The sequence below is a fragment of the Pipra filicauda genome, unplaced genomic scaffold, assembly GCF_003945595.2.
Source record: "Pipra filicauda isolate LSUMZ 115617 unplaced genomic scaffold, ASM394559v2 scaffold555_size307855_pilon, whole genome shotgun sequence".
NCBI lineage: Eukaryota > Metazoa > Chordata > Aves > Passeriformes > Pipridae > Pipra > Pipra filicauda.
Genome location: NW_024104704.1, coordinates 6 through 133,749, shown reverse-complemented (window position 1 = coordinate 133,749; position 133,744 = coordinate 6). Strand labels below are relative to the sequence as shown.

The following is a 133,744-nucleotide window of genomic DNA, read 5'->3' as shown; positions in this document are numbered from 1 at the left end:
CTTAGCCCCGAGGGTACCGACACCCACGGGAGGTGCCGTGTACGGGCGAGGCCGCCTCCCACCTCGCAGGGCCCTGTATCCCCACGGTCATTTCCCCACCTTAGGAAAGTAAAATTCATGGCCAAGTCACTTTACGTGCTGGATCACAACCATCCCCTTCACCCCCTCTCTGTGCCTGTGAGGAGTTCGCAGGCAGCTCCAGATGATGGGCCAAGCAGTGAGGCATTTGAGGCACCCAAATAAACCCAGAAATAAATATGTATTTTTTAAATCTTTCTTTACCTCCTTAAGCGCATTGGAAAGCAAAAGAACAAAGTTATGCAGGTGTAATATGAAACCACCACCTCTCCCCCCCCATATATAGCAGTAATATGAAATCTAAGACTATCTGGAGCTCTGATAACACACTTAGGTACATTTTATCTTAAAGCTCATAAAGGAATGAAGGTTCATTGGTGAAGAAATCTTACTTATGTTTAGAGGCCAAAGTTCTCAGGGTAGGTCTTGGGAGATTAGAAATGTGACCCTTACTGTTTTGATTAGTCTATCATTCTCTTAGTTTCCTTAAGGTAAAAGAAAAATGATATTAACAAGTTACCTTGTTTTGTACAAGTTATCTGTTATCTCTGTTGTGTACATGTATGTATTCTTTGCTTATGGTCAGGCAGATTTGCTGATCTTTGCCAGTGGAAATTGCTGATTTATTTCTTACTTTCGGTCCTTCTCGTCTGACATTTCCTGATCATTTCATCTCCTATCACTATGTCTACTGTTAAGCTGGCCTTGTAGTAGCAATGACTTTCACTCAAAATTATTAAACACAAATCTATATTGATTAAAGTTATTTCTACTGTTATTGTATTGAATCTAAGATTTACTAAATGAGTTAGATGATAAAGCTGTTCTGATCAATGACCATTCACAGTAATAATTAGTGCCTATGTATAGAAATCTGTGTAAGCCGCTTGGTAAGTGCTTCCAGGCTGGTAGTAACTGATTGTCAACAGTAGCAGATTTGGGATGCTCATCCTACACTTCGCCTGGGTATCTCCTGGTAGGCAGCCCTGCCTCCATGTGTGGAGTGCTGCAAAAACCAAAGTTCAGGAGGCTCTGCTTCAGTAAATGTGTTTTGTCTGTACTACAAATAGAGATGTCAACACTTGGAGGCTGTAAGTAAAGACACCTGGTGTCTGTGCTGCATGCAATTTTCAGTTTGAAAAGGAAACATCTCTCTTCTAGTATAACAACTGGTGAAGAATTATATGGTTGTTCAAGTAATTTGTGACACTGCTAGAAGTGTATATCAGCTCCTTTTACCAACTCTGACATGCCAGCTTGCACAACATGAGAAAATTCAACTTCATAGGTGCTGTTCAACAGAACAAGGATTTTAAACTATTTTCAGTATTCCCAGGAGCCAAATACGATCTCAGTCTAGTCCTGCTGCTTTGGCAAGTTTTGATCTTTCAATCTCTTATGTGCACAAACACATCTAAACTGAGGAAGAGTCCCAATCTGTGCTCAAGTAGTTGTGTAAACCCAGAACAGATCTCTCTGACTCTTAATATACCCCAGACGTGCTAATATGCTTAGAGGACTGATGTTAGGATCCTGCAGGAGTTGGAGGCCAGAAGTTACTAACAGATGGGAAGGATACAGCCATCTGTGCATGAGGTAAGACTTTTTGCTTGGCACTAGTCTTAAGAAAGAGAGTTTTAATAATTTTATTTCCATCAGTGGCATGCACTCCTGGCATTTTTACTGCTGAGACTGGCCCTATATATTGTCCAATATATATGGAAATAAAAAAGTTATGGGAGCTTCTTTGTACTGCAGAGGCACAGATACTGAGGTGTAGCAAAGTGGGGTTATTTTGGGATCAGTGCATTTTATTTTTCTCACAGTGAAATTTAGCACCTGAAACAGAAAATTTTTTATTGAAGAAGGTTTTGGGATATACCATTTCATTAACTACTTTGAAGGGTAAGTTTCTTAATATAGGTTAATCTGTTTAATGCAGCAACCTGTATCTTAATTAGAATCTCACAGTTAATGTTTCATGAATTGTATCTGCAGTGGTGTCTTTCCCTTGGAGATAGTGTTTGCATTAATCATGGGCAGGACAGCTCAACTAAGTTGATTATAAAATTTCTCTCGATGAAAGGTTTAACCTTCTATGCAACTGAAGTTTATCAGTATTTTGTTTAGATCTCCAAGTGTAGAGTTAATGTCTTTTTCACAAAGTTTAATTTAGTTGTTTGACATAAGCTCTGTCAGAGCAAGATACTCATTGTCTTGGGCAATAACTGAAGCACAGTCTAAAGTAAGAACAAGTAGAAATTCTTATAGTTAAAATTTTTGTAGCTTTATAACTGAGCTGTCTTGATTGAAAATCCTCTCAGATACCAAAATAAAAATGTTGTACCATCTCTCGCTCCATCCTAGAACATCAAGTAATAATCCAAAATCCCTTTAGGCCAAGGCTTGCTATATACTAGTTTACTGTTACAGTGCAGATGCAGTTTATTGCAGCAAAAAAACACACTTGGTTTGGACAGTTTGTGCTGGATATCTGAGTGAAATAAGCTATCCTAGCAAAAAAAAGCCTTTTATCACTCTAATATTGGCTATACTGGAATTTTTACTAGCCTTGAAATTTTGCACCAAACGAAATTCTACTAGGCTAGTAAAATACTCTCTGGCAAAACTGGCCAATACTGGGACATAATCAAAAAACCTAACCTAGCCCTTCTAATTACAGTTTGGAGGAGTAACCACCCTTACGGTATCCACCCTGTTTTGGAGAGAAGTGAAGGGAGAAAAGTTACTTGGCACCTATTGCAGACAGAGGCAAGCAGAGTTTCAAATCATGTTGGATGTTAAGTTAGCCAGTGAAAGAGGGTTACACAACCAGCTAATATATGTGTTTTATATATATATATATATATGTATGTGTATATATATATATATATATATACATATAGGTATAAAATGCTTCCCAGGAATGTTAAATCAAAACATTAAATAGACCTAGGTACAAAATTTATGTATAATCAATATACAATACTTAATTAAATGACTGTAAATGTTATGTTTACCATTACAAATCCAAACCTCTTATATGATAAAGAATTCGACAGTTTTGGGGACTATGGAGAAGGAACTTAGGAGCTACAGTTAATACTAAGAAGCACATTTTGTTTTGTTTTATGTGAAATATTCTCTGATGCCTAGCTGATGTATTGTTAACTTCTGCTTAGGGAACAAAACTGGGGAAGACAATCAACTGGGACCATAACAGAGACATTTATTTTGTGTAATACCAGTAAGGGGGCCAGGAGCATTCTCCAGCCCTGACGCCAGAGTCTCCAATGCATGTATTTTTGTACAGATAAACCTTTCTGAAAAGCAGGTGGCTGCAGCAGAATTGCTGTTGAAACTCTTACAAGGCCCACGCTAATCCCTGAAGCATGCCTGGGCACTCTGGGAGAATGCTTGTTGGCATGAGCCAAAACTCAGGTAGCAGCCTTGCTGGTGATTTAATGCTTATTGAAGTGCAGTAACATCCAGACAAGTGTTGTAGTTTACTGGAACACATCTAGCCTTAGACAACACCTGATTTTGAGATTATCCTTGTGTCTCAGAAGAAATTAAAGTTGTTAGGTCTCTTTCAAAACTGATGAAGCTTGGCGGTGTCATTGTGAACAAGCATGATATGATACTGTTACAGTCAGTACCTGATAATGAATTGTTACTCCATAACATTTTGCAAAATTGCTGTCATTAAAATTTATTTAGGAAGTCCAATTACTGTGTCTAAAAGGTTGGATTTGATCCAGATTCCTTTGCGAGTCGGACTATTCAGTAAGAAAACTCCTTGCCCTTTTATAATTGCATTTGTAATTGGGCACAAGGTAGAGTAACATGTTTAGTGAACAAGAAAAAAACATTCTGGATTTACAAAGCAGACAAAAAATAAGAATATGTAGGGTAGCTCCTAGCACAGTTTGTTGTGGATATCTTGACTTTTAATTGTGAATTAGAAATTGTAGAACATTGTGCTGTTTTCATTGCAGGCAAGATGGGGACAAACTGTTTCTTTGTGTATAAATGCATTATGGAAAAGCGTCCCCCTATCATTTTAGACTGATACTAAAATGGATTGAGTTTGAACTATTCTTTATTTAAGGGAGTGTTTCTTATCCTTAGTGTTATGCCTTGAATGTGAATGTTGGCAGTTGAGAAGGTCTTAACTTTTACTTAATGTTTACTCATATGCTTTGAGTGGAGACACAAATCCATACAGGAACATAAATTCGTATATAAACAGACCTCTTGAGAAAGAACGAAACTGAACAAGCTTGCTATCTTCATGTCTGTTTACTGCTCTGTAGTTTCACTCTCTCAGTGCAATAATCCAAGCCCTCTTCTTGCTATGCCTTCCATGGCATCTGTTTGGGCAAGAGACAGCGTGTGCTGTGGTTACCCCAGTTAGTCATATGTGCAGGCAGACTGGCCAGCCAGTGCTCGTGCCCACTGCCAACTGGCTCGTGCTCAGATAGCACATGCTGTTGTGTTCTGCCTACTTTTCCCGTACTCATGTAACTAATTCAAGTCTCTGTCCTGTATCCAGATGCTGGTGTTAAAGAAAGCTATAGGGACTTAATTACTTTGGGCTGTCTTAGGCTTACTTCAGTGGTGTATTATTACCCCTGCTATTCCTATTATTAGTAAATCAGGATTTATAATATATGAACAGTAGTAAGGAAGTAGCACCATTACTATGTTCTGAGGCCTTGAGCGCTTGACTGACCAGAACAGATGCCTTGGGAGCATCATTTATATCCCACCAAACAGAAATTTCTAATTTTTGCTTCCTATGAAAACTGGGCTACAGGGAAAAGGACAAATGCACACCCAGGATTCTTCACAGTGTGAACTGGGATGCACTTGAGTTGTCAACCTTCACTAAGAAAGCAGAGATTGCTCTAAGATTTCCCAACCCAGAGAAAGCCCTTGAAATTTCTTTCCTTCTTTCAAATATCATTGAAATTGGCCAACTAGTTTAACACAAAGGCACAGAGCATGGTTTCACAAGAAACATGGCTAAAATCAGATCATGATGATGGTATTGTAGCTGAGACCTTCTGCAAAATTTCAAATAAGTTAGGTTTTACATTACAGTGAAAAATATGTCATGAAAAGGGAAAACAAGAAAAAAATAATGACTTTTAAAATCATATAAAATTAGTGTTGGGAAAGAAGGTGTATAACAATGAGGTAAGTCAGAGCTTCCTTGTGATTGCTTGTAGATATCCAGATTCACAGACAATCCATTTCCTTGCCTCCATAAACTGTTTTTGTAGCTTTATCATAGAAGTATCATAGAAATGCAGAGGTAGAAGGGGCTTCAAGAAATCCCATAGTCCAAACCACTATATTCAGTGGGAATCTTTCATAATTGGAGTATTATTGTAACAGTCAGCATCCTATGCAGGCATGCTCTGGGCCACATGGAGCTGCTTTCAGCTGTTAAGCTGCTGCTCTGGCACTAATGAAACTGCTGGGTTCCCAGGCTGACCTCAGCACTCTGCTACTGCCCTCCTGAAATGTGTCTGAAACCTCTTCATCCACAGCTCCCAGGAGGGAGAGGGAAAGGAAATCCACTTTGGTTTTAACAGCTGGCACTGGATAGAGGAGAGAGTTATAAATAAATGGAAATAAAGAATGAGGGCATGTGACTGAAGCCCCACGATGGTCACTTCTTGGTATGGCAACAGATGAGCAGTGCTCTGAGTGACAAAATGTCACTCTGAATGTGTAGGCACTATGATAATGTCAAAAGAGGCTCATTTGAATTGGGATTCAGGAGGATCCTCTATTTAAATCCTGTCTGAACTACTGACAAGCTGCGTGACCTTCTACAATATACTGAGCTCCATGGGTCAAATTGGTCCTTGCTGCAACTAAATTGACTACAATGAAATTATTCTGGGAGTGAACTTGATTTCTCAGACGTCAGTCAACACAGCTGGTTCATTGAATAAATGAAAGAAAGCAATCATAGACGTCACTGGAAAACAGATGCATCTGAACTGAGTCTTTTGGTTTTAGCAAAACTAGAGCAGAACTGCACAACTGTTACTTAAAATGCATAAATAATTGCTGGTGGTGGTTTATTGACAATGTAAACTCTATGAAGGTAACAGAGGTGTAAAAGTGCCATTGTCTTTCTTAGAGGGAATGTAATTATCTTATATATTATTTAAAACTTGGGAAATGACTGATGCTTCTTTAACTATTCTGCTATAGATAGGTTTTTCTTAAAAGAATTAGTAATGATAAATGACTCAGGCATTTATGCTGAGTCATTTACATTAAAATGCTGCACAGTGGTAAGCTTCTTCCGTAGAAAATGCTTTTAGAGTCAGATAACGATGTTAATTAATAAAAGATAATGGTTATTAAGAGGATCACAGGCAAAAGGAGAGCTGCAGACAAAGTTTATTGGGGAGACCCCTCTGCCCCACTGAGTGCAGAAAGGTGCAGAAAGGACCCTCTTACTTTCTAAACTTGTCTCAGAGAGGGGTCTGGGTGCAGCTGCACTGGGTCCTAGTCCCAGACTTGGTCAATGGTTTATGTCTAAAGGATTATATAGGTGTAGTTGAGCTCTGTCCCACAGGAATAAGGATGGCACCCCAAATATATTTATATGAATAAAATAAATTATTAATTTAAATTGATGATGATAATGATAAGACCAAAAGACCTTAATCAGAATTATTAACTACACAGTATAGGTAGCTGTAACTACTGGTTTAGTTCATATGTATCAAATCAAAATTAAAGCAATAATATTAAAGCTACTAAAATAATTATGGAAATTGATGTTACCTATACAATGACTGTGGGCAAATCTTTTTTGCTCAGCCTCAAGGAGTAACCTTGAAGGGCATCCCCACTCAAGGGAGGAATCTCCACACACACTCCAGAAAGGGTATGTTAGAAGACCCTGCTGTTCAAAAGTGAGACTGGGCCTTTATAGTATAAAGAGACTGTCAGTCATATGTCTCCAGGCTCAACAGCTTTAGATATGTTATCAGTACTAGCACTTGTTGGTTCCTTTATCTGGAACTTTGCCACCCACATCCTCACAGCTGCCAGTTTCTGCTGGAAAACACTGAATGTCTAACTTTGGAATTAATAAGTCAGTCTGGCCTCAGCATTCTTCAATATTGAAAGCAGCATGACCCCTATGAGGTGAACCTCACGAAGTTCCAATGAGGCCAAGTGCAAGGTCCTGCATATGGGTCAGGGAAATCCCAAGCAAAGTGCAGGCTGGGCAGGGGATGGATTGAGAGCAGCCCAACACAACCCAGCAATGTGCACTCAGAGCCCAGAAAGCCAAACGTATCCTGGGCTGCATCAAAAGCAGCATGGGCTGCAGGTTGAGGGAGAGGATTCTCACCCTAAAGGGTGGATGCAGGTCTGGGGTCCCCAAAGTAAGAAAGGTGTGGACATGCTGGATTGAGTCCAGAGAAGGCCACAAAGATGATCACAGGGCTGGAACACCTCTCCTGTGAAGACAGGCTGAGGGAGTTGGGGCTGTTCAGCCTGGAAAAGAGAAGATCCAGGGAGACCTTAGAGCACCTTCCAGTACCTAAAGGTGACCCACAGGAAAAATGGAGAGGGACTTTTTATATTAGCATGTAGTGACAGGACATGGGGTAATATGGCTTCAAACTGAAAGAGAGTGGGTTTAGATTAGACATTAGGAAGAAATTCTTTACTTCAGGGGTGGTGAGGTACTGGAATAGGTTGCCCAGAGAAGCTGTGGACTCCTCATTTATGGGAGTGTTCAAGGCCAGATTGGATGGGGCTCTGAGCAACCTGGACTGGTGGAAGATGTTCCGCCTGTGGCAGGGGAGTCAGAACTAGATGATCTTTAAGGTCCCTTCCAACCCAGGCCATTCTATGATTCTATGAAATGAAGAATTTAGATCAGGAACATGTTTTCAAGCCTAGATGAAAGGCCACTGAATCTTGGTGTCTGTGTACCTGTGGCACTAGGTGTGCTTGTTTTGGCTGGAATAGGGTTAATTTTCTTCATAGTAGCTGGTATGGGCTGTGTTTTGAATTTGTGCTGGAAACAGTGTTGATAATTCAGGGATATTTTTGATTTTGCTGAGCAGTGCTTACACTGAGTCGGTGCCTTTTCAGCAAATCGGCTGGGGGTGCACAAGAAGTTAGGAAGGGAACACAGCCAGGACAGCTGCCCCCAACTGAGTGAAGGAAGATTCCATACCATATCACATCATGCTCAGTACATAACGCTGGAGGAAGAACAAGGAAGCTGGATGTTCAGAGTGAGGGTGTTTGTCTTCCCAAGTAACTGTTATGCAGGATGGAGGCCTGCTTTCCAGGGGACGGCTGACCACCTGCCTGCCCATGGGAAGTGGTGAACGAATTCCTTGTTTTCCTTTGCTTGCATGGATGGCTTTTTCTTTACCTACTAAACTATCTTTATCACTTTTAAAAGTGAGTTTTCTCACTTTTACTATTCCAGTTCTCTCCCCCATCCCACTGGAGGGATGGAGAGAGTGACTGTGTGGGGCTCAGTTGTTGGCTGGGGTTAAACCATGACACAAGGACAACTTTACAAAGTTTAGAAAGCATCAGTGTAAAATGACCTAGACAAAAAGGTGGTTTACAGAGCACTTGCAAGAGATGTGCTCCAGCACAGATAAAGTTAAGCAAGGGGTTCTTCTCTTATCTCTGACATTCCTGTGTTTTAAACAAAATGGGTAGTTACAAGTCAAAGGGTTCTTTTACCCCAGCTGCTCATGTGATTTAAGTTAGAAAAATATTTACAAAGCAAAAATTAGAACAACCTTAATAAAAATAATTTTCTAGTTTCATGTATGCTATATTGTTCTTGCACCTAATTCTATGTAAAACAAGACTGAGATTTAACAAGTAGGAGAAAAAATACTTGGCATAATTTAAGAAAACTTGAAGAGGTGACACTAGTACATTTTTTCCTTTTTTCAAGCCAATTTAGTAACAAGTACAATGGAGGTACTTCTTTAGACATGATTAAAAAAGAGATCTGAAAGGGTTTTCCAGTTCATCCTCTTGCTTCAGAGCAGAATCCACTCTATCTAATCAGTTCCTGACAGATATTTGTTCAACCTGACCTTGAAAATTTGCAGTCATGCTGATTCTTCAGACCTCTCCACAGTCTGCCTAACATTTCTTATAGTTCAAAAGCTTTTTGTAAATTGTAACTGAAATCTCCAAGTTGCAATTTAAGGCTATTCTTGCCATATCTCAATGGACATGAAGAACAGTGCGTATCTCTGCAATACTTTTTATGTGTTTGAGAACTGATATCATATCTTTCCTCAATCCTCTCATTGCTACACTAAAGAAACAAATTTTTTGAATCTCACCTTCTGTGTCACATTTTCTATACCTCTGAAGATTATACGGCTCTACCATGGTTTCTTTATCAAAATATTTGTTTTTCTGAAATGTTGCTTTTAATAGGTTGTTTTCTGGTAAAACCACATTACCTGTTACTGATCACTATAGGATTACAGGATAATTTAGTTTGAAAGGGACCTCAGGAGATCTCTAGTCCAACTTTCTGCTGAAACCAGGGTCAGCTATGAGTTCAGATCAGACTGGATCCTGTTGGATTTTGAAAACCTGCAAGAGCACAGACTTCACAATCTCTCTGAGCAATCAGTTTTATGACTCAAGGTGAAAATGTTTTTCCTTAAATCCAGCTTGAAACTCTCTCTCATTTCAATTTATGCCCACTGTCTGTCAGTCTCACACCACACAGCAATCTGAAGAGCCTGGCTCCATTTTCTTGATAACCTTTTCTTGCCATCATGTATAGATGCTTAAGAATACTCCTCCCCCCCCCCCCCCCATTATTATTTGGCAAAAGGAACTAAAAGGCAAAGAACTACCTTTCCTGAATCCCTGAGTTTTGAATTCTCCTTTTTTTCCATTTGTATGCTTGACCGTTTCTTTCTTGCCTAACTTACACATTCCTTATTTAGAGAGAGAATGAAGCAGTTACACCTTTAATAGAGAACTAGTAAAGAATGATGAAAGGTTATATCAGGCTGACACAATTTAGAACATTTAGTTTATCAAAATTGTCTTTATCTGTTCTTTCCCTTTTCTATCTGGAAGTCTTATTCCCTTCTCTAACTTACAAATCGAAGCAAGACATCACACACAAGCATTTGCAGAACTCAGTGTAAGGAGGTAAAAAAAAGACATTAGGAAACAATTCTTTTCCAAGCGTGTGGTCAAACACTGGAACAGGCCTCCTAGAGAGGTGGTCAATCCCCAAGCCTGACAGTGTTTAAGGGCATTTGGACAATGCCCTTAATGACACACTTTAACTTTTGGTCACCCTTAAGTGGTCAGGCAGTTGGCCTGGTTGACCATTCACCTTCCAACTGGAATATTCCATTCCATGTTCTGCTTGTGAGTGTCAGCCACCGTTTAACACAAGTCAGGTGGTAAATACTTTGAATTAAATTAGTGGTCTCATTGACTGTGCTGAACTTTGATTTGGGACTTTAGAGTCTCTGCCTGTAAAATCAGGTAGCAAATCTCAACTACACACATAATTCCTGGTGCTTTACCATAAACTGTGCAGATGGATTTTCTTTATATAAATATACATGATTTGGGGGAGAATCATAAAATGGTTTGGGTTGGAAGGGACCTTAAAGGTCATCTAGTTACAACTCCCCTGCCATGGGCTGGGGCACCTTCCACTAGACGAGGTGACTCAGAGCCACATCCAGGCTGGTCGTGAACGCTTCCAGGGATGGGGAGTCCACAACCACGCTGGGGTAGATTTTATGTGTGAAGAGAGAGTCAATCCATACATTTCTGAGAAATGCATGAGTACCTTACATGGGTGAAATAAAAATTGCATGTAAATGCCACATAGTTTTTCTTTTATTTATCTAGAGGCTTTGAAAAATAGTAAAACAGTAGGTTTCAAGAAGCTTTGGGGTGTTTAGAGTTTCTCAATAAATCTCGTGATCAAATTATATGTATAATTACACTAAAAATTACTCCTAGTTCTTAACTTATAATTCAAAAATAAAAGATTGAGATGTAGATAATTTCACTGGTAGAAAGCCAAGACTAGAAAATACAGGTTATCACAGTGGGGGAAAAAAAAGTGGAAAAGATAAAAGGAATAGCTGTGAGATTTGTGCACTGTGCAGCTGGCAGTAAGTTCTGAAGCTTTCTGGTTTTATTTTTTTATACCTGATTTGGGAAAAATGTGTCAGGGTAAAATAAATACATTACATAATATAAAAAGTAGATCTGCCAGCATTAAAAGACCAACAGGATGACTGATAGGCACAGTCAGAAACGTGAGATTATGGGTAATGCTTGAATTAGTGCAGCCCCTGTGCAGTACCATCAATGCAGTAACTGCAACCAGCTAGAGAGTAACAGCCCATCCCCTAATTCTGTTAAATCTACTTAGTAATGACTTGGGTTCCTATTCCAAATCTTATTCCTTTGACATACTATAGCTCATTGTGTCATGTTTGAAAATGCCTCTTAGGTGGATCTCTTAACCCTCTCATATTAACCCAGTTCTTACATACTTAGTTAAATGGGATTTTCAAATTAAAAAAAAATCTCACAGTCAGTATTTGAAGTTCCAAAGGCAAATGTGGAAGCAAATGTATTTAAGGCAAACTTGATCTCTATGTGTGTGTGACAATTTGTGTGTCTTCTGAACATTGCAAACTTATAGCTTGTGTACAGATCAACTCAATAACACATATGCACTGAAATTCTTGCATTGCAAAGCTGGTGATTTTTTTGAGCATATGAGGCTTCAGTTGCACGGATTTTGTGAGGAAGAAGCTTCACAGTGCACATCAAATACAGAGAAAATCTGTGCATGCACAATGTCTGGGACCAGTAGATGTTTGGAAGCTTTCTTGGAGTTACTGCTCTGTGCTAGCTGCCAAACATCTGGAAGTTAGTAGAAAAATGTAGAAAAGTGGTAGAGAAGAAAATGACCAGCAAAAGCAGCTGTCTGTCTCCCACAAAAAAAAATGTCAGGTCTGGCACTCTGGGCTATAATAGGATTTGAGAAAGGCAGAGACATAAAGTCCAGTGGGTTTAAGAAGATCCAGAAAATTTTTCCTTCAGAGGACTGTAAAAAAAGGCCAGTGAATCTGAAATAAGTCTGAAAAAATGATCTTTAGTGACATGCACCACTAAACTCTGCAATCAGATTGTTAACTTGAAATTTAAAAGTGTGAATATTAACTTTAGCAAATTGGCTGCTTATGTGAGCAGAAATATCTGACCAATGTTATCCCACGTTCCCAAACTCCTAATGGCTTCTCAGGTTATAAAATCCCCAACTTTCTCTTTGCCAGCCATCTGTCAACACTCCTGGCTTTTGCCTTGATATCGTCTGCAGTGTGGTTGTTCACTACACAAAAATCAGCACAAAATACAGTTGCTACAGAGTCTTGAAAAACTTATTGTAATGTAAAGATAAGTGACACAAAGAATACTCATGTGATTACTCCATTTGTATTTAATTAATGGCAAGAAGTTGATATTTAAAATTGAGTAAAAATGCTGCAAAACTACCAGCCTCCTGCATTAAAATGCTGTAGGCCCTTTCAGAATATAAGTTCAACTTGTTGTGCCCTTGAGTAAATGCATTTATAATCTGTATAATATCCTCTAATAATATAATAAAATATTTGGATCTGATCTTTAGATAAGGGAAGCCTGCAATGAGCTACTAGCCTGAAGCTCAGGATAAGATTTGTTTTGCCTGAAGGCAGCTGCCTAGAGATTGGGTGTTTTTAGTCTGCTGAACTAGACCTCATTCCTCTACAATCAGTGTGAGCGGGAAGTACAGTGAGAAGACATTTCTAAGTAATCATCCTAAGAGAAGTGTCCTGTTACCCTCCACTGACTATTGAAAGAGTGTAGAGAGCTAGTTTTATTCAGCTGAAGTATGATGAGTGATACAACTTCTGTACACAAGCATAAGGGAGGCCTACAGCACAGAGAGACAGATGAGTCAGGACACGAATCTGGCCAGTCTGCAATAGCATCATGGACCGTGAAAAGTCTACGACATGATGGCAACCAGTTCACGCTATGAAATCAGCTAGGAAGAAGCTGGATAGAGCTGTAAAGCCAAATGCTTATATATGTTGTTTCCGCAGTTAAAGTGCAACAAGGAAGCCTGGAAGCTAAACAAAACCTGCCCTGGATCAATGACTATAATGGCTAAGCATATAATTGCACTGTATTAATATCTGAATAAAACTACATGGCCTGTAGTTTGTGTTTGCTAACACTTACTTAAGAATTACTGAGATTTTAGGGATTAAAGATTGAGAAAACATGGTTTAAGACAGGAAATAAAAGAGAAAACTCAGTTATATGGATATTAGAACAGCATGTAACTGTACATTTTCTGTGTTATAAACTGTGATGAGTAGCATTAACAGCATTTTTGTAATGGAGAATCTGCTCATATTATCACTACCTGAACAGTGCTTAACAGAGGAAGAATGAATTAGAGGATCAAAGAATGGTGGCTGTCTTGGCTGCTTGATCAGGCGCCAAATTCTAATATTTTCAGTAATTGCATTATTTCAGTTTTCACTGTGTCAATTTTGATTGAATTATACTAGAGACTTGGGTGACCTCTTGATTATTTTCTGGAGAAAATATTTGCTGAAATGATCCTTTCTTAAAAGGAGAAAAAGGTTGAAATAAATGGAGTTCTGGGAATTCAGCTACCATCAAATCAGAATAATGCTATACAAAAATGAAACTGTATGTGGTTATAGTCAAAGGGAGGGGTGGAAATGACACTTCTATACAATGCCAAAAATAGCTATAAAAAAGGACAAATCTTTGTTCTGTAGCGAGTCTGCTGAAAGGCAGGGAGAAATTTATCTGTTTAGCTAAATCAGATACATTTACCCGCAGGAATTTCCTGTTGAGTTACTGCATCAGGCAGAATCTTTTGTTTGGCATGTTATTCTTGAAAAGTTGTTGTTATGAGCTATCCAAATGTCTTCCATTTATCTTTCTGATAAAAGCCTTCAGCAGTCAGGTTAGTAGGTTGTCTGGTGCTTACTGACAGGTTCCACTTTCTTCTTTCAGTACATAAATACTTATGAGAAAAAAAGAACTGCAGACAGAATACTGTAATATTCCCTGAAGAAAGCTTTTAATCAGCAGCCTCAAAAGAGTGCTCTGTTAATGAGCAACTGAAATGTTATAAATTCAGCCAACAGTCTCTATGTTTAATTTAGACAGTCTTCCTTGCAGCTTGAGAGTACAAAAGACCAGTGTCAGTGGCCTGGAGGCCTTTGCAGTTGCTGCCCAGTGGTTAACCATGGGAAAGAAAAGCTATTGCAATTTAATTAGCTGGAGGATAACCTCTAGGTAACACTGATAAAAATAATCAGCTACATGCCAGTGAACAGCTGGCATGAAAATCAGAAAACATAGTGTTCAGACAGTTTAATTTGTATTCTCAAAACAACTTTATTCACAAAAAAACCCCCAACCCATTCCTCAGCAAAAAAATGTATTGTTTCTTGAGCCTATGTTTTTAGGTTTGTTTGAAATCTTCTTGCTTGGCTTAGCTCAAGCCAATTCCTGGCAGCTGGATTTCAGCATATTCATCAAGGGAAATACTGTATCATTGCTTTAAAAAGATAGTAGATTGTAAATAAACAGTGAACATGATGAGTCTACAAAAAGCTAACACAGCACTAAGCAGCAGTTTAGCTGAAGGCAATTTCAATTGGTAATGTTTACTATGTGCTGGTTTCAGCAGTTTTGAAGCAGTGCTGCTCTGATGCTCAGTTCCTGTGCACTCTTGTCTGGGGTTGGATCAGCCTGCAACTGAGGATTGTTCTTCATGATAGTGTGTCTTGCTGATATGAACATTTTCTTTATTTCAGAAGAAATATTTTATATATACAATTAGAAAAAAAAAAACCCTTTCAATGTGATCGTGCAGATTAGCAGTGCTGGTTTCAAAGTGGTGTGTTCAGCCCCTGTGCTGACACGTGGTTATACCTATGTCAGGTATGCATATGCAGATTTCTGATTTCTGTCACTGCTACCACATGGAATTGTTTTATAAAGTAGGAGTATTACTCTAGAAGCAACAAGCTAGATCTGTGAGTGCTGGCACCAGCTGAATGTTTTTCTCACATGGGGTAGTGAAGAGTCTTTCCCCATGGGAGAGCTGATACCTCAGCCTTCTCCTCAGCTGGTTGTTCCTGGAATGGCCCAGTCTTTGAGATGCCTGTGTTTTTTGGTTGATATTGTACAGTAATAAGCATGGAAATCTTATTTCCTCAGAAAACCAATTGGAATTGTATAATTCAGACTTCATATTACTAGTGTTTTTGGTGGAGTACCTGACAAGTTTTAAGCCTGTTTAAAAACAGAAAGTGCCATTTGGTCCTTTTCCAGAAACATGTTTAGGAGGGATGCTAATCTAAAATAGCTACTTAGTGTAAAATACAAAGCTCCCCATACTTAGGGTGAAATCTGGAAACTGGATTTGAAGGAATCAGATTTTTATCCTGAGGCTCTCACCTATATCATCCACCCATTTCACGAGGCTCTGTGGAATCTTGAACTTGGCAGGCAACTATTTATGTATCATGGTGATGACAAGGGCATAATATAGAACTTCCCTCTGCTAATCCTGGCCCTTCTACTCCATTGTTGCTTGAGACTGGACACATAACTATGAAAAAAGATCTCATTTTCTCCATCTGGGAGCTGCAGATAATATTGTTTACCTAAAGCAGAGGGATATTGTGAGCATTCCTTGTTATAATAGTCCATTTCTAAAACTCATTTTAAAAAACAGATTGTTAAAAACATTTTAAAAGTACTGTTCTGTAAAAGTTTAGTGGTGAGTGTTTCCATATTCAGCTTCTATTGTTAGAACACCAGTATTTGTTTTATTTTATTGCATTTTAGCTGGTTAATAAGATATCTTAATTTAAAGTTGCCTCTCTCTAATGACCTTTCCTGGATGCTAAATTTTAGATTGCATTTACATATGAGACACTGCTATTTTGTTAAGTAGGAGACATATTATGAGGATAATCAGTTTATCTTAAGCTGTAATTCTATGTCTAGCAAGGATTCAAATTTCTAGGATGGAGGGTGGCTAATGGCTTAGTGAAGTCTGGTAAAACATCTTTGAGATAAATCCCAGCATAATGAGATCAGTTAGATCTAGCTGTAAAATGGAAGAGAAGCTTAATTTTAATTTTCAATTGCACAGTTTGGTGCTTTGCTTTTTTTCTTTTACAGCTTGACAGAGCTCTATCTGAAATTTAAAAAATGCTGGAACTGGATGGATCTTTTGAATATGCATAATCTAAACAGGAGAAACTAAACTAAAAAAAGAGAAGTAGCTATTTTCATATAAGGTTAGATTTTCTATTCCATGGAAACTAATTTGACTTGAATGTAAATTCTCTGGTGAAAGGATGTGCCTGCTTTACAGCTACAAGATTATTCTTACCCAAGGTTATGTGGATACTAAAATAGATATCTAAATTATAAAATATATATATATATATATATAAATTATATATATAATACAGACAGCAAGATAACACTAACAGTAATTATTTCAATCACAGAGATATACAGTTCCATACATGATCAAGGGGTCATTGTCAAATTAGGCAGCATCTGATTTCTTGCCATTTAGGTTGGTCTCTTAACTAACATGCTAACAACAGTTTCACTTTTATTTTTAGATGTATGCAGTATATCACGCTTTTTGGTTTCACTGTTCATATGCAATTACAGTGATTGTGACAGAAACTGGGCAAGCCTGGCTGCAGGATTAAAGCTGCTGCTCAAGCACAGAGCTTGTGAGCTGGCAGTGCAGATGTTCTAGGGCAGTTGGTACAATTTCATTCTGAACTGCCAAGGGTATGAGACATTGCCCTCCTCCCCCCCCCCAGATACCCCAGAAAAGCTATATATTTAAAATACAGTGGCATTTTCTGAAATTGGTCCATGTTTTGGAGTCTGAGAAGGTAAATCACAATGAAGAGCCTTCTCACACTTCAGTATCTGAGCCAGCTCAGGAGCCACTAATGACCCTCAGTGTTCTTTGAGAGTCGCAGTAGTTTTGTCACCTAAAACCTGCATGTAACTGATAATATTCCAGAGCAAGGGGAGCATCACTTCTGACAGCTCTTGTGAATCAGCTCTGAGTAATAGGACCTTGGCAGTTGCAGGAGACAGCTCACACTGAGCAGAAGCATCCTCAGTTCTCACCATTTTCAACACTCAGTGTGGAACCAGAGCCCCGGGCAGGAGATGGAGCGCCTGAGGGCACTCATCAACACAGCACTGAGCTCCTTCAGAAACTGGCTGTATTGTTAAAAAGCCCAGGGGCACAGAAGGCAGGTGCTGAAGGACCTGGGGAAAAGCCAATACTACATCTGGGGCCTAAGAATCTCTTCCTTCTGATGGATTGCCAAGAGCCCAGCTTCCTCTCTCTTTTTGGAGCAGAGCAAGATGGGGAAGATTTGTAGTACCTGTACTGAGGCAGAGGGTGTCAGAAGTACTGTGCTATGGTTTGAGGCAGATGGAAGTTCAGGTTTAGGAAAATAGTACCTAGAAACAGAGTCTCTACCCAGCATATGCAGTACAAATTTCTTTCTTTATGTAGTATTTGTTTCTTCCTATTGTGCTACTTAACACATTGCAGGACAAATAACAGAATTTCACCCTGGTTTTCCTTATTTGAGATAATACTTGATTAGGTAAACCAAAAGCTCCTAATTCTAGGAAAAAAAAAACAAAACCAAAACCCCAAAACCACCACCCCCACACACACACACTCAATCCACACAAAAAAACCCCACCTACAAAGCCAAACCAAAACAAACCAAAAAAACCTGAAACCAAAACCAAAAAAAATCCCCCACCCTAAAAGTAAAAATTTTAAACAGGAAGTCAATCAAAACCGAGAGCAGTGCTTCCTGCATGTCTGTACCTATTTATCTACATCCGCACACTCCAAACGTGCTCAGGAACAGTCTTTGTCACCAAAATGAAGTTGCCTGTAATGGCATATTGCCAGAACTTTTCCCAGGCCAAATTTGGCTCTTGTCAAGTACCATTCCCACAAGCCCTTCCCAGCCGCTGGCAGCTGGGAGGGACCATTCCCAGCAGTTTGCACAGTCCTGTGTCAAGAGCTGAGGGAGTTCCCTGCCAGCTGGGCGCTGCAGAGTGCTGAATTCACTGGTGTGGGTGCAGCCTTCCTATTCATAACAAGTCTTCCTGCTACTCCGCGCTCACTTCTTAGAACAAGACTTCAGGTTGTAGTTTCAGCCTTGGGATTTCCCCAGCCAGGGCGGGCCTGTCCCACAGGAAGTGCAGCGCCCTCAGCCAGCGCTGCCCAAAGGGCCCGGTGCAGCTGAAGGAGCCTCATGGGGCAGTGATGTGCTCATGGCAGCTCAGAGCAGCTGAGAGGCAGCGCTTTGGCCATAAAGGGTTATGGGGAGGGAAATTGCTTTCCTGAACTGCACTGCTGTGGAGCAGAGTTAGGAGAGCGGGACCATTAAGTGCTGAGGAAAGGGACCTGGGGGTCCTGGTTGATGGCAAGTTGAATATGAGCCAGCAGTGCCCTGGCAGCCAGGAGGGCCAACCTTGTCCGGGGGGGGCATCAGGCAAAGCATCGTCAGCCGGGTGAGGGAGAGGATTGTCCCGCTCTGCTCGGCACTGGGGCAGCCTCACCTTGAATATTGTGGCAGTTTTGGGCACTACAATATAAGGAAGATATTAAGCTCTTAGAGAGTGTCCAGAGGAGGGCAACGAAGATGGTGAAGGGCCTTGAGGGGAAGCCGTATGAGGAGCAGCAGCAGCTGAGGGCACTTGGTCTGTTCAGCCTGGAGGAGAGGAGACTGAGGAGAGACCTCATTGCAGTTACAACTTCCTTGTGAGGGGAAGTGGTGGGGCAGACACTGATCTCTTCTCTGTGGCGACCAGTGACGGGACGTGAGGGAATGGCCTGAAGTTGTGTCAGAGGAGGTTTAGGTTGGATATTAGAAAGAGGTTCTTCACCCAGAGGGTGGTTGGGCACTGGAACAGGCTCCCCAAGAAATGGTCAGAGCACCAAGCCTGACAGAGTTCAAGAAGTGTTTGGATGACACTCTCAGGCACATGGTGTGACTCTTGGGGATGGTCCTGTGCAGGACCAGGAGTTGGACTGAAATGTTCCTTGTGGGTTCCTTCCAACTCAGCATATTCTGTGATCCCGTGAAAACCAAACCCCAAGCTCGCTAGAGCTCAAGGAGCGGCTGGACAACGCTCTCAGGCAGAGGGTGGGATTGAGCTGTGCAGGGCCAGGATCTGGACTCAATGGTCCTCGCAGGTCCCTCCGAACTCGGGACATTCTCCGATCCCCTCACAATTCCCTGCAATAGGGAGCTCTCGCTGCGCCCCCCGGCGGGGGCGGGCAGAACTGCCCCGCGCCTGCGCGCCCCCGCCCGCACAGCCCCGCCCGCTGCCCGCCAAGATGGCCACGTCTGCGGTGCGCTGTGCGGTCCGGCGGCTCCTGCTGCCCTGGTCCGCCCGCCTGGGGCGAGCGCCTGGCGCGGCGGAGCGGGTGAGGCGGCGGGACGGGGAGCGCAGGGAGGCGCGGGGAGCGCGGGCGCCGCGGCGGCTTCGTGCGCTGGTGCTCGGGGGGACGCTGAGATGGTCAGAGGGCTGGAGGCCGGGGGCGCGGTGCACGCTGGGGTTTGTAGTCGCGGCGGGACCGCGGTGCAGGGCGGGAGTTGTGGTCTCGCCCGGCCAAGCGGGGGGCGCGGCCCCTCCTCACAGATCCCAGCGGGACGAGCCCGGCGGCCGCATCCACAGGGTTTGCTGCTGGTACCCATGCCCGTGCCCGCCCCAGGGGGCTCAGGGGAACGTTTAAACCCTCATTCCCTCCCGTGGTTCGGGGAGGCCCCGGTCCTAGAGCTCTTCCCCTTCTGTCACTTCCCCCGTCCTCCCAGTTTGAAGCCTAAGCTTTTCCGTCTGTAAACAGGAGGGGGAGGTCTTTTCAACAGAGTTTTTTCTTTCCCTGTAATGCAGACGGGCAGTGAGAGTCCCTTGCATCAGCCCAGGCTGGGAGCTGAGTGCTCGGGGAGCAGCTCTGGGAGAGGCTGTTGGAGTGTCCAGCAGCAGGGCAGGATGGCACAAACGGAGCAGCCGATAGATCAGAGGGAGTGATTAGTTTGCACTTGTCAGGAGGTTTCTGTGTGACAGCTGGTTTGGGGCTCCTTAGTGTGAGGAGGACGTCACTGGACTGGAGTGTGTTCAGCAGAGATGAGCTGGGCTGGAACACATGCCCTGTGAGGAGGGGCTGAGGGTCTGGGACTTGTTCATCCTGCAGAAGACACGGCTTCAGCTGGACCTGTGGGAGGAGCTGTGAGAAGGACCTGTGCCAGTACCCATGAGAAGGTTGTCAGGAAGACAAAACCAGGCTTGTCACAGCGGGGCATTGTGGCAGAATGAGAGCCAATGGGCATAAGTTGAAACAAGAGAGGAAGAATTGGTATGTGAAAGCTTTTTTCCCTGTGAGGCAGTCAAGCAGTGGAGCAGGCTGTGTACAGAGACAGAGCTGTGCAGTTTCTCACCATCCTGGGAGATTTTCAATACCCAGATGCAAAGAGCCCTGAGCAAAATGGTCTTGACCCCATAGCTGATTGTGATTGGAGCAGGAAGGAAGTTAGACTAGGAACTTTCAGAGGTCCCTTCAAACTTAAATTGTGCTATGATTCTGAAATATATGAGTTTTGAGAGATCTCGCTATTGGTATTCAGGGGGAGAGTGGGTGGGGGCTGGATTTTGTACTGCCATGTTTAAGGCAGTTACATGGGGAAAGAAATCTTTGTTTATTTGATACATTTAAAATAATAGTCTTTGAAATAACTGATTCCTTGAAGTTTGCATTTGGGATACAGATTTGTATTTCTTGACGTTGAAAAAGTGCAATAAACCTTTTTAACCTACATCCTCCCTTCTTTTCTGCCCCACTCTGATTTAATGTGCTTTAACTGCCAGGTGATTGTTTCAGAGGTGACAGTTTCACAGTCTCTGACCAATGAGTGACTGATTTGCAGTCCTGGACATAGGCACTTGGGCTGTATCTCACTTCACTTTAGAAAGCAGGTGCCCAGAGGAATTCCAGATGGTAAAGGATATATTCAAGGTCCTGCTGGCTCTTGCTGGCAGAGCTGGGAAACAAGTGTGGCTGTCTGATGTTAGTAACATGCTTCTGTGTCAGATTGGAGGGCGGCAGATGTATCTCCTCAGTTTTAGTAATCTTTGGGGGTTTTTTTGGATTCAGGTTACTGCATCTCAGATGTGAAGTAGTGGTGAATAGTAGTGCTGAATTTTCTTTCCTTTAAATGCATTCCTTAGAAAAGATCCACGAACATAATGTTTAAGTTCAGGAATACGTTGTTCAGAGGAGTGTCTTTGGATATAAGTTTAATGACTGATTTTTCTTACAGTGTGTGCATGTTGGAACAGGCAGGCTCAGGGCTTCCAAAGCAGCCACAGAAGTAATCTTAAATGTTCCTGAAACTAGGGTGAGTCCATTGGAAAATGGCTTGCAAGTAGCTTCTGAAGACTCTGGACTCTCAACATGCACAGTAAGTAACTTGTAAAGGGAAGGTTTTTTTTGTACTCTTCATGTGTGTTCATTTCCTTGTGGAACTAAATTGCATTTACATGCAATGTTCCTAAAACTTAAGATAGGAAATAGAGGTCTTAAGGCTTTTGTAGATTTGTGATTAGATTTTTTTGTGAAGATGGAAATTTTCCTTTTCTTGAAAACCTGATGTGTTTAAGGAAAAAGCCCTTTAAAAATAAATCTTGAAAATCTAAGTGTGGCTCACAGAGCAAAACAGAAAAGCTTTTAGGTGGTAAAATGACTTTTTTTTTTCTCTGTTGAGGTTGGACTTTGGATTGATGCTGGAAGCAGGTATGAAAATGAGAAGAACAATGGGACTGCTCACTTCCTTGAGCATATGGCTTTCAAGGTGAGTATGAATATTGATGTAGAAGTTTACAATGAATTTCTAAGTGTGCTGGTTTAAAGGTAAACCGGCAGGAGAAATGAACCCAACTCAAAAGAGATTATAAGTCAGAGTTACAATGTAATGAAAAATAATACAATAATACAATTATATGGACAAACAATTGGTTTTAACCCACAAAACCCAGATGTATAACCCAGCACCCTGGGGCATGAACAGAGTGGTGTTCGTGCTAAGCCCCACGTGGTTCCCCCTGAGTCCAAAGTAAAAGGGGAGGAAAACCTGCTGGTGAGAGTGCTGGTCACAGTCCGGTCGAGAGTGGTGGTTGCAGTCCCGTCGAGGTTCTGGTCCTCCTCTGGATCCAACGAGTGGGCCCAGAAGTCCCAAGATTATATACCCCAAGATTATATACACTCGGGTTCAAGTGGGAATGCCCAGTACCTCCCCCAGGGCGGGGAGTTCCACAATGGGTGATTGTGAGTCGTGGGATAGTTTTCGAATCCTTGGTGGCCCGTTAGCAGACACGACCCCTCAGGCTGGGTGTGGAGGTGCTAGTGACTCCCTGGAGGGGAGTTATCACACCTGAGTCATTGGTGTGAGGTTAGGAACATCCTCCTATCTCACAGGCTTATAACCTGAGGGGTCAGGTGTGCTCTGGGCAGTTGCTGTAAATGGTCTATTGTTAACAGTTCCTGGGAAATGACATAGAGGGTGTAGAATACACAGTTTGGGTTACACCCACCCAGTGATGAACTGGTCCCAGCTGCTCTAACTAGGACACTAAGTTATTTATCTTTAAAGATCAATGATAAGAACTTTGCCAGAATTCTATAAATAAATTTTCCAAATTGAAATGAGAAAAAAAATATGGACAACTAAAACCTTTGTTTCCATTAGAAAATGAAGTCCTATTTCTGTGTAGCTGATGCACAGCTACAGATTACACAGTTCTAGTTTTAACTCACTTTTACTGTCTTAAAATAAATAGTCTTAGAAGACACACAGTCACCCTTTTGTCAGCTATTTATTTTCATTTGGGAGCGTAGTAATATTTATATCTGACTTTCAAGCTTGGAGATATTAGTATGCCAGTTTTATTTCCAGAAGACTTTTTCTTTCTCTTGATCTTGACTTTTTCAGACATGAAGCAATAATGATGGGTAGGTGAATTGAAGGGTCTAATTTGATTTTCTTATTGTTCTATTTCAGGGAACAAAAAAGAGGTCTCAGTTAGACCTTGAGCTAGAGATTGAGAACATGGGAGCTCATCTGAATGCATATACTTCCAGGGAACAAACTGTGTATTATGCCAAGGCTTTTTCAAAAGACTTACCAAGAGGTAATTGCTCTCATTCATCAGAAAAGCAGCAAAGAGCAAGGTGCTTGTTGAGCTTCCAATGAGATGACACAGAATGATGTTTTGCAGTGTTACAGTCCCTTCCATCCTGGGTGAAAAGTCCTTTCTTGAACTTCACATGAATGTGAGAATGCAGGTTTGGAAAGCAGCCAGCAGTGAAGCTGATATTCGAAAACATTTTTCTCTTCAGAGTCTCAAAATAAGATACCTTTTGGACTTCTCCCTTCCTACAAGTCTTTTGTCCCCTTGCAAGTCTTGTTAGCACTTGGCCTCTGGGGTGGGCTTCACTTTTGGAACCAGATTTTTCTGGTAGTCTGAAAATACTCTTTCCATTTCCATCTCCATCTCTATTTTCACTTAGCTGTGGAAATCCTTGCTGACATAATTCAGAACAGCACCCTGGGAGAAGCAGAGATTGAGCGTGAGCGAGGAGTTATCCTTCGGGAGATGCAAGAAGTTGAAACCAATTTGCAGGAAGTTGTCTTTGATTACCTTCACGCCACAGCCTATCAGAAAACAGCCCTAGGACGGACAATTTTAGGACCCACTGAAAACATCAAGTATGTCCAAATTTGTGTCTGTCTTTAATTGTGTGATAACTTTTATATATTGAAAAGACTAATCTGAAAATGTAGGGAACAGCATCGGTTTTCATTTTTACAGCTGAAATTGTTCTGTGCACTGGATATAATAGTAAGAAGAATCTCCCTATTGCCTTAGTTCCCCTGTATGCAGGCATCAAAGGGTATGTGAACTACAGGTGTCCTCTGCATGTCTTTGTTTTTTGCCATATTTTTCTCCTGTTTGTTAAAAGTGCATCTGACACAAAATTGGAAATGCTCCTTTTTCCAGTTGGTCATATGTTAGACAGTACTGTCAGCACAACTCTGTTTGCACTGCTCTTTCAGCGTTTGTTTAGACCAGTGAAGACCAGGAGACTGCCAAATGTGCTGCTTTCAAAGGAACAGGAGATCATTAGTGCACCTTGTCTCCACCTGACTGAGTTGTAATTCTCACTCTTCTCAGGAAGCTAGAAGAGCTTTAAAAGGCAAAATGTATCGAGTTCCTATTTCCTTTTTAGGAAGTCACCCTTATTTCAGCTTTCTGCCTCTGTTCTGTGCACTGGCAGAACTTATTAATTATTATGGTATTTTTGCTCTAGTCAGCTTTACTGACACAGTAATGATGTCTCCATTCCTGTTTCTAGATCCATAAATCGTAATGACTTGGTGGAGTATATAACAACACATTACAAAGGACCCAGAATGGTCCTGGCTGCTGCTGGAGGTTAGTATGGGATATTCACCCTGGATCATGTGAAACTGCGCTTGAAACCATGGCCTGAGTCTCTGGGAACAACATGATGAATTACCCTTGTTCAGTAGGTCCTGGAAGTTCACTGTTAGCCCTGTGTGTTTTGTGCCTTCATACCATTTGAACTTTTGTTTCCTTTTCCTCTCAGTAATATTCCAGAAACCTTAAATTGGTGACAAGAAGTGAATTAGAGGCCAAAGTCATTCTTCCATGTGGGCAGGAAAGGAGGGTCCTAAAAGGGGTTCAGTGTGAAAAGGGGTGTGGCAAGGAATGCAGAGACAAAGTAATAACTTTAAGGCTTGAAACTGAGAGCAAACAGCTTGATTTGGTGTGATTTTAATGGAAGGCTGTTAGAGAGAACTCAGGAGTGGGAATCATGATCTCGCTCTGTGTAATGGAGAGGTGTGAGGAATGCAAAAGTGAAGTATTAAAGCAGGGGCACAATGAATTACTTGCTTTAGTCTGTGCAGCAATTTAAATGAATTGTTTACAGAGTAACATCATGAAGCATGTGAAATACGTTTTTTCAGGGGTCTGTCATGATGAACTGCTTGACCTAGCAAAGTGCCATTTTGGTAACTTGCCATCTGCTCCAGAAGGAGGACTGCCACCCCTGCCACCTTGTAGCTTCACAGGTAGTGAGGTAAGCTGTTGGGTGGCCTTGTCAGCTGGCCCTTGCATCCCCTGACAACTGCTCTCTGCTGAAGAGAGAGGGCTGCTCTGACACAGACTTGACACATGAAAGGGTTTCTTGCCCCCAGTGAGGGCGATGGGAGTAGCTGCTTTCCAAAGTGGTACTTTGGGTCCTTTCTTGGACAAGCCTCACTGCCACCACTTTTTATGCTTCATCACGTCCTGGACGATTACATCCTTTATACTTGCTGCTACTTTCCTTTTGTCCCCTTGACTGTGGTGGTGGAGCATTTCCACTTGTTGAGAACCACTTAATTAAAGGATGTGGCAGAGAACTGTGGCATCCTTGTTCTGTTCCCATCTCTATTCAGATTTTGCAAAGTCATCAGATTTCCTCGCTGCTGGTAGTTGTAAAATTACTTGCAATGCCCTCTCTGTGTATGTTGGCAAAGTCCTCTGAAACTGCCTCAGGGAAGACTAGTTAAGACTGATGTTAAATTAAGCTTCACGTGCTTTAATTTTAGTTCTCTGTGTGCACGCTTTATAATCCAGCTCTAATGGAAAACTCTGTTGTCTGATATTCAGTTTCCCATATACCCGACTGTGTACAGGTTGTACTACAGCTGCTCTCTTCTGTTACACAGATTCGAATCCGGGATGACAAGATGCCCCTGGCCCACCTGGCCATAGCTGTGGAAGCAGCTGGCTGGTCAGACCCGGATACAATCCCACTCATGGTAGCCAATACTCTGATAGGTAACTGGGATCGTTCCTTTGGAGGAGGCGTGGTGAGTGAACCTGCAAACACCGTCCTGCTCTGAATGACCTTGGTGGGCTGGTGAGATCTCCCTGACTTGGGTACTGCCAGGACAGATGAGGGGGTTCAGTTGTGCATCTGAGAGAATTTGTTACCCAGGATAAGTGAAGTGGTTCTAAACCACCAAAATAGAGGTGACTCGAGGTCTTGCCAGCCTTCATCGAAAGTAGGATGTTTTATACCTGTATGTCATCAGAACCCATGGATGTCAGTAACTGTCCCTTTCTTGAACCTAAGCAGCTTTATGATTTTGGCTTAAATCTGGGCTGTTACTTCAAAATGTGAGATTATGTACAAGGAAAGCAACTGTTGTGCTGAAGAGCTGATAATTAACCTCACAGCTTCTGCTGGAGCCTGTGATAGTACTGCATGTTCTGTCACCATTAAATGAAAGCAGGAAATCAATCAGGGAGATGAATAGGAAGCTTCCAAAATGCTTTATAAAACAGTATCTTCTTCTTTTGCCTCAGCAGAATTTATCCAGTAAGCTTGCTCAGATTGCCTGCCACGGTAACCTGTGTCACAGTTTCCAGTCCTTCAACACCTGCTATACTGACACAGGGCTGTGGGGACTCTATATGGTCTGTGAGCCATCTACTATTCAGGACATGGTGCACTTTGTTCAGAGAGAATGGTAAGCTAACAACTCTCTCTCTAAAAAGGTTGTTTTCTGTGGTGGAATACAAATTAAAAAGATATAAATAATTTAAAGAGAGTATTTTTGCTTCTCTGCTTAGGCTTATCTGGAAAAAACCAAATGCATCAAATTCTAAACTTTGGCATCTAATGCAGAGTCCCAGCAGCCAGTTTGTGGCACCCTTACTTGGAGTGAATAGCTTAACTACAGGCACTGTAGTTAATATAACAGCATTCCTTGTACAAGTACATATGGCAGGGAATTTTTGGCTGTTACATATGGAATTTTGAAACCTGGAATTCTAGATAATATTCATTCATCTGAGGCTTAAATCTATATTGAGGTATGTCTCTAGGTGCAACTGTAAAGCTTGAACTGCAGATGTGATTAGAAACACACAAAAATTATGTAAGAGCACTGATTTAAAGTGGATGAAGTTGAAACAGAAGTTGAAAGAGATCTTGAAAATACAGTTTCTTTGATCGCATAAATCACTTCTCCTACATCATTATTCTGTGAGATCTATCTTAATAACTCAGGGAGAAAAAAGGCATGACTTTAGCTGTCCCTTTACTGCAGCTTAGCACCAGAGAAGTTACAAACAATTACTGGGACAAGAATCAAGTGTTAAGATATTTGATGCACCCCCCCATCCTCATGAAATGTTCCTTATACAGAGTGGGAAATCTCACCAAGAGAAGAGCCAGGAAGTGATGGATTGCCTTCTAGCTAATTACTTCTGATTGCTTGGCTCCTATTTTCCTAGCAACACCCATTCTCAACATAACAAGTACACATGGCTCAAAATATACATTTAATAAAACAAAATGCAGCTCTTCTAAGGGGAAAAACTTGCTTTTGGGTACATTGGCAAGCTTCCCAAAACCCTACTCTTATGCTGCTGCTTTCCATCCTATGCCTTGTTTCCATGCCAAACTCTCCTACCAGCTCTCTCTATAGAAAAGAAGTGCCTGGTAGGTGCAGGAGTGTCTGTGCACCTCTTCCTCGCAGGCAATCTTGTGTGCTACAGGCTACTATTATTTAATGCCTTTGGATTTAAACTGTCTTTCAGGATAAGACTTTGCACAAGTGTTACAGAAAATGAAGTAGCTCGAGCGAAAAATCTTCTAAAGACAAATATGCTGCTACAACTTGATGGTGAGACTTATGAGAGCTTTTTATTCTTTGTGGAGTTGTAGGCTGGTAACTGAAGCATATTTTCCCTTATTTTAGGGTCTACACCAATCTGTGAAGACATTGGAAGACAAATGCTGTGCTATAAGCGCCGAATCCCAATTCCAGAACTTGAGGCGAGAATTGATGTAAGTGGCAGTCACATTGAAACTTTTAAGTTAGGCAATTGAGAGAATTATTTGCTACAAAAAGTAAAAATGCCGAAGTTGGACTGTTCCTGGGTGAGAAAATGTTTCCAGCTGAGAAAACTCTGAAGTGTTTTGTTGCCTGTTCCCCTGGATTATACAAAATTAAGGTCACAGTTTTAGATGGGATGGTAACAAAGATGTCTCTTCCACTCCTTTTAGGCTATTGATGCCCAGACTATTAGAGAGATCTGCACAAAGTACATCTGTGATAAGCATCCTGCCGTTGCTGCTGTCGGTATGTGATACAAGTTTCCCTACCTTCCCATAACCCCTCCAGACCAATCACTATCAGTTGAACATGTGTCATGGCCAACTTTCTTTAACTTCCAGGTCCAATTGAACAACTCCCAGAGTATAGCAAAATCTGCAGTGGCATGTATTGGCGCCGTGAGTAGTGAATAACAAGAACTTTCAGTATATTTGAGCTTTTGGAAAAAAAAAAAAAAAGAAAGAGAAAACCAATAAAAAAACCCAAAACAAAACAAAAAACCTTCCACCAAGCAACTACACCCCTGTTTAAAGCTTTTGAGTTGTATTTGAGAAGATTAAATCTCAAGAACCAGCCACTCCTGTGTCTGTATACTGAAAAAAGGAATGGAAACATGTACAGTATTTGCATTTTTATTACAAAACAAAGATTGTCAGTAAGAGTCATTTCTTGACTTTAGTAGCATTCATCACTTGTTCTTGAGCAGCTTTCTTTGCCTTGACCATTTCAACGAGTTCCTGGAGAGTTGGGGGGAAAAAAACCACACCACACAATTAAATTAAACATGGAACGTGTTAACAATGCTAGGGTTTTGAACCCTACATATATTCACTGTGAAACACTCTCACTCTCAACATAGTGACAAATCTACATAGTTTAATACTGTGAAGCAATTTCTCTTAGGAACAAATCAGTTGATGGAAGGTCAATGCTCATCTACCTCCCCTGTAGTAGGAACTTTACCTGCAGGATAGGGATAGGACTTTACTGTCTACAAGAGCTTGGTGTCAAATTGTAAGACAGATTTCCTGAGACAGACTTTCCTTCCCAGATTCCAGAGCCACTACTTTCACCAAGGAACATTTAGTCCTTAAAGCTCTTCAGGGGTTGAGTTACCAAAAATAAAAAAAAGTTTCTCCATAAGGTTCCATCAGTTTGCTGCTGTCAGAGACTATCTCTGGTAGGCAGTGCAACAGTAAAAGCAAAGGATTCTATCAAGACCTGGGCTGATGACAGTCCCAGGAGAGGTGAGGTCCCTTACCTTGTATCGCTTCATGCAGTCTTTTTTTGACCGGCCTGGAACAGCTGCTGCTATTTTCTCCCATCTTTCGGGAGTATTTACTGGATAAGTCTTCAATGCTTGTTCTAAAAGTTTTTGTTCTTCTGTAGTCCAAGGGGATGAATCTAAAGGTGATCCTGTTTTTTAAATGCAAAAATGACAGTAAGAGAAATATTGTAAAATCTATTTAGTTGATTTAAAATCCATGCAGTTTTGAAAAGCCCAAAAAAACAACCAACCCTGAAGCTGACTGGACAAGTGACCCTCAGGATCTTTAGATAAAGCATGGGGAAGTTAGAAGGGAGCATCTTTTGTTGTCAGCTGAGTGTTAGATTGCTGTAGCTGCCCTCTTAAGGCACAGCACTAGGGCAGCAATGTAGGTTTTCCTTTTGCATTTCAGTAAGGAACACTCAGTAAGGAAACAGCCTTCTGTAAGTGTCTGGAAAACTTGATGGGAGGTGTTTGGGGTTTCACAGGAGACCAAAAGCTGTATGATGATCCTGTATCTCAAGTGCATCCCCTCAAGCTTGTTCTTCCCTGAAAGTGTAACACCCTCTGAGGAACAGATGATCTCAGCACCAGACTTGACCTGTTGCCTCACCAGGAAGCATTTCAGACTGTCACTGTGTAGGTCACTGTGGGGTGTATTGTGTGTACCAGAAACGCTGAAATCCAGCACCAGAACCTGGATCACTTTCTATGTTTGTAAGCAAGTCTTGAGTCTGGGTTACTTCCTTTCTAAGAGGCACAGGGGAGACAAGTCTGTAAGGGCTCCCTTTTCAGCTTTACCTTCAAATCGTTCCGAGGGGGCAGCACTGTCCATCTGAGGCACCACACCGTGTTCTTTTTTAAATTTGTCAAATGCTTTCTTGTTTATGTCATCTTTTTGATGAGGGTCTATGAGCAACAGACATTGAAGAGAAAAATTACTGCAACAGTTAAAGCCACATGTAATAATAAAAACATTGTGTAGCAGATTACTAGTTTACAATAATCACATAATTAAAACTATTCCTACTTCCTTTAAAACAATGGTAAAGAGGTTGGTAGATTAAAAAAACCAATCTTTTAGGGTCCAATAAACTTTGCTCAAAGTGTCAGGCTCTCCAACCCCTATCCTGCTTTATACTGCTCAGAGGAATACTTGTTCCATATAATCTTAAGCCTGAATCTGCAATTTCAGAGAAATCCAGAAGGATTATTCTCTCAAGTAATGGCTCCTGCACAAAACTCACGTATTATCCAGGGTACGAGCGTGTCAGAGGGGCAGGAACACTGGGGAAGTTCAGGCAGGTGGTTTGGAATGGAGAAGCCTCTTAAAAACTTTGTGCAATTTTTTTTTTCCTCCTGTAGTGAAATATGTAATTTCCTTAAGACCTTATTCCAGAGCTCTCTAGGCTTCATTTATCATTTTATTATTATTCATTTTCAAAGAAGAGATGAGCCACATTAATTTAGGTGTCTTACTCTGGTGTTTTTAAAGTATCTCTAAAGCTTAATCACTTCCTTTTATTTTAGATGCCTTCCTTTGTAGGGAGCTTTTCCAGAGGCCCACTTGTCTCTGGCTGAGCCCAGGCAATGCATGTGGCCCACAGACATCTGAGCATCCAGCTACAGTGAGACTCTTCCTGAGAGTCACTCATGAGGTGGTAACTTACACAAAAACCATTGGGCTGAAAACACTGAATCACATAAATGCTCCTCTAAATCTTCCATCTGAACTACACTTCTGTGGGGATATACAGAAGATTTTCTCAGAAACACAAAGCCATTTGAAAAAAAAATCCAGCTGTGCAGAAGCATGCAGAATATCTTATTGCAAAAATAAGGTAATATAGATACCAAGCTTTTGAAGGCTCTTGGCTTTATTGATGACATCTTTTGCTGTTCGTTTTATTCCAGTAGTAGAGTGCAAGTTCATGTAATTGGCAATAACTTCCCACCTAAATCAAGAACAGAAAGGGTAAACCAGCATATTACATAATTATCTTCATACAAGTGATGGTCAAGCTCCTGTACACATTTTATATCAAATCCTAAGTAAGTTTAATCATACTTAAATACATATAAAATGTCAGGGTAACTATTTCTGGAAAGTTACTAACTGAAGAATTCAGTCAGTTGAGTGAACTTTAGCTGCCAATACAGAAAAAGGATGGGGTAGAATGTAGGTGAGTGCAAACCTCTGATCTTCAAAATTCTGCTCAGATGTTGCTTTTCTGAATTCCCTGAACACCTCTGACATTAAATACTGCAGGGTGCACTCAAGGGCTGAGAAGTTACTAATCCTGTGTCCACTGCTCCCCAGAAGGCCTAAACATCAAGTAAAGGGGCTTAAGCAGGAAAGAGCTAGAACAGCCCTATAGCCCCAGAACTATTGCTAGTGCATTCTTAGAAAATGGAAAGCAATGTTTGCACCTGATCAGGCAGGAGGATGGGGTCTAGGCCTGTGCTCTCAGTGAGCACTGACTGCTGAGCTGCAGAAACAGGCACTGCTATTGTCTCCAGAGAGTATGGCAGCTTTTATTTATTTTTTTTAAAGTATACCTCTAAGCCTTGTAATTGGGGCCTCAAATCCCAAGTGGAAGAAGGCATTTCATTCCTGGGAAAGAGCAGAATTTAAGGCATACTCCTGTTCTTCATGCTTATCAGTAAGCTGATTGCCAGTGCTGCTTTCTGTAAATCCCAACCTTTCCCTTTCCCCCGGCTCTGCCCTAAGGAAAGCTGGGGCACTTATCTCTCTGCATGGTTTCCTCTGACCATGTAGAGGAGAAAGCAGCCTCATATTCATTGTGGAGCTACTGGAAGTAGCTTACACACTTGTATTCCTACCCAGCTGCATCCCAGTCACTGTTCCAGTTTTGTTCTCTACGTTAACAACTGGAGCCTACCCTGGAGTAAGCCCTGTGCAAACATGCACCTCAGCACCATCTTGGTAATGGACTGAGGCCCCAGTCTGGGGGAAATAATACAGGGCCAGAGCTAACTCCAGTGACACATAAAGCATGGTACTAAGGGAAAACAAACCACTGGCTGCTAAGAGTCAAGGAAAAGGAGGAAATTTAGGGAGTCCTCATACTGACACCATACTTAGGAGGGTCTGAAAGTAAGTGGTATTATGCTTGTTATTTAATTAAAAATTGTTAGTAGGGATTTTAGCACCAATCCCGAGGAGTACCTTGAGTTAGTCCCTGCTGGAAAGAGGTTCACAGCTTTAATTAACAACTGTAAGTCATCTTCTGGCCAATTTTTGCTTCCCCCTCCACCACCAGTGGTTGACTTTTCTGAACTCTTTGTTGCTTGGCGCATACGAGCTTCTGCCTCTTCTTTCTCTCGCCTTATTTGTTCATTTATTTCTTCTATCTAAGGATTGTAAATAAGCATTATTTATTTATTTATTGAATTTTTACATTTCACAGTGACACAACCCCCTCTCTCTGGAATCACTCTGAGCCTTGAATTCTGCTTAGTTTCTGTTCTGTACATGATACATAAGGAAATGGAGGTGCTTATCTGCTCCTGTATTATTTCCCTCCATCCCATGCATAAATTTGGCCATCTCAGATTAGGAGTTCAGAAATCCATCACAAGTTCCCTAGGAAATTACATGAAAACTCCTAGAATTAAAGCAAAACTTCAGATCCTAGTGTGAATGTCCAGGCTAACACCTGACTTAGAGGGACAGATCCACAAAAGTAATAAAAGCCTAAATTGACCAGTGAGGGCAGTGAAACATCCATGTTGAATACACTGATTCCCAAATCTTCCAACCGAACTGCTCTCTAAGCCTGGTTATGTCAGAAATTCTCAGTTACAACAGTTGTAGTAAGTTAGTAACTAAAATCTGGGTTGTTGCAGTTAATGCTAAGAGTTTACTCAGAGTTAGATGGCCAGGTGTAGTTTGTTAGCAAGCAGTTCAGCAGAATTTAAGTTACCCATTGCACATCTTTGTGACCTGTAATCACATCTCGAGAATGTGGTGTGACACATCTTTAATTATCTGCTTCCCACTTCAGTCTTGGCAATATTAAAGGAGCTGTGCACTGACCCCTGTTGGCAGATTGCCCAAAATAGGTTTCTCACTCTCTGTCTCAAAATCCTTCTGGCAAAAGGAAAGTTATCTGGCAGATAATTTTTATTAATGCAGAAATGGAATAGTTTTAACAGACAGAAAGGGGACTGTCCTGTGTTTGGAACACTCTCCTGGAGAATGGAAGATTGAATTCAGTCCCCTACAGAGTACAAAGGATTTAAGTTGACTGGTGAGTAAACCTGACCCTGGGATGGGGGCAGATCCCCACCAGGAAAGAAAGTTCAGAGCAGTGAAACACACTGGGTGAGAGAAAGCAACTTACTCTTTCTGCAGGATGTAGGTTCAGCCTTTTTAGTTCAAATGGCTTTTCCCTGCTGGCAGGTTTAGGCAGATCCTTGCTGAGTTTTGTAAACCTCAATTGCAAGTGTCTTGCTTTTTCCATTGTTTGGTATCCAACCCACTGGTCCTTCCAATGCCTACAGCCTGCAGCACTGAAGTCCTTTTGTGGATCTAGCCCCAGGTCAGGGATACTAGGCTAGGATTTTTCTTGCATAACAGAATAGGTTAAGACTGCCCTCCTTCCCTCGAGGTAACTTCTACCCGTTGTTGGGCAAAATAAAATTCCTCTACTGCTTCTGAATAAAAGTGGATTAATTTCCCCAGAAGTGAACTGCACTGACTAAAATGGAGCAGAGATCACACTGCCTGGGGACTCTGAAACTCGAGTCTGTGTTTAACAAGCAGGATTCCACAGCAGCTATGTTGTATCTTACTTCGATTCAGTCATGTTGATTCCACAATTCATTCTGTTATTTTGATTTGACACTCAGCATAATTACCTGTTTTACTACAGCCGCCTTTCCTCCTTCCCTTGTTGTGGATGTAAGTGCTTCATTCAAGCATTGCAGACTAAAAATAAATTATTAAGTTACAACGGAGAGCTAGTGGAAAGATGGGTATCAAAATGAGCAGAAAGCAGCAGCAGGAGGACTTACCTTGCCAGCTCAAGGCGATCACAAAGCTTTTCCACCTCCTCCATCATTTTAACACAATCTGCCTCATTATCAGAAAAGTAATTCCAGTTCTGGAAGCAGAAATACATGTTCTACAAAGTTCTTGAACTTTATTGTCCTGTTCCTTCAGCCAAAGGCTTAACACACAGCATCCTTCAGCCACTGCTGTGTTTGGACCTATTTGGTCAGCTTTACTCATAACTCAAAAGCATTTAAGTATGTGTTTTAGTGCTTTGGTTTTTAGTAAACCCACTTTCCATACCCATCTCCAGCCCTAAGGACAGGCAAACACGTGATACAGTCTAATCTAAACACACACAGTAATTTCACTGACGTAACTTGTATTTCATCATAATTATATTTAATACCTTGCACGTTGTTCTCAGTTTTTGCCTTTCTTTCTTGATTGCTTTCTTCTGTATCTCTTTTTCCTTTTTTGCTAGTAATGCTTGCTGCCTAACTTCTTCTTCCTCCTTTTCTTTTGCTAACCGTGCTGCTTCTAATTCTGCTTGTCTTTGCTGCAATCAAAAGGGAAAAAAAACCCAAACAAGTAAAAAACCCTCAACAAATCACACTGTTACAAGGTCATTCAGTCATCTAATATTAAAATGTTTTGGTTTTGGTGTGGATACAGTTTTGTTTGTTTGTTTTGGTGGGGTTTGTTTTAAAATGCATCAATACTTTAATGTTTGGTTTTCCAAGAATTTTGAAGGAAGGTGATGAAACATATAGCAGTTGGCATTGAGTAATTAATTAGTTGAGGCATTAATTAAGTACCCTAAGTATGCACTGTGAGGACCCCCAGATTATAAATCCTCACTTCATCTGCAATGAAGATGTAGAACTGCGTGAAATTTCCTATGGCTGCCTCAGGAATATAAGCTTGGAAAAATGCAGTGGTCCGGCTTTTCTCTGCATCACTATTAATATAGTATTTTGCAGTGTTCCAGCACTGTCTTTCAAGTTACTTTTTAGCATCTTACAGCTCCCTTTCATTCCTATACTTTCAAAGCCACCTTTTCCAAACTGTTAATATTAATCAGATATGTTGCATTACCTCAAAGTGTTTCATACCAACTGACCACTCCCATTCCACACACACAAGGCAAACAGCCATGTCCATTTTATGAAAATGCAAAGTAGAGCACAGAACTTAACACCTGCCTCGAAACCAGAGGAAGTGTATGCAACGACAGAATTCAGTTTTAGAAGATCTTTTGTTTCAGATCTGCATTCCTTGTTTCCATCTCATTCTCAAAAGGCTGTCAGTCTTGCCCTGCCTGCTGCACAGGCAAAGACAATTCATCGTTAAACCCACTGTGTTTCTAACAGTAGCTCCTAACACAACTAGAAGCTGAAGCAGTGGATCAGGTATGAACGAACCAGGGTTTTTCAATCTAAATAAAGTTGTTAACTTACTTTTTCTTTTGCCTCCTGTTCTTTTCGTTTTGCTTCTACTTTTGCTTTCTTCTCTGCTTCCTTCTTTGCCTTTTCTTCCTCCTTAAATTTCTTTATCCTGGGATCACAGCTGTATGCATTGTCTGGTGGAAGAAAGGAAGCAACATGTACAGAAGAAAAACAGGAGATTTCCACTATTAGCTAACAAATCTCTCTTTAAAAAACAGCAGTTTTTGTGCTCACCAACAAGAGTCCTAATTCTGTTCATTTCTTCTTTTTTCCTCAATGCTCTCGCAGCTCTGTTCTGCTTCTCAATCCACCTCCTTTCATCTCGACTAGAAGGGAAAACACAGTTCAGTGCTAATGCCCTACAATGTCACTGTTAGAAATTCATCAACAAACTTTTTAGAGTTTCCCCCACACAGATGCTCTTCTGTGAAAACTTCAAAAATAGACTTCGATAAATGAAGCTCCAGGCCCCAAGCTCATGTAAAAAAATGCTAAGTGTTTACACAGTTACATAAACCTGACAAACCAAGCTGCTTATCTGTCATCGAAGGGAATGATATCATGGGCTTTATTTCCAAAATGCAATCCACTTGCTTACCTAACATTAAACCTCAGCAAAACAACAGAAATGCTGGTATAATGTTTAATTAAAGGGCAGCAAAATAAGCAATGCCAATTATCTCATTTTAGAGAATACGGGTCACGTCAAGTAAACCCATCTGCACAGAAAGAACACTTTCCACGAAGCACCGTGACACTGTGGTAAAGTCATGCCAGATTCACTCCAGCAGAACACAGCTCAGGTTAAATAGATGAGAAACTGGCTGACTAAATAATCTTAAAATTCTTGTAAGTGCTGCCAAGAAAGAGGCAAGTTTTTAGTGGGGGTCTGTAGTCTTATCCACACAAGCTATATGGAGAAAAATATAGGGGGCAGGGTGGCTGGACCAGATGGTCTTTAAAGTCCCTTCCAACCCAAACCATTCTGTGATTCCATACCTCAGAACAAAGAAAACAATCCCCATAACAGAGTAGGAGACTACTATGAGTAGATTGAAGCTTTAAAACATGAACAACATCACCTGTGTCAAGAAGGGGTAACAAGAATCATGGCCATCTGAACAGCTGCTGAAATGAAGTTCTCTCTCAAGTACAGTAGACTAGGTACCACTTGTCTTTAAAAAAGGACACTAATGACAGGAATGACCAGAAGAAAAAAGAGCTATGCAAATAATTCAAGACCCTTCCAATGAGAAGGCTAGAGATTCATCTGTGTGATTTATCACAATACAAGTGATGTGGAATTGCTTACAGTGCCTCACAGAAGAGAGAACAGTGGGTCCAGTGAGGCTCAAAAAATTTAACAGCAGGAAGAGGCACTAGAGAAATGAATGCCTATCTACAGCTAAATATGTCAGTAATGAGCACAAAGCAAGCCAGCCACTGAATCTAAATACAAAATTGATTTATATCCAAACCTGAAATAAGAGGTTCATACAATGCAAGTTAAGGTTATACAAAGATAACTAAGTGAAAGGTTACATCCTGTGAAATGTGTGTTAGACTAAATGATTTGGTGCTCCAACTTGAACACTCTGTGTTTAGAACTGTAGGAAGGATAAAAATAGAATGTTATTTTCTGAGTCTGAGTAATTCAGCAACTATCACTACATCACCAAATACATGATTTTTATTAACATCAAGCCAACAGAACTCATCTCTCCAAATTCTATAAAGTATCATTTTCTCAGTACAAGTTAAAGATTAAGACAGAAATGATACCTGCTTACTTATCCACTCTGCTCTGGCTCCAGGTTCAACCTGTGCTTGGGACTGGCTGGAACTGCAAGTCTGAACTTAACTGAACACACATTTCAAAGCACCTCAGACACACTTCTGTGAGGCAAGCAAGAACTACTTCAACTACACAAATAAGACACAGAAGCTCACAGTCACTCCAGTTCAAGTCCATGACTGACTCCTGAGCTAGGAGAGTGGAATTCAGACTTAGCTTGGCTACCTTTCTTCCTGTGACTTACAGTCTAAGAGAAAGTTGGAAAATCTTGCTGTATCATCTCTCAGTCTCCTGTCAAATTTCTTTTTACTTACATACCATTCTGCTTTCTCTTTTTCTTCTTCATCTAAATAGGAAAACTCTCTCCAGGAATCAAAATTATACCTAAAGTAAATTTAAGGAAAAAATAAAGTGAATGAAAAACCAGCAAATCTATTAGAAATCATCTACCTTTTAGACTATTATGTTTTGGTAGGCAACTATATTGCTATTTATAATTTATAATACATCATTTACAATTATACTGCACCTACAGTGATTCCACTGTGTTTACTCAAAGCACAAGATGTTCCTGAAAGTAATGATTTACACCTATCTGTACTGTGGGACAGAGTCAGGATGGGATCAGTCTTGCCAACTCTAAATGTCTACAGTGCAGTTGTCTAAGCTCCCATCACAGGCAGTGGAGATGCAGTGCAGTCTGTAGAGTTCAGAGAGAAATTAATGTAATCTTCATGTAAGCACCCATACTTAGCAGGGAAGTCAAACCATAAACACTGACTTTATTGGACTAGACACATCTCCCTTAAACACCTTAGACATCTTCACTAAAAAACACAAGTTAGGTGAGATGAACTTCTAGTCTGTGGGTCAGCTCAGTTCACAGCCATTGTGCTCAGACGCTCCCGCTGCAACCACGAATTTAGTGTGGATGGATTAGCCAGGAGAAAGCCAGCTCATTTCGTGGGAGGCACAAACGGCTGTGGGGTAATTCCATGACATTACTGGGTCAGAACAGCCCACAGCCAACAATCCACCCAGCAAAGGGTCTGCAAGCCCTTCATATCACATGTCTTGAACACTGTGAACAGAAACAGAGACATCAGCTAACTTACCAAAAGGAATAGAAGGCATCTACCTCTTCAAATGAGGAGTTCATGTCCCCAAGTTTAGGTACATTTTTCTTATTTGACCACCTGAAAAATAAATGGATATTTTCAAGAAACAATATGGATAACCTTACTTCTTAACATGGCATTTGTTAAATTCAGAATCAAAATACCAAATCGGAGGCTCCCTTCCACCAACACAGAAGAGCACCAGGAAAGAGGAAGAGAACAGGACAGTTCCTCCTAAGCATCCTCCAGACTGGGCATTTTTTGGGGAGTTCCCCTAGAAAAGCAACCTCCTCCTGCCTTGTGCCTACAAGGAGACCTGATGGAGCACAAGCTATCTTTGTGGATATTCAATTCTCCACACACATTCTTCTGGAAAAGCAGCTTACAGAAAGTGGACAAAAGATGTTCTGTGAGTAACTCAGCTCTGTGGTAGGCTACAGGAAACCTCCCACACGTTCTAATGGAGCACAGGGGAATAATGCATACTCCGCCTCCACTGCATTTTTTCCTAGGGAAATCTTCCATAGGCTCTAGAATTTGTTGTTCCATGACAAAGCATCTATTTCCAAGCAGAGAAGGGAAAAGCCCATGTGACAACCAGAGATCCAGGTCTGAATCTCTGGAATACTTGATAAAACAGTCAATAAGACTACTTTAAACAACTATTGTTCAAAACATTGCAAAGCGCCTCACGCAATGGGGCACTTCTTCATGTAGGGAAAAGGTGAAACAGGCTTCTGTTGTGACACCCTTAATACAAAGTTAATTGCCAAGCATGAATCAAATGCAGAAAAACAGAACCACCAAATACTGATAGTTACATTTATCTTCTCTTTTAACCAGCTAAATTGTGAAAATAACTACTGTCTTCTTTAATGTCTCATCCTCATAAGAAAATCATAAAAAAGTAATTTTTAGTCAGCAGTATACAAGCACTTAGTATTGAAAGTAATTTTAAGATGAAACAATGTGTTGTACAAAAAGGACAGCAGGGAGCTGAGAACAGATCTTTTTTTTTTAAATCTCATGGGTCAAACTCAATGTCACAGTTCAGATTATTTTAAAATGAAATAACAGAGAACTGCACTATTTTACTTGTATTACATTTCTAGCAAATTACTCTATCTCTTGTTACAAACACAAAATCAGAAGTTTGCAAATGCTGATTCTCCAGCAAAAGCAGAGGCAGTCTGACATGGCTTACCTGGCATTTCTTTCAAAAACTGGTGAGAAAACTTCAAAGAAGTTTTCTTTTGCTTCACTTTTGGAAGGTACAGAGTTGTCAAAAGTAGGATCTATGCTGTTAAATGCTCGTCGTTTCACAGGATCAGATAATACTTCATAAGCTGAAAAAAAGTTACCAGACATAAGGTTCTAAATGTTTAAAAAGATGCTGTCAGATCTGCCTTTGATCTATCGTTCTGTACAGCTTGATACTTAATTATTTCAGTGTCACCAAATAGCATTGTTTTCTACTCCTGTTAAACTAAGTAGGAGGAAAACGTTTGTGAAAAAGAACACATTTAACTACTGAGATGTAACAAAACATGTAATATTTAAAATACTTTTATAGCAGTAAATTTGGTTCAGGCCCTGGGAGTTTGGGCCTGACATCCTCAGGCTTTTATACAGCATCAGATCCTTGCGGCAGACAAACTGACAAAATGGGTCTATTAAAGCACAGAGTAAAAGCAGTTCCTGAGTTAATATGATGTCAGAACTGGCAAGAAAACGAGCCATTCATTAGAATTTTTGCAGCTCATTATGAAGTTGTACTGAGACCTGGAAAGAATATAAATCACCACACAGCTACTGGATGAAACATGCACACACTCCCAGTTTTCCTGTTCTTACAGGCCCAAAGTTGGAGAGCATCACGTTATTAATCTGGTATCCTGTAAATCACACACACTAGAGCTTCAGCAAACTCTTACTTTTTCACAAGGTAGTGTGGAGTTACTGTGTCTGTCAGTTCTACAACGACCACTATTTTTCGCTAAGAGCGAAAAGTCAAAGGACTCAAATTCATAATGTGATCATTCATGGGCTTCTGTGCCTGCATCCCTGGACAGAGAACACTGCACCATGAAGTTGGATCCAGGAGGTGATAACCTGGAGACTTTGGTCCTCTGCAGTTCTGTGTACTGTTGTAAACTGATCTCACTGCACATGTCAGTGAAGAGAGAAAGGAATGCAGGTAGCCACCTGCTGCCTGCCAGTCTGCCCTTCTCTTCTGGGAAGGGACTTCCCTCTCTCTAAATATTCTCTCTATTCTCTAAATGACCCCAATTATCCTCTGCATGGTAAGCCAGGAGCCTCAGTAACCCTCATACCATGTCCTGATGCAAGAAATTCCATTGGTTACTCTTCTACTCAAGAGACACCCCTTCCATACAGATCCCCAGTTCTACTCCCACATACTCAGTTTCCCCAGCTCTGTCTCTTGCTCATTCCTTTGTCAGATCCAGTTCTGAATCCCACCTATGTACTCCTGCCTTTCCAAGTTTCTTCTCCCTTTTCCATTACCACTTCCTCCTGCTTCATGCCCCTCCTTCCTACAACTGCATTTCCTTCCTCCAAAGTACAGCCTGGAAGCATTACTCCTCTTCCTTGTTACTTTGTGCTTTGCTTTCAGTTTATCCTTACACTTGGATTGTAAGCAGTTAAGAAGGAAGATTTATGATTCCATGATATTTTGCTCTGTGCATGTAGAACACAGAGCAATTCCTGAATTCAGGTGTAGGTTCTCATTATAGATATCTGGCAGTTTTCTGACAGGACTGCAACTAGAAAAAGGAAATTTCCTTTGGCAATTTTTTTCCCTTTGACAACTCTAAAGGAAGCTGAAAACAACATTAGTTTGTCTAATATCTCATACTAACCAGTATTGTAGGAAGACATTCAGAGAAGAAAGTTTAGAAACATAAATTCCAAGATTTCCTCCTGCTTCAACCTTATTAAGTGAAAATAACATGTTTGAAATAAACAGAAAAGCCAAGTTCCACAGCATTTCTAGAGACCCAAGTCATACACCTAGAACAGTCCCTACGGCTTTGCAATTGGCCAGCAGTGGTGCTCTGGGTCCCAGAATCATTAAGGTTGGAAAAGACCCCTGAGATCACTGAGTCCAACCATTAACCCAGTGCTGCCAAGTCCACCTCTACAGGCCAGAGGGAAATGTCACTCAGTTGAGTTCACTCACTCATCTGAGGGCAAAAACGAGCAGCTGAAGAAACTGATATCCTGGATCAAATCAAAAGATGTTCTGCTGTCAGAGCGAGCACATTAGAATTCAGATTTTTCAACAGCTGTTGGTGCCTTAGGGGAACTGCTCCATCACACACCAGTTTTCCCAGGTATGGAGCCACCTCCCGTGTTCATCTGTGCGAGTGCTGCTACAAGTGTCACATTTTGCCACCACCTGGCACAGCAGCCAAACGTCTGTGTTACATTCCCATTCCGCTTCTACCCAGAGGGAAGTTATATTAATGCAATGTTTCTCTACTGAGGCAGTTTTCTAAACTGAAAAAGACCTTCTCCAGCTTTTTAGTCATTGACAATTTTTTAAAAACCTAATAAAGCAAAAGAAATATGTTTCTGATTATCAAGCAGATTGAGAGAATATCTAACAAGAGAGATCAATTGCTTACCTTTAGTTATGCATGTAAAATAATCGTTATCACCTTCTCCTATCTGTTCCCCTGCAGCTTTTCGCTTATCTGGATGATGTTTCAAAACCATGGATTTATCTAGCAAATAGATGCATTGCATTTAGAAATGCTTCATCACTAACATTTCAAACTAAAAAGCAATACAGTAATTCCAATTGACATTTCTCTAATTACATACTTTAATTAAAATTAAAACCGAACCCCTCAGATCTGGAAGAAAACAAGTATGAGTTAATGACTTTTCTTTGATTTAGCACTATTGTCAGAACTAAAATTATTTCATCTTCGCTGGGACATAAAATAACCACAACTCAGAAACTCTATTCCACCTCAGCACCTGAAGAAGTACTGATTCTCTGGGACTTATTCTAGTATTATGCATAGCAAAGTGTATCAGCAACTGTGAGTGTACAGCTGGCTTCAAAACTGAAAAAATAAAGAAAAATAATTTATGTAATTTTAGTTGTTATTTCTAATTAAAAACAAAGGAGATCAGATAATAAAAAAATAGTATTCTATCCCTTTACTGAACACAATCCAAGATGAAATTTAGCAAGGAAAGTACAGCCACAAGCCTGTGAAGATTGCTGCACTTACCCACGGGTAACAGTAAGCACGCACATGAGACTTGGGGTCAAATTCTCTTTCTACTTAGGCCTTGAATCCTAAGACACAACTAGCACATAGAGGATATCTACTAAAGGTGCTACCAAGGTTTCTTTAGTGTTTAAAAGGTAAAACTAGTATTTAAATGGACTTCTCTGCCAAAAGGCCTTGTCCCATTGTCATACAACACACACTGTACCTTCTTGGCTCACTATAAAACACCAGAGAGAAGATACCAGGCAAGGAGTTACAGCAACTGCCTTTTGAATGACAAATCAGAATCCTCCTTAAAAACAGGAAAGCACAGTATACAGTGGTGAGAAAGACTTCCATCTGTACTGCACCATGTAACAACTGAGTGCTCAAACAACTGTTTGGCCCTAGAGAGGCTCTGGGTCGTGCTCAGAGGATTAGTGAGACCACTGATCATCTCCAGAGCATGTGTGGCTCTGTGTCATACCAGCACACGCTCCACAGTGGTGCTGTTTACCAGCACGTGCATGAGGCAACATATTTCCCATGTAAGTTGGTAATTCACTGATTTCCACCCATTTTCATTTGGGAGTATCCAGGGACAGTGATTCTGCTCACACCAGCACAGTTACACAGGCAACTGTTCACAAGGTCGACTCACACACCACCAGCTTGTCTCATAAAGGCTACTGAACAATCTTCAGAGTGCTTTTAAATCTTCCTCCACTAAGCACTTCCATCCCTCTTGCAAAGCAGAGGCACACCATGTTCTAGGAAAAAAGTTCTGAAGCCCAACATGTTCCTTCACGTGCAAGTACCACAAAATGCCCCCAGGCACCTGCACGTGCTCCTGCATCATGAAGAGGCATTTATGAGGAGGCATTTTTAGGCCTGTGAAACAGTAAAAAGCTTGTTCATGACATGCAGATATTGTCAGGTGGAAAACAGCTGTGTACATTTGAAAAAAGAAGTTATGCTTATGAAGGAAAGGTACTTACGAGCTGCTTTGATTTGTTTCTGAGTAGCCCTGTATCGGATATTTCCGAGCCCAAGAACTGCATAATGGTCTTGATTCTGAGAGAAAAAAAAACACAAAGCCTAATAAACACTGATAAATACAACCTAAAATGCCACAATACATGCAGAAAACCAGTTCTCCTCCCCATCTCTTAAAAGCAAGAGGGAGAATTCTTCCCTCTCAATAAGTATTGGGAAAAGGCTGCAGGGACAATTGTCGTAGAGGCCATAATTATTAAATATGTAAATGTCAATAAATTAAGCCCTGTTATAAAAATTCAAGTAGCTTAATCCAAATTGTATCACAGCACTAGAAAGTTCAACTATTGGAAAACTGAATTGGTGTCTTTAATATTAAGAGTGCCAACATAACTCCAGGGTAAGGGAGGTGGTGACAGGGAGAAGAGACACTTCTAACACTTTCAGGCGGTAAAATAAAAAGCAGCAGCTCAAGACTAAGATCTTATCATGATGTGTTTGCCTTCACAACCCAGATATATGCCAAGGGACACAAAACAATTCAGACAGGGGTGGGAAGGGATCTTTAGCAGCTGGGAATAGCAGACAGCTTTAATGGCCAAAAATAGTTGACACCAATCTGTATCGACTGAATACCTTCCAGTCCTTTGGGTCAAGAGTTTTTAACATAGGAAACTCTTCAAGCTGCAGTTCTTCATCCCCTGACTCTTCAGAAAGCTCCTTCTCATCTTCCAGCTCCTGGAAAGAGGCAGAAACATTTATGTTTCTCCTCTTAATAAACGCTTCAAACCATCTTCCCACGGGTTCCACTTGACAGAGCACTGACGCTACAAGCAAAAACACAAGAGCAACTTCACCTTCTGTGGCTTACTTTTTTTTTTTCCTTTCCTTTTTTTTTTTTTAATTAAACCCCATAAAGGCACTGCATCACACAAGGCAACAGATCGCCAAACCTCCTCGTTGGCTCTTCAAACACCGAGCCCCAGCACACGCGTGCCCGTCGGACGGGACCTCCGGACGCCCCGCTGCGCCCTCGCATCCTCCGAGGGGTTTCGGAGTTAGAGGGACGCACGTGTCCGGTCACATTAGACACAGTCCCGCTGCTCCCGGAGGCGATAACCGCGGCAGCAACACTAAACTGGGGTTGATCTCCCCGCGCTCGCGCTCCCGCTCCCCCTCCGGCAGCGACCCCACACTTGTTGCTCCCACACGGGGCGGAACAAGCGCCGGGGAAGGCGCAACACGCGAAGAGAATCAAAGCCTAATAAACAGCCAAGCTCCCCAAAACCTCGGCGGTTCCCCAGCTCCAGCGCAAGCGCCGAGGGCCGTGTTTCGGCCGTGCCCGCGGTACTCACCGGCGGAGAGCGGCCTGGTCACGGCCGAGCGCTGCCCGTGCCCGGCGGGGCCGCGCAGCAGCGCCATGGCCGCGCTGGGCCCGGCCGGGGCCGCCCGTGCCGCTTCCGGGGCGGCGGCGCCCGCGTGCGGCGCCATAAGCGGCCCGGTCCGGCCCGGCCCGGGCCCCGCGGGCCCCGCTGCGGCGCCGTCGCGGTCCCTGCACCGTCCCCGCAGCCCCAGACGGCTCCTGCGCGGGGGCGGTACCGCCGGCGCCGCCTGGGGCTGGCGGGGAGAGCCGCCGGCGGCGCGCGGAACCCCCCGGCGGCGGCCGCGGAGCCCGGGGGGGAAGGAGATGCCGGTGCGCGGGCCGCGGTGCACCCTGGTTTGCGCGCCGGGCGGAAGCGCGGCCGTGCTGCGTAAGGGCGGAGGGCGAGATGCCGGACTACCTGGGAGCCGACCAGAGGAAAACCAAGGAAGAGGAGAAGGAGGACAAGCCCATCCGGGGTGAGGGACGAAGAGGGGGAGACTCTCGGAGCGGCGCCCGGGTGGCGGGCGGGGGCGGCACGACCGTGCCGGGAGCAGCTGCCGGAGCAGAGCCGGGAGCGGCGGGGCCGGGGGCCTGGATGGGAAAAGAGGGATTAGAAATGTCCCTGAGGCGGCTTCTGTCCTCGGCCGCCGCCCCCCTCGTGCCGAAATAAACACCGGTGTGAGGGCCCGGCTTTGGGAATTCCCAGGGAGAATAGAGAAGGACCGATCGGGGCGGGGAGAAGAAATACTGTGTGAGGCTGGTCGGGAAAGCTGCCGAGATCCTCAGGGGAGGAAGACAGAATACCTTTTTAGGTCTAGTTGTCTTGCAAGAGGCTCCTAAAATGCCTGATCTGTTCCTCGTGAGAAAAACAGGCTTTTTGTGGTTCAGTGATGAGTTAAAAGATCAATAAAACGTGATACAATAAAAAAACTACAACTCCCTGAAAGAAGGTTGTGGTGAGGTGGGGGCCAGTCTCTTCTACCTGTCTGTAGCGAGAGGACCGGAGGAAATGGCCTTGAGCTGAGACAGGGGAGATACAGATCAGATACTGGAGAAAAAAATTGTCACTGTTGGGGTGGTCAGGCATTGGAATGGGCTGCCCAGGGAGGTGGTGGAGTCTCCATTTCCCTGGAGGGGTTCAAGAGGCATCTAGATCTGGCACTGGATGACAAGGTTTAGTGGCTACATTGGCAGTTCTGGGTGGACAGTTGGACTTGATGATCTTAAAGTTTGCCACTTCCATTAGTAATTCAGTGGCAGCAGGAGAGGGAGAGGTGGCACATTTTTCCGAGCACACTGGTACAGTGTGAAAATTCCTGGTTGCTCCTTGTGCTTGAATTAAACGTGCCTTTTTATTTCAATTTAATGTGTGTTTTTATTTCACATTAGTAAATATTTAATGATGCATTTAGGAGCACAAGCAGGGCAAAATGTAATCAGTGATGGACTTTGAACTGTTCCCACTCAAGAAAGACTTCTAAATTGCAGCATCACAGTGTTTAGTAGCTATAAAAAAAAAAAAATCAATGGGGTAATACAAATAATCAGGAAAGAAATAAGGATCAACATAAAAGGTCCTCTCAGAATATATATAACGCATACTGCACCCAGGTCATCAGTACTGTGTGGTTTGTGCTCCATCTGCCTTAAAAAAGATACAATGGAATTAGAAAAGAGAGGATACTGAGAGCCAGGAATGGTGGATGGAAACAGCTTTTGGGGGAAGGGAGAGGGCGTGTTGAATGTGTGTTAAACTGCAAGTGATGTGAAAGGGAGCAGGGGGTGACAGTAACAGGGAGTTCTGGTTTTTTTATGTAATGGAGAAGGTTCCCTGGAGCCTCCCTGCAGGACTATGCAGAACTGAACACATGGAACAGCCAATGCTGCTTGTTCTTCTGAGGGAGTTCTGAGGCTCAGGTGAAAGTTTTAGATTCCAGGCTTAAGTCAAGTAAAAGGCAGCACAATGCTGATTTAAACCAGGGGATTCCTTCCCGTGTATTTTGCTGAAAGTTGCTGAAAGTTTGCAGGGATTCAAAAAACCAAACCATTAGCAAAGTTGTTTTAAGGATAGATAATAATGTGTGACCCAGGAGTGGGGTCTTGCCATGTATTTACCACATTTGTGAACCTTCCTGTTTGAGAAGGGATATTAGGCCAGACTGTTGGTCTCGTTTAATCTGACCCTTCCCATGTTTTCTGTTTTACAATAATAAAACTAGTAGTTTACAGTGATGTTTTGTTACTGAGACCAGCTTAGATTTGCTGTTCCCTGCCCACACTGAGCTTTTTGGAAGAGAGACGTCACTGGCAGAAAGTGGTGACAGTGTTCTGTTGATGCTTTCTTAGACATTTAGAAACAAAAAGTTAAAAAGGTGAAGTTTTCATATCTTCCATCCCTCCTTTGTGCAGTCATAGGAAGCTGGAAGAGGCAGAACTTGCTTGCTGTGAGCTCTGGGTGGTGCAGGTTTTGGGACTGAAGAGAGTAGCTGGAGACCCTGTTTTGTTTTTCTTGGCTGTCTGATGCTTCTTTGTTCCACTTTGGTTCAGTGAAAAAGTAGAAACTCAAAAGAATCTCTTTAAAATAAATGTGTTCATCTTTTAGAAGCAGAATCGATGCTGTTGGCTTTGTTTTTAAAACTGGAAGCTAAGTCTCTCCTGTCTTGTTTCAGCTCTGGATGAAGGGGACATTGCCTTGCTGAAAACATATGTAAGTATCCTACACTTATGAGAGTGCTGAAGACAAAAAGCAGTTCCTGTTGGGAATGGAGTGCAGGAGTGGAGGAGTGTGTCATTAGGGAGTAGTTATTAAACCTGCTTAGGCTCCTAATGCTTTTCTCTCCTGCCAAAATCTTCTCTCCCTTTTCGCTGTCCAATGAGAAGGCCCCAACCCACAACCCTAAAAGTAATCCAGTGGGTTTGTTTGCTTGGAAGTAATTAAGGGTTTCTTTATTTTTGTTTTGTATCTCATGGCTGATCACCACAGGCATCTGACAGCCAGGGCTTTACCGGGGCTTTTTCACTCATCAGTTTTCTTGGTTTATAAAAACAATAACTTTCAGACCACTCCTGCCCTCAAATTGACTTTCTTTTAGCATCATGTTAAAAAGCTGTCAGAGAGGGATACATGGACCTTGTCCAAAGGAACGTAGCATTGGGATGCATCTTCCATGGACAATAAGGCTTAAAATGCCAATCTCCCCTCTCTGCTGGTGTAGCAGTTTGAGCCACATTAGAAATCTAAAATCCAATTTTTAGGCTTCCCCTACCCCTTCTCAACAATTTATCCTAACACCGGAGAGAAACTTTCAGGCCAGAGGCTTCTGTAGGGGAAGGGGGAAGTATATTCATTTATTCACACAAATAAATACTATACAAACTAAAGGCAACTATATATATATATATATATTACATTACTATCAGTCAGTCCTTTCAAGCCCCTCCTTTAACTTTAGTCCAGGAGCAGCCTTTAAGGCTTTTGCTGTGGGAGTGTTCTGGGCTCCTGAACACTCCCTCCTCACCAAGTTCCAGCAGTTGTTTGTTGTAGTCTCTCCTCCTCATGAAGTCCGAGAAGATAGCTTTGAGTCCTTGCTCTCCTGCTGCTGGTGATTCCTCCCTCTCGGTGTCCCACCTCGGTTCATAAGCTGCTGCAGTGTAGCTTATCAAGCATCCACATCCTGGAATCCTCATTCCTCCACATCAGTTCTCGGCTGCCCCCGGTCAGCTTCGACAGGCAACTCTCGAGCTCTTGGCTCGTCTCCAATTTCGCCTGGGATTCTTCTCCCGAGCACTGAGCTGATTTATCAGCCCGTCCACTTGGCTCTGCTCAAGTGCTGAGCCTTAAAATCCACCCCCCACCAGCCTAAATGCAGTGGGGGGAAAAAGCCCCCTCGCCTTGGCCACAGGCAGCTCGGTTCAGTTCTGCACTGTCCCAAGCGTCCCGCAGCTGCAGGGGGAGGAAAAGAAGGCCTGGCCTCCTCCCTCTTACCTCAGGTGCTGTGAATCTCTTCCTTCACAGCACACACTCCAAATGCTGACTCTAACTCTAGCCAGAGGCTGAGCTGGGGGGTCGCAGGGCTCCCCTCTCCCACCCAGAGGGGAAGAGAGGGAGCCCAGCCACCCCCAGCCTTGTCCACCTACATGCAGCAGACACCAACAGCAAAACAACCAAGACAGAACTGCCAACCATTTCCAATGCTGTGATATATGATTTTGAGCAGAAGCGAACAACATGAGTGGTGATTGGCTCTCCAGGGAACACTGCCCTGGCACCCAATCACCTCTGAGCCTCCCCAGCCTCTCAGGGGGGGCCAATTTCAAACTATGACAGCTGGGAAGTCCAGTTGGTCTGTGAAAGAACTCTTGAAAGATGAAACTTGCAGCTCAGGGCATGTCTGGATTTGAGTGTTTGGCAGAAATGTGAATTTTGTTGACACTAAGATGCCTCTACAAAGCTCTGAAGTACATCTTGTGCCTGCTGTGGCTTCTCTTCTCATTACCAGTGGTGTGCAAAGGGATCTTGTACAGCAAATCCAGATCTGGATATGCCTGTGTTAGGCAGATCCAGATCAAAAAAAGCATTTTACCACAAGCAAGAATTGTGATTTGCCCCATGATCTTTCTGCTGTCTTCTGCAGATGATAGAAAGGTTGAGTAAGGCACTCAGAGATGGTCTTCAGGTAGTGTATTCAGAATTCTGTCTATATGTGATTTTTAATAGGACTTTTTTAAACTTCTGAAGAAATAGTTTAAAAAAATAAGGCTGAACAAGTTTAAAAGAAAAACAGGTCCTTGAAGTTGATAAATGTGGAAAATTTCCACTTGCAAAATTAGGCAATTATCTGTAGCTGCACTTCACTTTTGCAAACAAAAATATTGTTACTGGAACTTGATTCTGTCTTTTTTGGCTGTGCTCAGTAGTTGGCTGTTGCACCAGGACAGTCTGTTGAACATCTTGATGCTCAGCTGCTCTTGTCGTGTTTTCCTAAACATGAGATAATTTGAGTTATGAAATCTACGTGCTATTCCTTTTCCAGGGCCAGAGCACGTACTCAAGGCAGATCAAGCAAGTAGAAGATGATATTCAACAACTACTTAAGAAGATCAATGAGCTCACTGGTATGTGCCTTTCTTGAGATGGCTTTCAACAGAAGAGCCACAGATACCAAAACAAGTGTTGTAAGAAGCTGATTTTAAACAACTTCTGCATTGGTTTATTGTTGTTATTTTTCTCAAGAGAATGCAGGGGGTTTTTTGGTAACATGAGATTTTTGCTTAGTAGGTGATGGGTTTTCTGATTGGGCAGGGCTAATCAGTACATCTGATTTTGTAATTTTGTATTTTAACACATTTTTAATCAAAACTGTAATTTTTATGTATATAGCAGCAGCATGAAACAAATGCTCCTTTCTGACACTAGATAATGAAGTAGTGGTACCAGTCCTTGTGTAATGAAGAAATGTGTAGCAGAACAGTTAGAATTTCAAATCAGCTGGGTTAAAATCAGTAACAATGGCAATTAATTTGTTTCCTAATTTTTCTTCTTTTCACTGACGTATGTTTGTGGCCCTGTTGCTAATCCTGTAGTGGCCCTCAGTTTTGCCAGGAAGACCACAACTTCTCCTGTAGAATAACCTTGATTCTCTCAAATACATTGTGGAGATGGTACTTGTTATATCCATATTTTGGAAGATTTATGGAGGTTTTCATCTGTGGGAGTCCTTTGGCTTCTTATCTCACACTGAAGCTTTCCCTCAGTGAAAGCACATGCAGAGTTTCTCTCCTTCTCTGGAAGGTAGACATCCAGTGTCTGTGATATCTGTGTCAGGCTGAAATATTCCCACATTGCAAGATTGTATGAGAGAGTGGCCAGGCTGGGATCTGCACGTTTAGCTGCAGTCACGTGACATCTTTCTTTAGGAAACTTGTTTTTTAGGAAGTCCATCAAAGACACGTGTGAGTGTGTTTTGGAGGCCTCTCAAGAAGCTTCCTGCAGGCTTATCTCTAAGGTTTTGGTGTGGGAAGGATTGCTCATGTCCCATTTAGCTGCTTCTTCCTCAGCTTGTCTGTCCTGCACACAGGAATCAAGGAATCCGACACTGGCCTGGCTCCTCCTGCTCTTTGGGATCTGGCTGCAGATAAACAAACTCTCCAAAGTGAGCAACCATTACAAGTTGCAAGGTGAGTGTGCTCTTCCTCTTTCAGTGGAGCTCCACAGTGTTAAAAATGTGATTTATAGCTTATGTGTAGACTTCTTTAAAAAATCAGGTTCGCACGTTGTGCATATTGGAGGTGCTTTTTACCACTGAATCATAAAGGAACTGTGTTACGTACTTTATACTAGTACTTATACTAGTACTTTATACTTCCTGCAGCTATTGTATCATGCCATAATAATGGAATTACAAGTGCAACAGCTATTTTGGTGTATTTGGGACATAGAGTCTCTTATCTTGATGCTTATGCAGATAACAAGCCAGGCTGTGTGCCGGGAGGTGTAACTGTGTGTTCTGTATTAGGTGCACAAAGATAATCAATGCAGACTCCGAGGATCCCAAGTACATTATCAATGTCAAGCAGTTTGCCAAGTTCGTGGTGGATCTCAGTGACCAGGTGGCACCTACTGACATAGAAGAAGGCATGAGAGTTGGGTATGCAAAGTCTTTGTGTTCTTCTGAGTCTTCCTGGAGAGCAAAGCTTTCTCTGAGTTGTCTCATGTCTTAGTTTGACATGTCAACAGCCATCATTTTATTTCAAATTTTTGCTGCGGTTGAAATTACAACACTAATGTCTTTCTCTTGGAAGCTGGTAGCTAACCTGCATGCTCTGATGGAATCTTTTGATTTTGATGTTATTCTGACAAAAACCACATGTAATGGACTGAAGCCTTTCAGTCTGGGCCCCGATAGCCCCAGTTCTCAGGGAGCCTGCCTAGCCCAAAGTCTGTTTCTTCTTTGGCACTTGCACAGTTACAGGGCAGCCAGGAAATGTTCACCGAAGAGATGAAACTTTGAGAATCAATATTTTGCCACTTTGCTCTGTGGGATATTTTGAAATTTAGTTTTCAAAATACTTTGGAATTAATAGTTTTGGAAACCTTAAAATTTTCTGCAGAAAGAATTCCAGTTTCTAGCTCATCTGACTATTAGCTTTCAGGGCCGGGCTGTCTTCATGCCAGAGAAAAGAACAGTTTAAGAATTCACCTTCTCATTTACAGAGTTGTTTCTACATTGCAGTTTAATTAACCGGTGTTAAAATAATGGTCTTTATGCTTTCTCACCAGGGTGGACAGAAACAAGTATCAAATCCATATCCCCTTGCCTCCAAAGATTGATCCCACAGTCACCATGATGCAAGTGAGAACTCCCTTTACTTACTTTGACATTGCTTTGTCTTGTAGCTGTGATTACTTTAGCTGGATTTTGTTCTGGGCTGTGAAAGCCTGGAGAGATTCACAGCAGCAGGCTGGTAACTGCTCCCTCACCTCTTTGTTGTGCAGGTAGAAGAAAAGCCTGATGTCACTTACAGTGATGTTGGTGGTTGTAAAGAGCAGATTGAAAAGCTGAGAGAGGTGGTTGAAACCCCTCTGCTTCATGTGAGTAACCTCCATATTGAAACCTTTATTATTTTTGAAGTATTCTGGTCATCTGTCAGCATCTGGAAAAGCAAGAAAAGACAGTGTAGCTGAATGTAAACAGCGGAGTGAAAGGAAGTCTGGTTTTAACAAGTGAAATACAGCTTAGCCCACTTTATATTGCTCTTCATTGATGACTTTCTTAATTTGTATTTACGCTTTGCTGCACATAATCTTTAATTTGCACATAACCCTGCCTTCTGTCTCCCACTGTTACAGCCTGAAAGATTTGTGAACCTTGGGATTGAGCCTCCCAAAGGAGTGCTGTTGTTTGGGCCACCTGGCACAGGCAAAACCCTCTGTGCCCGTGCTGTTGCCAACAGGACTGACGCCTGCTTCATCAGGGTGATTGGGTCTGAGCTGGTGCAGAAGTATGTGGGAGAGGTAAGAGCAAATACTTGAGGGAATGTGGAGAGATTTGCACATTTCCCTTACGGGGACCAGACACTGCAGTGGCAATGAGGGATGGATGGACTTGGATGCTGCAGATACAGGTGGGGAAGGAGTTGTCAGACAAATTGCTGCAGGTCAGGCGATGGGGAAAGTACCTGAGGTTTGCTGTCACTGATGAAAGGGGTTTTGCAGTGCAGAGTTCAGTCTGTGGTTCAGGAGGGACTCTGGGATTAGGATTCTGTTCCCAACTCTGCCACTTATTTCTCACTTGGCCCTGAGGTAAATTATTTCATGTGTACTTCTAAGTTCAAGAGCAGTAATTTTTCTCTCCTTTATAAATTGTTTTAAACATCCATTTTATGAATGTCCTATTATATATGTGAACAAATAAAAAGTTTTTTCATTGGAAACTTAGAAGTGTCTGGGAGCATGAAAAGTTCGATAGTTTTCCTTTAATGCGCCTCAAAACTCTAACAAAATCTTAATTTTTGCTTTCAGGGAGCTCGTATGGTTCGTGAACTCTTTGAAATGGCCAGAACTAAAAAAGCTTGTCTTATATTCTTTGATGAGATTGATGCCATTGGAGGTATGTTATTAGTGGCTATAGTTCTAATCCCATATGAGAGCTTCCAGGTTTCTTTTCATGTTGTAGTTCTTTATCTGGAGTGCTGCATTTCAAGAAATGTGCTTGTAAACACCGTGTTAGCAAAACTACTCCCAGCACACCCCATGTCTAGGAAACTGTCAGGAAGTGGTTTATACAGCCCCAAGGAGAAGCCATTTTTGTACATTTGGAACACCCAGATTATTTGAACTTTAGTGAAGAATCTCTGTATTATGTTTGCAAACAAGTATTGTTAACTTAAACCCCGTTCAGCTTCTGGCCTAGACACCAAATCTTTGTTACTGCCTGAACATGGAATTTTTTTCTCAAAGGAAGTGCTTAGGTCCTTTGAAGTAGAACAGTTTTTACACAGACAAGGGAGGATTTTGGTTGAGGGGAGGCAAAACAAACAAACTACACTTATAAATTCCAGCAGCTTGGCCAGTTGTTACACAGGGAGGTACAGGCCCTTTGGTACGAAGGATGAAGATCCAACAGTTAGTTTATCTGACAGGTAGCAGCACTAACTCTTGGTTTGAAATGCATTGTTTCCAAATAACCCCCTCACACCTTTTTAACTCATCACAAGTACTTGGGTACCATCTAAAATCATTTCCCTCACTGTGGAATTCCTGCATCCCCTCTCCAGGTGCTCGTTTCGACGACGGGGCGGGGGGTGACAATGAGGTGCAGCGCACGATGCTGGAGCTGATCAACCAGCTGGATGGGTTTGACCCACGGGGCAACATCAAGGTGCTGATGGCCACAAACAGACCCGACACTCTGGACCCGGCGCTGATGAGGCCTGGCAGGCTGGACAGGAAGATTGAGTTCAGCTTGCCTGACCTGGAGGTGAGAACACTCTTCCACAGCCAAGTGTGTTCTGATGCCAGAGTGTTTCTTCAGTTGGGGCTTTATTGTCTGGAAGTTCATGAGAGTTAAAGAGTCCTTCCAAAAGCAGGACTCTTAACTGATGTGAAACTATTTGGAAATTTGGGGGATTAAAGGTGTGCCAAAGGTTTTCCCACACTGCACAGATCCCACCCCTGGCTGAGAAGCCATGGTGAACAGCTGTAATCACTGCTCAACAGATGTTCCTGCCTCAACAGATAAAAAATCCTATAACTAGATCCATGATACAGTTCAGAAGTTGGAATGTGTTTTCTTTTGGCTCTTTTGAGAGAGATTACTTGAGGTACTTCCATGACTAAAGCTATTTTTAAAGCTATTTTCCTAAATTTGTATCATGGAAACTTAAACATTCCAGTTCAGACATGGGAAACTACAGCTGGGCAGCAAATACAGGATGTATTTTCTATGTGCCCATGCTGTGGATGTGGACAGTTGCAGGCTGGAGTCATCATCTCTTTCATGCCATGAACACCTCTGTCCTCCACCCTTTTTTCCAGGGGCGAACTCACATCTTCAAGATCCACGCTCGTTCCATGAGTGTTGAGAGAGACATCAGGTTTGAGCTGTTGGCTCGGCTGTGTCCCAACAGCACAGGTGAGCTGAATGTGTTCAGTTATTTAAACAATTCTGTGTGTGCTTTGTCTCCACTGTCAGTGTTGAATTGTTTTATCCCTTTCTTCCCAAGGCGCCGAGATCCGCAGTGTCTGCACGGAGGCAGGAATGTTTGCCATCCGAGCACGCCGGAAGATTGCAACGGAGAAGGATTTCTTGGAAGCAGTGAACAAAGTCATTAAATCCTATGCGAAATTCAGTGCTACCCCCCGCTACATGACCTACAACTAATGCAGGGAATGTTTTTCATGTTCCTCTTAAACCTTCTGCGGAACACAAATACAAGTGTAGTAATTAATGTTTTGTTCTTGGAAGCCAGAAATAAATAGAGTATTCCAAAGAGCAGGTGCGTGTTCATTGCAAGTGTGTTCTACACCAGTGGAGTATTGCTGCTGCAGGGAAAAAAATCCCAGAGGAATTCTGGTAACACAACCTAAAGGAGTGAGATAATTTTAAATCAGATACCTAGGCAGTGTTAGACATCCCAAGTTTGGATTTCTGGTCACCATTTACAACCCAAAATTTGTAATCTGAGCCATAGAGGTGTGAAGGACCCTTAAGTTTCCGGGTGTACTGAGAAATGTTTGTGTGATGCTCAGCACTGAGGTGTAGGTGCATCCTAAGAAAACTCGGGAGCTGCCACTGGAAGGCATGTGTGATGGTCTGAGTCATTGCCCAGCTTAGGGAGAACACAAAAGGACATTTTTTCTCTCCCCGAGTGAATGCTCTGGTACCATCACAGCTTGGTTGTTTTTCCTCCAGTGGTTTTCTTCATCCCTTTTGATGAGATTCTTTGTTTCTTACAAAACAGTAAGAGAGTCAAGGAGGAAGAGGTAAGTGTAATTTCTTAGTGCTAAGGAAAGAAAGATTGCTTTTCCCTGATCCTGCTCTGAAACACTTTGACATCAGTCCACTAGTGTGCACTTTGATGCGTTGTATGACTTGTCTGAGATGCCTCTACACACAGAGGATGACCATGACAGACACCCAGTGCTCCATAGTTGGGCAGTGGCTGATAGTTGTTGGCAACAGGCCTTAAAAGGTTGATTGTCACTCATCTGACATGTTCCTGTAGAGCTGGGTGTGCCTTCATCTTCCTATTTTCAAGTGTTGCATTGAAGTGGTTATCTGGAAGGGGGAAGAGCTTGAAGAAATAACTGAGGAGAAAAATGGTTTTGGGAACTGCTTTGTCTTGGAAGTGAGAGTTTTATTTGGTCTCATTTTGATAAAACTGACATCAATTTAACAAGCTTAAATTGTGAAGCCACTTTTATTTTCTTTGAAGAGGAAGTGTGTGCAATAGGGAGAGAGTGTACACAGCACATGCACTGGGTTAGGATTTTGGCTGGTGTCAGTATCTTGAAAAAGCAAACTCAGGCAATTCTGAGTTTTTGCCCATGCCTGCTGAAGAGCTCATCTCAATGGTTATGTGTCCTTTTGGGAAGAATATGTTGGGGAGAGATGCTAGTTTATTGGTGGGACACAATGCTTTTCATTTTAAGCCCAAGAGGTAGGTGGTTGAGAGAGCAGCACTGACAGTATCTCTGTTTACCAGGAACAGCACTCGAAGTCAAGTGTACTTCTACTCAAGAAGGATAAGTGAAGTATGTAAAGAGAGTTTTGATCTTACAGGTATCCTAATTTATATCATCAGTACTCTTGCAAAAAAGGAGGGGAAGAGGAATATTACCCTGATTGTTAAGAGGCATCGAACCAGACTTGGGCTATGAAGTGACTTCTGCTGTGGTGGGGCTTCAGCAGCCAAGGGGTGGAGGCACTATCCTGTCCCTAGAGATAAACTGGAGAGGGGAAGGAGGTGAGCCCTGTTACAGGTTTAAAGGACATGGGTTTGTTTAATCTAGCACTGACAAGCCTAAAGCAGGATTTAAACTTAGATAGCAGTCTGTTAATCAGTGCAGGAAAGGGGAAGTTAGTTCCCTTTCCAATAGCTAGCTCAGGCTGGCAGCAGGAAGCAGTGCTTCAGCTGGTGGCAGCAAAGCACAGGAAGAGACTAAGCAAAAGCTGCCAGGTTTTGTTTTACTGGGTCAGTTACCAGCACTGCTGGTGGCTGCAGGAGCACTAGTTCACATGGGCTGGGATCTGGGACTTCCTTGGGCAAAGGTGCTCAGTCCAGCATTCCAGCAGCTCCCCGAGAAGTGCAGCTGTTGCTACCAGGATGGGAGACACAGCATTAATTGTATCCCACAAAGGCCGGGCAAGGAGAGGGTTTCATGGGGTGAGGAAGCCAGGAGGGTGAGGAGCAGGAACCGGCACAGCAGGGAAGACCTGCCTGGAGGTGGCAACTCCTCCTGGCCCGCCCCTTGGCAACAGACACTTGTATCCAGGGGCCTCAGCTTGTCCCTCATACAGAGTCTCACCGAGACAAAGTGGAAAATTTTGACAAGTGACATCACTTTATTTTGGAAGTTGATAGGATTTCAATGTGAACTGAAGAGACTACGGAGTTAAAAACTGAAGCTGCGACAAGCTGAAAGTAGAAAAATATACTGTATGTAGATACAAAGGCTTGTTGAACTGGTTAACATTATAAAATGTACCAAAAGTTGTTTAAATAAGCACACACAATGTGTTAACGTGCATGCACTTCATCCTCTGAACTCCAGCTAAGCAGCAATTTCTGATGCAGAAAGCTTCCTCTCCCAAGTGGCAGGGGAGTCTGAGGAAATAAATCTTCCCTGACTTCCCTGATTCTTGGGAAACCTGGTTTACCTGAAGCAAGCCCTAATCACAACGGAGCCTGAAGCAAAATGAAAGTGTTACATTCTGTGATCAGAAGTGAGGAAGGTGTCTGAATTCCCTTATGTACAGGGCCTGTGATTTGAGGGTGCCAAATGAAATGTCACTGGTGTCCCACTTCCCCTGAGCTGTCGAAATAAACTGCAGAGAGACAGATTCCTACCTCTGCTGAGCTTCACAGTGACTGTTGGGAGGGAAACACATTGAAGATTTCTTTCTTTTGCATGTTTTCCATTTTCATGGTTTTCATCTCACACCTGAAGTGAGGCAGTACCACAGCGACCAGGCTGACAGAAAAAAACTCCCACACTACTGTTTCTTCTAAAAAACCCAAACATGTAACATTTTTAAGTTCTATTGAACTCTATTTCTCAAAGCACTTAAAAGCTGAGGCAGAAGCAGCAGTACTGGAAGATGGGCAAAAGAAAAGTACTTCTTTTTTTTTTTTTTGGACCACTGAGACTTTAGACCGTGTCTACATTTTCATTCCAGCTTAAGAGGCTGCATCTAGGGCACCAGTTCTTAATTTAAATAGACTTCACTCCTGCCTCAAACCAGTTTTGTCTTCAAATTTTGAAGCTAAATTAATTTTAGCTTAAAATCAATTGTATTCTCTTCTAGGAAGTCTAACTAGGTTTTGGCAGTAAAAGTACCATATTGATAACGTAATAATTAAACAATGAGTTTCTGATTCCATGTTCACTCATAGCAAAAATGAAGAGCTGAGTATAGTTGAGACAGTTAGATCTTTAAAAAAAAACAAACAACTGTACCATCCAGTGTTAAAAACAGCAGCAGTTAAATGCCACCAGTGTGAATTCATTAATCCAGCTGGCAGATTATTATAAATTGTATGAATCTGTTGTATGCAAATGTTGACATCAGGCTTTAAAAGCCATCTAAAAAAGTTCTTTAAAGACACTGGTACAGTGTATTGCACTTGCAGACAGTTACTTCCTGCAAGATCCCACTTGTAGTGAGTTAAAGTGCCCATTTTCTCAACAGGAACAGGAATGTCACCTTGTCTACTAGATTTTGACTGCAGCAGAACACACTGAATTTTCTTTTCTTGCATAATTTTGTGCTTGTGTATTGTTGGAAGGCTATACCCTGATTAAAGGAAAACATTCAAGAGCATGAAGGCTTCCAATTCCTTATCCACTCTTCCTACAAAAAATAAGTACCACCCTATACCCGTAGATACAAACAGCCTTAGGCTCTCTTCAAACTGTGCAAATTAAATATTCAGAAAGAGTCTCCATCAGCATAAATCTGGCTTCCATTCCGCTCGATGCCACTCTTCAGAGGTCAAAGTCAGTCTGTGAAAGCAGACCCATCTTTCACTTGGCAAGCAAGGACAGCATCATGAATACTGTGAAACAGCAACTCTCTTGTTACAGCCTTATCAAAAAAGTTCAGTCTTGTCAGTTCATTCATAACAGGGCCTACAAAACAAAAACACAACACAACATCAGCAAATAAACCCAAGTGCAGAGATGGAAGGCAATGGCATCTCAGGAAGAAGATAACAACTTATTCTCTTACTTGCTGTTACTTAAAATATTTAAAATAGCCAGATGGATCCCATGCTACTTCTACTTCAAAGAGGCAATTCTCTTATCCAGACATACACAGAGCCATATTCTTGGCAGAACATGCTACAGTTCCAAATATTGGAATCTTGGAACATTTCAGGCTTTTCTTCTTATTACATTACTACAACAACTTCAAGACACAAAGTTTAGTGTAGCATTTACAATTGGCCAGCTGGAAGAAATGGGAGTATGATCTAGTGCTCACAGTGTTCATTACATCAGTGCTCTACTTTCACTAAAGTGAAGGCTCTAATGCACAGGGACTTGCTTTTCCTCAAATCCAATTTACGTGCAGTAAGTGCTGATTCTACTGAGGCACCTGGCAGCAGAAAATCTGGGAGCAGAGGGAAAGAGATAAAACAGTGTCTCCCATAAAACTCACAAAAAGAAAAAAAAATCTCATCTCACCACTACAGCAGGCAATGCAGACACAGACACCAACTTCTTTGTATTCTTTTATAATCTGCAACAGAGTTAAACTGAAGTTAAATGCAGACGTATCATTGTACACATCACAGTTCTGGAAGCCAAATACTGAGAAAGCTGCACAGTCCACATTCCCCAGTATTCAGCTAAAACTTAAAGAATTAAAACAGTGATTAGGTGAATTATTGGATTGTATTTGAGTGGGCAGTCATGTCTCATGCTTACAGGTTCCCTATTAGGTATCTTAAAAGTTTTCTAAGGGTTTTTCTGGGGAAAAAAGCCCTACTTACTGATTTTAGTGTTTTTGCTCCAACTGAATCCACAAAGTTCACCGGGGTGAAATCCAGAATTAAAGAGCGAATGTTGGTTTTGGTCTCCACAAAATGTTCATGCTCATCAGGAGACACGGCTTGTACACCAGAATCTGCAAATTTTCCATTCACGGGTAAGTCATCATTTGCTATCTCGTGTTTTACACTTGCTTCTACATCATTAGTCTGGGAGAGAGGATAAATAAAGCTTAATGACAGTCAGTGCTTCTTCAATGTAGATCCCCTTCCTCCCCAAACTCGGCTGTTCCTTAAGCCTTTAGAAGGTGTTCAGCTTCTAATCCCCACAGAAACTGTCTTTGCTTGCACACGTACTTCCGCATCCTGCACATATCAAGGTTTATTCTCTCATGCTCAGCCTTTCTACAGTCACATATAAGCAGCTTAAAGCTTCACTCTTAGGAGTGAATTACCCATTTCCTTCAAACACTGACACCTGTTCATACATTTTTACTGCATTTCCTTGTCTTATCCCTGCTGATCCTGTCAAGCCCTATATATGCAAAAGAAACAAGAGCAATTGGGCTCTCAAGTTAGGCCTGGTTTTGGTTTCTCACTGTAAAAAGCACATGCCAGCTCCCACCACAGAGATGAGTTTAAACCTGCATAAAGGCACAAGCATGTCCCAAACAACCCCTCTCAGTGTGCCTGCCCCACTTAGCCAAGCCAGGATCAGGAGGATGGCACCTTTTTATTACAGGGGCTGCTAATTTGGAATTAATTTTATTATATCTTATTTCTACATGACCATTCCAAGTGCGTGGGGAGGAGCAGAGGGAGAGTCCCTCTGATTTCTGCCAACACCACTGCTGAGACAGTGTGACAGTGTGGAGAGGCTCTGTGCCACTGTGTGTTACCTCAATGCAATCAAGGTCCAACACAATTATCCAATCCAGCCATGAGCCTCTGATCCTAGCGCTGTTCCTTCAGTGACCTGTCCCCACTGCACAGCGCTTGCTCCCTAAGCCTTCCTCCCACCTGAGTAGCACTTTGCACTTTGTATAAACAAGAATGGTAACCCCAGAAAGCAGCATCTTCTCTGATAAAGCAGGTCAATATTTACTGAAGAACTCACTAGTTTCAATACAGCTTTCTTTCGGTGCTCATTTGCTGCCTTTATTTCCCTGGCATGTCGCTTCTGGGCTTTTCTCCTTGCTGCTAATATGGCACAAGGGTCCACTCCAGTCTGTCATGAGAAGAAAGCACAATCCGAGGAGATTCAGCTTGTTAGGATGACATTGCAGTATCAACTAGCACCGAATTAATCACTGTCATAAATTTAAAACACAAGCCTGCATTGTTCAGCTTCCCTTGGAAGGAGTAAGAGCAGTATAAAGAAGGAATAATCTTGGCAAGCACTGTGTTAACAAGATGAGGGAGAGATGCATCTCATTCTTTTCTTGAAATCAGAGAGTGCTGTGTTGCAACCGAATGCTGATTTGAGTGCAGAGAGCGAAGGGGAGAGAAGTGCATTTGGGCAGTAATCACTAATATCTCTTGTTTTGTGAGGGTCAGCACCACCCACCTGTTTTGTATTAAGACTCATCATGGGAGCTACAGAAAAATTTTTCAGAAGTTAGTACAGGTGCAATTGCGAGTGGGTCAGGCAGTTCTGCCATTGCCATTCCCACCCACCCAAACCACTGGTTAGACAGAGATGAGGCATACTCTGTATGCAGGTAATTTGTTCCCCATGAGAGTCATTAAATGCCCACAGTATTCCACGCTCTTACACTCCAGTAAAGTTAGTCACTGAACAAGGAAGCTTTTATTCCCATTTTGCTTTCAGTTCAGCAACTAATTTCCTTCTGAAAAAAAAGATTTGACCAGTTTGTGCTCTGCAACCACCAGACTTTCCATTCATGAACAGTCAGTATTAAGCTACACTTTGTTTATTCCCTCCCACCGTGTTGTTGCTTCCTAAGACAATTTGTATTTGGCTGGAGGGTCACCTTCTCATATATCACTGATCACCAGGGGCCACAGGCTGAGAAACATTGTGCTAGGGGCTACACAAAAGGATCTGAGTGTGTTTCAGAAGCCAGTTTGAATTTTCAAGACACAGACATTAAAGAATTTGTTTTACTCACCTTTTTCTTCAGCGCACTTGCATATGACTCACTATTAGCAAAATAAAGTGATGTATTAGCTTGAAATATTTTTATTCCAGGATATTCTTTAACCTAAGGAAAATATTGGATGGGCACAGTTAAATATAAGAAAAGCACGTGTGTGATCACAAGACACACAAACATGCAGCAGAGTAACAGCCAACCCTGAATGTCTCTCAGCATATGTTAAATAAAGAAGGTTGGCATTGTTGCAAGCAAAGCGAACCAAAAGATCAGAACCTCCCCCTTTCCCAGTGTAATACTGCACACAGTTAATGCCTGGTAACATTTCTCCTTCTTTATAACAACCATATGTACAGCCATAAAAAGGAATTAAATACTTGCAGTTCTCTGATGTTGCTATCCTGCAGCTGGTATTACCGTGAGCAAATCATGCAGATCTAGGATTGCGTCCTTTTAGCCCCCCTTTCTACAAGTATAATGACTTACTTCCCTCTTTCTCTCTTTTTCTTTTCTGACTCCTCAGGTACCAAGAAAACAACCTTTCAAATCCTTAGTTTTAACCAGACCTTCAGACAGGTCATACTTTAAATGCAGTCATCTCCAAAGGAGCTGAACTCTGACATTTTACATGCAAATGACCCAGCCAGCAGCAGAGCCAGCCTGCCATATGCTGCCAACCCCATTCTTTACCCAGGAGGAGGAAATGCTGACTGCATTCAGTGTAAGAGAAAAGGAGTCTCCTCTCCTTTACAAACAGCTATAAACATGCCCAATATACTTCTGCTTTGCATCATATTTAAAGCAGAACTGCTGGTGAGAGAATGTTTTCAGATTATAGCATCATCTTTTCACACAGGCTTTTACAGACTGGTTTCATAGTAAAGGGGATGTACAGCCTTCATAGCAGCATCTCTGAGAACATGGCAGAGAGTGCAGAAAATTGTTTTTGCTGTTTGTGAATAAATAGAGCACGTTTATATCCATTACACTGACAAAATGTAATGTTTTCACCAACTTTTGGTTGAACAAGATGACATTTATAAGAAGCTAAGTGCATGGTGAGCAGTTGTTCCATTAATTATGCATATTTAATGAGCAAGGGATGAGTGGAGGCAGGGGGATGGTGTTTTGAACAGTTTGTGCAATTCTGAATCCACAAGTTTGGATCCTGTGTTCCATGGATTCCATGCAATACGGACGCACAGGTAAAGAAGGTGGTCTGGTAGGCACTTATCTACATAGCAGGTTTAAGCAGTGGTATTCCTATAAACCTTACCATTTTGAACAAGCTGGTACGATGAAACTTGTAAAAAGTTACTTTTGATCACTTCCTGGTCAAATGTACATGCAGCACAAAGAGCTCACGTTTTGAACAAAACAGTTTTTACTACTAAAACCAAATTCATCATTTTTTCCTTCAACACAGGTGAATGCTTGGCAGACAGCACTGTATGTGCACTGTGGTAGGGCTAAGCAGCAAATTGCCACAGCTGCCTTTGCTCCACCACATTAAACTCCTCAATGCAGAAGAACGCACTCCTACCTCTTCGTACTCTTCCACATCACAGTAGATGTCAGTGTCAGGAATCTGACCAAGGATTCTGTATTGAGGACTAGAGAGAAATGGAGACAAATGTTTCAGTATTATCAACTATAAAGAGGAAAAGTGAGTGTTTGATACTGATTAAAACTTATTTTAAATGGTCGTTGAGCAGGGCCTGTCGGGTACAAGAGTATCTAAACACGGTCAAATGCAGTCACCAGTTTATGGTAGAACACACTAAGAAGGAAGTTTGCTTCTGTCAGTGCAAAAACAGTTTTTAAACTTAGCACTGTAATGCTGTCATTTGTTGAAAAGCAAAGTACATTACTGTACATTTGCAAGAACAAAACTGTATAGAGATGGCAAAAAAATAATCTTATTCTGCAGAGTGAAAAATCTCACAATTTGCTTTCATTCCAATGCAGACCAAAACCAAGACTTTTATAGAGTTTCCACCTAGATGTCCCAGACCTTGAGCCCAGAAGCCTCACATGACAGTCCAATTCACACATGCAAGAAATCATTTCACTGTAGACCTGGAAAGCTTAACAGTAAAAGCTTTGTCACTTTCAATGGGGAGAAGTGACTTGAAAAACTACAAGAACAGGCACAGATTTTTTAATAAATTAGAACTTTCTTATAAAATACCTAAATATTCATCTACTGATAACTGGACACAACTTCTGCTTGTCTATGACCAGTAGTGCACACAAAACATAATCATGTACTGAAATTGGCAGCAAGCAGATTTAAATTTTCAAACTCTAAGCATAAAAAAAAAAATAAACAAGAAGATTAACCAGTATAAGAAATCAAAAATCTTCTGTTTGTTACTGAGAGTGCAAGTTCATGCCCTCTAGAAATTTTGTTCTCAGAAAAAGAAAATATGAACCCTGGATCAGAGCCAAAGGACATGACCTACATTAGGAAGTAAATTCTACACTGCATGAAGTTGAAGAGGGTGGAATGGACTTCTGTTTATTGGCACCCCTTAAACAAACAAAAGCACACAGAAGATCAGCAAGCACTAATTTTGATAAAGAAGAAATCTGACCTTTGTGTTCTGTAAATAACGGTTATCATTGCAAACGTTACTGCAGTAAGCAAACCATAGTCTAGTCCCAGGAAAAGAGAAGCCACAAAAGCTACCACCCAGATGGCCTAAAACAAAGAGAAGGTCTGAATTATTATGCATCCTTTCCTGTTAACAACAAAAACAATAGCATAATCCAGCCTCCAACCCCATGTATCACTTGTGTTCAGGAATAGGCTACAGTGTAATCCATCATGAGAGCAGACTAGAATTGCCTTAACCTTTCAGAAGGGCATAAAGGCTCAAGGTGCTCCAAAGTAACATCTGACAAACTGTCATATTAATGACTTAACTCCTGTTCTCCAAGGAATCCTATGCTACCATCAGACTCCAAATACCTCAGGATTAAAAAAATAAATATTCAAGGCCCACAAGTAGTGTCTCACTTAGTTCCATCAGTCCAGGAGAAAAATGCCACCAAAATGTTCCCTCCAGTGCACTCTTAATTCTGTCCCACTCCAGCCAGGTTTTTGGTTCATCTTAAAAGATGGCAAACAGCCTCAAGTAGTTTTCTTTGTTACTCTGTTTTTCAGATTCTTCTCAGACATTCCCACAGCCTTCAGTGCAGTTCCTATAGCAACACTGCAAGAGCTTTGCTTTTACTGCAACCAAACTACTTCTGACCTGAGTTACAAGATTGTTGAACAACAAAAATATTCTTGTCTGCAACAGATCACTCTCCCAGGGTACTTACAGCATCATGTCTTAATGTCATCTGCAATGCAACACCAATTTGTAACTCCTTGATAAGTTTCTACCCTGTTTTGGGAGTAGCAACAAATGCAATGTAGTGGAATATAGGCACTGAGCTGTGCATTACTCACCAGTTCAATCTTACTGGTTCTCCAGAAGTGTGTGACATCTCCAAACTGTTTAAACATTCCTTTCAGGTTCACCATGACAATTGCTGCCAGCACTGTCTAAGAACAATACACAAATGCAATTTTCAGAAGCAAAATAAACCCAATGACAAATAAGAACTTCAAAGTATCACAAATAACTGTATTTCTATGCTTTGTACAACTGATATAAGTCCACTGAACAGAAGTTCTATTTAAAAACCCATAACTTTTCAAGCACTTCAGTGGACATATGCTTTTACTGCAGTTGCAGAAATGGCAAACTAGTTCAGTACAGTTTGATTTCCCAGCAAGACAAATCACATATGCCTATGCTCCATGCTGCTACACTTATAGTGCCTGAAGCAGTAGACTGTAATCTCAGTTTCAAGTTTCTCTACAATATACTGAAACAACTCCTGCAACAGTCACATAGGTGTAACTCAAGGTCCAACTTCTATAAAAAGAAACAGGAATTGTGTACCATCCTTTGCACGTCACCAGAAACAAATTTTTTTTTTAAAGTCAGATTATACTTATTCACATAAATATATTTTTATACAAACAAGTACAAGTGCAGCAAAACCAACTCATTATGCTGAACCCAGCACCAACCCTCTACTGGCCAAGCTATTACTTTTAAGTTTTTAACATCAATCCAGAACTCCTATGCTGCAATCAAATGTGGTCAGCAGGACCAGAGCAGTGACCATCCCCCTGTACGTGGCACTGGTGAGGCTGCACCTCAAATTCTGTGTTGAGTTTTGGGCCCCTCACTACAATAAAGACATTGAGATGCTGGAGTGTGGCCACAGAACGGCAATGGAGCTGGTGAAGAGTCTGGAGCACAAGTCTGATGAGGAGCAGCTCAGGGAGCTGGGGGTGTTTAGCCTGGAGAAAAGAAGGCTCAGGAGTGGTTTTATCGCTCTCTACAACTACCTGAAAGGAAGGTGTAGCAAGGTGAACTCTTTTCCCAAGTAAAAACTGACAGGATGAGAGGTTTAGACTGGATAAAAATTCTTCATGGAAACGGTTGTCAAGCATTGGAATAGGCTACCCAGGAAGTGGTTGAGCCACCATCCCTGAAGGTATTTAAAAGACACGTAGATATGGCACTTGGGGACATGATTCAGTGGTGGACTTGGCAGTTCTGGGTTAACAGCTGGACTCAATGATCTTAAAGGTCTTTTCCAACCTAAACAATTTTAAAGGGGAATTGCTTGAAGGTATCATCTTTATGTTCTAAAGACAGAGTCCAGGGTATCCAATATTAAAAAAATAACAACAAAAAGCATGCTGGATCTTTCAAAACATTATTTATTTCTAGGTTAACTTACAGCAAAAATGCATACAAAATTTAAAGGCTCTGGATCACATGCTAACTGTGTTGCTTATTAACCCTGCTAAAATCTCTAGTTTAAGCAATACTCATGGGACTCTGTTCACTGACAATGCAATGCCTAACATGCAAAACACCCTTACCTGTGGAAGAGGTTCAAAGAGGTATCCAACAGCCACAAGTACCAACAGAACCATAATTGAAGAGAGAGCACCTGCAATCTGAACAAAAGAAGCCAGAAATTATTTATAAGTGCCCTTAAGGGGCAATATTACTGATTAGCTATCCCTTGTGCTTTCAATAAGGCTAGTTGTTCAAATGACTTTTGATTCTCCCTCTCAGTTCACAGATTTTAGCTGTTTCTAGCTTTCTATCTTGGCCAAGTCTGGATTTGAAACAGGGGAAACTCCAGTTATTTATTCTGGCCCAGGCAGAGAAACACGGTTATCTAGCTAAACTTCAGGCTTTAGTTTTGGAGCTCCAGAAAGAAAACTTTGTTTTGCACAAAATTTGGGTTTACATACCTGAGTTCTTCCACCGGTGCTTTCCTGAACAAGACTCCGAGACATTGAACAGGTGACTGAAAAGGTTTGGAAAAACGACCCCACAGAATTGCATATTCCCAAGGCAATAAGTTCCTGTGTTAAACAACAGAGCAAAAAGAACTCAGAGGCAGTCATACCTTGCAGCTGTACACAGCTGGAGCTATCCATACATATTAACAACCGCATCTTATTTACAGTGCTTTCTAGCAACTTCATTGTTGAGAATAAGCAACCTAATTGCACCTTATACTTGTGGTTCTCACACATGCAGAAGTTGATGCATGTTAAATCATCTGTTAAATAAAGTCTCTGATGAAATATGGGAGACATTTTCCATCTCTAAATGTTACAGGAATGAATCAGTCTGAAAACGAAAATGAATGACAGCATTGCTTGGTTTAAGGATTCCTTCAACGTGGGGAGAATTTGAATTTTAACCCTGAATATACATGGAAAATGGTTTCTCATGCAAAAACTATTCTTTGCTTCCCACCCTAAACTATGTGTTTAAAAACCACAAGCAGCCTTGCCTATGTTTCCATGGATGGTAATCTACTGCTCTACATGAAAACATCCCAACGTGTGTCCACTGCTTCATCAGGAAGATCCCACATAAGAACTACTACCATAAGTAAGATCAGAGCTCCATCTACCTCAGCACTGTGTTTCTGATGCCTAAGAAATGATTTGCTTGTAACAAAGCCTCCCCAGGCTACTCTGCGTCTTGTTATTTGTGACTGGTTTGCGTCGTACAATTTCAATAGTTCTCAATGAGTTTTTCTCTTTGCATTTGAAAATCCTTTTTTTGATTCATTTAAACACTTTGCATGCACTGCATACTGTGACAAGGAGTTCTACAGTTTAACACCCAGGAGAAGCAGCATCTGGCACCTCCTGAGGAAAAGATCTAGATGCTTAACTCAGGTCAGTGATGATTAACATAAATAGAGCAGATTCCATTCATGCAGCCACAGATTTGTCCTCTTCTCTCTTTGGGTAACAGAGAACAAGGACATTAAGGATGAGATCAGATGTCTGATCAGATGTAGAACTCTGCAGGTAAAAGTCATTTAAAGTCCATTTACTCTCAGAGGAAGACAGTAATTTTGAGAAGGGGGAAGAGCTGATCTGTGCTGCGTCAGATGTGTGCTCTAGGAAATGTGTTACAGCATATGAACTCTTTGTCTCCCTTGACACCACAATGGTATTGACCAACAATCCAACTGCAATATTTATTCTAAATTGCACAGAAAGGACAGAGTAGGTGAGGATGAGATACCATTTTAGATTTAAGGAGTCCCTAAATATAGTCCTTGTTATTCAAACCACGATCAGAATGCTAATTGTGGACAGGGCCAATTGTTGCCCCAGAAAATGACAATTCGCTCATTTGGAATGGGTAGGAATAAGAAGAAACTATAAAACTTCATTGGAATTTCTAAACCTTAGACAATAGTTCTTTGACACATAAGGCTCTGTATTTATCACATGGGAACTCCATGCTTTGCTCTGTTACAGACAGCAGAGAAAATGTCCAGCAGGACAGTGAAGTCAAGTAATGTCTGTCTCAACAATTAATATTCATGCACATGTCCAAGTGTAACAGAAGCAACTTTCCCAAAATGAAGCTAAAAGTGGAACAAGTTATTTAAACACAGTCAGAAGAACTTAAAATAATTACTGGCCTTTAAATGTGTAGGCCAAAAGCCTGACCCAATTCCACTATTACAAAAAAAACCAAAACATTTTTGCCATTATCCCACTCTACTTCAACTACATCACAAAGGTGCCTCTGAGAATTCTCAGTAAAGCAACCTCACTGCTTTTACCTGATTCCCATCAATGGTGTAACCATGTTTAAGGGCAAAGATCTTGGCCATTGATACAGCCATTGAAAATCCAACTATTGCTATTGCTAGTGCATCCACAAATATTGCTGGGATGAGCTGAATCTCGGGAACTGTTGGTGCACGTAACCTTGGAGATGAAATAAATAATTAGAAGTTAATATAATAAAAACTACATGTAATACAGAAAAGGTATAGTTTTGATAAGAATGTATCATCCCTACCCTTGAGGAATATTCCCAACAACATCAACTTTGTATGACTTATTCAGATTCATTCCAGCTGAAACTCCTGTGCCAATAATGACCTAAAAATCCACAAACACATGTAAACATTGTCTAAAGAGAAGTAAAGCCACCTGAAGAAATATAAACGTTAGCTGATTATGAGTAATACATACAAGGGATTACATTTATTTGTCAATCAGTTTTTTAAGAGTTAGAGGCTAAAAAAGCAGATAAAAAGGAGGAATCATCACAATTTTCCATCCATCACATCCAACTCATCCTGATTTTATAAAGTTTTTTTTGGAAACAGTTAAATGGAACATGCTATGGTATGATCTGAATCACTCAAATTCCCCTTGCCTGAGCCAAGCTCAGGCAGATTAGCGTTTTGGAAAAATTAAATGCAAGGACATTCATGCCTCTGTGCACTGCCTTATTTTTATGTGCACAGCCTGCTATCTATAAAGAGAAAGGAACAGGTCTAATATCACTTTGTTACTGCCTTACTATCAAGCAATACTCTATTACACCACCTCTCTCTTGTCTCACCAGCATCCCTTTTCTTTGTGTCTTCAGTTATTCCCTTTCTTGACTCCATTTTGTGCAGGTTGTTTGAGAGCTCTAGTTATCCAGGAACTAATTTTTAAATCCAATCCCTTTTAAAGGGGAAAAGTTGTCTGAGACGTAGGCTTTATGTGTATTAAGTGGTCTGCTTTATCCATGTATTTTAAGAATAGTTGTTTGAAACAGAATCAGTGCTGCAGTCAGTTACCAGTCTCAGAAGCAGGGAAAGGAAGGTTAAGTAGTAAGTCCTGCTGGTTCCTGTTCTTCTTTCTACTACTGCATTTCAAAAAGTGAGCAAGCCCTGCAGAACCTCTGAACAGGCATCTGGAAGCACCTTCCTTCAGGAGGGGTTTCTGAGCTCTTGGACTCCAAGTGGGAAATGCTTCTCAGAGGTCTGTCTTGTAGAGACCCATTCAGGTGCCCAAACTCCTGGATAGAGAGGGTTTTTCAACAAACATATCTACCCATTGCCAGAGAGGACTGTGGGTATTTAAACTGCTTTTCAATTCTTCTTTGGGACTTTATGCCAACCATCTGGCCACGCCAGTCCTTAATTTTAAGAGTATCCAAACCTTTGACTGGATCAAGGCTCAAACGAATTATGTTCCACAGAAGTTACTCTCAAGCTCAGTAAGATATGATAGAACATGAGATAGTTTCCACAGCTTTAGAAAAGCTATATAATTTAGCCATAGAAGTTCACAACTGGCTTACCACAATGATCTCCATAGGAATAGGAACCGGGAGCTTCTTCTTAAACCGGTCATTGATTTCCTTGCCAATCAGCAATAGAACAATGCACGTTGATCCAACAATCAAGGCAGCAATATTGGTCATTGTTATATTTGAAAGCACAGCAGCTATGCTCTGCAACACAACAGAAGCATCTGCATTTATAACCACAGTGAACCAGTGCCTCACCAAAATCCCCATTGTTCCCACAAGACACAGAAGACCAGAGTATCTCAGTGAGAGAGATGTACTTGCAATCATTTACAACATCAGCCTTTTTGCCCCCCCCCCTCCCCCCAGAGGGGGCAAAAATTTGGAGAAAAACCCATAAAGGGGGAAAAAGTCTCAGTCATGTCTCTTATCCTCAACATTTTCACACATATTTCACATTGGCAGCTACCTGAAACCAATAAATGCAAACTCCTTTTAATACCTTAAAATATTCTTTGGCAAGTCACATCTACTTAGAGCTGCATAAACTGTTCTAAAACAATAAAGCTGCTCATACAACCACTGAGGTTACCATAACAATATGATTAAATAACAGTGATCCTGCAACACTGCTGAACTGGCCATTATTCCAAATACATTTTAATTGAAAACACTATTAAAAGGATGATAGAAAAGAAGGCTTGCTGGTACACCCAAGTTGCTAGAGGGTAAATGATTCCCCATACCAATCACTCCTCCTTCTTCTCCTGCATTAAAACAAACAAATAAACAAACAAATAAATAACCTCTGAAGAAGTCTTTGAAAGAAGATGAACATACTCTTCTTTAAGCAGATGGAAAATCACAGCAGCTGTCAGGATATTATACATTCAAGATGTCCTGGTAGTATACGTCTTAAATGTAAATCTTTCCTCCTATTTGTTTGGCAATTAGTATGTCTGGTTCTCAGATAAGTGAACTAAACAGCAAATTTTGGAATTAATCATTAATGCAGACTTGTTTCCAGAAGGTTTGTTATATCTGCACAAATATACCAAAAGATTTCCACAAAGTATTTTCTATAGCCTACACATAGTGGAAATCCTAAAGCTTCATTATCGCTCAGCCATCAGTCTGCTCAAAGGCTTAGGTTTTCACAGACATCTCAGATTTTCCCTTTTCTTCCATTCAGGAGTGGAAAGGTTCTGAGAATCATATTTCCTAGCTCTGCAAAACATGCCTGGTCTACAGTGAAGCACTTCAGTAGCACATTTTCTCCCAGTGTACAAGAGACTTACTTCAATGAACAATATCTGTTCATATCATAAAACTACATTCAGCAGAATCCTAAAATCTGCCCATCTCAGATCGTGCTGATCTATGAAGTCACACTTGAGTTGCACTTTCAGATATTCACATATTGCTGTGGCACTTAAAGACTTCACAACCAGTTTTCAATATTGAAGCATTATTCTACTTAGTGGCAATATAATAAAAAAAAAAAACCAGGAACAAGCTTAAGTACTAGATCCAGACAAAGCAGAATTTGCATGTTTAGTAAACGCAGATACTCACATATACAACTGAGAGGGGTCCACTATATCTGCTAGTCTTGATGCCAAGGAAATATTTTAACTGAGAAGTAAAGACATGAACTGCAGCTGCAGTAGTAAATCCGCGCACCAGAGGCTCCGTTAGATAGATGGCCACAAATCCAAATCGAAGGAAACCTAAACACAACTAATGTAGAAGAGAAGTATTAGCCATGTGACTCCCATGTAGCCTGAACACCAACCCAAATATAGCACACAGGGCACAAGACACCACTTCTTTCCTCTGCCCAAGCCAGATCAGGCAAACCTGAACTTTTCTAAAGCCACAGTTCTGTAAGCAGCCATCAGTGCACAGAATCTTCCATGCCACTGGCAGGTGCAATGTGGGAAATGAGTAAACATATGTATTTGTTTATGGACAAACATATGTGCATTTATAAACAGATTAGAGAACATGAGGTTAAGTTTTTCTGATGAGATAGGAAAAAAAGAAAGGGGAGAGGATCCCATATTTTCCCAGTCCAGCAAGGTGCCAAAGACCTGCCTCCAATGTATCCCTCCCCATTCCTGTTGAGGCAGCCTGTGCTCCACACGGGGCAGTGCAGAAGCACAAGTCTATTGACAGGGGATCCACCATGACCCAGCAGTAGCAGCAGCACCTGAACTTGCCCTTACAGCAAACTGTGAGCACGTACCTGGATAATTCCTGAAAGAAAGGCGAGAGTCACGGCTACCTGCACCCTTTTGGTATCCCTAGCATCTGTAACATTAGTAGAATTATAGTCCAGAGAAATCATTTCATCAGGCACTTCTCTCACAGCAACACCACCAACCATCATACTAACCACAGCAAAGGTGCCTGAAATAAGAGGGAGAGGAAAATAATTAGCTAAAATCCTGGTAATTTCTTTTTTCTAATGAGTGGTTCTTTTTAAGAGATGTGTGGAATTAAACTAAAATAGAATTTTCTACCTAAATAATGTTCTTTTTAATCCCCAAATCTGCTCCAGTACTTAGCACCATTAAGGCTAGTTAGATGGTGAATACACACCTCTGCAGTAAGTAAATACAATCATTTTTTTTCCCATCTCAGTTTCTATTATGCAAATTAAAGATTCATCCTGGCCATACAGACAACTGATTGCAGCGATGAAATTATAGCTCAGGAGCTCACATTTCTAGATCTAATCTGATAAAAGATGTTCTTACATTCCTTTCCAATTGGAGCGGAAAAATTAACAATAAAAAGTACTGCTTATGTTTGACACATTTGAGTTTCTCCTATTTGCTTAAATTTAAATTTATGGAAAATAACTACACTTTCTACTTCTCCAATTTTATTTTTTACAACTTTATTAAACACATACACACACACACAGACTTTCAGTTATCCATACAGATATACCTATTGATATGTGCTTGGACGTTCCAAAAAAGGTATATAGAAAAACAGGATAAAATGAAGAATATAGGCCAAATACTGGGGGAACAGCTGCCAGCAAAGCATAGGCTAAACCTAGAAAACAGACACAAACATGTATGTTAAGCAAACAACATAAAGAAACCATCTGAAGCAAAGGGATTTAAGCCTACTATAACTGAACTCAATAGGATATCTAGTGACTTGTCACAGGTTTAAAAAAACATGAGGTCTTGCAGGGAATATTCTTTAATGTGCATAATACTCTAGGGCAGTGCCTAGAAACATGATGGGTTGAGTCAGGAAACCAAAGTCTCTAATTACAGGCACTGCAGGTGTGAGTGTTTGCGTGTACATCTGTGCACCTGGGCACTCACTGTTTCGCCTTTGTGGGAGAAAGTACTTCTTAACAGCCAAACAATTTTTGTTGCTTTTGTTTTCATCTGCCAAAGACTGTGATTAGAAACACTCAAATCCCCATAACCATGTGTTTGATTTTCTCCTCTTTTTCTGATCAGACATGATGCTCATGGTAACCTATAACTGATTAAACACTTCCCTCCTCCCTCACCACAGAATGACTGGGATGACATAACAGTTTCCACAAAACATACTTCAAAATGTAAAACCGTTTCTGTCAATCTGTAAGGTCATAGAGGTTATACAGCCTGGTACCCTGGTCCCCCTGACAAAAACGAAGTCCTTTTTGTCATTAAGCCCTGCCCAGTTCCATGCAGTGGAAGTTCAATCCACACTGTTCCTATTTGCAGGGGGGACTGGCAAGCACAACAACGGAACAACAGCTCTAAGGGACACCAGGGAAGGGACACTTTCCATGGTGTTCCCCCCTCTGTGTGACTCATGGGACAAGGCTCACAAGCACCATATGATATGACATGTAACTGTCCCAAGCAGTTCCAGCAAAATCCATAGTTCTACAAGCTTGTGTTAATGAGAATTAAGACACCACAACAGAACAAATGGGCTTCAAGGAGAAATCCTTGTGTCCTGGCTTGGCCTGGTTCTTCTGCACCTTCACAAATGCAGGCTGGTAAGACTTGAGGAAGTTGTGTGCTCTTACCACACTTGGACAGACTAGTACACATTAGCACCAAAAGGCTCAATGGCCCAGTACAATTACAAAAGGAAGCAAAGGTTCACCCACCATGGAGAGCCAGTGATACCCATAAACAACTCTCCCTATTAATTTAAATTGGGAGACAAAGCATCAGGTTACAACAAAAGAACTAAACTAGGAAGGGATCTTCTGTAAAGATCCCTTGTGCAGGGATCCACATGGTCTTGTTCTATAACTCATAGATAGGGCCTTGCTCATGCCCTAAGCAATGTCTGAGTCCTAGCCAAGAGTTCATATTCCTACTAGAACTGGACTGGGGGTACCATTTATTGTCTTGCAGCAATGAGCTTTTCATTATGTACTTCTGAAACTCATCCCATATATGTTCTCTGCCCCAAGGGCTACCCCTCATGACAACAGTATCATCAAAATAGCCTGTACTGTAACAGCCTGGCCTTTAACATGATGCTGAACTTGACAGTACAAGTGACCAGATATGAAAATCAGCGGTCTCAAAACTGGGAGGGTGGGTCCATGTGCAGTTCCTGATATGAATACTCTTTTATTCCTTTTCTTTCATTTGTATTGGCATTTTTAAAGGCTGTCAGTGCCAAGGAACTAAAAAAGATATTGACTTGATAAGAGGTCATGGCTTAAACACCGTGGTCACTGTAGTTCTGTCTGGAATAATTCCCAGTATTCTTTGAATTCATGCTTGCTTTAATTACGTCCATTCCAGAAAAATAAAAGTTCGACTTTTGTGTTTTTAGAAAGGGAAAGATTAGGAGCAGTTTAAGGGCATGTTTGCAGTCATCAAATGAATAATGTTTACTTTAAAACAGAGTCACAAAATTAAGTATAAAGTTCACTGCTGACCACTTAAATTTTAGTGTCCTTATCTGGTCATGACCTAAATTCTGTTTCAGTATTCAACTGGTAATGTTTGTGTCTAGTAGATGACAGATTTCCCTGACAGTTAACCACTTATCAGTTTAAGATAAGCTGATGCTTACATGCATGTAAAAAAAAATAACCTTAATTATAAAATTTACACAAAACCAGGAAGCTACAGAAATAAATGAACTACACAGACTAAGTTATTTCACTGTTTTACTGAGTTACCACCCACTAAAATCTAGGCTTCTTGGATTTACAGATTAATTTTTCAGACCTTCCTCAACCTACAGTGGAACAAGCAAGGTGCAAATGTGAAATAAGTCAACACACAAGTAAACTTATATATGCTTAATTCCACTGGTCCACGCACCAAGAACAGAATGGTGAACACTGGCTTTCTCTTTGTCTTCCATAGAAGACACTTTTGATTTATTTCCACCATGTGTATCACTGCCCACTACTATGGTTCCAGCTTCTAGCCTTAAGAGAAAAAGAGGGATGAGTCTTTGAATTCTTGCATGTTCTTCTCTGGTTGAATTTAGTTTGGTTACTTTACAGCAGTTGCTCTCCTGAAACATTCTCTATAGGTCTGTTAGACATTGCTCCCCTCTGTAGGAAATTTGCTATGACTTGCAGAAGGATGAGATCAGTACATAATTGGGTACATTCTGCAAAACTTTAGACACACAAACTGTGAAAAGTTGTTCTGTCACTGAGAGCTGTGGGTATTGATCAGAGAGGAAGCTTCTTTCAGAGCTTGCTGCATATCACTGACTTGCAGTTTTAAGGGAATCATCATGATGGGCTGGTCTGTAGAATGCCATACTGGTCTCCACACACACCTGAGATACACATCTTGTTCTCAGGAGCACCTGGTTCAGGGAGCCAAGCACTACCATAAAAGCACACACAGAAAAAGCAAAGAAGGGATAATTAAATCCAGAGGTACACTCACCTTGGGGAAGCTGCATAACTCCAGTGCTTACACCTGAGATAATGTCTCCTAATAAGTATTCCTTCACTGGGTAACGAGGAAGCCATTTTAAAATTGGTAAGAAACTGTAAAGATGAGACTTGGCTTTCTTAGAAGTACAACTGAAAATACAAAGCAGAAAGAAAGTTAGACACTAGCAGGAGACAAACAGGTTGAAAAAAATTGTCTTTCACCCTTAGCAGGAAAACAGCTTCATTAAAGGCAGGCTCAGGCTCCTGATGACATTTATTTCTGGACAAGCTTAAGCACAAACAACTATGCCTCCAGTTAATTTAGCACTTAATCACATGTTGGTGCCGTTCACAAACTTTATGGAACTGGAGAAGAGAATGACAGTCTTGAGAGGCTGCAGGTCAGTGGGAAGTGAAACTGTTCCAGCCCACGCACAACTGAACAGACACACAACACTTTTTGCTGAGATCATTCCTAGTAAAAATCCCCCAAGGATAACTTGCTTTCTGATAGTGGCTTTCACTCATCACAGTACTTTGCAGCGCTTTCTCCCATTTACTATTTGTGTGCTTTATACTTGTTTGATTATAACATTTTATATCATTATGCTTTAAAAAACCTGAATCTATTAATTTAACTAGTACTTGTTACTATCACTGCTAGCACTGACAGGCTGCCTTTAAGGCAATTTGAGAACATAACCCTTCTTCATCCGGAAAGGCACTGAAGCTGTGGCTCTTAGCAGAGTTAGCAACCTTTTGAAACCCTGACTCGGGACAAATGAATAAAGCCAGGAAACAAATATCTGTATCCAGCACTGCCATGCATCATACTTACTGTGATAAGTTTAACCTTGGGTAAAAACATAACACTGGATCGTATAAATGCTTTTCTGTGTCGGGGAATTGCAAGAGACTTGCAGGGATTTGTTAGCATTTCTAAATTCTCATGGGACTAAATTGCGTAGTGAAGAAGCTTGTTGCTACAAGTGAGAGAGGAACTAGAGTCATCCACACTTCTCCATGTTTAAGCAACTGTATCACAAGAAGTCATGGGTCAGGAGCATTTTGATCCACATATTTTTTATTCAGGACAGATAAGTTTGAGCAACAAATTGAATAAACTCTGCAAATGAAGCATGGATAAACATAAAGCTAATGAGAACTTCACTAGAGTAAGTTTCACTATTCTCTGGTACCACGGAGCAAGAGAAATACAATTAAAGACATTTCATGTCTAACCAAATGATACTTAAGACTCCAAGGCAGTTAATTGAAAGCTACAGAATGCCTTTAGTAAGACCTTATTAGACTTATAATTTAGATTTCTACACAGCTGTCATACTTCAACATTCTTCTGTGAAAGGATCATGTGAAGCACCAATTTGGCTGTAAGTATTTCCATGTAAAAAGGACAGATATTTCTCTGGGTCTTATGAATTCATGTCACGTGATTTGACCAATACTTCACATTCCTATGAGGCATATTTTCCCTCTGCACTTTGATGAAGTCAATTCAACTAATGTATCCAACATTTTCTAATACAGTTATGCATTAACATTAAAAGCACATATACAACTCCCTCACAGTTTTGCTGAATAATCAAAGAATTAGTGTTTTTATCTTTTAGTTTTCTTTGAAGAGATTATCAGCTATGTGCATGCATCAATTAAGAATTAGAGTATTTCTAACCAATAAAATAAAAGATAAGACAAAACCCTACCGACAAGAATGTGCAATCTTCTGCTTTAAAGTCTGAGGTGTTCTTTGTCGCCTGTGCAGCTGTCCTTGCAAGAGCTCTTGGTTATATATTGGTCTCTCTACACAATACCTCTGAGTTTGTTCAGGACATGCTTCATGTTCTTGAGCATGTTCCATAGCTGATCTCACACAGCAGGAGTCAAGGAAGAACAGTTCCACAGTCTTCACTGAAAAACCTGACTGAAGACAAAATTTAAGTTTGGTTGCTTTTTTAACATCAGATTCGGCATTTCCTTTCAAATAATGTATTTTGACAAGCTAGAGACAAGAACTGTGACTACAGTCTAACTGAATAGTCTGTAACAGCAGTAAGAAAATAAACCATGTGCAGTCAGTCTTTAGTATATGGAAGCCATTAATTTGTTCTTCTCTTGGGTAAAGAAAGTTTTGCATTAATTGCTCTGTAAATAATAGCTGAAACAAAGTTGGAAGTTTCTATTCATGCTTACCTGGATTTTCCCTCAGTTATTAAAGAATACGTCACTGTTGGAGGGACATTACTGCTGAGTTACTTCCTGCTTACTCACACACTGGCATATCCATCTCCAAAAGGCAGAACTCAGATTTTAACACTGAGAAACCCACTTCTTTCTTCCAGATAGTTCAGTTGCTTCCTGCATTCATCCACCTGTTTTTTCCTCAGTTTCAGAGGCTTCTTTTTCCAGAGAGCATCTCAAGGATGCACAATTCACTACTTTCGAACAATTATTATTTCAACGGATGTGCCACTTACTGCTGTTCTCAATCTGCACCCATGAAAACAGGAATCAGTAGATGTGCACAATTTTAAAACTAGCCAGAAGGTTTGTAAAGACCTATTGGTCTGCCTGATTCAGTGCCATCAACATCTTAACATATTTAGGAGACACGCTGCTAATTCCTTTGCCCCGTGTTGGCTGCTTCTAGAAATACTGGGCAAGAAACATAACTCCAAATTATGAGCAAAATGACAGGGCTGCTGTATCGTTAAGCAGAGATGCTTGGCTAGTGCTACATTTGATGACAGAACGTGAGCACAAGGGGAAACAGAGCCATAATCATGAACAAGGCCCTTGGGCTCAAGTCCAGCAAGTCACTTAAGCATGTGTTTGCCTTCAACCAAGGGAGCTCACCCAGGGGTGTTCAGTTTTTAGCTGTACATCAATACTTTCCTAGGAAAAGGTTACCACGCAGAAATTAAACAAATTGCTATCTAAACACTCAGACAAAGCTAACCATGATTGGTCCAATGTTCTGATTCAGCAAATACAGTCTGAGCAGCAGCAAAATATCGATATTGCTATCTAAGCCTTCAGACTGATGAAGCTGCTGAAATTTTCCACTCTTGCTGGTCTCTATCTCCTAGGACAGACACAGCCTAGCATCTCTTAATTTTCCATTATTATTTAAGCAACATTTTCCCTACATTGTCAGTCATAAAAGGATATTTTTACTAAAATTATAATTTTTTTTTATTTACACCACAGTCTTTCTTATGTGAAACATCTAAAACTTGTTTTAGATATTGTAAGAACAATATCATATCAAGTACCCCTTTGTACTCCTGAGGCTTCTTTTATGTCTTTCCACAGTTTCAGTTCATCAAGAAGCCTGAATGACGTTTTGTGAATTACAGAATACAGAATATACTGAAGTGGAAGGGACCTACAGGGATCAAGTCCATCTCTTAGCCGTACACAGGACCATCCCCAAGAATCACATCATGTGCCTGAGGGGATTGTCCAAACATTTCTTGGTGCTGTGACCACTTCCATGGGGAGCCTGTTCCAGCACCCAACCACCCTCTGAGTGAAGAATCTTTTTCTAATATCCAACCTAAACCTCCCCTGACACAACTTCAGGCCATTCCCTTGTGTTCTGCCACTAGTCACCAGAGAGAAGAGATCAGTGTCTGCCCCTCTTCTTCTCCTCAGCAGGAAGTTGTAGATTGTTTTCTTGTGTTAGCAAATTGTAACTTTTAGAATTACAATTTTTTTTCTTCCTACCTGCAGACTTAGATCCAGTCAACAGCAGAATAGGATTGTTTTACCAGCAATTTCCATCCGAACTGCCCTCTGGCTTTTTTCTCACCTCCATATTATAACATTTTCATATTTACAGCAATGCTGTTCACACCAAGATGTACGTGCGACCACTAACATACACAGCACTTTTCTTCCATGTCAGTGTCTACCTACCCACAAACAGCACTTCCTACTTCCCATCTTGCCCAGTCACAGACAGTGTGAATCCCAGTGTATTAGCTTCTGCCCAGTGACGCTGACACTTTCACCACTTTCGTGTCTGCTGGAAGAGCAGCACATCGGGGCACAGTCAACCCAGGAACCTTCTGAGGTGCAGTGATGTGCTTCCTGCCATGGGTGATGGAGGACCTGACACGGAGATATGCTCTGCTGGGCATGATACTTATAAGCAGGGAAGAACTAGTCAGGAATGTGAAGTCTGGGAGCAGCCTTGTCTGCAGTGACCATGAGATGGTGGAGTTCAGAATCCTGAGAGAAACAACACATGCAGCAGGCTTATAATCCCAGACTTCAAGAGAGCCTGTTCAGGGACCTGCTTTAGAAGAATCCCATTGGATATGGTCCTGAAGAGAAGGCTCCTGGAGGACTGGCTCATTTTCAAGGATTACCTCTTCCAGGCTCAAGAATGGACCATCCCAAGTAACATGAATTCAAGCAAGAATGGTAGGAAGCCTATGCAGATGAACAAGGAGCTCCTGACAAAACTCACAGATGAAAAAGAAGCATATGGGAGGTGGCAGCAAGGACAGATGATGCAGGAAGAATAGACACACTTAAAGCATGCAGGGACAGGGTTAGGAAAGCAAAAATCCACCTGGAACTGAATCTGAAGAAGGATATGAATAGCAACTAGAAGGGCTTCTACAGATATATCAGCAGCTAGAGAAAGTCTATAGAAAATTGGGCCCTCTCCTATAAAGGTGACAAAACACATGGTGGTGAAAGATGAACTTCGCCTCATTCTTTACTGTTAAGGTCAGCCTCCAACAATCCCAGCCCCTGAGAGCAGTGGGAAAGTCTGGAGCAAGGAAACATTCAATCATTGCAAAAGGACTGGGTAAGTGAACATTTAAAAAAATAAGACATACACAAGTCCATGGGACCTGAAAGAACACACCCATGAGGGAGCTGGCCACTGCCTTTGCAAGGCCACTCTTGACTATTTTTGAAAAGGTCATGACAACTGGGGAGGTTCCTAAAGACTGGAAGAAAGCCAATGGCACTCTGAATTTCAAGACGGGTAAGAAAAAGGACCTAAGGAACTACAGGCTGGTCAGCCTTATATTGATCTCTGGGAAGGTGATGAAACAAGTAACCCTGTAAATAATTTTCAAATATGTTAAGGACCAGAAGATGATTGAGAGTAGTCAGCATGGATCTATGAAGGAAAAAGTCATGTCTCTTCACCTTGATAGCCTTTTATGATAAGATGACTTGTTTGGTAGAAAAGGGAACATCAGTGATATTCTTTATCTTCTGTTTTCCAAGGCTTTGTATGACTTAAGTCTCCCATAGCATCCTCAAAGACAAGATGATGAAGTATGGGTTAGCTCAACAGACAGTGAGGTGGACAGAGACCTGGCTGAACTGCCAGGTTCAAAGGGTTATGATTAGCAGCAAGAAGTCCAGCTGGAGGTCCATCACTACTAGGGTACCTCAGGAGTTGACACCTTGGGCCAGTATCATTTAATATATTCATTAATGACCCAGATGATATGACAGATTACACCTTCAACAAGCTTGTAGATGACACAAAACTGAAGAGAGCGGTGGATGTACCAGCTGGTTACACTGTCATGCAGAGAAATACCTTGGTGGGCTGGAGACATGAGCAGACAAGAACCTCACGAAATTCAACACCGGGAAGCACAAAGTCCTGCATTTGGGAGAAACTGCCCAATGAAACAGTAAATGCTGAGGAATCAATCATCTGGAAAGCAGCTGTGCAGGAAGAGACCTGTGGGTCCTGCTGGACAACAAATTTGAACATAAGCCAGCAATGTGTCCTTTTGGCCAAGGAGGACAGCAGTTGCCGTTTGCAGGGATAGCAGTAGGTTGGGGGGTGATTCTTCCCCTCTCTGCAGCACGGGAGAGGCACACGTGGAGTGCTGGGTCAAGTTCTGGGCTCCTCAGTGCAGGAAAGACATGGGCATCCTGGAGAGGATGCAGCAAAGGGACACAAAGATGACTAAGAAATCGGAGCATCCAACATAGTAGGAGTGGCTGAGAAAGCTGGGATTGTTCAGCTTGGAGAGGTGAAGAGGGGATGGGGAAATCATATCAGTGGATATAAATACCTGGTACAGCAATGGGCACAAACTGAGATTAAAAAAATTCAGTTTAAACACAAGGAAAAAAATTACTGCAAGCATGACTAAACACTGGAACAGGTGTCCCACAGGGGTTGTGGAGTTTCCAACCTTGGAGATGTTCATAACATGATTGGACATGGTTTTGGGTGACCTGGACTAGGCGACTCTGCTTAAGCAGGGAGGTTGTAATCTATGATCTCCAGAGGTCCCTTCAAACCTCAACCATTCTATGATTCCACAACGGTCCCTTATGTCATTATTCACATAGAATCTATCTTTTCTGGTAATTAATTGGTGTGTTCTGGCAACACTGGCCTTATTTACAGATTAAGAAACGATTTTAATCATCCTTAAACAGGAAACCAACTCAAACAAATCAGAACAAATAAAAACTACAGCTGCATGCAAAAGACGCAAACCAAATCAGTTCAGAGGCTTGTTTTTGGCCAAACTTCTCCAATAAAATAAGAATATAATATCAAAACGTTTCTAGTCAAGGTTTTAAAAACACACACCCTGCCTTCTTTCTGCTCCAAGACACAGCAACATAAGACAGACAATTGCTAACCCCAGACAATTCAGGTCCTGAATTTCCACATTTGAGTTTGTTAAACTTCAAGGAGATTGGTTAATATTTGGAAGAGCCACGGGAGTTTGTAATGTAAATCTAGACATAGAGAGGTCTTGAGATCTCCAGTTCTGTACAAATGCTTCAACTCTTCCAGGTACTGTGAGCATATACAGAACAACAGAAGTTTTGTCCTGCCTCTGTTTTTCATGGTAAAATAAATGATACAGGTGTATTTGACTAACTGAACAAAACTCAACTCTAAAGCAGGTAACCAGACGGTGGTGTTAGTTTGAAATGCTACCTGAGGTCACAACCCAAGTTTCACCACTCAGGTTGAAGGTTTTTAAACCATAGATTGAACATTTCTGGGTTTGTTTGAACAAGGAAGTTACACTGCACTGAATCATGAGAATCAGCTAACATAAAAGTAAACTTGAGGGAGGATACAATAGCATCTTGTCTTTAGCTATAGTTCACAGTGGATACTAGAACACAGAGAACAAATTGTACACCATTAAAAGAGGTCCTAAATCTACCCCATTACTATTGCTGGATATATCATGTTCTGTATTCCATGTCATGTCACCAACTTCATCTTAACAGCCCTCCATAAGCACGTACTCCAGTGGCAACCTTAGATGCTAAGCTGTAGGTAATACAATAAAGATTAAAGTCCTTATTATCATCCATCTCTTTTGCAAAAGCACACACTGAGCAAAGACTGAGATGTTTGTGTTTACAACAGATGATACACATTGTCCACAGAGTAGCAAAATGGCAGCATTTCATGACTGGTTGAAGTATCTCTCCAAGTGTTTGCTGTAGGACAAAATGCCTACAGAGATATCCAAGGCTCAGAAACTCAGCCTTGCCCTTCACTCCCAGAATGCTTGAGGAAGAGCAAAAGAAGGTACTGTCATTTTCATGAAGACAAAGCTTACCACTGTGATTTCTGAAAACTCACAGACCTTTATCCGAAGGAAAGAGATAGGCAATGGCGGATAGAGCAATACTGCTCTCGAACGACCTTTAAACTTCATGGCAAGAATAAAGTTAAAAAACTGTAAGAAATACTGCCATTACTCTTATCAGCCAGATAAGAATTGAGCTGAAGTAGTTAAAAGCTGTATGCAAAAGACTTATGAGTTGGTAATTCTTTATCTGACTGATAAAGGCCTGTCATGTCTTTACTGCTATTATCAAATTGAAGGTGTTAGAGAAAAAAAAAAAGGTGAAGCAAACATGAATTTATAACACTCTCACTAATAATTTAGTACTTTCTCTTCTCAATCTTAGCTGATAAAGGAGGGCTGTCAAGCCATCTGCACTGATTCTTGCAGAGGACAATAATTTTTGATCCAATTCACATGAATCAGAGTGCAGTCATAAAATTAATAGGGATGATGATTTCGCTGCTGTTCCTTAGATTCAAAATGCAACTGTGGGGATAAAAAAAAAAAAAAAAAGAAGCTGAATGCAACTGAACTGCCTAATGTAACAGAGGAGAGACAGTGGCAGATCTTGTCTTGCCTGTTTTAAAAGAGCAGAAAACTTTTCTTCTGGTAGCTAAGCACAGAGCTGCTTTAAGTAATGGAAAAGCACAGATGGACAGTACTAGTACTGTGTTATAGTGTGTCCTGGGCCAGGAAATTCCACATTTGATCATGAGCTGCAAAGTCTATGAAGTATTTTGTATCTTTAAGCCTACAAATACAGGTGATTGCCATCACCCAAAGAGTTGGTGGAAATACTGCCACTCTATGCAAAATATGTTCTGCCAAACGTACACTGAAAAGCAGAGTTATTGCAAGGTCTGAAGAGGTGAGACACAAACCCAGGTGATTTTAGGAACCACATGTTCGCTCATTTCTTTCTTTCCTCTCTGGCCTCATTCCCCAGTGCCCTATGCCCTTCCACTTTTCACTTTGAGTCATATGTACAAAGTTTTGTTTTTTAAAACAAGCACAAAGGTGTAAAATGACTGGGTGAGGTCATAAGGAATGTGTTCTTCTAGTTTTCTTGGACTGTGCTTATCATCCTCGTTCCTCCTCTGCTACTCCCACTAAAGCCACTAACGACTGGATTGTCTAGACCTGAAGCTTTCATGTAAAACTTCTCAAATTTAGAAATAACTTGTGAAACAAACAGAATTTTCCTTGTGTAAATCCTAATCTAAGAAATGAACTCCAGTAGTGAAATTTTGGGGAAAATAAAAAGAAATAAAAAAAACCAAGACCTTAAATTTCTATGCAGCTTTTAAACAGGCAAAATTTCCACTCTTCACAGAAAGGTGAGATGGCTACATAAACTATGTTGGGTTGTATGATAAAAGCTTCTCTGCACACCCACAGAGTTACTCAGAGGAACAACAGCAGAATGGAGAGTCGATAATACCCTGCTGGGCTACTGCCAGGTCCACCACATGAGCCATCAGCCTATCAAAAGCTCACCTTCACCAGTCCAGAGCAGCACATGAGGGTCAGCTATGGGACCACGGCAATCCCTGCCTGCTCAGGCTGTGAAAGCACATGTCTATCTGTAAGAGTAAGAGCACGGGGTGGGGGCAGCTCTTGGGACCTGGAAGTCCTGACCAGTCCCGTGTGCACACATGTGATGGTCCGTACCAACAACTGGAGTGGGGCTACAGCCTTGAGGGCTCACATGTCCAGCTGCCAGCACTGGGGAGAATGGATGAAGTAGCTACTGGGCAGACTGGGTGTCTGAGCCTAGGTGCTGGAGGGATCTACCCTGTGTGTGTATCTCTACATAGGTACATATACTCTTACTATTGGATCTCCATCCTGCTTAGCCAGAGAGGGGAGGGGGACAAGGAAGGTGTTGCCTGTCTCATCTGCATGACTTGCCATGTCTAAATGTAAATATGTTGTGTACATTTGTTCTGTGTGTGTGTTTATGGGCAATACATCTTCAGCCTTAAGCCTGGCTGGATCTGGGGATATGGAGCAGCAGCCTCACTTTCCTCAGGCTGTTGGATTCAGTATGATATATTTTCCTCTAATAAACTGATCATATCCGCTGAAAAGAGCACAATAATAACACGTGAGGTGTCTCTCAAAATGTTAACAAATCAGACATATATATTTCTAAATATTAAAAAAAAGATTATGTAACTGATAAGGGATAATTTATATTTCATGTTCCTTGCCAAAAAAAAACCTTAGCCTCCAAAGATTTACTCCATGGACTAATGAATTCATTAGTATCTAAATGGTATCTCTTATCAACCAGCAATCTTATGTTTGTTTTCAACAAGAGAATGTTTTAGAAACCTATTAGGATGATTGAGCTGTTTAATCAATTCCACATGACAAACACCTAGAGCACTTTGAGCAGCAGAACACTGGTCTCCTTTCCTCTGAGATATAGATAAGAGATGGCTTCTGTTTCCAGTGCAAACACATTGACAACCATGAGAACCCATGTCAGTATGATCATTCCTATTCCTGCTTTTTGTGACTTCAACGACCTTGGGTCTGAACTGCCATCCTCATTCCCCTTGTCAAAAGCAGTTGCTACTGACAGCGAATCAGATACGTTAATCAGAACAGTATCATGGGTGATGACCCCTTTGCTGTGCTTAAACAGACTGATAAGAATGTTCACCACCCCAGAGACAGGTAATCATTAGCCAGTTTCATTTTTCCAGAGATAATCCACTGCCAAAAACTTTGTTGGAACAGTCTTCAGCACAAAGCTCCAGTTGATCACAGGAGAGAACATAAACCAAGATAATGCATACACATCACATTCAGCCAGAATAATTTCTATACTTCATGTGATCTCAGTGCACCAATGATCTCTAGCAGCTGGTTCAACTTTTGAGGCAAAGTGGAACACGCAGACATGAGACAAGTATCTGTGCAGAAAGGAGAAGTCACATGATTCTGTGACACACTCCCTTCTGCAGAAAAGGCACCAACAGAGTTCTCCCCTGTGTCTGCTTCATGAACCCTGTTTACACACATCACTAGCCTCTCAAGTGCTGCATCAAGTTAAAAATAAACAACAAAAAAAATAGAAGGTTGTTATTTATAACCAAAATTATTTCAGTCATCATGTTTACACTGCAAACCTCTCTAGTCAGAGAGGAAGCTGAAGGGTAGTAAAACACAGTGTGGTCACAGGAGAAAATGACTGGGTTGAGGAGAGGGAAGAAGAGGGGGTTTAGTATGGGATTGTAAATTTATATTCCAGTTTCACTGCTGAAAAACTTAACTAATGTAAGGTTTTGAAAAGTCTCCAAGGATCCTCTAGAAGGCTCTCTTCTTAACACTTTCTGAAAGGATCTGTCCCTCTGCAGAACAGGCTACAGCTATTGCCACGTCTGAAGAAATTCCTGAAAAACTGCTGTTTCTGAAAGGCAACAAAGAACTTCAGCATAGGGAAGCCACTCCCTGGGAAAGTAGTAGCACTATTTATCAGAGCTGCAACTCTCTTCCTAATAGTTTTGAGAGAGAAGTTCAACTTCCTTGCCCATGTTAGGATCTGCATTTGGAAGAAACATTTCATTCTTGGGAGCTACTTTATAACACGTTTTCTGTGTATATCTTTAGTGGACTAGGTATCAAACCAAATCCTACATGAGCAGTGAGTAGGATGTGACTTAGGACAGATCCTGTCCCCGTTTATGCAACGGTTGCTCGGTTAAGATAATATTATCCAAGTGATAGTGTTCTCCTGTCTCCTATGTACTCAAGAGTGCTGCTTCATGGTCTGAAGGTGAATGCCAGACAGTGGGAATAACCTTCCTCAACATCTTGATGCCAAGGTTACATACAAAGGTCATGAGTACACAACAAACACAGGCCAACACTGCTTTTCCTTGAAATATTGTAAATTTTAAATTTCATTTAAAATGAACATGTAGAGAAGTTTCTCTAACAAGTATTTCACAGCAACCCCCTGCTTTATTTGGAGCTCATCTTATGGCTTTGTATTTCTTCTGTGGCTGATGACAGAGCTCACATTTTAATATGAGACAGCCCCATGGCTATTCTTAACTGCACAAGCAAAAAGTCCAACCCTTATACAGCTGAAGAGTTCTCCAACTGACTCTTCAAGTGTGTTTGGCAGAACAACCCTAACTGAATGGTTTCCTGCAAGAGCTAACACTGAAACAAAGTGTCATGATGAAGGAACGGGGAGAGCAACAAGGGTATCTGGGCTGAGGATCATCAAATGAAATGAAGAAAGGTTCATTGAGTAATTTTCTTATGACTTCTTCTTGCAAGAACCTTTCTTTCTCAGGAACACATATGTAAAAGAAACAAATGTCATCAGAAAGCAGAGAAAAAGAAAAATCAGACTCACTACATCTGTAGTGAGTTAAATGCTCAGGTCACCTGTTCAGCTATATGGACATATATGAAGCACCATCAATAGCACTGCAATGTCGCAGTGAAAAAAAAGGTCTTCAGTTTTTTTTTTAAACGTGAAACTGGCAGCGAAACAAATCCAGACACATATAATACAGAACTGAAAACAAGAAAAAAAGTATTGTGCAAAATTTCAAAGTGAAAAATGCAATGGACCAGAGACAGAAGGTAAAGAAATAGTAAACCTGAAAGAAATAGGGAGGGCTTAGAAAACAATGTTATGTCAAAACTACAAAGCTATGGCAGGATCCTGGTAAAGCAGGAGGTGCCTAGTTAGATGCCAACATGCTAAAGTGGTAAATTAACTCAGGTCTAGCTTTCCCTGTGAAAGCACTTGAATGATGTTATGCCATGAAGTTACAACAGCAGTAGCAAAACTTCTGTATTCAGAGAAGATATTACAGATGCCTGCATCGATGAGAGATCTGTAGCTTTGCTGCCAATGTAACTCTTCAGATACGCCTGAGGTTAGCAGAGCTCTGTGAGAACAGGAATAGGCAGCTCCAGTGGGCACCTCTGAGTAGCAGCCCAAGTTTTCTCCTAGATGGTATATGGAGTTTTGAATTCTGCTCCATGAAAAGCAGGTGTCTCAAATCGAAATTTTGTTAATGCCTACTCAGCTCAATTCTTAATTGAGCTTAATTGATCTGGCCCTACTAGACTGAACTCCAACAAGGACATTTTAAACAAACACCACAATCTTTTATTTGCATTGAAAAATTCTGTCTGTGCTTTAGAATCATAGAATGACTTGATTTGGAAGGGACCTTAAAGATTATCCAGTTCTAACCCCTCTGCCATGGGCAAGGAGATCTTCCACTAGACCAGGTTGCACAAAGCCCCATCTGACCTTGGATGAGAGGTTAGTTATGAGAGTATTTTTGAGGAGTTCTCAAAAGTACCATCCCTGCCTCAGAACCTGATTTCCATAAAATAAATGAAAATGTGCAATTTGACCTTAGATCTAGCCCAGTCTATGTGTCAGAATCTCAGGTTTTCAATTAATAGATTATAATCTATTAATTAGCTAAAAAAAACCCCAGTAACTCTCAGCAACACAAGAACACAAACAACACTGGATATACAAAATGGTATGCAACAGCCAAAGCAGAGCAGTAAAACTCGATCCACCACTTGTGCAAAACTGGGAAGTTTTCAGTGAAGGCTAGAGAAAAAGATTCCACCCAGGTAGTAAAAATACAGATTCACTGTAAAAAACCTCCAAGAAGGCAATCACACTATTGTTTGTCACATGGGAGGTCTTCCACAAAATAATAGAAATACATAATGCAAGTCTTTGACAACACTACTCCAAATTTCTGCATAGGCCAGTGATTCATGTGTACTCTTACAACCATAAATAAAATCTAAATCCTATAAAGGCAACTGACTTACAAAACTCATTTGACTGCCTGCACAAACTTACAGCCATATCTTCAGATCCAGGGAAATACCTGATATTGTCTCTTTGTCTATAGCTTTCTCACTACCTGGGCACATGGAAAATAACTACAAGATCTGCACTTCACTGCTGCTTATACTCCTGAGCAGCAAAAAGCTACAGATAACTAGTTATAAAATAACAGCAATGGCACATCTTGTAGCCATATTAGAAAAACAATCAAGAAGGACTATCTGGAGATAGGATCTAGCAAGACAACATTCTGCTGGCTGACAGATCTAGGGAAAGAAACTCATCAGAATAAGGCAGGTGTTTAATTCATTAAACTTAACTGGGAACTCAATAGGCTAATTAGAACTCGAGGGTTTTAGCTTCAGCATGGTCGTCTTCTGCTAAAAGCTGCAAATCTACCAAATGATCCAGACAGAAAAACACATCACTCAGAAAATGAGTTCTTATGGAAAAATTATATCAGTGATAGAATAGAAAAAAAATAGCAGTCAGCAGTTCATCAGATACAGACCAAGAGAGGCAGCAGAGCTCAAAGGACTCTGTGCTTCTCTGGGCAATTCACTGGCTGCACAGAAGCCTTGGTCACATTTACACAGGCTGCAGTTACAGCCCAAATAAATAGTAGTTTAAGACAATAATGGTCTGCCTATACTACAATAATAGAGCGATAAACACATGTTCAGTTCTTTATCAAGTTGATAGCAAAAGAACAACTGTACTGCAGCCATGTGCTAGACCTGTGCCTCAGTACTGCATGATTTTAGCATCACATTAAATAATAACCAACTGTCCATGTGGTTTTGGAATATTTAAGTTCTAAAAGCATCGCATTCTGGTGGACAGACTACTGTACCTATGAAAAACTGATTCAAACAACAGTAATGGACTAGAAATTACAAACAAAAGGCAAGACTCAGTGGCTGTTTAGTGCTTCAAGTTTTAAGAGCTGATGGCTGAACCCAACAGAGCATTTCAGTAAGCACTCAGCTTAGAAAACAGGGCTCAGTTTGTGGCAGAGGCTAAAAATGTCACCATTTTCTAGGCCTCTCACCTGGTTCATGTTCAGTCATCTTCACTTTTTTTAATTATATCAGCCTTTAAAAAAACTGTTACCCTGCCCAGAGTTTCTACAGTATAAATTAAAAGCCATATCAGCCCCATACAGATTACTCAAACAGAGAAAATACAGTTTAGTGATCAGAATCCAGGCGTGGAAGTAGCAGCAGGGTTTTTTTCTTACTGGACTAAGGGCTTTCCTTCAGTGAAATCTAACTCCAGATATAACCCAATATTGTCCCAACTCCCCTCACAAATATACTTTTAAATGTCATGAAGCTTTCAGCACGAGACTGCTGAATCAATTATCCTCAAGCCTGTAGAAGGAGGTAAATGCTATTGCAAATGAATATGCTTTATCAGCTACCAACAGCAGCTTTGCATGTGTGAAACTCCATCTCTCCCTATACCTTTTCCACATCCTATTTCAGGGATGTTTCACAAATACAGTGCAAGACAACTGATAAAACACTTCGGAAATACTGCTAAATGCAGAACTGGAATGTCTATTGTGTCTTAGGAAGGCTTAGCACTGCCATAAACCAAGTATTTTGAAGTGTGATTACTACCCCTTGAGGAAGGTAAGAGCTGATCCCCACAGGGTTAGTTCAGTGCAAGTCACCTGCATGTGCTTGCTTCTGAAACTGTACAGTAATTACCTTAGTTTTTCTATTTCTACAGTGGTTCATAAAGCACCATCTTACTTATGAAAATTCTGTAATATAAATCAAGACACCTGTTAACCCAAAATACCTTTTACTGCACATGTAGTAAAAGACATTTTAAATGTCTGTTTGTAGATTTTAGTCTTCCTTTGTGAAACCTTCAGGCAAAAAAATTCCAGTGCCCACACCCTTGCTGTCAGTCATTCACATCCAATGCTGTACAATTGTGTTACTGAAATAGATGTGAAAAATTATGAATGTATATTCTGCTGAATCATGAGCAGAAATAATTGCAGTAATCTAATGTTTTTTCCTTTTCCTTACTACTGGACTACCTCTAAATGCTTGCAGCTGCCTGGCTTATCTGAAATTTCAACGCATCCTGAGAACAGCTTTCAACCATATTTCAATATTCAGACAATTCAAAGTTTTGCAATAGCAGCATGGGCATGAACACAGCAGATTTTAAGCCTACTTACTTTTCTGGCTGGCTTTTCCTAGTTGCCTTCACTGATCCCTTGTAAGGAGTTCAAAGTGTTCCCACAGTTCGCGAACCAGAACTTGAAAAACACTGACATAGGGAAAGGCAAAATCTTGTTCTGTGACTGAAAACTGGAGGCGCAGGAGGCGGGCCGGGGGTGGGGGGAGTGTGATGGAGGGAATAGTTCAATCGAGGTTTGATAAAGGTTTTGAAGATCTTTGGGTTGAAGCTGGTGCAATAAAGTGCAAAGCAGTTATTTCTTGTTATTACAAGACTTCTCGGGAGAGTCGTCGCTCCGATCCAAAGCGACAGCCCGCAGCGCGAAGCCGGAGGGTCGCGGCCACCCCACGAGGAAATGACTGATCTCTCAACCTCCCCCTGGTTTCCTCTTTGGTGCTCCGCGTGTTCTACAGTTACAGCGGCGCGGGAGCTGCCCGGGAGCCCCCGCGCTGAGGGGGCGCGGATCGGCCCGGGCTGCCCCGGCGCCCCTAACACCGCTCCCGGCGCCCCTGACACCGCTCCCGGCGCCCCTGACACCGCTCCCGGCGCCCCTGACACCGCTCTCGGCGCCCCTAACACCGCTCCCGGCGCCCCTTACACCGCTCCCGCCACCCGCGGGGCTCCGGCGGCTCCCGGGGCCGGCTGGGGTGAGGGGGCGAAAGGAGTGGGGACAAGACCCCCAGGCCACCCCCGCCCCGAGGTGACCGAGCTGGAGCCGCAGGCACTGGGACAGCCCGACGCTCCTCACGGTCCCTCAGCAGAGACCCGCTGAGGGGGAGACGGATCCGCTGAGGGGGAGACGGATCCGCTCATGGGGGAGTGAGACTCGCTCAGGGGGAGTGGGATCCCCTCAGGAGGGACCCCTCCACCACCGTCCCCGCACGCCGCGCTCCGCTCACCTCCCGGCGCCGCCTCTCTCCAGCCCGGCTCCTCCAGCTGCCGCTCGGCTCCAAGGTGAGGAGCCCAGGGGTGCAGGCGGGCACCGGCCTCCACCTCCTCCCGCCCCGCGGCCGCGGGCGCACCTGGGACTCGTAGTCCCCCCTGCAGCCCCCGCCGGGCGCGTCCCCGCCGCGGCCTACGAGTCCCAGGGTGCCGCGGGGCCGTGCGCGCTCCCGGCGGCGCGGCCTGCGCGGGCGCTGCTCCGCCCGCTCCCCCGGTGTCTTCGGCGGTGTCATCCCCGGGCCCTCTTTGGGGCGTGGAGTCGTAGAATCAAAATTGGAAGAGACCTTTATGATCATCAAGTCCACCCAGCACCACCTCTGTAACCAGTAAACCACTAATCCGTGTCACCCAGCACGAGATCCAGACAGCTCTTGAACACCTCCAGGGATAGTGACTCCACCACATCCCTGGGCAGCCTATTCCAATGCCTGCCCACCCTTACAGTGACAATTTTTTTTCTAATACCTAATTTGAATCTCCCCTGTCTCAGCTTAAGGCCGTTTCCTTTGGTCCTCTCACTGCAGCCATAGTGGAAGAGACCGGCCCCCACTTTACCACAACCTCCTTTCGGGGAGTTGTAGGTTCCCCCTGAGCCTCCTGGAGATTAAACAACCCCAGCTCTCTCAGCTGCTCTCCATAACAGATGTTCCTAAACCTTTCATGAGCCTTGTTGCCCTTTACTGGACACGCTCCAGCACCTCAATGTCCTTTTTAAAATGAGGGGCCCTGAACCAAACACAGCACTTGACGTGCAGCCTTACCAGTGCTGAGTACAGGGGAATGATTGATGATCACTGCCTGCTCCTGCTGGCCACACTGTTATTGATACAGGCCAAGGTGCAAATGGCCTCCTTGGTCACCTAGATGCACTGCTGGCTCATGTACAGCCACTGTCAACCAGCATCCCCAAGTCCCTTTCCAGCAAACAGCTCTTGAGCCACTCCTCTCCCAGCCTGTAGTGCTGCATGGGGTTGCTGCGACTCAAGTGCAGGACCTGGCCCTTCGCCTTACTGAACCTCAGATAGGTGCAGACATGCATGAAATATATAGTATAAATATAATTTGTTTGTGATTTTAGTATAAAAGTACACCTGGGAAGTATGGGGTGGGCTCTGGCTGTCAGTGAGCAATGTGCAGGACATGACTTGTTTGGTTTTGTGTGGGTGTGGTGCTGAGGTGCACTGTGGTGCTTGTTGTATTTTAAAGAGGGGGTTTGTTTATCCAAAATAGGCTGTAACAGAAAGGCATTTTAATGAACAATTTCAGAGTGAGATGTTACAAAATCCTGCATACATCAGACGTCACATGGAATGATATTGGATGCTATTGTTGTACAGAACTGGGTAAGTGGAGATCCTTTGGGAAAAAATCTTTTTTGATTCATAGTTATTTATCCACAATCTATTTTTTTCTAAACTTGGACATCTGTAGCTTGTGTTAGAATGCAGGTGTAATCAACTTATGAAGGTGTGGCCTCACCACTGAGGTACAGAAATTCTGAAATGCTTTATTGCCAGTAAAACATATATTGCAGTAACATACCACCGACAGACTTGTTTATACACCCTGCACAAAAAGGAGGGAGAGGAGAAAGCCTGAAACAAACATGGGAATAGCAGATTTCCTGCTGGAAAAATCCATGCAGGTATAAATAATTTTGAATGCTCCAGTAATCCACACTGAGGATTATGTTACACTAATTGTGTCAATGGTCGCATTTAAACACAGGCTGGTTTTATTTTCTTGTGTGCATTTTAGCATGACGCACTTGAAGGTTCATAGTTCTTTTTATTGCTTCTTTCCAGCATTGTCTAAAATAGTAAAAGATGCTGCGGTTCTTCAGCTGTGAGAGAAGGGCAGGGATTAATATGGTGCTGAACTCAGTAGCAACAAGTTGAAAAGAAGATTTTTGGTCAAAACAAGAAAAGGGAGGGAAAGTTAATACAGAATAAATGATCTGGACAATTGAAGTGACTAAAAACACTCCTGTGGAGGATAATTGTGGAATGTTAAAGGCCCACGCACGCCACTGGAGCTGTGTGATGACAGAGGGCTCAGTGTGAGCTTTGAGGGCTCATCTGGCTCACAGGGAATGGAGCAGCAGGAGCCACTGCTCTCTAGCAGTGTAAGGAAAGCTGTGAGGTGCTGCCAAAGGCCAGATCCAGCGCTCAGGGCTGCTTAGAGCTCCAGTGTTGGGCTGTTTAGTTCTCACCTTCCCCCAACAGCCACTGACAGCGACTGTGGACAGGGGAGATGGCTGAGGGGCTGAGGAGTGCGGAGACTTCTGACGTTCCTGGTTGTGTCATTGGTGTACACATCCCATATGGAACATCCCAAATTAGTAAACTGGGTCAGATTGGCTTCATCAACTGGGTCATTCATTGTGTCCTAACTACATTCATAGTTCTTCTAAGAATGAGACAACTTCCTAAGGCAGAAAAAACCCTGTATATATTTGACCATGGAGTCTTACACAGGTCCTAGGACAGGCAAACAAGTTGAATTAGTAAAGTTGCAGTGAACATCTCCATATGAAGTGAAACATGTTTGGATTTACAGGGATTTGCCCACTGATTTCAGTGGCAGTAGGCTTGGTTCTCAAAGTGCTGCTGTTAATTAGTTACTGCCCACATCCCGTACAGGCACATTAGTCATGTCAAGCTTTGTTATTGTCCATAATAACACAGTTATTCTAGCAGAGGCCCGAGCATTAGTACACTTTCCTGTTTGCCATGCAAAATTCCTTGAAAGTGTCTGAACTCAAACAATTTTAAGATATTCCTTGAGAAGGGTGAGATTTTTAATCAGCTAAGCTGGGTGTCCATTTGTGAGCGTAAACCAGTTGAATGGCTTTGCACCTGCTGTTTCTAGCCCACTTAGAGCTCTAGGGAATCAGCAGAGGGCTGGAGTGTATCTGCATGGTCAGTGTGCATGGAAAGAGAGACCTGAGGGTATCAGCAATATCATCTTAGTGCAGAAGTAGCCCTGACACCTGTGACTACCCAGTACCTCCCAGAGTTCTGCCTTTGGCCCAGAGGCAATTAGAGAAACAGCCAAGACCTCTGAAAGAGCGTCTTTGCCACTAACTTCCATAGATCTCCCCGAGCAGCAGAGCTCAAAAGCACAATCACATCCTCTTCTTTTTTAAAAAAGAAGCTTACAAAACTTGCTTTCTTTTACAAGAAATACAGATTCAAACTATGAACCCAGCATTTATCAGCATATTCCATTACAGTAAAGTATTTCTCCATTCCTGGAATAGTGTTTTTACTGGGCCCCACCTTGCTGCATGCCAGATAAAACTTTCCCCATGAGGCTCTGTGGAATTAGCCACACACAGGCCTAAGTCCTTAGACTTACTGCCAGCTCAGTCCCTTGAGCTGAACCAAAATAACGTGGGGAAGAAAAAGCAACAGGCAGAAAACAGCGGTAACAGAGGAGAACACTAGGCTGTTCGTCCACTTGTCACCTGTATGTATGCTGGCAGCCTCATACCTCATGGTCTTTTCTTCCAGCAGCAGATCCACCATCTGTAAGTGGTGGGTGCTCTGTCTGCTCCTGCAGAGGTGTACTGCAAGTGGTTGCATGGCCTCAGCTGCTCCTGATTGCTAACAGCCCTTGAAGAGCTCTTTAGGGACATGCTTAACATAGGCAAGTCCTTTTGCTGACCTCATTCGGTTCTGAGGCTCCCTCACCAGCTCAGGATGAAGGCAGCTCCCCTCAACAGCTGGCTTGTTCCTATTCCTCCAGTGTTGAGTTATGTTTAGTTAAACTGCACTACGGAGCTGAACTGAGGAGGGTTTATCTGGGGCCTCATAACGGCTTCCTGCTTGGATAATAACCAAACCCCACTGCCCACTGGATAAATGATGAGGTGTTGCTGTTGCAGCATTTTCACCCAATAACATTTACCCTGAAGAGTTAGCAAATAAATAAAACACAGATCCATGTTTATGGCTGTTGTCATGTCTCTTTCCGAATGTTTTTCCTTTCTAGACTAAACAACTCTCTCTACTTGGAAGCTCATGGGTTCAAGGGCCTTGTTTCTGCTGCTGTACTCTGCAGTCTCTCCAGTTTGTTTACATCTGTATTTAAACGAAGAGCTCAACAGCTGACAACTGTCTACTTTACAGTAGTGGCAGCCGTATTTATATTTACTGTGTTTTACCATAAACATTTCTACTTATGCAATGCAAAATGGCATTTTTAAAAACCGCTTTATGCTGTTGGTTCTCCTTCTATAGTTTTGTTGCCTAATCTGATATTTACCCAGTTTGTGTGCTGATACTTTGCTCTTTGACAATGTCTTGTCATTGAGTGCATTTGCTGTGTTATTTAATTTCTACCCATTTCTCTAAATCATCCAGTTCATGTAAAGCCTGATTTGGTCCTTCAGAAATACTCCTCCTTATCATCTTTGGCTGAAGCAAGCTAAAGAGAAAAATATTTAGGCAATATTATGAGAACTTCGGGTTTTGGTTATTCCAGGAACTCCAGTGGGTCAGAGCTTCATTTTCATGTATTTTTATTTAATTTCTCTTATGGTCTCCTTATTCTACTGGAACATGGATTAGTGAGCTGCTGGGAGAAATGAGGAAAACTATAAGGCACACTAAAAGTACTAAAAGTCAATTTCCATATGCCTGCCAAAGTTTTACACCAGTAGATAAGCTTATTAGTACATTTTATAGCAGTGCCACTGTTTTATTGCCATTGATTAGGTGTTGTGTCACCCTTGATATTTTAATAACTATTTAATGTCAGATGACTCATTGTTTTCAGTCATATGTGAGGAAAAATCGAAGAAGCACATTTACTGAGAATACTGTATGTGTATGCTACAGGGGGTGTTGTAGGAATGGAAAAAGTGTATGAAAGAACTTCCTGGAATCTGGAAAGGGCAAATGACAATATCACTTGTGAATCTACCAGCGAGGAAGAGAAAAGCTGGTGCAGAGTTTGTAGTGAGTTTGGGTGAAATGCCTCGTGGGATTCCACTATAGTCATGATTACATACATTATTCAAAGGAAATAAATACAACTGTGAAAGCAGCTTCTCTGATTATGCTGGTCTCTTGCCTGGTAAGAGAAGTCAGGTGAAGTGTCTCATTGTATCTAAAGTCTTTAAAATAAATTAATTCCCTGGCAACACACTAGCTGCACATGCATTTTAGATTGAACTATCACCCTTCTATTGACATATTAGAACAAATAAAATTATCTTAAAAAATAGGAGTGTTTCGATCTTGCATTTTTGTTTGTTCAATGGGCAAAACTCTTATTACAATATTTTAAAACCACTTGCTCAAACATTAAGCTATTATATTCTTTAATAACCTCATGGTTTTTTTTCTTCCTGCTATTTCACTGAATAGATCCTTTATCTCTCTTCAAGGATTGAAAGCACACAGATGGTTCTCCAGAACAGTACAGTGAGTTTGCAGCTGCAGGAGGCTAGACTGTTACAGTAAGTTTCCAGGTCAGCCAAAGGTCTGTCACATAATTTTGACCAAGCCAAGGTGTTGACTAGTTGGTCACTGAATGACCTCCATTTTTTCTGGTACCTGTGATCAAAAGGCTCTTAAAAATGAAATGTGTTCTAGGTGGCTTAATATAAATGTGTAACAAACACCATTATTGTTTGGACCACTGTGGTGCCTTAAGCAGATAAACATGATGTAAGAGCATAGCAGGTATGATGAGGAAGTGACAAGCTCAGGGAACTGGGATTGTTTATCCTGAAGAAAAGGAGTTTCATGGGGGTCCTTATTGGTCTCTACAACTACCTGAAAAGAGGTTGTAGTGAGATCTGTCTCTTCTCCCAAGTAGGGAACTGTAGAACAAGAAGAAATGGCCTCAAAATGTGACAGGTGAGGTTTAGATTGGATATTAGGAAAAATTTCGTCACTGAAAGGGTTGTCAAGCATGGCACAGGCTGTCCAGTAAAGTGGTGGAATCACCATCCCTGGAGGTATTTAAAGGCCATGTAGATGTGGTGCTTGGGGACATGGTTTAGTGGTAGTCTTGGCAGTGCTGGGTTAACAGTTCAACTCAGTGTTAAAGGTCTTTTCCAAACCTTAACGAGTTTATGATTCTAACAATTGGCAGGTTTGGCTGTTTGGAGCCAGGTTCCTTATGTGCTGTACTCTAGTCTCAGAGCTTGGAAACAGTGGTTTACACACTGCGTTTTGGAGCAGATAAAGTTGCAGTGTGTATTGGTCTGTGGTCCCATTTTGTTCCTTGCACCAGGACCAGTTCCAAGGACCATGCTATGCCCACAGGTGGGACTAGGAAGATCTCTTGGTTTGTGTTATTTGCAAAGTGCTGTTAAGTGTGTTGTACTAAATATTAAAAATTGTCATTTATGTTTGCTTTAGAATCTAAGTATGGAGTGGAAGAATTTGGTTTAGGATTTCATGTAAAGCTCACATGGCTTGAAAAATCTAACATCAGAATTCTTTGTTGACATTGTCTTTATTGAAGCATGGATCTTTAGGTTGGTTCACCATAAAGTGAAGCATTTTATTTATGATAATAGACAGGGCTATAGGGGCATTATAACGTTGCTGGTGTAGATACAACTTTATCAGAAGATACAAACATGACCCGCAATAGAAACAAACACCAAAGAGAATACAATGGAACGTTCACTGTTTACAAATCACTTCATTACTACAGACACCAAATGGCAGTTACTGTAAGTAAATCAGTTGCAGAGAACTGACTACATTTAGACAGGGAATTGGGAAATTCTTTTTGGGGCTTAATCCACAACTCCTTAGTAGAAAAAAGTTTAATGTCAAGCATTCTTTTTTTATCCACAAAACAATGCTAACCAACAGACATCAAAGAATAAGACCAAAGGATATCAACGCCTTTACAACTACTCTTGCAATTACCTTCCGGATTAGGTACTTTGATGATTTTTTAAAATACATTTTTTAAGAAGGTAAATAGCCCAAAAATCAGCAGCAAAAATATTACAACAACAAAACAAGTAAATACAGTGCCAATGTGTCATGTTGTAGAAGAGAATACAAAGAGGACAAACAATGATAACTTAATCATATAAAATGACACAGAGCTGAAATACAGTGCACATAAATACCTATGTGACAAAGGATGTTAAATTCTGTACTTAGTATGTAGGTTTTTATAAACATAAAATCTGAAAAGTCTTTGTGCTTAAACTTTTTTTCCTGTTAAACAGAATTAGTTGCTTACTTCCAATACTGCCACTGTAACTGATATTACAACAGATCACAATTTTCACAGACACATCAACATTAAAACATTTACCTATGAGAAAATAAGTCACTTCTCATTAGTTCACAGTGCGAAAAAGTGGTGTACACTCTGTCTTGAGAAAGGCTTTCAGTTATTCATCAAGCCAGCTGCAGAAAAGTCCTGATACCAGACGCAGTGCTAGATTTAAAGAATGGAAAGCAACACATCACATGTTGGGAGGAAAAAAAATAAATTTCTCGTTTCTTCATGGATATCGTCTAAGTGACCTTCGTCTTCTGTTGTAGAAATGCCTGAGCCCATGTTGCCGTGAAAAATTCATCATGTAATTTTGTTTGCGAGTGCTGTTGAAATCAAAGGGTGGAGGAAGAGAAGAGCGTCACACATTAAAATATGTACTTTAAATTCTTTTGGAGCAGTGAGCTAGTGGGACTGATTCTTCTTTGTCCTTGCATGACCTTTCAAGCCTGTGCAAACTGGTGTGAAGCACACCCTTTGTATATTTGCAAGGTACCAGGCAATTGAGAATCTGTCCCACTTTGCTTTCATTTACAATTCATTATCTTAGGGAAAGGTTAAGAGCTTTCAGCTGATGCAAACTTGTGCTGCCTAGGGCCAGATTCACTAAAGCTGTGTGCACACTTCACAGAATTTATCTCCAGTGGTTTTGTACTCCAGTCATCCTTCTGCCTTTAATGATTAACTGCTTTATCTTGAGAACAGAAGAAAAGCTTTACTCCACTTCATTATCTTCTACTTTTACCAAATAGGAAGTGAAGTACAACACTTTTATGCAGATTCATATTTCCCTCCCCTATGTACCCTCTTCCAAAATTAAAGGAAGATCTGAGAACTAAGCGTCATCATGTCTGGGAGGAGACCAGGCAAGAGAGACAGCCTGTCTGCAGCCTAATTCAGGGAAGACCTACCTGGAGGACAAGGCCCATCCCAGCTAATGTAGGTTTCTACTTCTCCCACTGAGGGAAGAAGGAATCATGAGAGGGCAGATCTGTGAAGTGAAAGCCTGCAGTCAACAAATCTCCCATTTGTGGGTGCAAGGCATGTTTTCACATGTGAGTTTTGTCTGTGAGTAAGAAGTAAATATTCGTAATGTAATCAGTCATTCTTTCCTCCCTAGTGCATAAATTTATTTCTAGTGAATGTGGCCCTTAGGAAAAAGGAGTAATTGTATGTTTTGCAAAATACAAGGCCATCCTCCAGATAGCTTTTGCTGTAGTATGCTAATTTAATCTAAAACAATCTAACAAAATTACAACTTTTCAGCAGCTAATCTTGAACACAAGTGATTTAACTGAATAACAGTTGTCATAGCAAAATCTAGATTATAAACCCCTAAGCAAATCCAAGTCACTTCCTGACTAGTCTTCCAAGGCTTTGCAATTTTTAATCTTTGTATTATTTTTTGCCACTGGAACGTACATACAAAAATGAAACTGTCACAGCTCCTGGTGACAATGAAGGCAAACAGATCTACACTTGGCACAACTTTTGGCACTCTCACAGTAAGGCAGAGCTCTAGAGCGTTTGGCAACTGAGAGAGGGGTTAATGTTTGAAGTTGACTTGTCCTGACTTTCACCTAACTTCAGGTAAAAAGGAAAGGTTTGTGCTGATTTCTAAGACTTTTTTTGAGAAGGTGTCAGTGGTGAGTTTATATAATTTTAATGCCACTTGGTAGATCCAGTGCAAAGCAGCATTGAAGATCAGTCTTCATTCTGTTCCTTTAGTGATCTCAGTGGAACACCACCCTCACTCCAAGGCCAAGCAACTCACTGAGGAAGACAGGAGTGAAATCATGACCCCAAACCTGCTCCTGAAAGTGGCTGCCATTGGTCATGAGGCTTGAAGAAGGTCTTAATTTTGCCTTCTCTTTAATTCCCACTGCCTGGGAAGTGGGTGGTTAGTTAGAAACAGGGCCTTCAAGGCCACATCCAACCTCTCAGGAAAAGATCCTAACCGTGGAGTGAGGATGGAGCACCTCTCTGCAGCCAAAATGCAGGAGATAGGCCCGGGAGAAAGCACAGCGCAACTCTGAGCAGCTTCGATCTCAGTACATGGGACCAAACAGAGCCTGTCAAAGTGTTTGGCTGAAAAAATTGCCGTTTCTGGACCTGGTTAATTTAGGAGTGAGCTTGGCTGTGAGAGCCTCAGCTTGGGCAAGACTTGCACAGCTGGGGCATGTGCTGAGCTGCAGTTCTCGGCCCAGGAGCCTTCACATATCCCCATCTCTATCCTGCCTTTGGTCTGCTCATGTTCAGCAACAGCTCAGCAGAGATTTTCAGGACTGGTTTTGGACAATGCTAGGTGCATCTGGCCTCCACTTCAAATGACTAACCCTTTCGAATCTGGCCTTAAACTTATGGTGAGGATGTTTAAAATAATGAACAGAGGAAAAAAAAAAAAAAGGAAAGAAAAAGAGAGAATTGAGAAAAGGAACAAATGGTTACCTAATAACTTAAAAGATATTTATTTTTTTATGTATATAATTTTGTTCTGCTATAAGATGATCAAGACATTAGAAAGAACATATAGTTATGTCTTACACTGACTACCAGAGCAATGCAGTGTGTGAAAAATAAGAGAAATCTAAATTCTCAGGAGCTAAATGCTTAATTTTTTTTTTACTTGCAGTGACATAGTTCATACTTGTCCTCACTGATGTCTGAGGCAGACTTTCCAGCTACTAGTTGGATGCCACAGAAAAATTTCATGCCTGCTACAGAAATAGCATGATTTTCACTCTTGCCATGGGTAAATATGTACACCCTCTGCATTAAAGTATAGTATTCTATTGCACCACAAAATCAGAGTAGGTCTATGTTTTTTATTTTTCTGAATGAATTTTATATATTGGTAGGAGACAAGCACTATATGAGAGAGATCAAGTGCTTTATAAAATCACAAGAATAGCTATACAATATAGTCTGTAGAAGTACTTATGCATTTCTTGCCTTTGGTGAATGTAAAAACGCTTTCAATACTATTAGTACTAAATTTAATTTGTATTATCACAGACTGATAAAAAGTTTTACCATACTTTTGCTGTTGTTTTCCTGTTTGGAGCACCCAAAATGTGCTGGGCAGCATCAAGTTACATTAGGAATATATCTCCCCTTCCATAATGGAGGTTCTGGAGGGAACTTTTGTTCAGATATCAGTGGCAACTTGAAGGCTGCTTTGCGAGTGTGTAATAGACTGGTCAGCATCTGCTGAGCCTTCTGCCTTTTCTGTGCATTCACTGAACCATTAGTCAATCAGAAAAGTTCAGATCCAAAGCTATCTGTATATTGCTGATGGAACACACAGCAAAAAGAAATTAATAGGAGCAACTGCTGTATAATCTGTTTGACAGTTTTGAGTGCACTATTAAAATATACATGGAAGATAATTTTTGTGGGAAACCCTAAATATTTTTCCAGTGAAGTCACTGGAGTTGTGCTAGTTGTATGAAAGCAATATGCAGCCAATACAGAAGAACAAAACCAGAACTGTCTAGGGCATATTCAATACATACCAACAATAAAGCAATTTATGAGAAGGAGTCTCTCTGGATCTTTAGTTTTTAATAGAGCATTCTGTTTATTGCTTGTTTCCTAAAGCACAGTTTGAACTACAAATTTGCAATTTCAAGTTTATGAAAATGGAACATAACCAAATGGAATGCAAAATATGTGGTGCATAACCTGGTATATACTAATGTCATTCATTATTTCTGTGTTTTTAATTGACAGGGTGCAACAGGAATGAAATGGAAACAAAAATATTTGAATAATAAAACAAAACAGGAACAAAACTTCAGAACACAACAAAAGCATGCCCCTCAGGACTAGGCCTGGAGTAAATTTTGAGACTGAATTAGAAATGCTTTGTTAGGAGGGTACTAAAAGGAGAAAAGTGCTGTGCTCTGACTGAAGTCCTGATGGCTCAATCAGTCAGCCATCTTTGGCTTTGGTGAGGTTAACATTTGAACCCAGAGCTCAGTAACTATGCTGGTTAGTGGTATCTATTACCTGCACCAGCACAAAGCAGCTGAGTTACATGAAACAGAAAAATTACCTGGGAGACACTGGCTCTGTGTTTAAGGGGCATGCGTGGCTATGACCAACATACCCTGTCTGGCTTGGCTTCACCTCTGCGGTCAGTAATTACAGGAAAAAGTGTGATTTGCCCCTTGGTCACCCAAGCAACACTCTGGGTGCCCCCCATTGGCAGGTCTCAATGTACCCTGTCAGAAGCAGAGGAAGGAGAAGTCCTTCCCACCACAGCCTTAGTGAAATTACCACTGAGGTAGGGCATGAACTGCTTAACAGTTCCTGCTAAATTTGACTTTCCCCCATGCTCACTGAGGAAGTGCTGCAGGATCAGGGCCCTCAAGAGCTATGTGGCACATGTCAGAGAGTACAAATGATTTTTCACCAACCCATCAATGAAAAAACTTTGTGAAAGAGCTATAACTGTAACAGAAACATACATTTGGTACTGGTTCAGGGAAAGTACTTACCTTATTCTAGTGTAAAACCAATGACAGCAAACAATGAAATACAACACAAGTTAGAAAATGCCTTTCAATGCATGCAGCACTGTGATTAGTCATAAAACCCTGATGAGGTTTAGAGGCAATATAGGACTTTTCGTCTCTTTTGAAAATAAAAATTGAACAAATTATTTCCTGATATTTCAAATCAATGTTTATATTTTTATATAAAATTCAGCATGCACTTTTTAGAAACATAATAGAAATGTCATAGAAGCACAAACCACGTCATATTAAATTTGGCATAAATGTTGTGAATATTCAGATAGCTATCTAATGTTTGAACTATTTATGTTCTTTTTTGTAAATATGCCAATACTTTAATTTAAATGCATTTTTCAAATCATTGCTTTCTACTAAAAAAAAAATGAAGCAGATGAAAATGCTTTTCCACATGAGCAGTTGTTGTTAGAGGTAGAATATATAATTTGTATTTTAATGTTGCAAAATAAGGATAAACATTCTTTGTACCAAATGCAACATAAGCTCTCACTAAATCATTTGTGCCAAAAACATGAGAATATCTTGACAATGAAGAGCATGGAGTGATGGCTATGGAGAGATTCATTCTGTTATCTCACAGTTAACCATAAAATAGTAAGTGGGGACAATATTTCTTGCATTCCTTGCACATCTTAAATTCCTTTGCATCACATAACAAGTTTTGAGGTGCAAAGAAAGCAACATCAGACCCTTAGTGTTCAGCTTATCATTATCCTTTATTTTCAATACCTTTGACCAGAATTAAGTTCATGACATGTCTATAAGGGCCTGCCCTATACATAAAAAAATGGCAGTTCTGTAATGTACATGCAAAGAAGTGCGAGGTGTTTGTGCAGTGGACAGGCTGAGAGCTGTGCTTCCAGAGAAAAACAGTGTGCAAAAGAAATGCAGAGCTGGATGTGGGCTCTTCTTAGGGTCGAAGAACGGGGGCACAGAAAACCACTCTTTGTTAAGCCTGGGATAAAATAAATTTTTATCCTAAGAAGAGCCACATGGAACATGGTGAGAGTTGTGCCCAAAGCTTTCTTTACAAATGGAGGGGAAAAGCGCTGCACTAATGAGGAAAAATCAACGCTAGCTTTAAAAGGGACTGGATAACTTGACAACTTATATCCTCTCCCCACTACAGGACAGACATCAACAGTGGTTAAGCTGGCAAGATCAATTTAATGTATAACACAGGTATTGGGTTTCACCTGTTTGAAAGAGGTGCTCAATTTGAGCACCATTTGCAGCTGCATCACAGTCTTAATGATACTGCTTTTTAATGAGTGATTCGAATAGTTCGCTCAAAAGTGGAATGATTTTAAGTAACATACAAAAGTATCCATCTTTGGCCTTTCTTATCACTGCCAGGTATTTTGCATGCGTGTATAATCTGCAGGTTAATTTTTTCTCCCCCAGCAAGCTACCTTGGGAGCAAAAAGGAAATAAAGAAATGGCATCTTGAAAATGTTTACTGGTGAGAGGATGGTGGCCCTGGACTCAGAAAACAATTGAACTGAACAAAGTGTCATGACCCTGGCTGTGCATCAGCTGTAAGCTATATCTGCACTACAGCTTGACAGCTGGGCCTGTGACAGAATTAATTTCAAATCTTTGGATTGCTGAGAAGAGTTGGGCCATGAAAGCAGGTATTCACACATTTGTCCCTGGGCGGAGCACTGTGAGGAGGGACATTCCCTGCTTTGGATGAGAAATGAAATCAAGAAAATCCTTGGTTTCACTGCATCCCTACAGACCAGTTCTCCCTGCTGGCAGGTGCTTTTCCCTCTTACTCCAGCCCTTAGTCTGCTCAAGGAGAGCATCACTTGCTTGTGGGCTGAGGAAAAGCTGTTACGGCACCTAGGTGTGCACCTGGGGTGTAGGCAGCCAAGCCAACACCTAGGGCATTTGGGAAAATCAGACCTCTTAGCCCGCAGAGGAGTGGAGAAAACACAAGATGAGATGTGCAGAAAGCCAGGAATTTTTCTGTGTCCAAACCACACCTCCTAGGATAGTTTGTCTCCTTGCTGTAACACCTCACAGGCTAGAGGCTTGCCTGCTGCATCAATATGGGCACACAGATCACAAACATGAAAATCTAGTACTTAAACCAAGACCAGTGAGGATAATTTTGATGTGCCTGGAGAGGTGTATGGAGTCTCCTTCAGGTGGGTGATGGAGTGCAGGGTTGTAAGAGGACCGAACACAGACCATGTTACACATGGACCATCAACGGGTTCTGTATCCAGGGATGTTCATGGCTTTCTGAGACAAGGTCAGAGTTCCAACGGGAATTACTTCCAATTTAGGAGGCACAGATGTTTCCTAAAGTATCCCAGCTTTGGGGTGAATAAACCAGGCAGAAGCCTACTGACTCTCCCTATAGAATTAATGGGAAGAGGTAATTACAGCACCCTGGCGAATGGTTTTAGTTCAGGCCGTGCCTCTCTGCAGCCCTGCCAGAGATCTCTGGGGTGGGTATTGCCCACAGAGCTCTCCCCTGGCAATCCTGGTGGGAGGGCAGAGCACTCAGTGGGCAATGACTCCTCACCTCTCGCCAGAGAGCTGCCTGGGCAAGGGGGCTTGTTCTCCCCAGGAGCAGGCAGAGTTTCTGTACCCTTCATTGGAAGACGAAGGAATGTTAAGAATTAAGGCTAAGTCCTATCCCTAGTATTCATGCTGTGAATCCTGGTGTGTTTAGGATCATCTAGGGTAAGTGCTAACAGATACTGACCCAGGCTCACTTCTGATGCTGGGAAGCACTCAAGGGAGATGACTCAGTGTCTTCATCATTTTACAGGTGAAGAAACTGAAGTGCTGGGGGTAAAGTGATTACTGTGAGGTGGACAAGTGAAACAGCAGACCTAAGGAAAACTCAGGTGAGAGTATCTATTGCCAAGGAAGTGTGCCTTCTTTCAGAAAACCTTTCCAAGGCTTTATTGAACCCTTGGCAGGTTACTTGCAAATAAATTTCAGGAAGCGTACAGAATATTTTGATGAATTAGAAGGTGCAGATAGAACTTAAGCAAAACAGAGGGGTTGAAGGCACCTGTCAGGTCTGAGCACATGCCAGCATATGAACCATGGCATGTAATTTTGCTCTGCCTGAGAGCAGCATGCCTCGTGTTTTAGTGAGCAGGGACTGGAACTCCACTTCTGGCCTTTGGGAAATATGCTGTCGTGGCACTGTGTTTTACAGGACCTGGTAAGGGAGAAGTCTGTCCAGTTGGGTCTGCCTTCCTCTGTGGATTGTACAAGGTGTCACTTGAACAGGGTGGAAACTCTCTGTCTCTAGCCTAATATTTTGGCCTTAAAGCTCTTTAATAGCACCAAAATAAGAGAAGGGAGTATACGCTGTCTGCCCACCTGGTTTCTTCTCTAGGCAAGGTGTGATTACTTGCTACAGCATTTGGGCATTTCTATTGCTGTCCATTCTAGTATAATGTATCTCATGTGACTGGTTGTTACCACTCAACTTGTGTGTCTAGTCTATAACCTGGCAGATCTCATTGTCTAGGACATTCTCCATATTTCAGCTTAAAAATCACTTTTTAAAGATCTGCTCTGTTCCTACTTATACTCCCTAATTCAATGCTCAGGTTGATTGGTAACATTATGGTCTATTTTTTTTCTTACATGATTTTTTTCTGGTTTTGTTTTGGTTGTTTGTTTGTTTTTGCTTTGGTTTTGTTTGGTTGTTTTTTTTTTTTAAATTGCAAGGGAGAAAGACAGGGTAATATTTCAGAATGACCAGTTCCCTTTTTCATGGTTTTCTAAACACTGTGAATCTCCTGCAGGTTCATACTCTTCGATATCTTTCCTGATGCAGCATCGTACAGCCAACTAAAGCAGGAACGTACCCATCCCTCTCCTTTTTTCCTTCAAGTTTTAAGCTTAAATATTATGGAAGCAGAGCCCAGCAAGGTGTGTAAAAGCAGCAGAGCGTGTACAATTACTCAGTGTTGGGACCAGTTTGGTTTGGGGTTGATATGAGTGCCATGCAAGCTGGTGCTTCTCGGTGGAAAGGAGAACAGGGCTAACTAGCAATCAGATAATTCACTTTGCTACTGTTACAAAACATTACTTGCAGTGTCTCTGCTAATTCAGAAACCTCATGGTTATAATTACACCGTCTGGAGGTTATCTAAGCCTAATTTCTTCATTGCTGGTTTTTAAATTGTTCAATAAAAAGAATGTTTGAACCTAGCTATGGAGCAGGCACGCCTCTCTCTGCCAACCACTGCCAGCGATGAGTTCCTGCCCGGGAAGCCACTAGCATCTCACTTCTACTGGAACTAAATTGTTAGAGAAAAAGCAGGTCATCTCTTCGTGATGCAACACAGGAAAAACGGGTTAGCTGCCAGCGAAACCCATCTCAAGAATGGGAGAATCAGGAGGGTGCAGACTTGGTAAAATCTTGACAAGGGGATGAATATAGAGCTCGGACCATAGGAACCTGATATAGTGAACCCTGTTTCTGAACAGTATCCTTCTTACTAAAAAAAGGAAATGAATAAGGCATTAGTTGCTAACACAAATTTTTAAGAGGCACAACAACATTACTTTGTGCAAAGAACAATACAGAAGAATCTTTTGTATCTTTGAAAGGATATAAATCAGCCTTATGTGGCAGCACAGCGTTAAACAGGAATATCCTTTCCATGTCCCAGTACAATAATTTTTAACTGCTTAAATGCACTTTTAACTGCTTTAAATGCAGTTAGTACTGCATTACAGGACCACACCAATACCTGGTGGTGACAAAGCCCCACTTTCCCTCCTGCATTTTTCCATGATGCACAACACATACCTCTGCTGTGCCACTTATTTTGTGGCCATCTTAACCACTGACTGTTGAAGTCAGGGCAGAGCATTAGGAAAGACAGGTTTTTAAAGGTTTCCCTTTGAGAAAGGATTCCCTGGGCCACAGTGGTTCTTACTGAGCTTAACACTCGTGCCATGCTGGAGAAATTTCAGTGCTTTCTGAGATGGGGTGGGATGAGGTGAAGCTGATACTCACAGGACGACTTCTACGTGGTCCAAAGCCCACTGATCATGACCTGTCCCGTTGTGACGGGGCTGCCACCAGCGCAGTAGGACTCCTTTCATTCGTGCCTCCCTGTCAACACAAATGCAAGAGCCTGTGAGAGATCCAGGCTTTCGGTGTTTTGCATATCCCTGTCCACCCCTCGAAAGGAACTGAGAGCAAAGTCAAATCATTGTTTCTACATCACTGAATATCAACACACTGTACATGCAAAGCATTTAATGGTTAAAAATTCACACAGATAAGGAGTATTTTCCCCCTTCATAACTCCAAAACAAGTATTATTTCTGTTTTTCTTTCAAGTATGTTGATAAATACTAGGCTGGAATTTCTTAATCAGCCTTCCCCTTAAGTTTTCTTTGTTTATCCTCTCATCAACCTTTTTTCTTGCACAGTGATGCAAAGATAGATTATTTCTTAGCAGAAAAGTATCTTGTGCACTTAGAGGTAATGAAATGAGACTAGGTACTCACAGGGGAACATTATAAGACACTCTTTGGGCTTGTATAAAGTCCTTTGGCTGATGCTGTGCAATTACTTGCCATGTAATTCCATTATTTACACTGTATTGGAGGAGCACTGCCTTGTCTACAGTGTTAGGATCACTCAGATTGGTATTGCAACTGTCTGTTTGTGAAATACTTCCAATTTGCAAAACAAACATGATTTTGCTGTAAAACACAGAGAGAAAAGGTATTTTTAATAGGCAAACGTATTCAAACAAGAATGATGGCATTTCCAGGTTTATTGCAGTTTCCTTACTAAAACAGAACATTCTCAAGAATCATTACTTTAGCATGCAAAATAAACTGTTCTCACATCTTTAAAGCGCATCTTTCAAAGTAATAGTTTACTATGTATAACATGTTGCCATACAGTTGGAGGCAGTTGATCCGATTTTGCAATGTATCTCCACAAAACTGAGACAGATAAAATTGTAAACATGCAAATGAATGTATGAAAAGTTTAAAAGGGAAAAATAAAGGTTGAATACAATAAAGTGCTTAAAAGATATATCATATTCTACCTGGGTGTTTAAGAACAGAAGAATCTGATTTACATCTGGCCCATTTGCCAGTTCATCCTGCTTCTAATCTTGCTTTAGACAACTAAATATAAACCAGTCCTGAAAGCTGTCACTCTGTTAAGAGCCAGCACAGGCTGGTTACATTTGTTTTTCCATGACCAAAGAGGCTCAATAGATTAAAAAGATAGTCCTGTTCATTGCCAGGTGAATATAATTCCATTTGACAACTGAAATGGGAAAATGAGCCTGTAATTACTAAATAGCATCTTTAGTCACAACTGTCGTGGAGGTACATACAAACATGGGATTTGTCTTATCAGATCAGGCACTGGTCCAGGCAGTCTGGTGTCCAGTCTTTGCCAACAGCTTCATTGTCTGTGCTGGCTTACTAGACAGTGCTCTGTTGGGCATGATGAAAACATCTGACCTTTTCATCTCTCATTGCTTCCTTCTCACTCTCAAAATGAAGCATTTTGCCAATCCTAATGTTTTCTGCCAGCCACATCTGACTGCACGGCACAGCCAGGTCAGTCCATCCATGTGGCTGTGCATATGTATGAAGAGCCTCCTTTCTCATGAACTGCTAAAAAAGATTTTTAGGCTCAAACTGTTACCTTGCTCGGGTGAGATCCAGAGGCTTAGTCACAGCTTGTCGTATTTGACATCCATTAAAATAGAGCGAATCTCCATGGGCGTAGGGTGCCAGCTGTCCACATCCATTCCCTATCACTCCCCCCTGAATGGTTTCCCAGTTTATTTCAGTAACTCTTTCAGATTCAAAATTATCTTTAATATAACTGGGCAGATCATGGCTAAAACCAGAGCAGTCATCACCTAAAAATGACAGAGTGAAGTTATAAAACACACAAAAAACAAAAGACTTGAGAAAATTGAGCTACAGTTCATTTTAATTCCATTCAAGGTTGTGGCTCAATATACAGTGTGAGTACAGCCTGAATATATTTCAACAGATCCATTAATAATGTGCACATTGATATACAGCATTCATTTTTAGAAAATTGAGGCTGTGGGTCGTATTTTTTACAGCAGTATAACTTTAGCATGGTTCTCCTGTTTTGCATTGATGCTAATAGAGAAACCTCAAATTGCTGGTTGAAAACAACTACATCTAAAACGTGGAAAGGATCTGATCTTATAAAGCTATGAGACTCTCCTGGAAGACATTAAATACTGGCTCCACTCCCACAAAGCACTTATAGTTTACGAAGGGCACTCAGGTACCATTAGGCATATGCTTAGCTGCACTGAGGGATTAGAGGAGAACACTCTGTCCTGATGGGGCACGGAACAGAGCCCCTTACAGATGCCAGTCACCAACATCTAGATCCCATTTGCACATCCTCTGGGATGCATGTTTGGAAGGAGTACAGGGCAAGTAAGCAAGTAGCCATGTTCTGCCTTCAGTGAAGGCTGGATGGACTTTACATACAGTGCCAGACAGGAGAGATTACTGACTCAATCCAGAAAGAGTAAGGGGAGGGAAAAGCTGTTATTTGCAGCTCTGACAAATTATTAATTTAGAATTTGTTACTTAAACATTCCAGTGACGAATTTAGACATGATATATGACTTTGTCTTTTTGTTTAATTTTGAGCTAGATTAGACTGCAGTAGATGTACAAGAGAGAAAAACCGAAGAAATTAAACCTTGATATCCTTCGTCACAAATGCAAATGGCTCCAGTGGTGCAATATCCGTGGCCACTGCAGAGCTTAGGGCACGCTTCCCCAATGTACACGTGATCAATTGCCCAGCTTTGTTTCTCTAGTTCTTCTCCCTTCTGAATCCACCTGAACTGAGTCGCACTGCGGACATCAAAATCCAAACACTGTGTTACTATATCTGGCAATCGAACACATCTGTACAGTGATGTTCTAATACACTAGCAACAAATCTAATGGAAAATGTCATATGAAGGGGCTGTGGCTTCAATAACTGGAAAGACACACCCTGAATAGGTGGCCACTATATCACTGGCAGTAGCAACACCTATCAAGCAAAAGCTTCCTGAGAAACATTAATTATGTATCAGATCTAAATCCAGCAATAAAGAATAATTTTTAATTCACCAGTTGTTCCAAGCAAATGGTGCCAGCAAGACAGTTGACATTTTATAGGTCCACAGTGAGCTGACTTTTCAGTAACCTACCTGGATGAGACATGGTCAGGCAGCTGGATAGTTATTCTTCTCCACATGGAGCTGTTGACAGAGTTATAGATGGTAGCTTCATGGAACTGAAATGGGGAGCAGCCAATGCTATTAGATGAGGAAGGAAGACAGTGTGTCTGGACGAGTTGCCATGAGTCTGTCCTGCAGGAAGCAAAACAAAAAAAAAAGAAGTTTTATAACAACTGAATGAATAATGAAAGGAAAACAGGTAATTTCAAAGGGTCATGGCATTGCCTGTCTTACTAAACAAATACAAGAGATTGTCAGCAATAGTTTCCATGCTCTGGGGCCACAAATTAATGAGAGGTGAGAGGCTGAAGCACTGGTGCAACCAGCACCAGGTTTGAGTGGTGGAACTCACAGCGTAGTTTGGTACATACAGCTCCTCTGGGCTGCATGACAGAAGTATCTATTTGGGAGTCTGCTCCTTAAGTCTTACAATGTTCAGAAGAGTCCCCATAGAATTTGCTATATTTTCATTCACAGTCATTTAAGCACAGAATATAACTTTGTTTTTACAAATTATAATGTGCTGCTATATTACAGCACAGGAGACAGTGTTGTTAACTGTTTGCTAGTTAAAGACCCATTTGGAGTTAAGTAACCCTCACTTCATTACAGCTTGGTCCTGTATCATACCAAAACAAGTTTCTTGTGAATGTGGTTTCCTGAGAGTATATTTTGAACAGGAGCATGCTCATGACTGTAACTGCAAGCTCAATGCCATGAATCTGTCAATATCTGGGATAAATTATAAGAGAATTTATGGGAGTTCTGTACACAAAGCCCAGTGCTTGCACACAGGCTTTATTCAGATCCTGTTACAACATGCATAGCAAAGTAATTGCTTTAATAAACAAAAGCTCTCTAGGGTTTTAATATCATACTATTTTTTTTTAGATCTGTGTACTCTGCTGTCATTTACCTGGCATCCTTTGTATACTCCAGCATCACTGAGTGGAGGTCCCCACAAGAATTTGCCTCACAGCCAACCACGATCTATAGCACAAATAAAATTGACTGCTATAACAAGTCAGGCAGACATTTGAAGTGATATATAACCAAGTTATATTCTCCTTTTTTTCTTTTTCTTTATGGGGTCTATAAAAGAGATTGCTAACAGATCTTGGACAAAAAAAACCATCAAAAGTGGATAGAATACAAAAGACACAGTACTTCAGATACTGCTTTTACTTAATGAATTTTACTTAATTGCTACTGTTATCTCCAAACAGAATCCTAACATTACATTCCTATAATCCAGATTAAATATCTAAACAAACATTGTTACTGAAACAAAAAGATACGGTAGCTCCTTGGCATTTCCAAAAATGAAACACCTATGAAATTTAAAATTCATAATGATAAACATGTAGGCATAAACTTCAAGTCAATCCAATTTAAGAACAGAGTTATTCTGAATATTTAAAACAATAGATATATATGTATCATATTAAAGTGGAAAGATTACAGTACCCAATGTATAGCACCTAATAGATAACAAAAAGCTAAATTTCAAAACCAAACAGAAGCCATGCTAGAGCTGAATTCTTAGTTTAGAAATACAATCTTTACTGTGACTGGTGCAGAAAAAGGGGGAGAGAAGCAGAAGAGAAAAACTCAGCAATAAGACCTTAGTAATACAAACTACTAAATGGGTTATCATAATTTTGGCCTTAAAATAGAGAAAAAAGATGATAGACTGGGTAAAATAAGTGGCTTGAGGCAGAGTCTTGGCACTCAGTAGTAAAAAGCATGTGAGAGTCCTCTTTTATAAAATTTCTTTGAAGGTGGCATGCTGTGTGAGGGGAGAAAGCTGTGCCTTAGGTTTTATATTAGATAGTCAATATAAAATAGGCAACAAATGTTGAGAAAAGATGAAAATATTGATCAGTGGAAGATGGAAAATTCTAGAACTATCTTGTCAAACAGAAGAACAAGGAAAAAACATAACAAGAAAATGGATGACTATTTTAATAACCCTACTTTCATATTAGTTCCTGGCTTATTTAAGGCAAGGTGCTTGGAGAATGGAAAGCAATTATAAAACAACTACTTGTTGCCTTTGGCAACAAGTGCAGAATCCCACCTTAAATCAAAGTAAAATACTCAGAAATGTTTCTCTGATTGTTTGGGTCATTTGCCATGACACAAGCAAATAGAACGGGTACTTCTACTTAAACACGCTCACATTTTCCATATGACACTCCCTTGCCTTTTCTGTTTATTCACAGATTAGGGGAAAATGGCATATTCTGCATCCTGTCTATTCTCATCTTAGAAAATAATTGCTACTATATCTGATGATCCAGTAATTTCAGATAAAAGGGATTAGACTTCCAATCCCTGTGACTAACCCCCAAAGCATACAGTCAGTCAGAATAATTTGACATTTTACATTCAGGCAACCTTTCTGATTCTCATTACTTATACTTCAGATTTTCCTTTAATTTCTAGTAAAAAGTCACTATTAATTATTCATTCAGTTGAGAATTCTAGTTGGAAGGGGAATAATTTCTGGAGACACTGTAGATGACTTTTCATTGTGTACTTTACTTTGGAGAGAGAGAACATTTCTTACTTTAAACTGCATCATGTATCCTGGCTGTATAATGAGCTCCCTGGAGGACAGGATGTTGTGTGTTTTGTCCTTCTTCTTGTTTGGCCAGTAGAGATGGAATGATGGATTTCCACAGAACCCTGCAGTCCTGACTGCATTAGGGTAAAAGCTCCAGTTTTCTTCATGAGAGGTGCCTTCTATTAAGATGAGTTAAATATAATTACTGCATTAGCTTGGTAAACATCAAGGCTTAGTAATGAATCCACAGAATCACTAGATACAGTCTTTTAGTAACATAGACACTACATTTATGTTATCTGTAATGACACACATTAAGCTAACAGACGTAATAGAGACATCAGCTCCAGAGAGCTAATTAAAATGTTTAAATAATAGTACTTTTAAAATAAAAATTTAATAGCAGGAATTTAAATGAAATGAATTGGACTGAAATAAAAATTTTTGTCTTTCTTATAGGCATGTGTATGTATATATGTGCATAAATACATATCTGAATATACATGTGTGTGTATATATATATATGTATATATATTTACACACTCCTACGAGTAGCATGAAGAATAACATATAAAGAGCATCAACCTACAAAATAAAAAAATTTCAGAGTTGAAATGGAAGAAAGTCTGCTTGCAAGCTCTCAGGACTTAGGTAAAATAATCCAGACAACAGATAAGCTAAGGTGTGGCAGCCTGTCTTACCATCATCAAACGTATCTACCAGCTGGCTGGGGTTGATCTCTGCTCCTCCGATCAGGATGTTATCCAGAGCCCACTGTGCCCGGTCAGGGCCTGGAACCACGATCCCGTTGCTGATGGTGAACGGCTGCCACCAGCGCAGGCGGGTGGTGTTGGTCAGGGCATGTTCGGGGAGGAGGATGTAGTCGTGCCTGACTGAGATGTATTTTTGGTAATCCATCTCATGAAGCAAAGTCCAGGATATCCCTGGAATGAAAAGGTGCAGGTTTAGTAATAAGAACAAGCATAGGGTAGAACTTTTTAAAAGATTTAAGTAAGATAGTAGGAAATGAAAAATAATAGCTATGGTCTTCTGGTAGGCAAATCTTAACTTTCTAATGATAGTTAGCAACTGTTTCTCACTGCAAGAGTAATCTTGTAATCATATAAAGGAATCAAATTGGCTGCAAGCCACTGATTACTGAAATCAGGCAGGAGGATTACAGAAAACTCCTGAACAACAGATGGAAATTTTAGAAGGGGAAAACACTTTACACAGACAAAAATAATTTTGCAATTAAAAATTAGCTTATTATTTTGGATCTCTGACAACTTCCCAGATATTCATGGTGCTTGGATGCAGAACAAGACTTTAGCTTAGCTGAAACCATAGGATGTACTTGCCTCCGTCAATGGAATAGTCTAGCAGCACTCCCTCCTTTCTGCAAGTTGGTCTGTGGCACGTTGTCATGTTGTTCTCGCTCCCAATTCTCCCCCAGTACTGTAGAAACCTAAGAGTTAATGTATATGATTACATCTGTTAAAGATCTGCACAGAGCCATGCTGAAAATGTTCCAAATGCCAGCATTTTTAAGCAAGTAACTGTGCAAGTACCACAAAGGTTTCCAAAAACATTGCCTAGTAATTCTCATGGGAACTTAATGAATTCAGCAAAGACCTACCCCTGGGAGGGACTAACTCCTTGCAAATGTACCAGCTGGGGACTGATTGGATGGGAGCTGCTTTGCTAGCAGTTCCCTGTGAGTCCTGCTGGAAAGAGAGCTCACCATGTGTTAACAAGTTGCCCTTATATCAATGAAGGACATAAAAGAAGTTGATGACTGAGGCAAGGTCAGCGAAGGACACTGGAATGGTTGGGGCTGGAGCACATGCCCTGTGAGGAGAGGCTGAGGGGACATGGCTGGTTCAACCTGGAGAAGATGGCTGGGACTGGGGGACAGCTGTCATATATTGAGAAAATGGGAGGTTCCAACTGGATTTACCAGAGGAAAAAAAAAATCACTCTGAGGGTAACTAAGCACTGGAACAAGCTGTCCAGACAGACTGCAGGATCTCTGTTCTTGGAGGATTTTACAGACCTAATGGGACAAAAGCCCTGAGCAAACTGGTCTGAATTCAGTGTTACCTGCCTTTGAATGTAAGGTTGGACTAGGGACTCCCTGAGGCCCCTTCCTTCCTGAAAGGCTGTATGATGCAGTGAACTCTTTTTGAATGACAGAAGTCAGAGTGTGTGGCTTCATTAAAGCCACACAGTCAAGGGAAATGTTGCTGAAGTTGTCTACGCCATGTCCTTCCTTGGCTTGTCTAAAGTGACATAATTCCATCGCTCTCCTGTTAGGTCATCCTTTTCTACAGCATGGGAGTGGAGTGGGTCTTGTATGGGCACTCAAGAGAAGACAACCAGCAGAGGTTATGCTCTGAACTGAGTGAGAGACACAGCTGGTGATGCCAAGGAGACTGTGGTATTTTGCCTCTTTGCAGGACAGGAGTTGCTGATTCATGAGACCCTTTCTGCTGTGCAAGGGTGAGCCTTGCTCTCTGTGACTTATCTGAAAGCATCAGTGTCTTGAGAATCATAATCTCATTAGTGTCTGCCTCAGGTCTATGCTAGTGGTGACCTAGGAATCCCCTGAGCTACAAGCTATGTTACTGCTGCTTTGTCAGTGTTTAACAGAGTTCTCCAGGAAAATGACATGGAAACATGACCTACTTTGCCCCCCGCAGGTCCAGATCTTGAGTGACAGCCTGCCTCACAGTTGCACCTCCAAAATACAGAGTTGTGTCTTCTGCGAGAATTCCACACTCGGTACAGGTATTTCCACCTTCTAAGGACATCCATAAATCTGGTTTGATTTCTTCATTGTCAAAGCGCTCTTTCAGGAAAGTCTGTAAGTAAGGTATGCACAGGTAATTAAGATTTTAAGTCTTTTTGATGACCACAGGTGGAATTGATCTAAACATATTTAAAGGGCTCATGAACACTGTAAATTTTCTCAGGATGACTGAATATAATCACTTTTGGCTGAATATTTACCCACTTAAAATGACTGGCTAAATGTGAAAATATATTAGGGCTGGATTTTAACATACTTGGGAGGTAATTCAGCAAACTAAAATTGGCATGTGAAAATGGGTGGATGTGTTGGGTTTTTGTGGCAAGGTTTTGATGGCAGGGGGCTACAGGGTGCTCTTCTCTATGTATGGGAGAAAAAATATTCTATATTTTTTCCCCAGCAAAACCTAAAATAAAATTTTAGGGTTATTGTTGTGAACGTGCATTTATGCAACTGTCTGCACAAATATTTACAGTGAAAACCATCTAGAATATATTTCTGATTTCCACTTACCTCCAGGTGCATAAGTGAAATCCTGGCCTTAAGGAGATAGTGGTAGAATTCCCCTAAAATTGCTAGCATTTTATCCCTAATGTCCTTAATGTGAAGGATACATTACTATTTAAAAATTGCAAACAGACAATTATATTTGATCATGTATTAGTATTTCAGCTGAAAAATAGAAGGTTATAATAATTCAAATGATAACTTAAAAGTTAAATAGTTATATTCCCTTTAGACAGAATTGTTGTTATCCTGTTGTTTCTGTGGAAGATGTACCTATTCTGTTCTTACCTGATGTAGAAAAAATGAGATGGTAAACACAACATTTAAAACTAATTTGGGATCATTACATATTCTTTTCTAAACATGTCACATTTTAAATATATTTTAACTTTTAAATCAATAATATCTAACTAGAGTTCACTCGCTTGTTATTGATTAACATGAATAACAGCCACGTGAATTAATTTTCTAATTTTATGCCACTTTCCTGTATTTCCTACTTCAGTAAGGTCTTTCATGATAAAGACAATCTTTCTACAGGTCTTGATCAGATATAATGATATGTGCAAGGGTGATTTAGATCCTATAATTATGATTTAAACATGAACAGTGAACTGTATCACAGCTTTTTATCACAGTGTTATTTGCAAAGGAACAAACCTGTTCTTGAATAATGCAGTAATAATTTTGCTAAAAACTGATGAAAGGGCTGAAAATGGATTTGATTCTCTTCAAGCTGACAGGAATCAAAGCTAAATTTTCAGTGGGATCAATCTCTCCTCTCTCTCTCAGCCAAACACATGCCAAATTAATTCTTTAAAACATGTAGTAAAATTACCTTCAGTGTCTGGGTAAGGTAGCAGTTTGGACCCGAATACCCAGGGTCACAGATGCATTGCTCATTCAGGCAGTCCCCATGACCTCTACAGTTTTCCAGACAACCAGGGCCCAGATAGAAATTATCGATGGCCCACTGCATATCTGAGTATTTCTGGTAGAAGCGAAACCTCACAGGACTAGATATAAAGAAATGAAGAGAGACATATGTATAAATCAACTTTGCTCAACTGAAAAAAGGTGATTAAACACAATATACTTAGGACTGTACTATCCTCCAAGCTTCCACAAGTAGTGGAAATATCTGTTGAAATTGATTTTATACATATACATAATGCAATGAACATGAATGCTAGTCTGCAGTTTTCTTGAAAGAAAATGAATAAGCAGATGTATCTCTTGTTGTGTTTCTAGGCAGGTATTCAATCCAAGTCAAAATGAGTAGAAAATTCATACTTACTTGCCCACAAGGCTTTCAGGCAGTGAGTAAGTTACTCTTTTCCATCCTTTTGTGGGAAAGAAGACAGATGGCTGTGAAACACTCCCAGAACATTTTGGATCAGCTGGTAAGCACTGAGGTACTAAGTAACTCCAGCTAACACCAAAGTCAGTGGAATACTGCACGTGGACCTGATTTTGTGCAAGTTTTTCTGAGGTTTTACATCCAACAGAAACCTATCAAAGAAGAGAGCATCAATAATTTAGAATGAATCGTGGTGGTGGAGTTTAAAAAAGTGTTTGAACCTGAAAACTGACTGCAGAATTTTTGTTTGAAATGATGGCAATAACATGTCTGTACACTACCAGTCATCTGCATCTTCAGTATCTCCAAGACTGAGAAGAGACACCATAGTGTGAATTTTGTTTTCTTCTAATTAGATCACATTTCTGGATTTCCAGAGTTTGACACTTGTGCCTTATACCCCAGTACCACATAACAAATAAAGTTCATCTCCCTTCCCACACAGTCTAAGATTTGCATATTTCAGAGAAGGCCACAGATTAGGTGAACCATCTTTATGGAGGGATGTGCAAAGGGTCTTGCAACTTCCTTATATCACTGGGCTATTTCCTTAATTTAGGTAAAGAGGTGTGTGAAGGGCAGTTTGGGTGCAGGTTGGAATTACCTTGAACTGCATGATCCAGCCTTCTGTAGGAGTCAGGTCGTGGGTAACTGCATAGACCTCTCTGCCGTCATGGCTCCCGCAGATCATGACACCATCAGGAGAATCACAAAATCTCTCGATTGAGCAATCATCATGGAATAACCAGTGTTCATTCACTTGAAAATAAATGGCAACACCAGTAATATACAGTGACAACATAAATTAAAGAACACAGGGAGTGGTGTTAACCACGAAAGGTGATTCATGGCTTTGTTCTTCAGCCTACGTGAGAATTATTTAGTATTGCTCCTGAGAATGTCAGTACCCCATCTTTCCCAGGTACATAGGTATTACAATTATCACATTTATTGCTGAAAGCACCTCTTATTACTCTCTTGTATAAGAACTATAGCATTATTTTTTTAATGCTCAAGAAGTAAGGATTTGAGATTTATTTAAAACATAAACTTCTGTTGCACTTAACATTTTTTGGGAGAGCCTTTTAATAGGCACTGCCTACATGTCTGCACAAAGTGTACCCTGGCACTGGTGCTTGTTAAGCCTTGTAAACATATGGAAATACATCTTCTAGAAAATTTAGTTGTAGAATGGAACTTAACTTCCCTATATAATATTTTAAAAAGTTAGGAAATAGGAAGCAGATATTCAGGATAAGAAATCTGCTTAGAATAACCTGACACTTTTTAATCATTTTTTCTTTCTTTGAAAAGAAATTAGTCTTCTAAAATCCATGCTGTAAAAAAGAAAAGTTGCATTACATCTTTCCACTTCACATTTTGTGAACTAAAAGCAAAAGACCAGACCTCTATATAGATGAGATTGTCTGTGATCGCCATCACAGTGAGACAAAGACTCAAGAGGCTCAGCAAGATTTGAAAATTTGAAAAGCTTCTTGCTCTTTAACTCAGGTCCACGTGGAACCTTTACCTGTAGTTTTGTCCTCCATGAACATGTCAAAGGCGATCCTGCCGGTGGGCCCTGCGTCGGCGGGGGAGCGCTCGTGCTGCGGCAGGGGAGCGCTGCTGAAGGTGTCCAGCATCACTGTCCTCTGGTCGGCTGAGCCCGAAATCAGCACGTTGTCGATGGCCCAGTCGTTCTGGTCCAGCCCATCGTGTTTAGGTTGCCACCAGCGGAACCGTGTCCCAATGGTTTTGGCATCGTAGGGAAGGAGGATGTTCACAAAGCTGAAATACAAAGTGGAAATTAGTTGTAGGGAAGCCACAGAAGGAGAACAGTTTCGATGCTCTGTGCCAGGTGCTTTGACCAGGTCCACTACCCGTGTTTCTTAGAGTACATGGAAGTTGGGAAGAGAAGGAAAAGAGTGGATGATCTAGCCTATGTTCTTCTATGGGAAATGCCGGAATAAAAATCTTTCTGATCACTCCCAATGTCATCCCTGGGACAGGGGCTCAGAGAGAGGTGGGAAGTGTCAGCAACCAGACTGGCATGGTTTGAGCAACCTCACTTGCTCTAGCTGTCCTTATGGGACCAAATGCAATGGTCTAGACTAGCAGGGTAGGACCATAAGATCCTAATTAAGGGAAGCGTAAAGAAAGAGAACACTGGAGTAAAATTAAGATCAGTATTTTCAATCTGGAGCTATTCAGCAAATAGCCATGTTCCAGTACAACTTTATTTTTTTCCATTACAACAGTAGACAACAGTACACTTAAATCTCATGTCCAGTTAAAGTGCTAACAGTTTCTTGGTGCGTTCGAATGAAATAACAAATAATGGGGCCCTCACATTCCCATTTTCTATGAATCCTTATAATTAGTCAGTGAGGAAAATGTCACCTCACATGTATGCATGATTTAAATCTCACAGATATCTGAAAATAGGGCTTGAGTGTGTCCATCCTTTTGATGGATGTCTGCAGAAATTCAGTTTCTCCTCTACACACCATTTTCTAACTAGTTCAAACAATGACTGACTGCTCTTGTCAGTAAGAAACTAGATTGCAAATGTTAGCGTCTTAAAGAACAGGATAAGCATCTCTACAGTAGCTATTAATTTATCCTCCTGCAACCATTTACAAACCTACCAGGCTGCTACAGGCTCCTAACTACCCTTGTATTTCTGGCCTAGCAGCTGCACAAATACTGATGCTCCAGCACATGTGCCAAGGCCATTCATAAACGCTTGCAGGACTGGACAAGCTGAACTCGCAAGGATCTGACATCCAAACCACAGCAGTGATAAGCCCCACAGGTTCTTATGAAACATTCAAGACCACCTTAAGGTGGTAAAGGAAATTACATAGTCAGAAAGGAGGTATCTACAAACCCAGGCTTGCTGAACTGATCATAGAAAATTTCCATTAAGAGGCTCCAGGTGATTCCACCGTTCACAGAATACTCCAGCAGCACTCCTTGGTTGCGGTTATTAGGAGTTATCAGACATCCATACATGAAATAAAACTGGATGAATTCTGCACTGGTGAGGTTCAAATCCACTGTAACTAACATACGGCTGCAGCCCTGAAAAGCAAGGAAAAAATATGCTGCCTGGCAAACTTACATTCATAAAAAGTGTTAGACTATGTAGTCACTATTATTGTAACCTCATGCTGTAAAAATTCTAAAATTGTACAAATTTTATTAATTATGTCAAAGGTTAAGCTACAACAGAACAATATATATTTTTCCCTGAAGATGTAAGTTCAGTTACATTCCATCTTAAAAATGCCTGTTGTGTACTCATACATATTGCTACTTATTCCTATAGCTTTATGGCATTCAGTATCCATAACTGTGTTCACCTTTCTTCTGAATACAAGAGTTGCAAAAATCCATGCTTCCAGTGTAAATCAGAAGGTTTTCCATGCAGAATTAATGAATCACTGATTATGTGCTAATGGCTCAATTTATGCAAACCATGAAATGCCAAAGCAATTTTAATATGTGTGTTTTCCACAATCCCACAATTTCCACAATAAATTTCACATTGCTTAGTCTATTAGTTAGTGACACTTGCTTAGTCCTACTGGGAGGAAGTGGAAATTTAGTGCTTCTGTTAGTTTATTTTAGAAAACTTTCATCAGTTTGAACCTAGTTATAAAATTGATGAAAGAGATCTACAAGCATAAATTTTACAAGTTTCTAAAATACTATTTTGTCATTTTTGTAATCTCGAGGTTATCTGTTAGCCAATTATAATTCAGCAGCAGTATGGGTTATACACCTACGTATGCAGCTAACTTAGGAAATTTTACTGTGAGGTTACTCTGAAAACACCCAACTGTGAAACATCTGAAGGATGAGGCTACACATGGATGCAATGTACTCCAGAACGACCCTGCCTGAGCAGGGAGGTTGGACCAGACGACCCACTGTGGTCCCTTCCAACCTTACCCACTCTGTGATTCTGTATTTTCAAGGACCATGTGCAAGTTATACAAGTGCAAATAGCTAGTTATTAATTTACCTCTGCGGTCTGATTAGAAGCCACATCAAACTTTGGTCTTTGGAAGTTTTAAGTGCTATGAGGAGGCTGAGTGAGTGAAATTAAATGTCTACATACTTACACTGTGCTTTAACCTATCAGCTCCACTTCCAGCCCCTCTATAGCTCCTTTCAGGAGGCACACACATTGTATCTCATTTTCCTGGCTGCAGCATAGTGAGGAACGTGGTATCAGCTTTACTGGAGTGTTTCTGGCTGGCCCTAGTCTGTAGGACCTGCCTGACTTTGACCTTCGGCTAGGTAAAGAATATAATTTAAAAAAATATTTTATATATTTAATATGTTATGCTGCTTTTTTTAACACCTTGCTATTTAGTTAACTTTTTAAATCAGTCCCATTTATACTGTCAAATGGAGTGAGCTGGTCTCTATGCTGAACACACACCCCACTGAAGTGAAGAGCCATCCCGGAGGCGACGGCCCCGCAGACCGTGCTCAGTTTGCCCCCGTTCACCGTCAGCCAGTTCTGGTTCGACGGGGAGCGGTTGAAGTTGTCTTTCAGTTGTGTTGGAAGGGGAGTCTCTGGCTCGTCACAGTACAGCCCGCCCCAGTGCTCATCGCAGCTGCAGAGGAAAACAAATGCAGAAATCAGCTGGCAAGGGCCCTGCACAGCAGTTTAATCAGTGCCACGTTATTCCACTTCAAGGTGCCATCTTATTCCGCATAGAAGCTGTCTGCATCATTTACTAGCACACAACTGGTATGTGGGGGTTTCAAACATCTGCCACACTTCGTGGTTAGTAGGATACAAAAATGACTTTAGGAAGGCTTAGTATTATGTATCATTCAAACTAGTAATACAGAGTACACTGCTGAACACAGTAAAATCAGTAAAATTCACTGTGCTTGGATGGATAAACTTAAGAGAATGTGCCAAGCCTAAGAATGTCCTGCTAATGTTACAGTTAAAGTTTCTGTAAAACGTTGGTGGATGGGTGCTTTCTTGTTGTTTCTTTATATAGTTCTCCCTTTTTTTCTCCTCTGAAAAACATTCTTGTAATGTGTCAAAGACTGGATAACAGCATGGAAATGTGTTCTGCTACTATGAGATTTTACCACGGAGATTGCGTCTTGGTACTTCAGTGCTGTCAGGATAGAGAACACAATAATATGTCTATTCTACAGTGAAATATATTTTTAACAAATAAAGTCACAGTGCAATTATACAACCATTCTCCCATTTCTGTTGCCATTTGTGGCTGGAAAAAAAAGCAATACGTCCATCTGGAAGGTATTTCGCTGTTGCCAAGACAGGCAAATCTGGGGAGATCTGATTGTTGTTTGTTAGCTTTGCAGGATTCTATGTCAACTGTTGTGCAGATAGTTTGAGGATTAAGCCAGTCTGCCTCCCCTGGCAAACCCTACCATGGAGCAGATGCATCAGACCATCAAGTTAACACCAGTCAAAAGGCAAAATCTGGCCTTCTGAAGAACTGGCATATATCATGTTTAGTGGACATGTCCCACTTCCAGCCCAGGTTCTCTGCACCCAGAAGCAAGCTGAGAGCACAGGAACATAGTGTGAAACCCCCTGGGAATAAGGATGACAACTTCTGGGAAGCTGCAGGACTGTATGTCCCTAGAGGGGTGTGCAAACTCAAGAGATATCTTCTACCTGCCTGGTGGGAGAAGAATCAAGATGCAGCAGAGGCAGCAGCAGAGGCAATGCTTTGCCACCTAGGAAAGGACTGTCTGCATTGGCCATGGTGCAGGAACAGGCAGAGGTCTGGCAGAGCCAACCCCCACACTTACCCTTCTGCTTGTTATTTCTGTTCCCAAGTGGTCCCAGTGCCCTGCTCAGCTTTAACAGCAAAATCCACCTTGCTTTGAAAAACTATATCACAGTTTTTCCTGAAGTTCACTGAAATGGCAGAGGAGGAGTGAAATGCTGCAGTGCTGGGCAGGACAGGGAACAGATGACACTTACACACAGTTGTCCTGGGTGCACTTCCCGTGGCCACTGCACATGTCTATGCAGCCGTCCCCGATGTAGACGTTGTCGATTGCCCACGTTTGCTGCTTATCGAAAGGAGCGGGCTGGTGCCAGCGGAAACGAGTGGCTTGAGACCTTGGGAGAGAAAGACAGACAGAAAGGTCTATTTCTAGCTAAGCTAATCTTTATTTTGACTGAAAGGAAATGTCAGTCTTGAGGCTAGACTGCTCTTGGAAGACTTGCTTGGTATCAGCACAACTCAGGGCTGACTCCTGACAATGGACAACGTCCTTCCAAGAAGAGGGTGCTTTCTTGGAACAGGAGGCACAAGTTCTGAGAACAGGACAAAGCACAAGTGCTTGGTAGCATGCTGAGAGTGTGGGAGGTGGGAAAGGGATCACTGGTTAAAGCAAAGCCAGTGGGCCATAGTTGGTGCAGTGGAGAGGAGGGCAGGAAGAAGGTGGTACATCCAAATGGAAGCTCAGTCATAACCATATCCCAGCAAAAATCCAAACTTGAGGGATAGCTGGGAGCTGGATCAAGCCAGAAACCTCCAAATCCTCCAGGTTTCACAGTGAGCCAGAGTTTTGTTGCTTCGGTCCAACTCAGCAAAATAACTCAACTTTTTCTCTATGAATTCTCCCAACTACACTTAGGTAAGAGCAGCTCTACAGAGTGGGTTGGCTCCTAGATAAGATGCTGCCATTATAAATCTACAGGGGACAGATAAGAGAGGCCATGCAGGGCTTGCAGTGTTATCCACGTTTTGCAGTTTCTTCCCTCCCCTCCACCCAGGGTTTGACTGGAAATGCAAAGAAATGATCTGTGGTGTGATCCTGGCTCTTTTCAGTAAATCATTTTCACTTTACTGATTAAAGGGGCTTAGCTCTCCATATGTGAATTAAGTGTCTCAGCTCCCAAGACAGATGATGAAAATCTAGCCAAAACAGTCAGGGGATGCCAAAGAGCTATTCAGCTCATGCAGGTGTAGACCATGAGTCAAGAGCTGTGAGTAGATGAATTTCTGTAACTTGTCAAAAATACCATTATAAATTCAAGGTAGTCCCTGTTTTGCTGTACAGCACTAGATGGCAGCATTGAACTTCTTGTAGTCTGTTTTCTTTTGCAACTCAAAGAGAAATCACAATTGTTGTAAACACCAAAACAAATAAACAGCAAAATCCCCCAAAACTATTCAGTGTAAAAACAGACCTTTTATGATAAGGTCAACATTATTCCATGAATTATTTCTTTATGAATATGCTGCATGAGATGAATAAATAACATGTTTATCTAAAGAAAAATCTACTGTGAGCCCTCTAGCTGCCCACCAAATAGCATTTTTAAAGGAAATGTAAAAATTGTGAGGAAGCACTTTAAGAATAAAGATAAGCACCTATATCTTACACTGCCTGCTTTAGGTTTGGTTCTTCACTAACAATTTATAGAGCTGATGCTCCTATGAGAAGCTGTATTTGCATTTTAAAATCAGCTCTGATTTTAAGTGTTCATTGCTTTCTGCAGGCCAGAGGTTACATAGTGGTCTGGAGTACAGGAGCCTTAAAAAGCTATGCAAACATGGGTGGTGAGCACCAGGCTAAACTACTGACTACATAACCTGCAAGTCCCTAAAACATACAGGTACAAAAAAATTGGAGACACACACCTGCTATTACACAGCTTGAAATAATAAAGCAGCATAAAAATTATACTGCATCTAGACCGAAAGACCTATTAGCTGCACCGTTCCTTATCCTAAAGCTCAACATCTCTCCTTATGAGATAAGGTTGTAACAACCTCTCTCATGCAATACCTATCTTAATATCTTTGGAAAATGGTATTACTTGAGCCAACAAATACAATTATCAGTTTGGACAGAAGGGCAATCTTTGCCTCAGTAGGGCATCAGACTTCTTTTGATATATACCGCTCAAAAAACTCTCTGGTTTTAAAATCGCAGTTATTCATAAATCTAAGTTTATCTCAGGTGGTAGCTTCCTTTCAGGTCCAAATTCAATAGGTTTGGAACATCAACCCTAGCCCTTATTTATCCTATTCAACTCCAGAAAGACTGTCCTGAACGCAAATTTACAGTCTTTGTACAAGAACTCTTGGGGTAATGGATTTTACAGACAATATGTAGTGAAGCTGTACAAAAAAGGAAGCAGAGAAGATCAATACTGGGAACAATTCCTAAAAAAGCACTATTACTTGACATAATTGCACTGAAGGTAGGGAAGAGTCTAGATGCTCCAAATGATTAGTGGTAGAACATGGACTTTTCCACTACTAATTTCAAAATGTGTGGCAACTGTATAGGTGCTCTGGGTACAATTGCTAAAAAATAAATGTCTGTGTTTCCAAACTCACATGTGCATTAGCTGTCATCTTTCACGACAACCTTCTCAAGGCTCTGCCTGCACTATGGTACTTCTGTGCCTGCAGTTAGCTCAGCCTATGCCTGTGTGAGGAGCTTGGGCTCAGCAGGAGGAGCAAAGCATCAAATTGTGCTGAGAGCCAGACGCCCTCGCTACCTGTGTTGGCAGGGCTTTACTTTGGGCTTTATCAGGTATCACTGTGTGGGAGACAGTCACAGCTGTCACTGCAAAACAGCACATCTAGAAGGATGTCAGTGAGCTACCCAGTTGTCCCTAGATGGATCTTTTTGACAAACAAATCAGAAATCCAGCAGTTTTCAGGGCATTGTAGAAAACATGGCAGCACCCCCAATAGTGCTGACAGTCCCAAACAGCTCCTTTCACTGCAGCCTCCCAACAAATCCCACAATTTTTCTTCCCTCAAAGACAAAAGAACGTAGGAAAAGGAAAAGGAGGTCATGTGTATAAACAATAGAGAGCATCTAAGCTAAGAGAGTCACAAAGGATACAAGGAATGCACAGAAAAACAAGCAGCCTGAAAAGTGCTATATTTAAAACACACAGTAACAGCAAGCACAGGGTGCAGTGGGGATTCAGCCAGTCCAATTAGCCACCAAAACAACCAGAATTTAGTAAGGCTGATGATAACATGTGATTCTTTATAGTGTTCCCTCTGTCCCTTGCTAGAAGAAGAATTTCCTATCTATAAATAAGAAAAGTAAACACGCACACAGAAGAGCTTTGCAATTTTTATGCAAAGCAGAATGAAGCTTCATTTACTTATACTTATTTGTTCCTATATATATACATCAAACAGAAATGCAAGGTATTATGCAATTGCTTTAATGCTATAAAGTGTCATGATGTTATAACTAGCTAGTTATGCATTTAGATTTATTCTGCAGAAAACCAGAAGAGATACCTAGTATAGGGAGGCAGAGGCAAAGTAACCCGGGTCCACTTGTTGAAAGTGTCCGAAATGAGAATCCTCTGGAGATGGTACTTGTTGCATTCCACGTTAGTAGGAAGACAGTCTCTCAAAATTGGGTGCCAGGTGAGCCCAAGGTCCACTGAATATTCCAGTTCAATAGCTAAGGGTGGAAAGATGGTTAATTGCTTAATTTGGAGACTTACATCCATAGTTCTACAATAAAGTGCAAGCCTCAGAGAGCATCACAAGTCTACACTGACAAAATAACCACTCAGAACTTTTCAAACACTTGTGTCACAAGCACAAAGCCACCTCCTTTGGTGGCAGTTCTAGAGAATATGCTACATGTTGCTCAGCAAGTATAGCTATAGCTCAGGAGAAGTCTGCAGCACACTTCTGCATCTGCCACCTACCTCAAGGGACCACAGGTGCAAAGACAAAATCATCTGTTAAGTTGCCAGGATTAAGGCAAGCCAATTTCTGTAGCTGTAGCATGCAAGAAAATGATGTGACAGCATCAAAAACATCAACTTTTTTTGTTTTTCAGGCTGAAGGGTGAGATTCGGGATGTAACTGTTGTTAAGGCAGAGCAACACTCAAACTTTTGGCTCTGTCTCAAGACAGTTTAGTCACTCTTCCACCCTTCCTCCAGACCAGCTCATTTCATTATCCAGTATAAACAATTTTAATTTGAGTTTGTTAGTCAGTGAGCTTGTTTTCATTCAAACAGCCTAGCCACATTAAACTAATGTATTCATTCCTCAGTGAAAGTCAGCAATTTCACTGTTTTGATGTCCATGGCTTATAAATTTTATTATGAAAAAAAGGTTAGTCAAGCTTACTAAATACTTCAGATTAAACTTTCATGCAGCCATTAAAAAGTAAATAACAATAGGCACAGAACTGTAACTTGAAGTAAATGTTCCAGCTGCCAGGCCTTCTGGCTGTGTAGAACAAGGAGCATGGCTTGCAGTGACAGGGGTGATAAATCTGTGATCTTTTTTTGATTACTACAGACCCATTTCTTCTACCCTCATGCACAGGGAATTACCCTTAATCACCCAATCAGTCCTACTTGATGTTTCAGCGCAGAAGACAGTGCTATAGAAATACAAGGACAAGTGGATAGAAACAAGGGTGAGTTTTTAGTGTTAAATCTCCCTCACCAAAATGAGGCACTTTACTCATCATGACTGGAAGCATGATTAGGTAGTGTCCTGCCTAATTTAATATGAAGTTAAGATAATGGTAAGTGTTGTAGACAACGACACAAAAACAAACCAAAAAAAAAAAAAAGGAATTGTTTCTTTGTCAGTATATAGCTCAGCTGCCTAAAACACTTTTAAACGTAGCAGAGATGATCTTAGGATGTTGTAGTCTTTTTAATACCAAAAGAAAAATATATTGTTAAGCATGTGAGAAGCTTCAGATTTGCAAAATCAGAGAAACCACTTTGGGGACTCCATGTAAAATTTTTTCCCATTTTTATACAGAATTCTAGAGGAATCGTCAGCAACTCAGTGAATTAACACATACCACATGATGGTTATTATATTCTCTTCCTCATAGAAAACCTGTATATTCCAAAACCTACCATAAAAGAATGTAATTTAAGATGCACAAAAAGGCATTCGAAAGCTAGAAAGACCTATTTCTTGTGCACCTTAAAAATCACATAATGAGCCAATTTTTAATTTCCATGTGATGTGTATTGAGAACAGAGCACATTTTTATTTATTTGTGTATCTGTATGTATATATGTGTATATACATGTATAAAGGCTGGCTCTGCACTCAGTAGACATCATATGGAAAAAAAGGAAGCTACATAATTAAAAATCACATTATGTGCACATAAACATATATATACACATATAAATACATATATACACAAGTGCATATATCTATGCACACATTCCTACATGGATACATATAGATCTATATACACGTTCATTATTTCATACGGAAGATACAAATGTTTGCAGTTGATGCTGCCATAGCAGTGTCAGATGTATGTTGTTATAAATGATTTCTTAGATGTAGAGGTACAAGTGAGATCAGAACTGAGACTTCCTACACCAAAAATGCAAAACCGCAAGGCAAGAAACATATGCTGGGAACACCCAGTTGCTTATTATTAGGACCACCAGCACCACTCCAGGCAGTGAATGTTATATACTGGTGAATGGATTTGAGTAAGGCAGATGTTAGTCTTTTTCTTTAATGGATTGAACTGCAACTTAAACGCTCGGAAGGAATAATAGACTTCAGTTTATCTTAGGCTTCAGACACTTAGAATAAAAAAGCTGATGTTACAATTTCTAACAGAAGCATGCAGCCTTCTTTTTTTTCTCAGTTATTGTTGCAGTGAATAATGGAACCAGAAAACAAGTGAACTTTCCTCTACAGCAGAGGAAGAGTAAGGGCAGAAAGTACTAAGAAGTCATTACCATAACAGGAGTCTGTGACAGAGCAGGATGCTGCAAAATCTATTTGCAAGAAAGAGTCTTCATTGACAACAATGTCAGTGGTGACAACATAGCGAGTGCTGGCTTTCTCAATGAACACCAGAGCATCCCCAGTAGATCCACAGACCGGCATCTTTGTTCCACCAGGATGGAGCAGCCACTTTCTACTGTCCAGTGTGGTGAAATCATCTTCCAATACTGTATTGCCAGAGATATTTCCTCCAATAAGAATCTGAAACATCAGGCAAGAAATTGTTATTGAAAAGAAAAAATGTCTGTAAGTCTTCACAAACATACATGTGACTTAGCAACCTGGAGGAGGAAGAGATGTGCCAGTCTATGTATATATATTCTGCTGGTCCAAAATGGACAAATTCACTTAGTAAAGACTTTAGGCTATGAGGAGAGGAATATCTCTTTCCTATCATGGAGCCCTAAAGAGAATGGCTCAGCTATACAAATCTGAAGTTCAGGGAGATGAATTCTATCCTTGATGAAATAAAACTGCTCACAAAAATAAATGTTAGTAGAAGCAAAGTAGTTGCACTGTTGTTTTTCCTACTGTTTAGCTCTACTATAATCCGGTGCACTACTATCAGGTTGCATCTGCTGATAGAAATGGGGAAAT

At 41.3% G+C, this 133,744-nt stretch overlaps 5 protein-coding genes and 1 long non-coding RNA gene across 13 annotated transcripts; 3 read left to right on the top strand and 3 right to left on the bottom strand.

The window, feature by feature from the left end:
- The first annotated feature begins 19,630 nt into the window (after window positions 1–19,630).
- On the top strand, window positions 19,631–36,011 carry PMPCB (peptidase, mitochondrial processing subunit beta). Of its 4 annotated transcripts, none has more exons than XM_027741760.2 (13): window positions 19,631–19,720; window positions 21,612–21,752; window positions 22,056–22,142; window positions 23,349–23,478; window positions 23,858–24,056; window positions 24,704–24,783; window positions 25,341–25,453; window positions 26,088–26,231; window positions 26,734–26,894; window positions 27,970–28,055; window positions 28,131–28,219; window positions 28,439–28,514; window positions 28,610–36,011. In XM_027741760.2, exons 1-13 carry the CDS (start codon window positions 19,631–19,633, stop codon window positions 28,672–28,674), a joined length of 1,461 nt encoding a protein of 486 aa, XP_027597561.1. In that variant the 3' UTR covers window positions 28,675–36,011. The 4 variants fall into 4 exon arrangements, with proteins under 4 accessions (XP_027597561.1, XP_027597560.1, XP_039243269.1 ...); XM_027741759.2 differs by having other exon boundaries at window positions 26,731–26,894; XM_039387335.1 differs by lacking the exon at window positions 19,631–19,720 and adding an exon at window positions 19,795–19,983.
- Window positions 28,885–45,596, bottom strand: DNAJC2 (DnaJ heat shock protein family (Hsp40) member C2). Its single transcript, XM_027741758.2, has 17 exons — window positions 45,515–45,596; window positions 44,796–44,986; window positions 44,162–44,237; window positions 42,564–42,662; window positions 40,118–40,259; window positions 38,911–38,991; window positions 38,114–38,179; window positions 36,235–36,326; window positions 36,013–36,134; window positions 34,962–35,111; window positions 34,576–34,664; window positions 34,420–34,489; window positions 32,726–32,910; window positions 31,390–31,490; window positions 30,337–30,444; window positions 29,530–29,684; window positions 28,885–29,005 (listed from the first exon to the last, which is right to left on the bottom strand). The coding sequence occupies exons 1-17, from the start codon at window positions 45,579–45,581 to the stop codon at window positions 28,931–28,933; spliced, it is 1,869 nt and encodes a 622-aa protein (XP_027597559.1). The 5' UTR covers window positions 45,582–45,596; the 3' UTR covers window positions 28,885–28,930.
- Window positions 45,597–45,867: 271 nt separating this feature from the next.
- Window positions 45,868–56,016, top strand: PSMC2 (proteasome 26S subunit, ATPase 2). Its single transcript, XM_027741775.2, has 12 exons — window positions 45,868–45,998; window positions 48,192–48,229; window positions 50,556–50,637; window positions 51,600–51,699; window positions 52,038–52,169; window positions 52,802–52,874; window positions 53,018–53,113; window positions 53,372–53,536; window positions 54,044–54,131; window positions 54,799–55,001; window positions 55,559–55,655; window positions 55,747–56,016. Exons 1-12 carry the CDS (start codon window positions 45,929–45,931, stop codon window positions 55,902–55,904), a joined length of 1,302 nt encoding a protein of 433 aa, XP_027597576.1. The 5' UTR covers window positions 45,868–45,928; the 3' UTR covers window positions 55,905–56,016.
- Window positions 56,017–58,064: 2,048 nt separating this feature from the next.
- On the bottom strand, window positions 58,065–94,123 carry SLC26A5 (solute carrier family 26 member 5). Of its 3 annotated transcripts, none has more exons than XM_027741771.2 (20): window positions 93,989–94,121; window positions 93,088–93,179; window positions 79,133–79,350; window positions 77,419–77,558; window positions 74,474–74,584; window positions 73,764–73,927; window positions 73,091–73,255; window positions 71,567–71,719; window positions 70,286–70,368; window positions 70,044–70,191; window positions 68,194–68,307; window positions 67,813–67,890; window positions 66,316–66,411; window positions 65,453–65,559; window positions 64,399–64,468; window positions 62,871–62,963; window positions 61,856–61,966; window positions 60,742–60,948; window positions 60,434–60,488; window positions 58,065–59,875 (listed from the first exon to the last, which is right to left on the bottom strand). In XM_027741771.2, exons 3-20 carry the CDS (start codon window positions 79,285–79,287, stop codon window positions 59,745–59,747), a joined length of 2,181 nt encoding a protein of 726 aa, XP_027597572.1. In that variant the 5' UTR covers window positions 79,288–79,350; window positions 93,088–93,179; window positions 93,989–94,121; the 3' UTR covers window positions 58,065–59,744. The 3 variants fall into 3 exon arrangements, with proteins under 3 accessions (XP_027597572.1, XP_039243272.1, XP_039243271.1); XM_039387337.1 differs by having other exon boundaries at window positions 59,789–59,875; window positions 60,434–60,504; window positions 93,989–94,122; XM_039387338.1 differs by lacking the exon at window positions 93,088–93,179 and having other exon boundaries at window positions 93,989–94,123.
- On the top strand, window positions 93,652–99,492 carry LOC113998760. 3 transcript variants are annotated; one of them, XR_003544595.2, is made up of 3 exons: window positions 93,652–94,043; window positions 95,298–95,374; window positions 99,407–99,492. It is a non-coding gene; the product is annotated as an uncharacterized LOC113998760 (long non-coding RNA). The 3 variants fall into 3 exon arrangements; XR_005565840.1 differs by having other exon boundaries at window positions 99,427–99,491; XR_005565839.1 differs by lacking the exon at window positions 99,407–99,492 and adding an exon at window positions 98,028–99,293.
- A 994-nt stretch (window positions 99,493–100,486) lies between these two features.
- Window positions 100,487–133,363, bottom strand: LOC113998756 (reelin). Its single transcript, XM_027741764.2, has 21 exons — window positions 133,099–133,363; window positions 130,641–130,809; window positions 127,334–127,474; window positions 125,792–125,969; window positions 124,229–124,422; window positions 122,870–123,126; window positions 121,943–122,097; window positions 121,276–121,490; window positions 120,817–120,994; window positions 119,348–119,523; window positions 118,021–118,127; window positions 117,361–117,603; window positions 116,663–116,838; window positions 115,007–115,080; window positions 114,061–114,222; window positions 113,559–113,716; window positions 112,506–112,725; window positions 111,338–111,535; window positions 110,838–110,936; window positions 105,797–105,802; window positions 100,487–101,620 (listed from the first exon to the last, which is right to left on the bottom strand). The coding sequence occupies exons 1-21, from the start codon at window positions 133,355–133,357 to the stop codon at window positions 101,524–101,526; spliced, it is 3,462 nt and encodes a 1,153-aa protein (XP_027597565.1). The 5' UTR covers window positions 133,358–133,363; the 3' UTR covers window positions 100,487–101,523.
- Between the last annotated feature and the right edge of the window lie 381 nt (window positions 133,364–133,744).

Excerpts from the sequence above, each read along its gene's own strand:
- PMPCB (XM_039387334.1), top strand. The coding sequence starts at position 19,810 with ATGGTCAGAGGGCTGGAGGCCGGGGGCGCGGTGCACGCTGGGGTTTGT. Across the intron at positions 25,454-26,087 it reads GTAGCTTCACAGGTAGTGAG|ATTCGAATCCGGGATGACAA; the intron begins GTAAGCTGTTGG and ends TCTGTTACACAG. Across the intron at positions 28,515-28,609 it reads TCCTGCCGTTGCTGCTGTCG|GTCCAATTGAACAACTCCCA; the intron begins GTATGTGATACA and ends TTTAACTTCCAG.
- DNAJC2 (XM_027741758.2), bottom strand. The coding sequence starts at position 45,581 with ATGGCGCTGCTGCGCGGCCCCGCCGGGCACGGGCAGCGCTCGGCCGTG. Across the intron at positions 44,987-45,514 it reads GACCAGGCCGCTCTCCGCCG|CGTCAGTGCTCTGTCAAGTG; the intron begins GTGAGTACCGCG and ends TTTTGCTTGTAG. Across the intron at positions 42,663-44,161 it reads GAAACAAATCAAAGCAGCTC|ATAAATCCATGGTTTTGAAA; the intron begins GTAAGTACCTTT and ends TCTATTTGCTAG.
- PSMC2 (XM_027741775.2), top strand. The coding sequence starts at position 45,929 with ATGCCGGACTACCTGGGAGCCGACCAGAGGAAAACCAAGGAAGAGGAG. Across the intron at positions 48,230-50,555 it reads TTGCCTTGCTGAAAACATAT|GGCCAGAGCACGTACTCAAG; the intron begins GTAAGTATCCTA and ends TTCCTTTTCCAG. Across the intron at positions 55,002-55,558 it reads TCAGCTTGCCTGACCTGGAG|GGGCGAACTCACATCTTCAA; the intron begins GTGAGAACACTC and ends CCTTTTTTCCAG.
- SLC26A5 (XM_039387338.1), bottom strand. The coding sequence starts at position 79,287 with ATGGAACATGCTCAAGAACATGAAGCATGTCCTGAACAAACTCAGAGG. Across the intron at positions 73,928-74,473 it reads GTCCAAGCACATATCAATAG|GCACCTTTGCTGTGGTTAGT; the intron begins GTATATCTGTAT and ends CTCTTATTTCAG. Across the intron at positions 65,560-66,315 it reads GAACCAGTAAGATTGAACTG|GCCATCTGGGTGGTAGCTTT; the intron begins GTGAGTAATGCA and ends TCTTTGTTTTAG.
- LOC113998756 (XM_027741764.2), bottom strand. The coding sequence starts at position 133,357 with ATGTTTCAGATTCTTATTGGAGGAAATATCTCTGGCAATACAGTATTG. Across the intron at positions 124,423-125,791 it reads TGGCTCTTCACTTCAGTGGG|GGCTGCAGCCGTATGTTAGT; the intron begins GTGTGTGTTCAG and ends CTTGCTTTTCAG. Across the intron at positions 113,717-114,060 it reads CCTGACCATGTCTCATCCAG|TGCGACTCAGTTCAGGTGGA; the intron begins GTAGGTTACTGA and ends TGATGTCCGCAG.